The sequence below is a fragment of the Amborella trichopoda genome, chromosome 8, assembly GCF_054954075.1.
Source record: "Amborella trichopoda isolate Santa Cruz 75 chromosome 8, AtrichopodaSantaCruz75HAP2 v2.0, whole genome shotgun sequence".
Taxonomy (NCBI): domain Eukaryota; kingdom Viridiplantae; phylum Streptophyta; class Magnoliopsida; order Amborellales; family Amborellaceae; genus Amborella; species Amborella trichopoda.
In genome coordinates this window covers 38,627,951-38,749,820 of record NC_142343.1, presented here as the reverse complement: position 1 = coordinate 38,749,820, position 121,870 = coordinate 38,627,951, and the positions used below count along the sequence as shown (strand labels likewise).

Sequence of the window (121,870 nt, the reverse complement as noted above, 5' to 3'; positions counted from 1 at the left end):
TTTTTTGTTTTTTTTTTTTTTTTTTGTAACCCATGATAGAATTTTTTGTAATCCATGATCGAATGTTTTGTAATCCATGATCGAAATGTTTGTTTTTTTTTTATAATCCATGATCGAAATGTTTGTTTTTTTTTTTGTAATCCATGATCGAATTTTTTGTAACCCATGATAGAGTTTTTTGTAATCCATGCTTGAATTTTTGGTAATCCATGATCGAATTGTTTTTTTCTTTTTTTGTAATCCACGATCGAATTTTTTGTTTTTTTCTGTTTGTTTTTTTTTGTAATCCATGATCGAATTTTATGTAATCCATGATCGAATTTTATGTAATCCATGATCGAATTTTTTGTAATCCATGATAGAATTTTTTGTAATCCATGATCGAATTTTTTGTAATCCATGATCGAAATGTTTGTTTTTGTTTCTTGTAATCCATGATCGAATTTTTTGGTTTTTTTTTGTTTTGTAACCCATGATAGAATTTTTTGTAATCCATGATTGAATTTTTTGTAATCCATGATCGAATTGTTTTTTTCTTTTTTTGTAATCCACGATGGAATTTTTTGTTTTTTATATATATATTTTTTTGTAATCCATGATCGAATTTTTTGTAATCCATGATCGAATTTTTTGTAATCCATGATTGAATTTTTTGAAAATTTGTGATTTTTTTTTTTAATCCATGATCGAATTTTTTTTGTAATCCATGATAGAATTTTTTGAAAATTTGTGATTTTTTTTTTTTAATCCATGATCGAAGTTTTTTTGTAATCCATGATAGAATTTTTTGAAAATTTGTGATTTTTTTTTTTAATCCATGATCGATTTTTTTGAAAATTTGTTAAATTTTTTTTTTAATCCATATTATTCAAAGACAAAATGAGAGAGATGATGATTCTGAGGCCACCCTATCCCAGCCATATTATTCACATATCGAGTCCCAACAGGAACAGTGTAGGGATGAGCACGACAGTGCAGGTGAGCATGAAGGATGGACAAGCTTCGGGGATTTTGGATTGGGAACACAACAAAACACTAACACTCAGGGATTTGAGAATAGTCAGACGCCTGCTAATATCGATGATTTGTTTTTAGATCGAATCAATGAATTGTTAAACGAATTCAATCAATGGCACCAACGTGATCAAGAAAAACAATAACGTCGTCTATCATTTTATTTTTAGATCATATGTTACTAATTTTATGCTTTATTGTAGTTCATGTATGTTGATATACTTATTCTATGATAATTCTATGTTTATCCTTTCGTGTGATGTAAATTAAATGCTGAATGGCGGTTCATGCAGGGAAAGAACATATCAATATTCGCATATTCATTCAAAAACATGAAAATTCTTAATGGAGTACCCTCATTTCTTATTGAATTCCTAAAAAACAATATTTATAATGAATTTTAGTAATTTTTTAAGCTTTATTCTGACCGATTCACCCGATTCCCGATCCGAATCGCCGATTCGCCGATCCGAATCGATTTTTTGGGTGCCCAATCCGGGTCACCGAACCGTTTTTTAAACCATTGGAAAATACTATTTCATCATTAAAGTTAAGTCAACGGCTCCCCCTTACAACAAAACCAAGTCAGGCTCGATTATCAACATTAGCCCAACCGTGGCAGCTTAGTGACCCCCAACTCCTTTAAAACTCATTATAACTTTTAAACTTAGTACTTTTAATGGCTAAAAACATTTTGTATTAGAAAAATGACTAATTTTGGCCTTGTTCAAGTAGGGGCATTGTTTTATTATTAGTGAGGGTTTAATAAGGAGTATTATTTATTCTACCCTTCATGACAAAAATATACCCTTAATCAAAAAAAAAGTTTTATATTAAAATCAAAAGTAATGAGTGTCTAGTGAATAGGAAGCGTTGTTGATGGGATCTATTTATTTCTAAATATCCTCGTAATTCCTCCATTGAAAATCCAATTGGTACCACAACTAGAAGATATTTTTTAGATTATCAAATGATACATAGTGCGATAGGGTCGGAACAAGCAAGATCTATAATATACGAGAATACCGATAAATACCTTGGGTAGTCCAATCAATGGCTGCTTTCTTTTTCCATCTAATTTTTTTTATGCTCCTTATGCTATAGTTACAAGAGATGGTGTATTAGCAATCCTTTATTTTGGCAACCTAATCCCTCTTTTGATTTTGGAATGAATTTTCATTATTATTACACTGTTTCTTATACACATTTGTCTCTACTCCAACATCTTATGGAAAATAATGAATAGTTAGGATTCGTTTTTTGAAAAAAAAAAAGAATTTATGATCCACTCACAAGAGAACTCTTTCCCGCACCAGGTACTAATCCCTATTTAATGTCTAATTAGATTGGGTACTCGTTCGAATTAAAAATGGAAGTTCATTGCTTTTTGTTTCCCTGTAACTATTAAGAATATAATTAATTTTTAATTTGAGCCATATAGCTCTATCCATTTCTTCACTCGACCCAACTGTAAATTGATTTGGTTTTGTTCCAAGAATGTAACCAAGATTTTGTACAGATCCGGTATGAACAAATAAGAATGAAGATTTATAGAGTTATTCAGGGATGCGACATGCTCTTTTTTCCACTCATTCCCTTTCAGGATCAGTCGTGGTCTTACAAACCCTACCAATGGTATGGATGAATCCATTGCTTCATCCAAATGTGTAAAAGATCATAGTCGCACTCAAAAGCCGAGTGCTCTACCGTTGAGTTAGCAACCCAGAAAAAAAAAAAAAAATACGGTACTAGACATGATCGAAATGAAACAATGAAGAGATTGGATTGCTCAACTGAGGAAAAAAAAAAGCATTGACCTAACAAGTCAAGTACATAAGAGGCATATGATTATCGATGATGAACATCAAGATAAAGAGATCGAATAAAAATATAAAAATACATGCGGATTCACAGGCAGTTATACATGTCAAAATTTATAGACCAATAATAATAATCCTTCTATTGACTTAGAACCTTGATTTTTTTTTATTTCTTTTTTCCTTTTTTTTCATACTTATTCATTTTATTTATTTCAAATATTTCAAATTTATTTAATTGAATATAATCTATATACATATTGATTGTATATATTTTATTACTTAATAGAATTTTTCTATTTATTTAATTAATAATTGAATATTTTCATTCTTTCAATTTATATACCTTTAAACCCTGAATATTTTCTCTATTTGAATATTTCTCTATTCTAATTCTATTATTCTAATAATTAATATTTTATTCTTTTAAATATTCTAATATTCAACTATTAAACTATTAGATGTTATAAATTGAAACAATATAAATTGAATAGAATATTCAAATAAAATAATTCATTTCTATATTAGATTCTTAATTCTACTTTTATTTTTAGATTTTTTTATTTGAATTCAACATATCAAAATATTCATTTTATTAATATTCCTTAATATGTTGAATATCAATTCCATTAAGAATAAAAGATATTTCTTGTGAAAGTGATAGTGGATAGTGGATAGGGCCAACTAATTGTTTGAGTGAAGTAAATGAGTGAACTATACTTATGGACCGGAGGAAATAGATATGTTTATCTTCGATTGAATTATATAGGTTGAATACAGCATTGTCAATATGAATGTTGGGAAAAATAAAAGAAATAAGACATTGTCTTAAATTGGTATTACATGGAAAAAAAAATGGAATGTGGCTTGAAGAATAAATAATAAATAATAAAAAAAGGTAAGGAAAAATAAGAGTAAGAATAATAAGAATAAATATTAAGATTCATACTACTACATTTATAACCATTTAATTTTGATCATTATATACCTATTTCAATATTTTCTTCATTATATTCTTTTTTTTTCCCTTTCCGTTGAATTTTAATTTATATATTCTTTTATTTTATTACTTATTAATCTATTCTATATCTATAGAATTCTATAGAAAAATAGATTTCTATAGAAAAATACAAATTTATTACAAAATCCAAAACATACAAAACAAATATTTACAAATACTATACAAATATTCATATTCATATTCCATATTCATTAATAAGAAATACGAATTTAAATAAGAATTTACTGAACATTTATAATAAACATGCTTAATATTTTCATTAACAATTAATTGATTAATTATTTATTAATAGAAAATCAAATTAGAATTGAAATAATTAAAATATAAAAAAGATAAATAAAAAATTCTAAAAATTCTAATTTGTATTAATGGAAAAGGCTCGTTGTGCTTAGCTTATACGATATTGGATCATATGAGATCCGTAGTGAATAGGTATGAATAGAGAAAGAGAAAAATAAGGAACGGTTAAAAAACAATTGAACAAAGCTAGATACTAGTGACTCTTTTATGAATTTCACTTGATTAACTCCAAGTTATTTAAATACCTCCACCTTCTTTAAAATATCATGAACAATTAGAGGCCGTTTGGGTACATGAAAATCTATTAAAGGAAAACAATTACAAGTAAATATGAGATTTACTATGTACACTTCAACTCTAAGAAAATCGAAATAAATTACATAAGATTACTCCAAATACGTGAAATGTATTACGCACAGGATGGTCGTGAAACCCATTAAGCGCTTAACGGGTAATCTAACTACGCGCGTCTCTTGCCAAAAACAATTCTCTAACTTTTGCTATTCTCCTGTATGCACATCCATTCTCCCTCTCCTGTGCATATCCATTTCTACTCTCTCTCTAAACTCCACGTATTTGCCTATGCACATCCATTTCTACACTATCACATCCATTTCTATATCCCTATATCCCCAATTTGGGTTGTAGCATACATCTAAAGCTATTTTTTTTTTTAAGGATTTTTTGATAAATTATATTTTATAATGTTTTTTTGATAAATTATAATGATTACTGATCTTTTGAAGAAAATAAAAGATTGTTTTGGGATTAGCGTTTAGATCAAGACAAAACAACGATAAATTATATTTTATTTAAATTATAATGATTACGCTTTTGAAAAAAACAGATTTTTTGGGATTAGAGTTTACATACAGATAAAGAAGTGATAATTTGCTTACAATATATTAGTTGTATTTATTTTTTTCACATTAGCATCCTTCAATATCGCAATCTAATTTTTAAAATATTTTACCATTTCACAATAAAAAAATTTTAAAATACATCACCATTTACTATTTAAACTACAAATTAATGATATTTAAAGGTTGTGAGTAAAATAGTTCACTCAATGTTTATAACCAATATTAATTCACATTATTAAGTTATTATTCTTTGAGGCATGACAAGCATGGTATAGTCATGCTATCAATACATATGCATTTCAATATTAAATAGGAATGTCTATAAAGAGACCATTTAGCTTTTGTGAATGGAGGTCACAATCATTCTCAACTATTAGATGTCAAATTTGATGGTTTGAGGTGAATCATGTAGTGAATTTATTTTTTGAAATTTTGTATTTTATTCAATGACACTAGTACAACCACCCATTTTGAAATTTAAAGAACAAAAAAGATTGTGCGTACAAAAGATAAATGGTCTCTTTGTAGACAATTCCATATTAAATCGCTATATCCAGTAAGAGCACATTTAATGTGCAATGTGGACAGTTTCATATACCATATTAAGAGCAATATATTTCCTAGGTTGCATCTAAATACTACCCCATCAGTAACAATCCATTTGCATGTAATGTATTATGCAGTAATGTATTATGTCAGTAATATATTTCACAAATAATATATTTTCATATATCCAAACGGCCCTTTAGTGTATGTTGAGCTCATTTTTCAAGGAAATATAGAATAGTAAGAATCAATGGTTTAAAAAACGGATCGGTGATCCGGATCGGGCTTCCAAAAAACTGATCCGGATCGGCGAATCGGCGATCCTGATCGGGAATCGGGTGAATCGGTCAGAATAAAGCTTAAAAAATTATTAAAATTCATTATAAATATTGTTTTTTAGGAATTCAATAAAAAATGAGGGTACTCCATTAAAAATTTTCATGTTTTTGAATGAATATGCGAATATTGATATGTTCTTTCCCTGCATGAACCGCCATTCAACATTTAATTTACAGTATTTCGTGCTCATCCCTACACTGTTGCTGTTGGGACTCGATATGTGAATAATATGGCTGGGATAGGGTGGCCTCAGAATCATCATTTCTCTCATTTTCTCTTTGAATAATATGGATTAAAAAAAAAATTAACAAATTTTCAAAAAAATCGATCATGGATTAAAAAAAAAATCACAAATTTTCAAAAAATTCTATCATGGATTACAAAAAAAAATTCGATCATGGATTAAAAAAAAAAATTCACAAATTTTCAAAAAATTCAATCATGGATTACATAAAATTCGATCATAGATTACATAAAATTCGATCATGGATTACATAAAATTCGATCATGGATTACATAAAATTCGATCATGGATTACAAAAAACAAAAAATTCAATCGTGGATTACAAAAAAAGAAAAAAACAGTTCGATCATGGATTACAAAAAATTCAATCATGGATTACAAAAAACTCTATCATGGGTTACAAAAAAAGCAAAAAACAAAAAATTCAATCATGGATTACAAAAAAAAAAACAAACATTTCGATCATGGATTACAAAAAAAAAAACAAACATTTCGATCATGTATTACAAAACGTTCAATCATGGATTACAAAAAATTCTATCATGGGTTACAAAAAAAAAAACAAATCGATCATGGATTACAAGAAAAGAAAACAAACATTTCGATCATGGATTACAAAAAATTCTATTATGGGTTACAAAAAACCAAAAAATTCGATCATGGATTACAAAAAAACAAAAACAATTCGATCATGGATTACAAAAAAATCGATCAAGTATTACAAAAAAATCTATCATGGATTACACAAAAAAAAAAAAAATCCGTACGGACTCGCCGATTCACTGTTCGGACTCGGCGATTCAGTATAGTGAATCGGCGATTCACTGTACAGAATTGTCCGATTCTCTCTAGAACCGGACGATTTCCGATTTTTTAGGCGATCCGGTCCCCTTTTCACGATTTCCGAGTCGAACTGGGCGAGTCCGGTTCGACTCGACGTTTTTTAAAACGCTGGTAAGAATGTTTGAATAAGTTTGATTCTTTATTGGATAGTAAAAACCCATTTTTCGAAGAGCTCTTCCGTCTCTTCAGGATCTAACATCAATTGCAATGATTCATAAATGACCCATTGTGATAGATGAATAACACGCCCTAGAAACGTATAGGAAGTTTTCTCCCCGTACGGCTCGAGAAAAAATGAATGTAATTTATGTATTATATTATGGGATGGCAAATGCATCCATAAAATCATCAATTGGATTATGATTTGAGTCATCTTTTTTCGCCATCCTTTCTAAAAACTCAAAAAAAAAAATATTTTCATTTATATCCTAACTCAAGTTGAGTAATTCTGAAAGATCACTAAGGGAAATCCTTCAACATTTATTTATTTATCGAGACTTTTTTGCTTTGTCTCTTCTAAGATCATTCTAGTTGTTGAGACAATAAGAATTGAAAATGGCATTTTATTGTTCTGAGATCTTATATCTTTGAATCATTAGGTTTAGACATTACTTCGGTGATCTTTAATCATTCGAAAAAGACAGCAACAGGCCTTTTGGTATTTCTTTACATTGAACAATCATACGAATGATTGATTCCCTCGTAATACACTTTTGATCGAAAGAGTTTCGACAATTTCAACAATTTTGCTTTTTTATTTTAAACTTGTTAGAATTTGACTACTTCCTTTCTTTTCGAATATCTATTTATGAAGTTGTTCCAACTTATTGATTGGGACTAACCCTAGATCCTGACCCTTGATCAATGAATCAATATTTGACTTTCTGCTCGAGCTCCATCATGTACTATTTACTTATTAAATTACAACCTAATAAGAACGGGTCATATCCTAGTGGAACAGAACAAAAGATGTTGAGTCAAGAGTATCTTCATTCATATATAAAATGGTGGATTAATCTACAGCCGATCATGTCGTTCAAGTCGCACGTTGTTTTCTACAGCGTCGTTTCAAACGAAGTTTTATCATAACATTCATGATCCTAATTTTAGAACCGGTATGAAATTTTGATTCAATTTCAATATGGAATCATGAATAGTCATTGGTTGAATTGGTTTGTACTGGTACATCGTACATAGTTTTTATTACACCCACCTATTTATCCATAGACATGGATAGGTACCTATCTAGAAGTATCAGCAAGGATTCAATTTACCTTGATTCTATCATATGAAGGAAATCTATTCTATAAAATAAAAAAAATAAATCAAAGACATTTATGATATGAGATAAACAAGTTGCTTAACACTTCTTTTTTACCAGATTCCTTTCAGGACAATCAGTCATGAAGGGTTCGATTCTTTCTAGAACAGCAAACAATTGAATTAGATTCCCAAGACCGGAACAAAAGGAACCATTAAGTAAATAAGCTAAGTTAATCCAGTTATCCTGAAGGAAAGAAAGGTTGCAAGTGGGATGTGATATATTCATTAATCCTACACTTATTCCAATACCGAGGATTTTGTAGATATTTCAGTGATTGGCGAGATGCCAAAATTTATCATCCTAACATACATATAAATCTATGTTTCTATTCCAAATGAATCATCAATAAGAATCGGGGTAGTATGATCCCTCGGGTACACTTTATTCTATATACTATATAGTTATAGTATAGCTATATTCTCACCTTTCAATATTCTTATTCTATCGTGGAATATACTACTATAGAATAAGAATATCTAGTATGTAGAATATACTATTAATATGTAGAATACACTAATGAATATTCTATTAGTGTAAGCAATAAAATAGATATTCAAATTGTATATTACAACAACGATACAATAGAATCTAAGAAATAGAAATTAAGTAATAAATACATCAACAGTTAAACAAAACGATACTAAAATAATATTCAATTAAAGAAACAATATTCTGTAATTATTATTCTTATATTTATACTTTAATTTGATTATTTGATTTGAATTTTGATAAAATATAAATATTAAAATTGAAAAAGATATTTTTGTTTGAAATAATCTAATTCATACATATGTATATATACGTAGCCATAGTCTTATCTCTCTCTCTCTCTCTCTCTCTCTCTCTCTCTATATATATATATATATATATATATATATATATATATATATATATATATATATATTGTATTAGTATATATTAGATGTTTGATGTTTCATATTTATATTACTTAATATAACATATTCTATAACATATTTCAGAATGAATTTACATAGTATAGAATATGAAATATCTTCAACAACAATTTAATAAATTGAAGGGAAGATATAACTTAGAGAAGAATTATTAGAAATCAAAAAGAAAAATCAGAAATTTGTATTAGATCACATTGTATCCAATATGAAATATGAAACTTTTAAATATAAAGAAATAGAATATTGATTTTTATATTAATTAAAGAGAGGATATCAATTATGATAGAATTGGTCTGGGACAGAAGGATTCGAACCTCCAAGTAACGAGACCAAAGCCTGTTGCTTTACCACTTGGCCATGTCCCATTTCTATTTCTATTTAACGGTAATAAACACTAATATCAATATTGGTTCTTTGTCAATTCTAACCCATATATCTATGGAATAGGTTGTTGCTCAGATTCAACACTTGTAGAATAAAAATGAATTCATTGATGCTTATGTATTCATTCAATTACAATTAAGATATTCTATGAAACTGAGATTTTGATTCCTTAGAATTCTAATTTAGAACTAGAATTGAATTCAACAATTGAAGGATCTTTGATTTGATTCGGGTTCAAAGAAGGATTTTTTAGACTACCTTCTTTACCTTTTTTTTTTTTTCCCTTGTATCAAAAAATCAATAAAAATGAAATTATCTCCAAGAAAAAAATGTTTGTTATGCCTAATATCTTCAATTTGATATGTATGTGTCTTCATTCTGCCCTTCATTTGGGTGGTTTTTTCTTCGCGAAACTGCCCGAGGCCTGTATTGTTTTCAATCCAACCGTAGATGTTATGCCGGTCATACATTTGTTCTTTTTTTCTCTTAGCCTTTGTTTGGCAAGCTGCTGCAACTTTCAATGAGATCTTTGATATTGCTTTAGAAACATATATTTCTAATTTACTCGATAAAAGATTTTGACAATTGAGAAGATAAGATAAGTGTTGCATGAACCTTTGATTCAAATATTGAACATTTAGTAGGTTAAGTGAATTCTTCATGAGATTGGAGTAGATTAACAAACTCATAGTTGTGTGTAGGTATGTGAAACCTAACAATTTATAGATACAAGAACATCAAGGACTGTTTAGGAAAACGACACCTTATTCTAGAACGCTCATTTCAAATAATTTTTCAGCTTCTTCTAATACCTTTCACCTCTCTCAGTTTTTTTCAAATGTTATTATCACTTCAATTGGATAATTATATTTTATCCTTCACTTGGCTATTTTTTTTAGTTTTCTTTTGAGATTACAAACTTTTTTTTTCTTCGTATTTCATTTTAATATCTCAATAGACATTGTAAAATTTTATTTAATAATAAATAAAAAATCCAAATAGTGCAAATTCTCTCAACTAAAAAATGCCACATACTCAAAAAATCATGAAGTTGACTTATTTTGAGTAAGTTCATGAAAAACTAGTGTTCCTTTGGTGGCTCGCTAAAGATGTCTATGAAAATGGCAGTTCCCAATATTGGATTGAGCTCAAATTTGGAACTAAAGATTTGTAAGAGAATTCCTATATTCTATTAATCAATATTCAAATTGCTCAACCACAATTACTCAAGCCACATAATATTTTTCTTTACTTCCGATTTACACAATAAATTAAATTTATATATTTAATGAATAAAATATAATTAGGTCAAATGGCATACGACACAAATAAATATATTATCAAACTTTAATAAAAGAAAATCATTTTATTACATTTTCAAAATGGTGTTCAAAATTTGAAAGCGTCCAGAGATCTATAATTGACTAGTATATTGGCTGTAAATCACAATTTGGCAAAAAATATGTCAAAATTAGATAAAAACAAAATAAGATAGAAAATAGAGAGACTTTAGAAGGGAAAGAGATAGATATGGCAAGAGACCTTTGAGACAAAAAGAGAGAGAGAGAGAGAATAGGGAGAGAAGAGACATTTGAGACAGAGAGAGAGAATAGGGAGGGAAAAGAGGAAGGGGCAAGAGATATTTAAGGAGAGAATGCGAGATATTTATGGAGAGAGTGACAAGTGATAGGGAAGAAAGAAATGAGAGAGGAAAGAAATTACGGTTTATATTTAATTTAAAAAAATAGATAGTTAGAGAGAATTAAAGAGGTGGGAAAGAGAAATACATGGCTTTGCAACTCATGCACAACGTGTAGAACTGTTAGCGTAGTTCGGACGAGTAATGTGGGCTTTGGTCAATCTCAAGCTTCAAACCCCACACATAGCGCTCCTTCCGTAAAACCGTTGCCTCTTACTTTCTCTCTCTCTTGTCAGTTTTTCTCTCTCTGAAACGTCCAAATTCTATCATCTCTCTATCTCTTCTTTCTCTCTCCTAAGGGAAAATATTAAAATTTTACAGCAAAACTTCTCTTAATTTACCTTTTCCTACCTCATTGAAGGCAACAATGGTGAGTTCTCATATGACCAATTTCTCTCTTCTTTCCTTTCTATTTCTTCATTTGATTAAATGGATCTAGAGAGAGAAACAAGCCATAGAACACCTCAAAGCATCAAAATATGAACATAAAAACAACATAGATCCATTGAAATCATATTCACCAATGATGGGAGATCTTGATCATGTATGGTTTCTAATTTTGTTTATTCGTAGGCGAATTCGGCGTCGGGAATGGCGGTACATGACAATTGCAAGCTAAGGTTTTTGGAACTGAAGACGAAGAGGAGCCACAGGTTCATAGTATTCAAGATCGATGAGAAGATACAACAAGTGATGGTGGAGAAGCTCGGCCAGCCCAACGATACATACGATGACTTCGCTGCCTCGCTCCCACCGGACGAATGTCGCTACGCAGTCTTCGATTTCGACTTTGTCACAGATGAGAATTGCCAAAAGAGCAAGATCTTCTTCATTGCCTGGTATGCAAATGTTTGAGCTCTCATATTAACAAAATAGAAGTAAAATTTTAGAAAGGAAAAAGTTTATAAAGGTTACAAACTTAAATTGTAGAGTTAATATGCACCTCAATAATCCATTGGAAGAGGACGTTTTGACGTTGGAAAACTTCGAATCTATCATCTCGATGTCGAAATATACGAAAACATATGGAAAAAAAAAGGAAGAAAAAGATTCAAAACTAGTGCATCTTATAACATGTTATCTGGACTGTCAATTTTCAATATTTTTATATGTTTATAAATCTACTTGATTCAAACTATTTTGGAGTTCAAAAGTTTATAATTAGTGGTATGAAAATAATTATTTAATCCAATTTTTTGCACCAAAATTGCAATCTTATGATAAAATTTGAAAGTGTGTCTTACTTTATATCCTCTCTCAAGCATATATTAGAGGTGGATATCTTCCTCCCTCATGCATAATATGGAAGAAATGTTGGCGCTCTCTGGGAAGGATATTTTGTATCATTTTGAAGGATGGTCCACCACCGTCCACTGTTTGTTGAGCTTTCGACAATGGATTCACATATCTTATAATTTTTCTCCTCTTTTCACACTTAATTAGATCCCTCTCTGAATGATCTTTTGGCATTACAAAAAGGAAAAAATTTATATAAAGGTGAGTCCCTAAACAATTAAATTAAATCATACTTTAAAAATTCACTAAAAGAGGTGGTTTCGATGCCTAGAAAACCTCAAATAGAATGAGAAAAAATAGATTTCGATCTTGGAAATAATGCATCTTGTAATGCATTTTCTCGACCGTCAATTTTCAAGTTTATCAAGTGTTCAAAGATCTGCTCGATCCACACTATTTTTGCAGCTTTAAATTTTATAATTAGAGATGAACATAAATTTTTAGGCTATCACAAAGATTTTCAATACTAAAATAACATATTTCAACACTATTTCAAGGTGGCCTTATTTTGATTATTTAGGGCCTTAGCTTTATGCAAACTACACCCTTAAAAAAATATTATCTTCCTTTTTCTCTCTATAAATAATCTTTTGGCATGACAAAACCCCCTCTCAATCGATTAAATAAGACATGCTCTTGTATTAAGTTGAAACAAGGGGATAAGAGTACATGCATAATTGGTCATAATTGGATAACTACATCCTAGATTTTAAGAAAGTGCCACTCAAAAGAGTAAACAAAGAAACTTTCTTAAAAATTGTATGTGGATTTAAAGGAAGACAATATTCTACTTATTTTAGTTGGACGACATAGATTTGATATATCTTTAAGACATTAAAAAGTAGTACATCTTTTAAGATAGTGATAAATCTATATCATATAAATAAAATGAGCAGTACATATTATTGCAACCTTATTTATATAAATATAAGGCTACAATCTCAGCTAAAAACTATAGATGGAAAAAGTTTATATAAGGTGTCCACCTTATATAGTAAAAGTAAGTCATAGCTCACCTTATACAGTAAAAGTAAGTCATAGCTCAAAAAATCTCTCTAGAAAAGTCGTTTCAATACTAGAATCAATTGATCATCGATACCTCACGATATATGACATAGAAAGAAAAGATTTCAAGTCTTTAAAATAGTACATCTGGTAACACATTATCTGGACCATCCATTTTAAAGATTTTTAAGTGTTTATAAATCTACTTCATGTAAAGGTCTAAAATCTTGTCCTTGGGTGGATAAAACCAAAAACCTTCAAAATCCAACCTTTTCTTTGGTAGGTAATTGCAAATGACCTTTAGTCCGGTCATGGTAGCAATGGGCCAGATGGCCCACCACGGCCCTAAAAAACTAGGGCCTCGGCTACAAAATGTGGCCCGATGGCTAGGCCTGGGCTAGGCCAAGACAGGATCGGTTTGGTCCTTATTTTTTCATCTTGTTTATATTGTTTTTCTTTAACTTTTATTCAGCGTGGCTTGGCTCGGTCCTGGGCCAACACTTAAGGGAATAGGGCTAGGCTAGGGCTAGGGCTGAGCTCATTGACAGGTACCTCTTATTTTCTATCACCATGCATCTTGCTCATTGATTGGTGATGCCGCTCACGACTAAACACTTTAAGTCATGGATCATAATGTAATTTACCATCCTTGAGTCTCTTGATCATAGTTCCATAGCCAGACCAAATAAGTGGTTGACCGATCCAACTGTTGACTGGGGCCTTGGCCAATGTGGCCCAAGAAAAATATTTAACCACTTTTTGGCTGGTCGGACAAGCCGGTTTTAACCGGTTCGACTACTTAAACAAAATTGACAATGTTTATTGAATGTATTTTTCTTTCACTTTTTTTTCTAAAATTCTGTATAGACAACTCCACTAGTGGTTGGACAGGTTTGGTTCAGACTAAACCCCTCAACGAGCCAATGGTTGGTCTAATCCTGAGAACAATGCTCTTTATATTTAGTCAAGCTTCAAATACTCGGCTTAGGCTTGAGACCAAGGCCCTATCCGAGCTGAGTAACTCAGGCAAGTCCACTTGAACTCACCCGAGTAGTGTTTGGGCCAAAAAAACTGTTTAAAAATGAGTAAAATAAATTTTAAAAAAGTTAAAAAATATAATAAAAATAGTAAAAAAATAAACTAAACTATAAACAATTTTGAAAGTTCAAATAAGATTATATATATATGTGTGTGTGTATGTGCGTGCATGCGTGCGTGCGTGCGTACGTGCGTGAGTTCGCGCGTACGTGCGTATGTGTGTGTGTGTGTGTGGAAGAGACTACAAAACGCCTATATGCAAAAATGAACAGTATTTTTGCCCAGACTGTCACAAACATAACATGTCCGTGGTGGTCTGTCACCAATACAGAATGCCCATGACAGGGGTAAAACACTGTAGCAATTCGCCTATAGGCGTTTTTAAGACTTTTCATATATATATATATATATATATATATATGGAAAAAGCTGAGAATAGCCCACTAGCTCATATGAACATATGAGCCCAACGGCCCAGATTGAATGTGGGTCAATCTGACGATCACGGATATCTGATAGTGTTTGAAATTATTATTTTTTCTACAAATCCAAATCACTTGATATTTTAGGTGTGTGTTTATAAAGAAAATAGATGAATCTTTGAAAAATATCAAAAAAATATTTTACATAAAATAAATTAACCAAAATACCCCTAAAAAGTTTTGGGGGGTATTTTGGTCTTTTATTTTGTACAATTTTTTTTTATATACTTTTATTAGGTGCGCCTTGATGAGAAGAACACACACCTAAAATTTCAAGTAATTTGGATTTGTAGAAGCTGAAATTAGCCCGCTAGCTCCTATGAGCCCCATGGCCCAGATTGAATGTGGGCCGATCTGACAATCACGGATTTCCTGTAGTGCTTGAATTTTATTTTATTTTTTTATAAATCAAAATCAATTGAAATTTTAGGAGTGTTTTCACTAAATATATTTGAATGTTCTAAAAATATCAAAAAAATATTTTACATGAAATAAATTGATCAAAATACCCCCGAAAAGTTTTCGGGGTATTTTGGTCTTTTTGTTTTTTACGAATAATTTTTTTTGTATTAGGTACGCCTTGATGAGAAGAACACACGTCTAAAATTTCAAGTGATTTAGATTTGTAGAAAAAAAAATAAAAATCAAATACGATGAGATCGTGACCGTTAAATCGGCCTAGATTGGTCAGGGTCATATATTCATATGACCTAGTAGGCTAATCCTAGTTTTTTCATATATATATATATATATATATATATATATATATATATATATATATATATATATATATATATATATGAGTAATGATCCAATGCAACGGTTGTATCATAGTATAATACAATGACAGTTTTAGAAAACCATATTTGTGGTATTTGTATGACCTCAAATTTTTCACACACACTCTCTTCATCTCAAAATGAGTCCCCTCCAAAAACAAATTTAGACCATTCATTTTGTGAATTTCAAGATCTTAGCCTTTATAAACTGAAAATCATTTTTTCCTTTTTTAACATTGTTAATCTAATGATAATAAAGCCATCCAAAAAAATTGGAAATGAAAAAAATCCTTCTAAGGCCTAGATCTAAGCATCTTACCAAAATGTTGTGGTTTCAATGTTAACTGGGCTAAAAAATACTTTTTAGGTTGTGGTTTCAATTTCTTCTCTTTTTGTGATTGTTCATTAGAATGAAAAGAGTGTATATTTCAAATTTTGGATCAAACGAATGAAAATAAGATGGTTTTTTAAGGTTGTTGCATCATTTACTATACAACGGTGGCATGAAATCACTGCCATATATATATATATATATATATATATATGGGAAAAGTCTATATAGAGCCTGAGGCTCTAAACAATCAAATTTGAGCCTACCTCAAAAAGTTCACTAGAAGAGGTTGTTTTGATGCCCAAATATCTTCAAATTGATCATCTTGACACCAAGATGCATGGACATGAGAAAAAAGTAGATTTCAAGTTTTGGAAATAGCGTATTTTGTAACGCATTTTGAGACCGTCAATTTTCAAGATTTTCAAGTTTTCATAGATCTGTCGATCTACACTATTTTTTAATCTTTGAACTTTATAAATAAATATGAAAATATATTTTAGGGCTATCACAAAGATTTCCAAATAATGAAACCACATTTCTCGACATTATTTGAAGGTAGGCTCTAATTTGATTGTTTAGAGCCTAGGCTCTATACAAACCGCACTATATATATATATATATATATAACACAATAGTTTTCATGCCGAATTATACATTCTATTGTTTCAAAGAAATTTTATTATATAATAAATAAGATTATAAAATTAATTAAATTTAATTAACCACATATAAACCTCATAAATGAAAATGATGGTCGAACTACAACTTAACTTATTGATTATTTTTGGAGAACATCTTCTTTTTCAGCGAAGTTTGACTCATTTACAAAACCTCATTTATTGTTGAACATGAGACCGCCAACTCCTTTTGGATATCCACCAAAGATTAGTGGTAAGTTTTTCAATAATAATAAGTAAAATACTACCTTGAATGGTGCAATGTGTCATTTTTGTGGTGGCACTATGTTGTGCTACCCACCGAACTTGTATAAAATTTATTTTAAAAAGTTAAAATGAATGTAATAGTTATTTAAACCTGATATATTGTTTTATTATGGAATTGAAATGGTTATGTGTGTTGCATGGCCTAAGAGTTGAAAAAATTAAGTCCTTTATAGTGGTTTTGCTAAACTAAATTGTAGTTTTGACTTTTATTAATTTTATAGCAGTGCAATGTGTCATTTATATAGTGGTACTATGCTGTGCTATCAGCTTAATTTGTGCGAATTTTATTTTTAAAAATAAATAAAATATTAATTTTATTCAAAATTAACTCGACCGACACTCAACTCGACAAAAGAGCGGAGTCCGATTAACTCGTCTTGAGACTGAGGCGACCCCATTCTTTTGCATGTATCTCTCTCTCTCTCTCTCTATTGAATAGTATAGTTTGAGTAAGGTTGTTTGTATGAGAATGATGGAATGTGCAGGTCTCCAGATACTTCAAGGGTGAGGAGCAAGATGTTATATGCGAGCTCCAAGGATAGATTTAAGAGAGAGCTCGATGGCATTCAACTCGAATTGCAAGCCACCGATCCTAGTGAGCTGAGCATGGATATTATCAAAGGCCGTGCACTTTAGTGGACCACCATTTCCTTCTCTCATACGCGTTCTTGGCCCTTGGATCTTTTACAACATTGAGATTTCACGATTTTGAGCATTGGATGAACACCTAACAATGCCCTTCCTTGTTTCTTCCTTTTGTTGTTGTATTTTGTGTCATTAATTCCTTTTGACAATCTCATCCGCATTTTTGTACAATGAAAAATGGTTCTCCTCAAGGATCACATTGGAATTGGATTGTAAACTCAAGAAATGAGCAAAACATACCCACTAAAGAAGAAGTTTTTTATTTCAAAATAATTAATGAAATGCATAATTTCATGCTAATAGAATCTTAATTAATGATATGGACAATTTCATGCTGATAGAATCTTTCTTTTTCTTTATATGACATCAAGGAAATTTTAGTTTAAAAGTTTGTCCTATTCAATTGAGTTCAAAGAACTCCTTTTTATTTTTCTTTTTTCTTTTATTTTTTTTTTCAAGCTTAAGTTATACACTTGGGTTTTTTTTTTTTCAAGCATGAAGAGACAATGTTATATACAATGTGCTCTTTTTAGCAAGTTGCAGGTTTCCATTTCCTAGTTGGCCCTTCAGTAGAGGGGAATACATGCTCTTATCCATTTTTGAAATGGTTAGTGATTTTTGAAGGTGTCAATGAGAATGAAATCCACAACATACAATTGAGATATGGGAATGCTACTACCACGACCCCATCCCTTTTTCCAAAATTCTGAAAACATTTAGTCAATTAGGTAGGGTTGAAGAACTTCGGTTAAATTATTTTTCTTGTAACCAGATTTGTCCCTTGAAATGTTCTATTTAATTATGAGTTCTTGCATTCATTCCTTAGTCTACTTTTCAACAAATTTTCTTTGTGATTGATCATCTACGTTGTTGATTTCATCGACATATTGACAGTTTTGCTTAAACATTTATATCTATAAAGACTAAACTTTTCACACGATTGTTTTGAGATCACACTTCATTTGAGAATCGTCATTTCTTCTTGCATATTGCTTTGCTTTGTCATTCAAAACGAGGCAGAACCTCCCAACCATTTTCCATCCCCTAAAAAAAACACTGCAGAGAGAGAGAAACATTGTCTGATTTAGGAGGTTCTTTAACAATGAAAATGTATGTAACAAAACTATTTATTTTTGGTATAATGAAGTCACAATCATGATTGACTATTAAATGTAAAATTAGATGGCTAAAAGTGTATCATTGACTAAGCACAAAGTCAAAAAAAAAAAAATTTAAAGTGTATGGCACACTTTATGCCGTAAAATTTCACATCTGATGCCCAAGAATGAATGTGACCGCTTTGTACCAAAAATTAGTGGTCTTATAATATGCAATCCCTTAACTAATTAGTGGCGCATGACAAAGAGGTATATAGTGTTTTTCTTTTCCTCGCATTTTACTTTGAGGATCACATATCTCGACATTGACTATAAAATAGTTTGTTAGGATTTTTTATGGAAAAAGTTTATACAAGGTGTTAACATTATTATATTGTACAAGTATGGTGCACCCAAAAAATCAACTGAGAAGGTTTTTTCCATACCCTCAAATCGATCATCTCGACCTCGAGCTTCATAGATATGAAAAAAAAAAAAAAAGAAGATGATCTTTAGCCCTAAAAATAATTCATTTTCTAACACATTATATGGTCCATCCATTTTCAAGTGTTCATAGATCTGCTTGATCGCCACTATTTCTGGAACTTTAAATATCATAATTGGGGGTAGCAATAAATTTTCATATCATCGAAAACTTTGCAGGGCCGAAATTGTATTTCGGCATAGTTTTGAGATGCACCTTCCTTCAATAGTATAAGGTTGACACCTTATCCAAACCTCACCTTTTTTTGATATACCAACAATTGTATAAGATGTCAACCTTATACTATTGAAGTAAGGTACCTCAAACCTATGCTGAAGATGCAGTTTTGGTGCCAAAAAGCCTTGCGATGATATGAAAATCAATTGTTACTCCCAATTATGAAATTTAAAGTTCTAGAAATGATGACGTCAAGCGGATCTATAAACACTTGAAATCTATAAAATAGACAATCGAGGCAATGTGTAAGAAGATGAACTCGTTTTAGGACTAGAATTCCCATTTTTTTCATGTTTATGAGTCTCAAGATCGAGATGATCGATTTTGAAGCTTTCCAACATAGGAACAACCTTCTCTAGTGGGTTTTTTATCAAAGATCGCCACCTTATATAAACTTTTTCCACTGTTTTCATGATCCAATATTTTCTAACGGATGGTACATGGTTTACTTACCTTCACCACATAAAGAAAGAAAGGCAATTGCTGGAAACACTATAAGATATTTGACCTAAATTTTGAACTTTTTTGGTTGCAAATGGGTTGGGTCGACCCCACCTGACCTCCTAGGGTCTAGACATGAATTGGGTACACACATTTTTCGGTCGAGTCTAGGTTGGTCAAGCTAGACCTAAGTTTAAATCCGGTCGGGTCTGAGTTTTGTTGGTCATTGACCCATCATGAGGTTCATTGTACTAGATCGACCGGACCCAATTTGGAGCCCTACTTGCCCATTCCCATATGTTTGAGAAAGGCGTGCTGGCAATACCACGTTTATTTGTAATGCCAATCAAATTGCAACTCCCTTAGAAAAGTTGGAATAAATCTATAGGGTGAGGCTTGTAAAAGGTTGATGCCTTAAACAATCAAAAGTAAAACACTCTAAAATGACGAGAAAATATAGGGTTTATATACTAGAAAATCCTTATGATGGTCTTCAAATATATTTTCATATCTAATTATGAAGCTTCCAAAATAATGTAGATTGGTTAGATCTATGAATACTTTAAACTATAGGAAATGAACAGTTCAGATAAAACTTACAAGATGCACTATTTTCAAGACTTGAAATCTTTCACATTTATGCATATCGTGGTGGAAACGATCAACTAGACGGTTTTTTTGGCATTAGAATAACCTTTTCTAGTGAATATTTTAGGTATAACTTATTTCTATAGTATAAGGTGGACACCTTATGTAAACTTTTTCTTTAATAAAATGTTCTTTGACTTATTACAATTCACAAAACTCTATCTACTTATAATTAGAGAGCATATAGTATATACTATGCTCCCTCGGGACCATATTATACATCTATTCCCTCGGGCAAATCACCAACTCGGGAAATTTTGTTTGATTTAAATTTTTGGGATCGATCGTAACTTATGATTATTTTCAAATTAAAAATTTTAGATTTTGAATTTATAAAGATCTAGATCATTCCCTCCAAAAATTGGACAGTTCTCGTGCAATCTTAGCACGATATATTTTTAGACACAAAGAGTGAGAGTTGAATTTTTTTTTTTTTTTCTTTTAAGGCGTTTGTCGTATTCTAGATATCACACCCCCAAAATTTGAGATAAAAAAGATATCAGTAGATTAAGTTTTCCCGGAGGGATAGATAGTGGTAGAAAATCTTTTGACCATAATTATATTATTTCGTCTTTTTCCTTTGTAATTTCTCTATTGTGTGTATTATTATTATTCCTTATTCTCTAATAATTTATGTCTCTTTCTTCTGGCGTTTGTAGAGTGACAAAGGAAGAGGACTACTCCAATGAGGACAGGTGGAGCCTGCAAAGATGAGCCAAGATGGACCATTAAAAACTTATCCACCCCAAAATGAATCAAATTGTATCAAAACGTATGCTTTAGGTTGTTCATTATGTGTCTTATTTAATTCATATTTTACTAAGTAGTCTTTTCTTTGTTAAATTCATATTAATAATATAAAGAAAATCTATTAAACCACCCTTAATATACGATTTTGTAAGATTTCACTCTTTTCTTTTCTCCTAACGGTAGAAACCTCTCAAAAGATTATGGCATAATGGATCAATAATGGGTTAAAAAATTAGGGAGGTAATTTCCAAATTTACCCTTCCATCACGCAACACCAAATAGGAGGGATTGGTATTTTTTAACATAGTTTTCCGATAAGATAGTGGTGTTCAAAACACTAACATCTCAAAAACACTTAGCACCATTTAGGTATTTGAAAATCTATTACGTGACAATAGATTAGAAGAAAATATGACATTTTCACTGTTGGGTTATACTTAATCGTAAAGAAATAGAAAGAGATTAGACATTTTCTTCAAAAATCAGCAAATGGAGTTGATAAATGAAAAATCTATTACGAGCGTGACGGGTAATTTTGGAAAATCTTTCGGGTACGTTTTTGCCTACCCCATCCCTGATTAAAAAAAATCTTCTAAACCCTCTCTTTTCATAATAACTAGGTGATTCTACGCCCTCTCTCTTCATAATAACTAGGTGATCCCTCCTTTTTTAAGCTCTTCCCTTTATCTCAAGGCATCAGCTGTCATATAAAAACAAAAATAATAAAAATAAAAATCAATAATCAATGATAAATTACACAATACAATCATAATAAAAAAATTTACACAACATAATGTGATCCCTCAAGCTCGTCCCCTCATATGAATGCATCAGTGTCATATAAAAACAAAAATAATAAAAATAAAAATTAGTAATCAATGATAAATTACATAACACAATCATAATAAAAAATTTCACACAACATAATCCTCATAAGAGATTACTATAATCTTAATTGAAATAACATACCTCTTTAGTCTCCTCCAATACATCAAAATTTAATACATCAATTATCAAACCTTCTAGTTTACTAATCAAACTTCTTCCCATTTTTTAACTCGTACCCTACAGATTTTGAATTTAGTATCATAAATTTATTATTTATTTGAAACTATATAGAGAGGCATTTGAAAGACTTCTATAATAAATAAATAAAAATAAATCTTATCATAATAAAATCATGTTATTCCAATCATATTGTTCCAATGACTTATCAGGTTGAAACCAATGTCATGTTAAAAAACATGTGATTGTATATAAGTGCCAAAGGCACTTAAAATAAGTAGGAAATAGTGTCATGACTATAAAATGGTACAAGTTATTATTAGAAAAAAATTTTGGAATGGTGATAATGTTATTATTAGAAATCTTTTTAGATTCAGTATTTTAGTGGAATTTTATGACAAAAAAGAAGGAGATGATAATTCTGCACTTTAGTGGAATTTTGTGAAAAAAATGAAAGAAATGATAGTTTATAAGCACGTGCAGGTGAAATATTGGTAATGCATTTCCTATATTTCTTCCAGAATAGCTAAACAATAACAATGTATTTTTCAAGTTGCATCTAAATACTACTCAAACAGTAACAATCTATTTACAGGTAATATATTACGCCAGTAATATATTTCATAGACAATATATTTTCAGGTATCCAAACGGCCCCTAAGACATAATGGTATTTTGGAAATGGTAATTCTAAATTTTGATGAGATCGATATCTTATATATTTTAGATATCGGCATTCAAAATATCGATGTTTTAGATATCGGTATTCAAAAATATCGATATTTTAGATATTGGTATTAAAAAATATTGATATCTAGATTTCTAGACAATAGTATTTGCCACTTTTGGTTTGGAAAAAGTTTATACAAGGTTGAGGCCCTAAACAATCAAATTAAGGTGTACTTCAAAACTTCATTATAAGAAGTTGTTTCGCTGCTGAAAAATCCTCAAATCCGATCATCTCAACCTTGAGATACATAGACATAAAAAAAAAGGATTTCAAGTCTTAGAAGTAGTGCATCTTGTAATCTATTATCTAGACTGTCAATTTTCAAGTGTTCATTGATCTGCTTGATCTACTCTATTTTTTGAGCATTAATTTTATAACTAGATATGAAAATAAATATCTAGGCCTTCAGAAAGATTTTCGATATTGAAATGATATTTTTCGACATTATTTAAATGTGCTCCTTACTTTGATTATTTTGTCAGCCTTATACAAACCACATCCTTTTGGTTTTGATGGAGAGACAAAATTGAAAATTGCTCATCCGTTAATATATAGGGAAAGGTTTCTATGCGTCCCCTACAGCATAGAAGTTCTATCATTCCCCTACCATCCAACTGTCCAATTTTGATCAAGAGAGTCACTCACCGTTTGATCTTAGCTTCGATGTCTCAAAGTATTTTTTTTTTTTTTAGTTTTTTTTATACAAATTGTATGAATATGAAATTTGGTATGTGCCATCTTCTCATTGGGGCGCACCTATAAAAATATTAAAAATAATTTTTTGATAAAATAATATGACCAAAATACCCTTTGAATCTTTCAAGGATATTTTGGTTATTTTATTTTATTGAAAATATTTTTTTTATATTTTTCGCTATTGCGAGTTTAATATAGGAATGGACGTCCAAAATTTGGTATCAAAATAGTTTATAAAAAAAATTAAAAATAAAATAGTGTAGAGACGTGATATTGTGATTGGAACAATCTTAGCCCTCCGTTCAAAATGAACGGTTGGATAAAGGGAGGATAGAACTTCTATTATGTAAGGGAAGCATAAAGGGCTTGCCCTAATGTATTACCCCTTAGAATTTTACTTGATGTCGGCCTTTATGGGCATTTTAAAAGTCAGGTAAAAAGAAGGGATGAAATGGAAAATGATCAATTTTATGGCCTGCTCTAATAAACATTCTCAATTTAAATTTAAATATATTACCATATAAGAAATAAAACTTTTGGTGGTGGGACACGTTGCATTAAAAAATGAAGCTATACGTTCAACTTATGACAAGGCTGGCAACGGGCCGAGCCAACCATGGCCAAGCCCTATTTCTCTTAAGGTTGACCCAGGCACGGCTTTACCCTGACTGAGCTAAAGAGGTCCTAACCCAAGCCCGGCCCTGACCCTTGATGGCCCAACCCTCAGGCTACAATTTGTGGCCCCCGCTCTAGCGTTTTAGGGCTAGGCCGGGTTTCCCAGCCCATTGCGACCCCTAAGCCTTATGTCGTCGAGGTATTCTTTGCCTGTATTCTATAACCAAACTGAAGACATTAGCTACTTGAAATATCCAAACTTTGCCATAGTTAAAGGCGTGCTCGACAATGTCCATACGAGTGTCCCCCCGTGTCTAAGAGTATCGCTATATAGGGAAACCTGTCGACAAACAAAACATGAGAATTTCGGATTGCCTGGGTAATATAGCTCCATTTATAATTTTAAAAGGTTAGCCCAATAAAATAGAAAAGTTGGATTATATAATATGAGACCATGCAGTTTTGGTACAAGAAAATCACAATCATCTATAGATATTATATGTGAAATTTGATAACTTGGGAGTGTCATACAGTTCAAGTAATTTTATTTTGAATTTTACACTCAACCAGTTGTATATCATCAGCCGTTTGATTTCATTTTTAATGATCAATAGTGATTGTGACCGTCTTGTACTAAAAGTAAACGGTCTTATCATATACTTTGCCATTTGTGGCAACTCAAGCTCATTATGTTCAGGACTATCGCATAAGTGCAGGAAAAATAGATAAGAGACACTCAAATATGAGTATGTGTACTCTACTCCATTAGGAGCACATGCTATACCCCGATTCCCTCCGGTGGATGACCCACTTGGGAGGATTTTTTCTGATACAGAAGTTTTAGGAATCATCTAAGAATCAGTATAAGACTATTTTTAAGAGAGAAAATGTGAATTTTTAATTTTCTAGCACTTAGAATTCACCCTCAAAAAATTAGTCAGTTTTTGTTCAATCTTGAGACATCATTTCTTCACGTGTATAGAGAGTGTGATTTGGAAGAAAAAAAGTTATCGAGGTTAACCAATGGGTTAAAGAGCTTACTCCCCAAAAATTTAGGGTCCTACAATAACCCCTAGATTGGGTTTTTACCCGAAGGAGTTAATAAACAACATGGGTTTTTACCCGAAGGAGTTAATAAACAACATGCTGCCCCTGGAGCATGAAATCTTGTGGCTTCAATTATAAGGGGAGAAAGCATGCTGTTTTCTTTTTAAAAAGGAAACAGTCCCATTTCTTTACCATTAAGTCCTTGTATTAAGGACTCCAAGCCACATCTTTTCCTAGAGAGCTCACTCAAGTTGAAATTTAAAAATTCAATCCCCTCAATGTAAGTTATATAAGTTAAAGTAATAGTTTGTGCACATAAAGTAAGCTCTAAAGTTGTAAATTTAACCACTCTGGAGTAGTTAGATAGGTTGTTGTACAAAGACATCTCAAAATTAGCATTGATTATGTCTACAAATACGAATTTTTTTAATATCAACGAGTGATAATAAGGTAAGCCGGCCCCAAATTTTATTTGAAGGTTTAAAAAAGTTTTTTAAAACTAGTGATTACCGATCCGAAATAATCAATCCAAAGAGGGAATCAATCAGGATCGAACCAATTCTGGATGGTATAGTTCCCAACCCGGTTTCTCCCTAGAACTCCTCCTTTCATATTTTTCTCTCTTTTTTTTTAAAAAAGAAAATCTTACTACTATTTTTTTAAGTCTCCCTAAATCCTCATCCCATAAACATCTACTTTAATTTTTTTTTTACATTATTTATTTTTAATATTTTTAAATGACCAATCCAGACCAATTCGAATCATCGATCCAGCACGATCCGTCACAGATTTGTGGGTTGAGCGATCCACCCATCGTTCGAAGTGTTGACGCTAGTTTAAAATGACATTTTCTTTTCTATTTCAAGGGCTTTTACGTAAATTTGTAAATAGAGAGTCCCATGTCAAACAAAATTTACACCGGTGTTGAGTTTGGTGATAGTCAAAAATCTCTCTATCTTTTGAAAATAATTAGGGTATTATGATAATTAGGTAAAAGAAGAATAGTTTTTCACTGTAGATCTTTTTATAAAGGGATCAAACAAGCCACAATTCATAGGATGAAGCCACAATTCATAGGATGAGATCATCAGTACAGGTCTCCAAAAGAGAGACATCACCTCTTATAAAGAGGAAGGCGATATTGCCGAAGGTTTTGGTTTTGGTTTTGGTTTTAAGTTTGTCGAATTTCCACTTGTTGAGAGACGTTTCCTGGTAGTTCTTAAGGTACTTTTTTTTAGTGTATTGGCATATTCTGCATCTAGCAACTATATAAATTCTCAGTGAGAACCAAGTATCGTACCTAGGATTCTCAATTCCGCATAAACACTAAAAACCTATGAGATTACTTTTCTCAATACCCTTAAAAGTGCCGGAAAGGGAAAGGCCACTCTCGCTCTCTGCATTAAAAGAGAGCGAGAGTGAGCCATACACACAAGGTGAAAGCAAGCTGCTAACCATGAGCGAGGGAATCTAAGACTGGGGAAGATTGAGACAAGGGTGGCAATAGGTCGGGTGACCCAGCCCAACCCACGCAGTTTGGCCAAAAAAATTGGGGCCTAGGCCACCAAATGTGACTCAAGGGACAGGCCAAGGCTAGGCCACAATGGGCCGAGGGTAGGACAAGGCCAGGATTAGACCAAGTCTTGCTCCACCCAGCCATCTTTTTTATTTTCTTATTCTTCTTTTATTTTAAATTTTGTTTCGCCCAGCCCGGCCTTGATAAGGCTAGGGCTGGCTAGACCAGAGCTAGGTCAAGCTTGGGTTGGCCCTATCGGAACTAGGGCCATAATATGGGCCTGACCGAGGCCCGGCCCGTTGCCACCCCTAACTGAAGAGAGAGTGTCCAAGACAAAATTGAAAAATGACAACGATCCGATTAGATCCGGATCTGGATCTGAATACACATATGAGATTTGGGTTGGATCTGGCTTCAAATTGGATCTTGATCCAAATCTGAATAGTATTGATCAGTTCCAGATTACTCTATATATATACTATTTAAAAAATGATATATATAAAATAAAACTTTACTATTTAAAAAAAATTGAGTTGTATCTGGATCTGGATCCGCGAATCCAGATCGAATCCACACCTAAATCCGATTTGAACTTTAATTCAGACCCGATTTTTTGGTCCCAATCTGATTTTCCGATCCAAATTTTGAATTCATATCGGAATCCAAATAGGATCTGAAATCAGTTTCAAATCCGGATCAAATCAATTGTCACGCCTTTACCTGGACACCTTAAGCAAGAGTGACAGAGAAGTTGAGAGTGAAAAAGAATGGAGTACGGAAGGTAAAATGCTTGGGAAGTTGAAATGAATGAATTCCAAGTCCCTACACCACGCGCAATCATCGTCGATAACGACAACACCAAAACGAAGAGATTTTTGGCACCAAACACGTGCGCACGCAATAACAATTCCCGACATTCGGACTTTTTAGAGAGAGAAAATTGTGTTTTATGAACGAAGGAAAAGCAAAGATCAAGAGAGAGAAAGTCGATATCTTTGGAGCGGGTCTTTGGCCGGAAACCTTTGGTGATAAACCCTCCAAGCGTAGTCCCTCATCAGAAAATCAGAGAAGCTCCTCCTCTCTGTTTCCTCCTTTTCCTTTTTAAAGAGCGGCTGCACTGTGCTCTCCAAAGAGGGAGAAACCAACACCGTCGTCACATTCGCTATCTCTTCCTCCGCCTCCGCCGCGGCTTTTGCCACTACAGCTCTGCCCCTCACCACGTTTTCCCACCTCCCGTCGCTCCAAACCTATTATTCCTCAATTAGAGAGAGAACTAATGATATTTGAATATGGTGTGTTAGAGATGGAGTGAGAAGCATTCAGAATAATGGCACGTTTAGCTCGCCTGATATTGTTTGTGAAAAAATATTTTCACATGAATAAATTCTAAATTCTCTAGTGTGGTTAAGTTATTGTATCTTTTCACATAAGTTTTATAAAAATATTCTCTTCCTTGATCACAGAAATTTTTTCATATGAACATATTTTCTGAAAAACAATTTCATACGAACCAAATGTGTCTGATATTTGAATATTAGTGTGGGAGAGAGAGAGAGAACGAGAGTGAGTTGCCTTTGCGATGTCTCCGATTGTAACCAGAATCGAACCCACTTCCGGCTGGACTTTCACCCAACCTTTGGAACCCAGGTCCAGGAAATAGGGTTGGGGATGCAACTGGTGCTGCAACCCCACCACATAAGGGTACACCCTCCCCACAGAAACAGGCCTCTCAACCCCCTTTTGCTCTGAAACCCACATCAATCCACAACAAGGACCTGGCGTTGATGATGAAGAAGAGAGAGAACGAGAAGAACATTCGGATCCGAGAGCCTTCGCAAGCGAGGCGGCGATTTGCAGACCCACTGATTCCATTGCCTGAAAATACTCATGCACCTCCATCCTACAAGCGATCGAAGAATCAAAACAGAAGGACCTGTGGTCATGGTCATCAAATCCAAGAGGCCAACAGAATCCTCCTTCTTCTTCTTCATATTCATCTTCACCTTTTGGTGCTACTTCCTTGCTGTGAAAGAGAGCTTTACCTTCGATCTCAGCTTGTTGGGCGAGAGTGATGTCGATGTTGTGGTGGGTTAGCTGGAAGAAGGGAGTGGTGCTGGGGTCCAAGAGCTCAGCCACTTGGTGGAGGGGAATGGATAGAAGTTGGGGGTGAGAAATGGGAAGAGGTGGTGGTTTAGAAAGAGAGAGGGAAAAGAGGGGGAGAGATCGATTGAGAAACTCGGAGAGAGGATCAGAAGAGGAGGAGGAGGAGGCCAAGTGGTGGTTTGATGGGGTGGGTGGTGGAGCTTGGGTGGCGCCGTACTGGCTGGGGAGAAGCAGTTGAGGCTTAGTGGAAGCCATGGGCGAAGATGTTAGAGAGAGAGGGAGAGAGAGAGAGAGAGGAGGGGTGTAATAAACTATAGGGTAGTGTGCTTATGGTTTTAAATTCAGGACAATTGATGTGGTTTTCTCTACGGACCAAATGGTACAGTTTCGTCCCGCGTCCAAAACAATTTGTGCGGAAGTTTGTTGAGGGGGAAATGGGAAATTCCATGACAAAATCAAACTAGAAATATAGGAACCTAAGAATCTGGGAGTCTGGATTTTGAAATCTTTATTGGTAACACGTGTGATATTGGTTCTGGTCGACCTCAAATAGTTGTGATTGAGCTCTGATTCAAGTTATTAAAGTTTAAACTTGAGAATTTGATAATTAACATGATGTTCATTAGCCCAATTCTTTGACAAATAAATGGGCATAAAAAGATGGATAATTACCTCAATTAGATCTTAGAACCCTTGCTATTTAGCTGATTCATGAATCAACCAATATAGGCAACGAAACAAACAAAAGGATTGACAAAATTTCATAGTAAACCAAAATGATCACCCATGCTGAACCAAACTGATAATCCGGAAGCATAAAAAATGGATAAATAATTGATCAAATAACCAAACAAATATGGTGTAACACTTCCAAAAAAACAAACAAATTTGGTGACCAATTAACCATTAATAAATGATACCAAGGGCCAAATGGATGGGATGTCTCATTAAAATTGATTCATAATATCTTTATACAGGTGTTTGAATTCCTTGAAATCTGCAACCAAAACAAACAAAATTGGACATTGACAATGGAATACCATTTCAACGGGAGCCGGTCATCTAGGGTCCCCTAGGGATAGGGGTGGCAACGGTTCGGGTCTGAGTCAGGTCCAGTTGGACCAAGACCCGACCTTTCAGGTTTTAAATTTGGACCTATACCTAGACTTGAGGTCAGGTTTACCCCATCGGCTTCTGAATCTGCTCGAGTCCCCATGCCTATGAGTTTCTTTTCTTTTCCTTTTTTTGCCTTTTCTTTTTACCATCATATACCCATATTGTTGGCAACGTTTACAATATTGCACAACATTTATGAATACCCACATTCCTTATTGTTTTACGTAATAACTGGAAATTCCTTAAGAAACAAATGTATTGGCAACATTTATAAATACCCATATATACTCATATTTTCGGGTCGGTTCCAGGTCCGGCTGGATCTGGACCAGAATAGTATTTGGGTCCATGTTTTGGACTTGGACTCAACCTTTTGAGTCCAATTTGGATCTACGCCCGGACCTGAGGTCAGGTCTATTGATTGGGTCTGAGATCTAGTCAGGTCCCATTGCCACCCTACCTAGAGAGCGCATTTTATTGTTTTTAGTAAACCAAGGAAACGCGGTCTTGGAAAGGGGATTCCACTTATCTTCCTTAGCGTCAAACAAAGAAAACATGATTACCATATAAAGGCTTTTCAGAAATGGATTTTCCCAGTTACCAAACAATGTCAGGAGGAGGATTTTCTTGACCTCAAAGCTCTCCCATCATCTGTATTCATCTATAAAATAATTCTTCTACAATAAAAAACTGATTTGTAGAGCAAACAAAATGTTTAAAATGAATTAATTTTCTACAGGATTCAAGAGCACAAAATCTTTTTCTCCTCCACCTCCTCCTTTTTTATTTTTATTTATTTTTTATTATTTTTTCTTTCCAAATTGATCACAGGGTGGATAGAGAGCGATTTGGAAAATCTCAGGTCACAGAGAATCCCCTGGTAACTTGATTTGACTGTGGGACCAAACATGCAATCTGGTCATGAAGCAGTAGAGCATAAGTCCCCATTTATTTATGGATTTGGGCTCCACGGTGATCCTGAGTGGCATGCACGGGTACCCGGGATGCGGGGTTTGGTCTCGCACCGGAAGTAGTGAAGTAGGTGTAAAACGCTTTCTATTGGTTTTGAAGGAATATGCCATAGAATTTAAAGGAAAAAGTTTATAAGGGTGAGGCCCTAAACTATCAAAAGGTGCACCTCAAAATTTCAGTGGAAGATATTGTTTTGATGTTGAAAAATTCTAAATTTCATCATCTCGACCTCAAGATGTATGAACATGATAAAAACTAGATTTCAAGTCTTGGAAACAGTGCATCTTGTAATGCATTATACATACAGTCAATTTTTAAGTGTTCATAGATTCGCTTGATTTACATTATTTTTTAATCTTTAAATTTACAATTAGAGATAAGAATAAATTTTCAGGACGTCAAAAAGATTTTTGATATTGAAATAATATATTTTAATCTTATTCAAGATTATGTTTTACTTTGATTGTTTAGGGTCTCAGCCTTATATAGACCACACCCTTTAAATTTTATTAAAACTGAAAAGTAAGGGAATTGCTCCTTGAAGTTGGGGTGGCAAGGTTCCGGAAAGCTGCACAAATATTGCAGGTAAGGGACAACACCAGTGCATAAACAGTGAAACCTTAGTGATTCTTGTCTATTGTTATTTATTATTGAGGACCCATACTCTTTTTCTACTTGAGCCATGCTATACACCTACTCCATTGGACAGATGACATGTTTGAGAGGAATATTTTTTTTAATATGAAATTTTAGGAGACACCTAAGTTATTTAATTTTTTTAAAGAGAAAGTCTGAATTTTAAGTTTTCTAACACAAAGATCTAGCCCTCAAAAAATTGGGGGGTCTTTGTTCACATTACTTTTTTCAACTGCATAAAGAGTGCAATTTGAAAATTAATTTTGTTGAGATTAGCCCATTGGATCAAGAAGTCATATCCCCAACATTTAGGTTCAATTACTCTTAGATTGGGTTTTACCTGAGGGTGTAAATAAACAGTACCCCTATACAAGCATGAAATCTTTTGGCTTTATTAGTAGTATGCTCAGATTTATATAAAAGGAAAAGTTTATATAGGGCCGAGGCTCTAAACAATAAACTTAGAGCCTACCTCAAAAATTTTACTAGACAAGGTTGTTTTGATGCCCAAATATCCTCAAAATGATCATCTCGATATCAAGATGCATGGACATGAGAAAAAACTGGATTTCAAATTTTTAAAATAGTGTATTTTGTAACGTTTTTTTCGGACCGTCAATTTTTAAGATTTTCAAGTTTCCATAAAGTTGTTGATCTACACTATTTTTGAAGCTTTAAACTTTATAAATAAAGATAAAAATAAATTTTTAAGGCTAGCACAAAGATTTCCGATATTAAAACCGCATTTGTCGACACTATTTGAAGGTAGACTCTAATTTAATTGTTTAGAGCCTAGGCTCTATACAAACAGCACCCTTATATAAATGAGGAATGTATACTGATGCATACTATTGGTAAATTTTGAGGAATGATGCATATTATTGGTAAATTTTGAGGGATGCATACTGATGCATATTATCGGTAAATTTTGGTATGACCTTTACACCTCTATTTTGAATAACATGCTCATGGGAGAAAATTTTGTACACTTACTCCCTCAGGCCACCTAGGAGGATCTTTTGAGTCCATTTCAAAAAGGAAAAAGTTTATATAAGTGTCAACCTTATACTGTACGAGTATGGTAAACCTAAAAAACCCCACTATAAAATATTGTTTCTTATTCTGAAAAACCCTCAAATCAGTCATTTCAACCTTAAAATTCGTAGATATGAAAAACCAAGGAGATTTCTAGTTCTCAAAATAGTTCATCTTCTGACACATTATATGGACCGTTCATTTTCAATATTTTTATTTGTTTATAAATCAGCTTGACCGTCACCATTTCTAGAACTTTAGATTTCATAATTGGGTGCAACAATAGATTTTTATATCATCATAAGGCGTTAGTTTTGAGGTACACCTTATTTAAATAGTATAAAGTTAACACCTTACACAAACCTCACCCTTTAAGAAAATCATCACCACCACTATCAAAGTTAGTTTCCAACTATTTGGGTTGGGTGGTCCATTTAAAAAAGGGTACGGTTCGTATAGAACTGACGATCTAAACAATCAAAGTAAAATTCACCTTCAAATAGTATCGAAAAATGTAGTTTTAATATTGGAAATCTTTGTGAGAGCCTTAAAATTTTTCATATTTAATTATAAAATTTAAAGCTTCAAAAATAGTTAGATCAAGCAAATCTTTGAAAATCTTGAAAATTGACGGTCAAAAAATGCATCGCGAGATGCACTATTTCAAAAAGTTGATATCCTTTTTTTTTTCTCACGTCCATGCATCTTGATGTCGAGATGATCAATTCGAGGATATTTGGACATCAAAACAACCTCTTCTAGTGAAATTTTTGAGGTGGGTTTATAACATTTTTCTTTTAAGAAAATAATGTTATTTTTAAACTAAAATTAGATTTTTGAGTTCCTGACACTTCTCACCCTCCAAAATTAAGGGCTCCTTTTTATTTCGGCCATTTCTTTTGTTTTAGTAAATACCATATTTCCTCCATACCAAATATCATGGTCCTTAAGGCCGCGGTGCCCATATGAAATACCAGGGGTAGCCATAATATTAGGGGCCCCAGAAAGATTATATGGGCCCATGGTGTGCTCCGGAAGGTCAAGGACCATACATCATAGAGGCAAGAAAAATAAGAGGAATTTGTTCTCATCCAAAGGCAACACCCCTCATAAACTCGTCCCGAGTGCGAAAATATGGCGTAATGGGTCTTGACCCCTTATTCCATCCCAATTAACATTAGAATATTCATTGAGAAAACTTTACATATGGTACTATCCACATATAGATCATATGTGAACCCTTTTCCTATCCATCTAATTTGAATGTTACAACAAATTTATACAAATCTGATTCTGTAGAAAAATTTAAACATAAAAGAGTGTTTATTTATGACATTTTGCTTAAGACTAACCCAATTATCCATTCAAAAATTAGACAGCTAAAAACAAAATCCACATTTGTATTCTATGTAAGTGGTGCAAAGTTAAAGTTCTACCTTATATTAAGTTTCATTTCATCCTGCGTACCTCCTCAAAATATACCATACCTCCACAAAAATATATCTTAACAAAGGCCCAAATTACCCTAGTTTCTCTCTCTCTCTTCTCGGGATATTTTTGTTTCCCTAGAGCGCATTTCAGTAAATTTCGGATTCCTTAAGATGGTATGCTGAAATAAGGAATCAGCAGTCATCAGAGTCACCCAAAAAAAAATGAGCGTTGCTCTGAATCTTCTTACAACTTTAGATTGGTAGTTCTTCTGACTCTGGCACATTACAACATCATCGAATTCAAATAGGAAATAGGTAAAAAACGTTACTGAGAACAAAGCATAATTGAAATCGATGCATAATTGAAATCAATGACAAACTTTGGATTTTCCTTGGTGTCTCGAAGTCGTGAACCCGGTGGCCATAAATAGATCTACCAATTCAGAGGAAAAGGAAATGGTTCCTCGAATAAGCAAACTAAGTTACCAAACAAGAACAGAAAAAGAAAAGCCACTGCAACTGTTGCCATCACTGCTTAAACACAGAACCGGTCACCCGCTGAACCAAGCTAGCTCAGCCGATTCCAGTCCGGCTTATGGTTCTCCAGGCCTTTTTATTTTAAAACAAGAAAAGTAAGAACAGAAACTGAAAAACCATTGGGAACAAGGGGAGTCTTTGGGGCCTTAGACCCAAACCACCCACCACCAGTTCCGAGGCAGCTCGGGGGGTTCCGAGCCGCTCGAACATTGATTGCCACAAATCTGACCTAAAGAAACAAAAAGTGAAACACCACACATTATTAAAGTTGTCTCAGAGGAACACCACAAACACCACAATGCACTGGTGATCAAAGGAAGTTAACAGCAGCATTAAAATGAATATTGCATATTCTGAAGGCCACAAGGAATAGAATCCAAAATCCGAATAGTTTTATGCAGGAAGAGAAGTAAAATATGTACAAAGAAAACCTCAAATCATCATCATCATCAAGCCTTATCCCAATTATTTGGGTTCAGCTCCTGTTCTGCCATTTAGCTCTATCAAGAGCCGTATCCTTAGTCGAACAATATTTAAAATCACATACAAACTAATTACCTCTCATTACAGGAAAGTAGTCATCAATAAATAGATGGTCACATTTATGAGGAAAAGACGAACAACACAAGAAGCAAAAACAGGCGTCCTTGCTTCTCTATAGACAAATACTCAAGCTTTTGGGAGTGAAGACGTGCAACTACGTAGTACCATAAATATGTTTTATCCATGCTTCACCCTCTTCATCACATATAATGAGAATCAGAACCAATTCAAAAAATGCATAAATTTTCTTTCTCACATGGAACTTTCAGGACCCCCTTAATATAAATTATAATATCAGACATTTATTACAAGAATTGTATTAAAATGTCACTTGTTATATTCTCTTGGTGTAGTTCTCTACTATAAGGGAACTCATAAAAATTAGATCAATGAAATCAGTGCATGCGCATGCATGCACATAAACAAAATCATGCTTAAGCAAAGAATAAACAAAATATTGACATCATTCAAGATTTTGGAAGTTGAATAGCCCCTACTTTCTTGCCAACCTAAGATTTGAATTCAGCTCCATTTTAAATGCGACTTATATCACGGCCAAAAACAAAGGTGGTGGCCCAATTGATTGCCACATAGAATCTATTCCTCCAGCTAATTACGCGTGTCAGATAAGCCGACCTCCAAATGAACCAACTCAAGAATCCAGCAAGAGACAGGCCTTTCCCTTCCTGTAAGACAGTTTACAAGTTAAAAGGCGTCAAGACCATCATCTTCTGAGGTTTTGAGGTAAATTTCACTATTGTTTTAAAGTTTGATAAAATAATATTTCATTAGAACTTTCAGGTAAAATCCACCTTGCTCTGCCTAAGGTCCACAAGGGCCTTGTAACGGCCAACAGTTGCCATACTCCCCAAGTGCTTATAAACAAAAGGACTCCCCAATTCTATCTCTTGTGCACAGTTAGCATGGCTCCCACCAGCTTTACCAATTTGATTTAGAAGACTGGCTAAATATTTCCCTTGTCTCTCTGCGACCTGTTATGAAGAAACAAACTCTACACATTTACATGGAAAACACTCTACATACCATATACTACAGAGTCAACAATCATCAAACTTTGAAGAATGAACACTAGCAAAAGAAAGGGCAAAAAAAAAGGAGAATACTGCAACTAACAAACATCAAATGTTGGTCATAACCTAAATGCAAACCACAAGCCTGTCAAGAAACAAAGCTTAAGACATGATGTTTTGTGAAACAAGTCATACAAATTCAAAATTCTTTTAAAATTGATAGCAATAATACCAAAAAATCGTCTCAAAAGTAAAGAGTTGGCCGGTCATGTTCTCATTCTTTGCAGACTTTATTTTGAAAGATCGGTTTTCAGAACTCAGACCATTCATGTGCTATCTAATAACAAGATGCCAGATACAGATATGAAGATAGACAAGGACAAGTTCAGGGGAAACAATTCAGCATTTCTGAAAGTCCAACACATAGGGACATGTATGAAAATCCTATAACATTAACCAACATAAAACAACTTAAACAATACATAAAATACATGCATCTGCAACAATCATGCATATTTATGCACCAAACCAGATTATATAATAATATATTTTGTTCATGTTACTTTTCATACTTATGGGGTAAAATTCGAAATGAATATATTTGGGAGAATTTAGATGTAGCACCCATAGACGATAAGATGAGAGAAAGTAGACTTAGGTGGATTGGCCATGTGCTACGCATACCAGTACAACACCTGATAGGAGGTGCGAGTTAGTTCAAGTGGTAGGCTTAGAAAGGGCAAGGAGTAGGCCCAAAAGGACATGATTGAATGTAGTGAGAAAAGATATTAGAACTTATGGCCTCACTGAAGATATGACCTTTAATAGAGTAGAATGACAAACTAGGATTCATGTAGCGGACCCCAATTAGTTCGAAAAAGACTTTGATGATGATGATAGTGATGTTACTTTTTATACTTGCGTCATTTCATATTACAAGTACACTAGGAGTGTCCGGTGTACATATCAGTGTCAACGATGCCAATATGTTAAGCATATACAAATATCATTGCGTCCTAGAACTAATGTATAAAGAAAGAGCATGAAAACAGTAAAGAGAAAAAGTCAAAACCCAAATTTAGCAATAATAATTTGTGGTATAGTAAAGTGTGTTTAATGTATTCTGCACTACTATTCTACATAGATGTCCAAGGCTCTCCCCTAAACAAATTTGATACTTTAGTGTTGTGGTGTAGACCTAGTAGCTTGAGCTACTGTTTTAGCAAAGCAGGAGATAGGGAAGATCCGGAAATAGAGAGATTAAAAAAACAGGTGGTAAAAGGAGCATTTGTTGCTCTAGGTTTTTGAATAAAATTCCATAACATAATCATTCATTATGCTTGAGTACATCTCTTGCATAAGAAAACCCTAAACAAGACTTAATCATGGCCATCCATCTAATCTAATCATGACCATTTATCATAAAAGATTTTAAATGAATAAAAAAACATAAAAGACTCTAAAATTACTATTTATGACCCGAAGTGAATACAAAGACTCAAGAAATAAATAGAAGACATAAAAGGGTAGACTCCATGATTAATTTGCCCTTTTGTGGTTCCTCCTATAATTTTTAAGCTTCTCTCTCTCGTCTAGATACTAGAGAGCAGCATTCTGGACTGCATCATGTGGCATCCACATAATATGTGACAGCCTTTTGACCAGTAAGAACCTAATCTAAGCAATTGAATGATTGCTCATATCAGGGACACTTTTGTCTGCACATCTTGTCAGTATAGAAATAAATTTTCGCGTTTTGGATCAACAAATTGGGTGTCCAACCTAGCCCAGCGCATCCTAACATTCATGATTGGAGTTGCATCTACAAAACTTATTTCATCACTTAATTTCACGTAGGATTATTGTTCTTAGGATTCGAGGATTTAAATACCACAGAGTGTTCTCAAACATGGCTTGGCTCAGACTCACCCGAGTCTTGCTTGAGCCATACAAAGGGGCAAAAAAATGAAAAACATTATTAAAACTGTGGAAAAAATAAAATCCAAAAAAAATACAAAATGGAAAACATGGAGCAGGAAAAATCAGTTTTAATCATTTAAATCAGCCAATTTATAAATTTAATGTGGAAAAAATGAAACCTACCCAAAAACTTGAGGCCGGTCCCCGATCTTTGTGTTCGGTGTGAATGCATGCCTCAAATCCTTGTCAAAACTCCCTCACACTTCCCCAATCGAAACTCCCAATCTAGAATTGGGTCTCGAGTTTGGATCTAGGAGATCTGAGCTCTTGAAAAATTTGCATGAATAGTGGTTATGAATTTGAAATCTCTCAAATACAATTCTTTTGTGTTTCAATGTGAAAAACCAGAGTAATGGTTGAATGAATAACCTCAAAATGGGTTTTGGGTCAAATTTCATCAAAAGATCGACAAAAAATTGCAAAGAAATCACAATTTTTCAGAATGGGCAAACTCCCTATCAAAATTTTCAATCTAAAAAATTGTCAGATTTGGTGTGTTTTTTTCCTCAAATCTGATACTTATAATAGATGGAACTGCGTACTATAGGACCATTTACTTTAATACACGGAGGTCATAATCAATCCTAGCCATTGGGTGTGAAACTTGACAGCTTGGAGTGTGCCACAAAGTTTAAGAAATTTTATTTTGGATTTTGAGCCTATTCTGTGGCATACCTTCAACTACCTGATTTCACATCTAACGGCCAACAAGATTTGTGACCTCCTTGTATTAAAAGTAAATGGTTCTATTATATACTTCTTCATAATATATATATATATATATATATATATATATATATATATATATATAAAAAACAATCAAAGTAAAGTGCACCTTCAAATAGTGTCTAGAAATGTATATATATATATATATATATAAAACAATCAAAGTAAAGTGCACCTTCAAATAGCGTCTAGAAATGTGGTTTCAATACTTGAAATCTTTGAAATAGCCTTAAAATATATTTTCATCTTTAATTATAAAATTTAAAGCTTCAAAAATAGAGTAGATCAAGTAGATCTATGAAAACTTGATAATCTTGAAAATTAACGGTCCAAAAATATGTTAAAAGATGCATTATTTCCAAAACTTGAAATCCATTTTTTTCTCATGTCCATACATCTTGTTGTCAAGATGATCAATTTGAGGATATTTGGGCTTCATAACAACCTCTTCTAGTGAAATTTTTGAGATGGGCTCTGATTTGACTATTTAGAGCCGCAGCTATATATAAACTTTTTCCTTTATATATATATATATATATATATATATATATATATATATATATATATATATATATATATATATATATATATCATGGGAAAGTCATGCTAAAGTCTAAATTTCAGCACGAAATGCACATCTTAGGGCCTTCAATCCAAGAAAATGAAGAAAAAAGGTGGGTGGATTTCCACGTCCCCTTTTAAACTGAGAAGTCCAGCAATACTCAGGTGAGTACTGTATTGACTCGCCCAAGTACTGTACACAAATGGGTGAGCCAGTCAGAGTTTCTGTAGTAATCGCCCGAATATGTCTGAGTTTGTACAGTACTGTACCGGGTACATATATGTAGTGCTACCGCGACAGGAGGCCTTCGGCCTTGTGTCCCATGTCAACACGTGTCGACTTGTGGGCGACACATGGTAGTATATTAAATATCCAAAAATTGAATATGAAATCACATGGGAGGCCTCGAGCTTTGCACATCTTGGACTCATTCTGTGATTTCTATCACTACTACATGTGCTTTTTAGATAACATAAATGAAGAAATATATCATATAATAGATAAAATATAGTATTTTATTTATGAAAAATAAATGCACAAATGTCTCTAGCCATATCACCTTTTTATGTCGACATAAAAGACACCTATGACACTTATAGAAACCAAACCTGTGTTGATGTCCATGTAACACTATATATACCTACCCTCTTAAGGTCTCTCGACAGCCTGCTGAGACCAAGTAACTCGCCATAGTCCTAGGTGAATGGAGAGATTTTCTAAACACTGATCCCAAGCAATGTGGTGGCTATCAATAAGTAGGATGATTTCAAATTTGCGAACCCAAACTTTCAAGAATTATTCAGATATAAAAGGCAGTTAGGGATTTTGGCAACCATACTAAGATTCAATTAACATCCAGTAAACTAATTTGGCGGCAATAAAATTGCAGAACATGAAGCAAATGAAAGTGCCACAGTACGTACATTCTAAATGAAAAGGAACATCTCAACTCAGTTCATCTGGCACAAAGAAGACAAATACAAAGTTGATAGAAGTATAGTGATGGTTGTGAAATAAACTTCCACTAAATTTCACCTGAAGTTCAGTTCCAAATGATTTAGACGAATAATAGGTATATCTTAATCTCAAGATCTTGTTAATCACCATATCATGCACTTCATGTCAAAATGCTAATAAATAATATTCTCTTTTTAATGTGTCAGATGTTTAGCTGTCTAACCTGGGCCAAAGCTGGGAGCGCCGGTTTGCCAGTACTTTCAAGAAATCCTGAGCAATCACCAATGGAGAAGACATCCTGTACTGAAGGAACACGTAACCATTCATCCACACCTATTCTGCAAGATGTGAGAAATTTTTGAGGCACATAAGCATGCCAATGTACATGTGCGTTCATACAAGCCACAACTGCACTATTATTTACTTTTCTTCTGTAAGTTCCACTTCAAAAAGAACATTTATAAATCAAGGGAGCGCATCATCAAAATAACTGTATACCTTCCACCAGAGGACTTTGGAAATTGCAAAGAATTTATAAAAGAAGAGGGGCCAACACCAGTGGACCATACTAGCAGTCCATAGGGAACCTCTGTGCCATCACTTAAAATGATCTTTTGAGGATGTACATCTTTTACAACTCCACGAACAAGTCGGACCCCCGACTGAAATAAAATAGCAAATACAAATCAAAAGAGACCCAATCAAACAAGAACAATTGTTCCATGTGGGCTGGACTGCATTTCTACAATATGCGATCCAGAGGTATAAAGCATCCATCTTAAAGATGGATGCAAATAGGTGGTCCATCTAAAAGCAATTTTAATTAACAGTCCAAATCTTTTCTTAATCTAACTATTATTTCTAGGTTTCAAATTTTTTTCTTCTTTTTTCATATTCATGATCTCCATGTTAAATATTATATATTCTCTAAAACTTATGATCAAATTATATTTAAAAATATATTTATTGCTAAGCCTGCATTTCTACATGTGCGGGCATGGCCGCATGCTAACCTCGTCCTTTAAACAACATGATGTTGATGGCTGTGTATAAAACCACACATGCATGTCAATGTATACGTAAAACTGCATATAAACAGGGCATAACAATGAAGAAAGATTATACAAATACATCTGCGCGCATCTGTATATATGTAATAAATGGCCCTTATATTTGCATACTTTTGTACCCACATAATACATATTACAAACATAAATACATATACTGTTTACATGCATACATGAGCCCACTTCAAACAGGATGTTAATGTCGCATGGTCCTAAGATCAAAATAATAACACATCTTGTCACAAGTTCAGATAGATGGATAGTATTGACAATTTTTCTTAAATTGCAAAAAAGCTCACATACTATATTTTATTGCTTTATGGCTACAAATAAAAGAAAAACATCAATATGTCATATTGACAAGTATAACAAATACACTCACAATTTTTCCCTTTAATGGATTAAATTTAGGAAATGTTATCATAATAATTTATAAACAATTTTCCATGCCCTGGGCAACATAAAAAAAAATATATCCAAGAGATATAATCGCATGAATGTAACTAGGTAAATTATAAATGATATGATGAAGATCAAAATGAAAAACAAATCGCATGGAGCAATACAAACTGTAGCTTAACATTTGTCACAAGTACATTATCTTTTAAGATAATGATTTAGTGCAAGGCAGCTCACTTTAATCCCATGAATGGAACTTTGTAAAATTACAAATGATATGGTGAAGATCAAAATGAAAAACAAATCACATGGAGCAATGCAAACTGTAGCTTACCATTTGTCACAAGTACATTATCTTTTAAGATAATGATTTAGTGCAAGGTAGCTCACTTTATGTGTGCAGTAAAACACTTCTCACCTTAGTTAAGTGCCTTGTAGCGTATTGTCTTAGTCGATCGTCAAAGGAGGATAAAATTTCATTTGCCTGCCATTGCAAGGAAATACCCATCCTTATTGTGATATTGCAGGAGGCTCATTTTATATGGGTAACTACACATAGATCACTCAAAGCAATTATGTGATATCTTTCAACATACTGATTGCCGGCAATATAAACAGTTATGGAGTAAACGAAGCATGAAGCATGATTGACTTGATGAAGAATAATCTCGTAAACACATAATATGGATTTGTTATAAGAACACCTCAATTAAAGTCACACGGATGTTCTCTTTAACATGAGAGTATCTCTCATGCACATCCCTGATGATGAAATCACTAAGTTCACCACTGAATTCAACACCAGTAGGCCCACCTCCAACTACAACGAAGTGTAGAAGTCTACTCTTTTCTGCCTCTGATATTCCTGATATCACATGGAAAGAAGTATGCATTAACATACTCAACTAAAATTTTGAGCATAAATGGCATCTGTTAAAAAAATATTATGGAGGTAAATCAACAACACAGACGAATAAGATCCCGGTAAAACGTAGTATAAATCAATGGTTTAATAACTATAATATTCGCAATATTAACAAATAATGATCATGTGGGCATGTGTGTGGGAATTTTCGAAATTCGTAACACTGGACAACTCATGCATCAATCTGCCCTTCACTTACCCATCAAATAATAATATATCAATTGTCATTTTTAATGGCTATATCCAGGCAATATTTGTATTTTATAATTTACTAATTTAAGTAAAGTTGCAACAAAACAAGAACGTGCCATGAAGTTAGCCAATCATGATCTTTCAAGAAAGGAACTTCTTCAGTTCTTATCTACTAGGTAGAAATAGTATTTGTTTTGCCACAAGTTCAATGGATAAGCTTTGGGCAAATGTGTCTTGTATTTGATGATCGTAAATATTGGTCCAATGTTTCAATCTCAGGAAGCCAATAGTTGTGCATTTTGTCCAGCTCCCATACTTCCGCCTCACTGCTAGTAGGTAACTCCTATTTCAGATGGCTTTTAACTTTATGAACAGTCATAGCAAAAAATAAAATATACATGAATAAAATACAAAAAAAGACAGGGAAATGAAAAGAATAAATTTTAAAAAGGTGAAAGGTCAAAAGGAAAGAATGGGAAGATAGTGAGTGAGTGAGTGAGTGAGTGAGTGAGTGAGAGAGAGAGAGAGAGAGGATGAAGTCTTGATCTTGTGCATTGATGTACAGTAGGCGGAGGTCCACAAATCTTTTTCTAGTATAGATTTTGTGCCATATTGTGCTGATGATAGTTTATTCGAGCAATGTCCAAGGACAGATTCGATAATTTTGCATGTTAGGGCCAAATTTGATATACTGTGCAAAGAGAAGTGTTTTTTTTTGCCCATCAAGTTCATAATTGATATATTTGGATGAGACAGAACTTTGTGACGGTTTATGAGTAAGGGCAAAAGAATCCATGGTAATGATGTACCACTAGGATATCCAAGCAGCAAACTGAGCCAGGGATTTGCCTGAAGCAAACTCATTCCCCAAATGAGAAATGATAATTCCAATGCATAGAAAACAAAGTTGAAACTCTAGAGGCAAGGTTGCATCAGAATAACTGCATCTAAAACAGACGAAGCCACTCAATCATTATGTTCATTTTGAATACATTCAAATTTTTGGTTTACTAATAATGTAATTAAAAATTAGGAAACAAAATATGAAGTTTAATGCATAAGGAACAATACCTTGCAATATCTTTCATATTAGAAAATTATTCACATATCACACACTATAGACATACATCATAAACCCAAGGTCCACTCAATCCCCTTCAATATGAGTCATTTAAAAATGTAGTACAGGTATAATAAGAATAATTTAAAGGACCCCATGCTTAGCTCTCAGTTGCAGGGTTATTTCATAGTAAAGCAGATCAAGCAACTCAGTTTGAGAAAAAATTGAACGTTATTGAAGCTCAGTATCTGTTCCAAACATATTGAAAATAGATTTTAGTTTCGAGTAATTTCAGCAATTGACATTATCTTTGGTAGTTTACTGAGCTCTAGGAAGCTATCATCACAATCGACTTCCCTAAGTCATAGTATGTTCTTGCATTTATAAAATACGAGAGGCTAGCATATTTTCCACATCAAAAAGCAAGGAATAATTGAGAAAAGGTTTTAATTGCTTTAAACCATACAGAGCATGAATTACCATGAATTACCTTCAATATATTAAAGTAAGTTGAACATACCAGGCGCATCAGAAAGCATCAGATTTAGGAGAAGCTTCCTGCGGATCTCTTGAGCATGAGAAACTTCACGGAGAAATATAGAATGCTCTTTCACACCTTTTATACCAAATGTGGAGGCCTCGGCACCTGATGCGATAACTAGCTTATCATATGGAACGGTAAAGCTCCAAGGCTCAATGATTTGTGACTTACTTCCATCAGTAACACTCTCGCAGTGCACCTTAGATAGCATAATAACATTTTAGTTTGGGAAAACACAAATCAAACGTATGTAAAATTTGTATGGAGCATCCTGAACAAAATAGTGATCATTTACTAAGAAATCATTCAATGAAGTGAACATATCATACTTCAAAATCAAATCCGCCTCTTAAAGATGGTGTTAAAACAATATGTTGAACAAGACAGAACAAGAAATTCATAACTGAAACAACGCAATTTGAACCAATGGAGACAAGAAAATAAAGGATGACTATGAGATGGAGAAAGGAAGAGAGCATCCTTTAATTATATAAACTTGGCGAGTCAACTGGGCCCAAGTCGACTCAAGCCGAGTCAAAATTCACCCAATCAAACTGGGCTCTCTTTCTCTCTCTCTCTCTGGGCCTCTCTCTCTCTCTCTCTCTCTCTGGGCTCTCTCTCTCTCTCTCTGGGCTCTCTCTCTCTCTCTCTCTCTCTCTCTCTCTCTCTCTCTCTCTCTCTCTCTCTCTCTCTCTCTCAGTGGAGTTTATCAGACCAAAAAGAACAACAACATCTACCACAGCTTCTAACGGACTGAAACAATCAATTCACAACTGGAATCACGAGAGAGAAACAGTTAACTCACAACATGGTTATCAGTGTCAATGCCTTTACAGGTAGCCAAGAAGAAGTAAGAATTCGGAGCATTCGAAATAGCAGGCTGGATCCTCCCAATTGGCTCTGCAACTGACCTAAACTCCAGCGTGCCAACACAAGTCGAAGCCAAAAGAGGCGTAAAAACCATATGATTCCTCGGGGATATACAAACGACATCATAAAGATCAGTATCCAACCCCTTCATGAATCGACAACCGGCCCAACCAGAGCCCAAAACCACAACCCTAGCCTTCCCATCTGGACTTGTGGGTCTCAAACCTGATGGACCCAATCGATTTTGGGTCGGAACAGAGCAGAAGAAGCGGCTTTTGAGAAGTGAAGGGAGAAACTCGGAAGGAAAACCAGGAGCTCGAGATCCATTAATGGTAGGAAGAGAATATTTGTACACTGAAAATGAAGACCAACTATGGAGAAGGGAAGACACGGCTTTTGTTGAAAAGCCAGGAGCTTGAAGTCCATCAGTGGCGCGAAAACTTGATTTAGTGATGTATCGTTTTCCAATTCTATTGAACCAGGCCATTTTTCAAAGTTGGTCCAATGGCTTCTGACGGCTTCTGAATTTCATGCGTTTTTATTCTGAATAAAATCAATAAATAAGATAAATCTGATGAATCTGATGAGTTTTATGCCGAATAAAATCAATAAATAAGATAATTATGATGTGTTTTATGCCGAATAAAATCAATAAATAGGATAGATCTGATGAGCTTTACGCTGAGTAAAAATCAATAAATAAGATTAACAATAAAAAAGTATTTCGATACGTAGATTGCCTTAGATCAGGAGCTGCCGGTGCTGTGCATTCGACACGTGGTATATGGAGGGCCAGGCCGACAACGTCAGGAACGTTTTATCCGAAAAAATGGGAGAAAAATCTGGGTTTATATTAGGGAAATCATGATAAATATATTTTAATTAAAAACCCAATTTTCATAAACATAATCCACACCGTTTTTTTTTATTTTGGCAAACCTTAAGCCATACTATATGTTACTTTAACTACCGTATAAAATATAAAATATCTAATATATTTAAATGGTATCTATCCATAGCTGATGATATTTATCTTTTATTGTTATAAATATATCAGATAAATACCAATTCTCATAGAGATATGAATACCAATAACCTTATCAATAAATATATAGAGAGAGAGATAGATGTCCATATGTAATGTATATCCATAGTGTAGTTAAACGTATTGATATGTGATGTATATCCATACAATAGTTAAAATGTTGTATAATATAGCTCAGGTTTTACGGTATTTAAAGTACCGTAATATTAATTCAAAATATTACAGTACTTTAAATATCGTGAAAGTTATTTTGGTGACTAAAAATTGAACAAAAATGGTGTAGATGAAATTTATGAAAGTTAGGGTTTTTTTTTTGAAATAGACGAAAATTAATGTATATGTGTGATAATTTTCCTAATATCCTAAGGGTCTTAAACTGCTTGGAAATAATTTTGTTTAGGTTCGAAATATGGTAAAGGTATGTCCATAATTAGCAAGTCTACTTTTAAAATACAAATTTTTCAAAAAAAAAAAAATTTTGAAATTCATTAAAAACTTCAAGTAGGATCTTCAAAAAAGTACATTTTTTTAATGAAATCAATATAAGTCCTTATTTGATTTTATTTATAAAATAAATTAAAATAAACTGATTCTCTATAACTTTATTTCTTTATTAACTTAACACTATTGAATTTTGGTTTAAGATAAACACATTAACCGTGGAAGTACACCAATAATCTTGAATTAAGAAAAAATTTCATAAAGAATTTACCAATAAGTTTCCTTAAACAAAAAGGTAAGAAAAATATCAAAACAAATGTATATCTCATATAATAGGTGTAGTTAGAACAAGAGTGACCTAATTAAAAACATTTTTTTCGTTCTTTAAACCCAAAGCATCCTTATCAAGAGCAAGTGAGAGATTAAATGATACTAAAGATTTAGGTAGCTAGGAATTCAGTGTGAGATTTGAATTTGCCTAAGCATTTAGAAGTTTTCTTTATGCATATAAAAGTTCGATTAATCTCGTATTTTTAACTTTTAATTATTAGTGCATACAACATAGCATTTTAGATGTTGTTGTTGGATTTATTGAAACTTTAAAAAATAAATTGTCAAGGCCATAAAATTATTGTTCAATAACTTTAATTTATCTATACAGTAACTGCACATCATAATCCTATAGTGTGTCATCTTTACATATTTGATATTTTTATTTTGTTTATTTTTAACCAAATCTGAAACATTTACGATTATATAACTTACCTTAATTTTTCACGATCCATATTTTTTACCCGAAATTTTCTTTCGCCTTTTTGAAATAAAACCGATTTATTACCAATGTTTTAGTTCACCGATATATGATTTATCCGAGAGTTGCTAACTGTGGGTATGTCTAGTTTTGTTAAGAGGGCCGTCACGTGCCAATATTTCAGAAGATGAGTTTTCAACAATTAACATAAATTTCCTTTTAACATTTACCATAAATTTTGGGCTACCAATGGACTGATCGGCCTTGGGCTCTGCTTCGCCAAAGTCTCCATAAGATAGGCACCGACCCATCGCATCCTTGACCGGACCAGAGAAGCCCTAGCTCAGGCTTGTGCGGGTTGGGTTGAACCAAGACGACATTTGCCTGGCCCTTATGTAGCCCAAGCCCTAATTTTTTGGGGTCCGGCCATTCAGGTCGGCCCACCCGGCCCATTGCCACCAACAAATTTAGGTATAGCATTTTGTAAAAATGTACCCATATTACTACATATGCTCTAAAGAGTATATCCAGGAAATTGATATTAAAAATACACCATGTTGTGGTGAAATAGATTTGTTTTTCCCTTTCTTTTAAAAATAAGATTAAACATCAAGAACAAATAAGGCCTGTTTAGTCCAAAAGTGTTTGAAGTTCCAAGGCACCTTCTCCACATACCTGCACCAATTGATTTGAGTCCTTCTTATAACAATTAATTCATTCATCTCTAACAACCTATAGACACCACATTTCAAGGCTCAGAGCTCTGCAATCCCTACATGACATGGTCATAAAGACACTGCATCAAAAAATAGGACTTGATCTTGTTGATCCCTCAATAATCCTCCGCGCCCAACTAGTTGATCTTCACCTCTAAACTACCATCAAAATTGAGTTTTACCCATCCTTCTACGAGTCTTGCATCTTTTTTCTGGTTTGCTTCTTGGAGTTCAGCAGCTCAAAAAGATTTGCAAACAATATCCTCTTTAGAAATTCCCCAAAATTCCTTCGAAGCTCTTGCCGGCATTTCAATGGAAAATAAGATAAAGAGTCTTTTACCTGGTCTAAAGACTTCAAAACGCCTTAGAACGTCGGTTGGTTCCTCTCTTTCCATTACTGGTGCACAATTGCGACAGTGGAACTCGCATTTGAATCTTGAACTTCCACACTTTACTTGCAACCACAAGTACCGATCCAATGCATACAATGTCTTCATTGAGCAGCAACCATCTTGTGAAAATCTCTATCCGAAAATAATCATTGAACCAAAAAAAAAAATGGAAAAGATAACTTAAATCATTGGAAAATCATCAAGATGTCGGACCCACCATGCTTTTTAATTTTTATTATTGTGTGGAAAAAAAAAAAAAAAATTTCAAAAGTGGTTTTTAGAGTTGGGAACTGTGAACAGCTAGACTCATTTCAATAATTTGGTTCCAGTTTAGTGGACCGAGCCAAATGACTGTATTACCAAGGATACCCCTAGTTGTTTAAGTGGACCGAGCTTTTAATCTTGAATAACTAGGGGTATCCTTGTTATTTGGCAATTATGTGCTATAAACAGTGTATTATCATTATTTAGTTTGTGCTATTTAAGTGAACGAAATTATTGATCCGTCTTTGGTTGTTTAGGATTACAAAATGGGCATTTTGGAAATTTTTGGAGAATTTTTTTTCGGTACACTAGTGAAATGAAACTTACAAATAAATATACGTGATAATAGGACGATTTAATATCCTTAATTATTTTGTTAAGTGGTTTGTAGGTTTCAGTGATATTAATGGTTAATCGATCTGAAAGTTTTCCAACACCATCCTTGTACTTTTTGCGAGTTTTGCGGTGAGGCTTTACTTGATTTGATATGGCTGCAGCACTATCAAAACATTTTCCTTAGGTAGGGAAAGGCAAATGTTAGAATCTTGTGGATAAATGGGGAATACTCAACCACTCTCGCTCTCTCCATTGCTGCTTTTTTTTGTGTATTGGTCGGACTCAAATATTCAATGTTCAAATTTGTTAATAGTTAATTCTAAATTTTTAAGTGAAATAATAGTTTGGACATCTAATTCACTCAAAAAAATTAAGTGGGACGGTTCGGACATCGAACTCAATCATTAGTCCTTATTTCGAGTGAAAGACTGTTTTTGACATTAGTTATCTGAACCGGTCTAGTTACAAAAATAGAAAAATTGGTTCCAACCTCAAATATCCAACCCTCCTCTTTCCTTCCAAACTAAATATGGGATTTGAGTGTGGAATGTAAACTACACGAGACTCTTTTTTAATAAATTTTGAATGGGATTTATACATAAATTTTACTATCACGAACGTTTATGCATGACATAACCCACTTATAAAAATATATATGATTGATGATGCCCATACACCCGATTTAAATAGACAACTGGAATGGTTTCAGTTATAACATTACAAGTTAGCCTTTGAGCACCTGATATTGATTGGATGACCTAGTGTGTGCATCACATTTGTTTATTTTGTAAATCATTTTGATATGAAATTCTGAGTGTGTTTACATATGGGTATATGAAATTAAAAAAAGAAAATTTATTTTGTTAAAAATAAACAAAATACCTCTATAATTTATTGGGGTGTTTTGGTATTTCTATCATAAATATCTTTTTCATTTACTGGGACACATAAAGAATGGGCACATTTCAAATTTCATGTTAACATGGTTTATACAAAATTTTAAATAAAATAGCATTAAGCATGATATTATAATGGAGCTCTCTCAAACGGTCATGTAAATCACACAAGTACGAATAGCTATGTATATTTCATATATGGGTGAAACCACTTCTTGACAAAAATTGAGAGTCTCTTAGATCATTACCATCCAATATATGGATGAATGATAGACAAAGATCGACAGACATACAGGGCCAGGCTATAACTTCTATAGATCCCACTCGGTCTCGATCACCATTTATCCATCAGTCAAAAAGTAACCCATCCAACAAACCACGATTTATTTGGTGGAAAAAGTTTACATAACGTTTCAACCTTAAATTGTAGACCTAAAAAATCCAAAAAATAAAACAAAAATAAATAAGCTGTTTTGATGTTGGAATCCTCTAATTGATTATCTTAACATCGATGCATGGATGCAAAAAAAAGAAAAGAAAATCAAATCCCAAAAACAGTGTACTTTGCAATATATTAGCTGAACAGTCTATTTTCAATATTTCATGTGTTTATAGGTCTAAATGATTTTAACTATTTTTGAAGTTTAAAATTTTATAATTAGAGATAAAAAAATATATTATGAGGCCATGTTAATAATTTTCAACATCAAAATTACATCTTATAATCAATTTTGTAGGTACACCTTATTTTAATTGTTTAATATTTCAACTTTGTGCAAACCCTCACTATTTTTTGATGGTTTTCTTTCTCACCAAAATAATTCATTTTACTTGGCCAAAGAAAACCATAATTCTCATGATTATAGTAAGGGACTATATACTGTGAGACCATTTATTTTTTGATATAAAAAAGTCACAATTTTTATTAGCCATTCGATGTAAAATCTAACATACTCAAATATATCACAGCTTTCGAAAAAAATATTTTCAATTTTATGCTTAATCAGGGACCTTTAACGAATTTACAACCGATTTCACATCCAACAACTCACAATAATTGTGACTATAAAAAAGTAAATCATCTCATCGTATACATTTCCTTACGGTAATATTTAACTTAGCTAGAAGTAATTATGAATAGGAAATGTTAAAAATCGTAATATTGTTGGTCCTCTCAGACAAGAAAGTGGCGTTCTCTTTGTTTTTATCCTTCAAAACGAGCAGCTTCCTCACCAACTAATTCGAAACAGCGGTCTCTCCGAAACTCATTTCAACAAATGATCCTGCAACTTTTTCTTAATCTTCTCTCCAATTGCCAACCAGGTGACCTAGGGTTTCTCGATTCTTAATCACTTTCAAGATTCCATAATGTTCCCGAAGCGTTTGTTGCAGAAGGCCATGCATCAGGTATTCATCGCAATTTTTTTACTGGATCATTCTTGTTCCTCTCTGATTTTTTTCTTCTTTGAAATTATGGATCCTTGTGATGAATGTGAGCGTCATAGGGTTTAAGAGCTATGGTTTTCTGGCTTTTTCTTGGTTTCCGAATTGTGTTTGAAATGTTTCATCTGTAGCTTTGTTTCTCTGTTACTTAATTGTGCAGTTTGTGTTTTGTGTTGACAAATGAGAGCTTGTGGGATTCGGATACAGAGGAAAACTATATAAATTCGATCGTTTTATTGGACTATGTTGATCAAAATTATTATTTGGTGAAGAAGAAATGGTTTTGAGTATGTTAAAGTGTGATTATACGCATTGGTTTTATGGATGAAAAATGATAACAATTTTCAACGGGAAAGCATATATCATTCAGAGGCCTCCAATGGCAAGTATACCATACACAGCTTGTGTATAGTACGTATAGGTGTACGAAGCTGGCGAATGGTCGTCCGGTTTCCATGATGGACAGTGAAGATGAAGCTTACGCAGATGAATTTCTCTAATCACCAATTATAGTTAGTCTCCACGATCCATTTTGAGAACAAATGGTGCATGCTGCTGCTGCGTGCTATACTGTGTTACATGGTTACCTGTGTCTGACGTATTGACGCATGTATCGACGCAGACACAGATACTGAACTTCTTCTTGTTCACTAAGCACTGAATGTATCATTTTAGAGACTTGATCTTCTTTTTTGTTTTAAGGAGAAACATATGAACTTTGAAAACATGTATGGTTTCAGCCAACTAAGGCACAATTGATTTTTTTGGCTACCTATCATGAAAAGCAATATTAATAAACAAAATTTGACTTTATTGTCTCATAAAAAAATATAGTTGTATCCCTGAGTCATGTTCCTCATGGAAAGAGAAATCAGATGCCTTGCACCCATGTCTGACACTGACACAATGACTTACACTGACACCAGTATCTTTGTCTGATGCCCAGTGACGTGTCTGACACTGACACCTCCATCTGTGCCTGTGCAACAGAGGTTCTGAATGCGATTCTCAGGATGTTCAGTGTACTTTCCCATTTTCAATTGGGGCGTTATTGAGGATGGTCTAAGGCTGGGGTGTTTGGAAAGCTGGGAGTGAATATGCAGAGCAACTGAAACACAAAGCTATATGTGTTGGATTCTAGCTCCCTGACCATGGTACCAGCTTCTTAATTATCTTCTTTTTAGACATGGCTGAAGGCTTATGGCTGCAATGGCAAAGGGCCAAGAAGTACATGGTCTGCCTACAAAAGGTTCTCTTATAGCCATTTGGTCAAGTGGGGACAGTCGCGTATTGCTTGTGGTCAAAGTAAAATACCCTTTCTAGGTCGTTGTTGCTGCACAAAAAGCATCCCATAACTCATAGTTTCTTTTATAGCTCCGTGTAGTAACACCCGTTTGTGAAAACCTCCACTCTAATTCAGTAGATGAAGAGCTTCCACTACTTACACAACTGAAGCCTTAAATAGAGTTCTTATTTGGACTAGGAAGTTACATTTGGAACTCTTGATAAGAACTAGTACCCAAGAGATCATTCGGAAAGCAAATCCCCTACTAAGAAATAATATAAAAATTGGGATGTGGACTGTTTCATGGTTGGAGGAGATCCAGTTGTTCAGTAATTCAGTGGTCCTTTAGAATGCAGGGATTGGCTATAGAAGACAATATCAGTTAATGATTCAGCCAGGGAGCAGAATTATGTTTTTGCAAAGCTTGTCGACACAAGCAGCAATTTGTCATGACCAATTGCTTCATAATACAGGTGGAGAAAGGTCTTGGCAAGCTACCTCGCAATTCAGGTGGCAACAATTGGTGACTGAGAAATCTTTACGAAGTTGAAACCATACGGAAGTTATAATGGGTCTACGATAAATAACCAGATCTGGAGGTTTATAATCCTTGATCTTCTATGCCATCTAGAAGAAGCTCGAAACTTTTCATTCATGAAGAATCGTTTCCTTCTGTGGGGTGAAACTATCACTAACTTTGGTTCGTGCACATGGAAAATTCTATAAAGAGTTGGGTCCAAGATGGAGTTCTTCATCTCAATCAATAGGCACTGCGAATGGGATTGCTTTTTGAGTGGAAGAAATGAGAAATTTAAAACAAGGTTGCATTTGATCATGATGAGTTTCTCAATGTGTAAAGTTAGAGTATATGACTAATGTTTGGAGCCCAACATTTGAGCTAATACTAAATTTAAGATTAGCATGCGTGAGCTTGGCAATTTTCAACTTCTTCACTTGTGCTTGTTAGCAATTCCCCTTTGTTTGCTATCTTCCTCATTTTCATTGGTGCACTATGTTATATTTTCTGGTTGAAATTCTTTTAGGTCCTTTTAAATTTCTTTCGGCTACATTTTATCTGTGCAATTGGCTTTTAATAGTATTTGATTGTTACTTGTGGGTACATTGTATGTACACACACATAAAATTACATAGAACTAATATTACTCACATGAAGCTAATTTGTACCATATTTATGTCACACAGCATGTGATAAATCAAGGAGGCTTGAGCTCAACTGACTTGAACATTCAAATGATTCTACACTATGGAATTCCATCTACTGCATCAATTTTGGCTTTTGATCCCATTCAAAGAATTTTGGCTATTGGAACTCTGTGAGTTGAAAGATCTCTTGTTGTTTCCATTACTTTTGAGGAAATCGTTTTATTGTTTGGGAGACCAAACGAAGTTTACTATGGATAATTGAAGTTACGTATAATAGATGCACACACATCAAAGGCTGAAAGACTTAATAACTGAATTTGAAATATATGAATTACTTTCATGTATGAAAATGCTCTCTCTCATACCAGCCAGGTCGTATACTCAGAGGAGTTTGGGTGTAAAGAGATCAATAGGTTCGTATCAGCATCTAGAAGGCTAATTTTGCATTTTCTGTGTCCTTGTACTCTTGATCACCGTAATAGCTGAGACTTGTCATAAGAGAAGTCTTTTCAAAACTTCTTTCAACATTTGTTTAAGATTTCTTGTCTGCTGAAAAAAATTTAGTTTTATACTAAATTTTTCTTACTAGCAATGAAGAAAACATGCTTTAGGAGGGATATTTTGTAGTCTTATTAACCTTATAAGGTGATTTGTACTGTTCCTATGTGCATGGGTTCTCGGCTTTGAAGTTGCCACGAGTCCATAGGTGTTGGTACGTTTTCGTGAAATGAAGTCAAGAGTTTTATTGTGATGGTTTATTTCTTGTGCTCCACAGACAGGGATAATTTTGCTTTGTTAAATTTTTGCACATGTTTTTGAAGTTGTGGACATAGATATGGAGCCAGTATTTTAGCTGTCTTGGCAAGTAGCTAGTCGGCTCCAGATGAGCTTGATGGTGACCACAACCTATGGATATACAGTTGGTGGCTTTTAACCACATTTCCAACTGTGAAAGAAATATGGTTAGGGCCCACATTCACTATGAATCATTAATACTCATCACATATAATTGAGGATTCATCAGCATGCTGAGTTGATTGCGACTAGCATACAAGGCAACCAAGCTCTTATGAGGCCTGCCACCTGCCGCCTGCCGCCTGCCTAAAGACCTATTCCTTTCCAAATCATGTCTTGCTTTCCTTTTTACATGCGGTGATTTCTTTTCTGTTCTCACTTTGCAGGGATGGAAGAATAAAAATTATAGGTGGGGATAATATTGAATGCCTTCTTGTATCACCGATCAAGGCCCCTTATAAACATTTGGAGGTTTGTGATATAAAATTCATCCTTCATTAATTGGATATCCAGTATGAGTTTCTCCTTGTTTGTGCTTGCAGTTATCACTATGGACATGACTATGCTTCATACAATTTAATTGTACCAATAATTTCTAATGAATTAATTGTCGAGTTATCAAGTTCAACATCTATGCCATTTTTATCATGTAGTTGTTATAGTGGTAGTACTTCTATCACTTTAATTTAATCTCACATTGATAAAAAGATGTATCATTTGATTCTTAGTCCATTGAAAGGAATTGTTGTCGGTGAGCTAGCATATCTTCATGCTGAAACTTTTCTTGGTGTTCCACTGTTTTATGCCTCCCAATTTATATAGGCTTTCATTGTATGTCTTTGTGGGCTTTTTTATGTCCTATGGATGATTCAAAATCAGTTTCTTGTTGTTGTGTTATCTTGTTGTGCATGTTTTTCAAAGTTTGATCTTCTTCATTTCTTTCTTTTTCTTTTCTATATTATGTTGTTTGTCTTTTGGTTTAACCTTTTAATATTTTGTTATCACAGTGCCTGTCTTTATTTCCAACTTCATGTGCCCTGCAATCTATTATCTAGGTCATGCATACTTGTAAATATATTGGCATAGGTCCCACTAATTGTACACCATTCATCTGGATACTTTCTGCTATAATTGTTCTTCATTTATTTCTTTTGCATTTTAATATTATGTTGTTTGTCATTTGGTTTTACCTTTTAATATTTTGTTATCATAGTGAGTATCTTTATTTCCAATTTCATGTGCCCTGCAATTTATTATTTGTACAAGTTCATGCATACTTGTAAATTATGCATTGAAAAATATGTTTGTTCCTCAAACCTTGAAGGGCAGTTCTAACCTGTTCAATGGATGGTAATTTATGGCTGAAATACCTCTATTCACAAGGGTATATTGCATCATTTTTGGAGCGTGCATGGGTATGACATCATGATGCAATAATAATTCCACAATGTCACTTTAATTGTTGAATGTCACGAACTAGCAAATTATGTTGCATTGCTGCCCCCAAACTGCTGCATAAATATCTGTCATGCACAAGTTACTTAGGCTTTATAGTTACTGATTATTGCTTAAAATCTCTGTAAACATGCTTGCAAGATTGACTTCACTTCATTATCAATAAAAATAAAAGATGGTCTTCTTCTAAAGTACGCTGTCGAATTGATGCTTTCTTTTGAATTTTTCTCGAACATTTGACGAATATCATTTTATATGTGTCACTCTCACTGAAAAAGTGATTTAGAAATCGATATGGATTGCTTAATGAATTTGATGATGCATGTCTAAAGTGACCTCAAGGCCAATAATTTTACTAGGGCATGAAACTTGATGATATTAGAGGCTGTAAAGGCACCTCTTTATTTTGCCTTTGTGCTTGATCTGGCAATAAATGCCTGTTCTTTTTCCTTTCTCAAGCTTCCTTTTCCAAAAGTTCAGAAAACTAGGGTGGACTTTCGTCTAATGGTGATTCAGCCAAGTCAGCATCGATAAAATTTCACCCACGATCATCACTCGGGCATAGGGCATTCCTTTTCTAGTAGTTCACTTAGATCCTTTGGGATTCATTGCGTTGTGATTCCCAGCTGTTGAAGCATGCATGATCACCAAGTTCACAATGTGTGTGTAGTTGTCTATTGAGTGTGATGGCAAGGCAAATGTGCCTACTTACAAGTCTCTGTTACACTCCAAAGCCCTCTAGAAGCTCACAAGAATCTAACTTGAGGTTCCTTTGAGTTTAAGTTAATTTCCATACATGAAGGTAGTTTTTTACTTCCATGGGGTCAGTTATATTTTTGTTCAATCATATTAATGGTTCTCTATGGTTTCATTTGAATTAGTCTGTTTTTGATGTGTCATGTTTCTTTCAAATTTTTTTTATCATGGCAGGTAAGGGTGTATAAATCTTCAATAATCATTTATTTCTTTGAAATTCAAGTGTTCCTCATAGAAATGTTGGTTTTCTTTAGACACCTATGCTCTTGTTTAATGTATAATGGCATTATGATGGTGAATTTATATATTCTCATAGTGTTCCATCAGTATAATACAAATAAATGTCATGACAGCTTTGTTTGAGAGTGGTACTGTTTTGAGTTCAAGTGAAAAGGGAGTTTGGGTAAGCTTGGAATGCCATAGAAATGAAACAAGCAAATAGTCCTCTTGGTGGAGCAGTATTAGAAATTACTTACAATATTTGACTGCTTGTTTGACTGAACAACTTGGAAGGAATACAAATATGGCTGTGTAAGTAGCTGCCCTTAAGCATGGACCAAATCTTGCAGCTGTGGAGGATATCGGAATAGTTGTATACAATTAATGAACTTGACAGACTGGGTTAATTGTACTGTAACCGATAATTCCAACATAAATTAATGAGACACTACCAAACAATATTTTGTAAGCACCGAAATTGGAATCAGGTTAGTCTTCTGTTGGTATCAACGAAGCTTTTGTGCATAAATTGATACCACGCAAATTATGTCATCTGCATACCAAATTTAGTATGTTTATTTTATTGAATAACAAAGGCAAAGGTATCAGTTTTAGAAAATTGAATGAAGCCATGTTTTTTGTTCCCTAGAAGTCATGTATTGGAGATTCTAGGTCTGGGATGATATGGGAGTTAGGTAATGGATTCAGAGATGCTTGGATTTGTTTGTATCCTTATGTTTGACTTTGTGTCATAAAAGTTGGCTATTTTTTGTTGTCAAAGTTGCCCATTTCTATGAAGATGCTATTTTTGTGAATTTGAATCTGATCATGTTCCAAGTTTGTAAAGTCATATTTTGCAGTTTTAAGGTATTGCAGGAAATTAAAAAGATGATAGATACTTAATGGATTGTTGCATCGTGAAGCAGTAGTGCATCTTATGTCATTGATGGTGTAATTTGAGCTTGCCTTCTTTTTTCTTTCTCTTGGTGTTCTTTTATAAACTTTGTGTGACTTTCAGGATTTAATTATAGTTCAATTTGCTTTCTTGTACTTTGTTCGTTACTTTTTAATATCTGTTCTTAACCTTTTTCCTTCGGTTTTTTCTCTCTCAGTTCTTGCATAATCAAGGCTATGTTGTGAGTGTCTCAAATGAAAATGACATCCGGGTAATGCTTGTGCATTGCAGTTCTCTTGATTAATTTTAACAATAAGTTATTGGCATATTTCATTTCTTTCACTCATGTAGTTTACTAGCACAAGGTCTCATATTTCCTTTTCTGTTATGTACTATTCTTCTCATCATGAACTGATGTGGAGTGGTACTCATTGTTTAATATGAGTAAATCATGCCAAGAAATATTTGTTTGTGTTTATAATTTGATTGCTCCCTATTGACATATTGTTAAAAGTTTCTGCACCTAGTGGAATATTAACTGGTCATTTTGTTGGATAAGCTATGGAAACTTATAGAGTTATGCTATAATTGTCATAAAATGGATTTCCTCTTCTTATGGGGATTTCCTTTAAAGTCATACGGACTGAAGTTTTTTCGAGTGTTTGCTGGGTTGTCAAGAAACTTTATGTACTCATTTGGGATAACTGGGTACCCAGACAAGTTCATTGATCAAAAGATATGTCCCTCTTATTTGGCTTGTGTCTAGATATCTACAACCTTAGTGAGCCACATTACGTGTCCCTTTATTTTGTGCTCCTTCCATGCGAACTATGGTCTGTCACTTCCTTACCAATGTTCTCTTGCTTTCCATATCTCTATTGTTCTTTTTGGAAACTTCTGTGGTCTTTTAGGTTCTTACTTACACTGTACTTGCACCATACTTACAATGAATGCAGTCCCATAGTGGTGTTGCCTAGATTAACACCTTTCAGGACTTCACTGGGTCGTATAGTCATATTTATCCGTGGCATCGTCCCATGAACACATGGCTATTGATAGTGGTGTAGATCAGACCATGCTTTTTTTATCAAGTTTTTGATGTGGGCCTTGTGAGGGTAGACGACCTATGTAAATAAATATGAGCCTGCCTATTTGTTAAGTGATTTGAGGTGTTTGCACTGAGTTTGCATGGAAATTGCAACTGCCTCTACATTTATGTTATGGACATAGTTCTATCAACATGATATATTGATGACCTAAATGCCAATTTCATCATCTGTACATGCGTGCAAAAGGACCCATAAGAAGAAGAACTCACTTCAAATGATATCTGACAATATTTATTATAATCCATTTTCTGTTTAATAATCTTTTTGTCACGATTCTTCAGTTCTTAGAAATTCCTTTGGTGTTACGTTTATCTATGTTTGTCTTCTATTTGGCTTCTCGTGGAGGACGTCAGTAATGAGACTTGCTGCTTTGCATGAATTACGGAATAGTATTTGTGTAGTGAACCAATGTCCTCATTTTGAATCTTACTGCTTAGGTTGGGATCTGGTTCTTCCATTGTTTATCCTATTGAATGTTGGACAAATACATATACAATATTATTATGTCTGTAGTCTTACTTCTTTTTTTTGTTTTTCTGAATCTGTTAATTTTTAGCCTTACTGTTTGTTTGGATACTTTCTCGACATTTTCTCCAATATGGTGCCCATTAGCCATTGTTATTCCTTTTCTGTTCAATGTCTGAAATGCATCTAGGTCACATTGGCTATTGCTTTTCTTTTAATTATCTATACATAGATTTTCTTTTCCGTAGCTGCTGTTATTCTTCTTGCCAATTATAACAAAGTCTTTACCTGAATTGAGGTTTCCATGTTTTTGTAGGTCTGGGATCTTGAACACAGGCATGTGGCATGTTATTTACAATGGGAATCCAATATAACTGCATTTTCTGTAATTCAAGGCACTGCTTTCATGTACGCCATTGATGACTTCCCCATCATCTCCCTTGTTTGCCTGTTGCTAGATTGAACGGATGAGGCTGATAATTGTTTTTCTTCTGGTTAGAAATCTAATATAGTGTCACAAATGATTACAGGTATGTTGGGGATGAATATGGGGTAATGTCTGTGTTGAGATTTGATGTGGAAGAAGCAAAGCTCTTGCTGTTACCATACCGGATTCCAGCAACTGTTGCGTTAGGTGAGTCGGCTTTTTTCTATCCTTTTGATGCTCTTTTGGAAGTCTCCATTTCTAATTATAATTTTGCATCGAATTTCGTGTGGAGTTCATAGCCCCAAAGAATAAATATCTTTCGTAGTACTCATTTGAGTATTTTGTCTTCAATTAAAAATGAGGATGTTGTTACTTCTTATAACCTGCGGTGGACCTTTTTTGAATTTTTGGTTGTTATTACTACATAATACTTTCTTTTTATATATTGAAATTTTGTAGAAGTGAGAGGAACGAAGAACAAGGAAAAGTTGGACTAAAAAGATTCAGGGATTGAAACACCAAGGATCATTACACTTGCACAAATTGAAGCTTAAGAAACTCGATTTGAACTTACTGATGTGCAGAAACAAGTTGAGTTTGTCAAAATTGGAATATTGTCACAAAATCAATTGAAAGTCAAAGTGATACATTAGTGGAGGATATGCAGAAAATTCTCACTCAACATTATTCTCACTAACATTGTATGTAACCCTATATGGGCTTAATTTACAACTGTATGATGAGGAAAAAAATGTGTGATTGAACGAATAAGAAGTCATGCACATCATGATACAGAAGTAAGCTATATTCCATACAAACTTGATCAAAAGTCGATGGCTTGGCATGTCTGACATTATTCAACTGTAAGACTCTGTTGCTACTTTGAGAACTTTGAGCAGTCACTAAGTTCCTTGATGCACACACTGATTTGGATATCTATGTCATGTCTATAGATACTACTAATGAGTTGGCATGAAATTTTTAGAAAAGCATATTTCCCTGTGTGTCGGTCTAATTTACAGCACAAAATGCATATATGCAATTTTAAGGAATGCTTGTAAACTTTATGGTTACTGTAGCCTATTGGTTGTAGTGAAGGAAATGAAGAGCAGATATTGCAATCTTATTATCTCCTTAGTTACAGAAACCTCGAAATTGCTGCAGTTGTGATAGAAGTTGGAACCTGCTTACAGTTAGAAATTCAATCCTAGAAATTCATTGTTTTCTATAATATTTCTCTGTATCTTGTATATGGCTATATTGGTGTTTAATATAGGTATTTCTTGAGATTTTTTTAGTTTTGACTTGATTTCACAACTAACTTCCTTGGCTTATACATTTTCTTGGAAGAAAATTCAAAGGTGACAACTTGTATAACTTGTTGTTTCCGAATTTATCATCTTTTATGTATCATGAACAAGTGCAAATCTATATTTTCTGTCAGTTCGTTATTTACTCGAGAATAAATCATCCTTTCTTTCCCCAGATGCTGCAAAAATATCTGTAACTTTGCACCCCTCTGTTGTTGGTGTCTTTCCACAACCATGTATTGCAAATCGTAGGTAAGTAGTTCATGACTATATAGTTCATAACTCTTTCCTTTCCTATTGAATCTGTGTATGTCTTAATGAATATTCTTTTTTACACATTATGTTTTGATTATTTTTTCCTGGTCTTTTAATGAATTTAATTTGCTTCTGCCTCATGATCATGTCTCTATTTTTCGAAAGGTTTCTGCCTTCTTTTTGTGCATACCTCTGATGCAGGCATCATCGTTCTATTTAAGATGAAAATTTATGCTTGTTCAGCAGGGTACTTATAGCTTATGACAATGGCTTGATCATTCTCTGGGATGTTAGTGAAGATCGCATTGTTCTGGTCAGAGGTTACACTGATCTTCAAGCGAAGAATGAGGGTGGTGCTAAAAATCAAAGTAGCACTGAAACTGAAACCTGTGGTCAGAGTTCTGATCTTGATCACGAGGAGAAGGAGATATGCTCCCTCTGTTGGGCATCGGCAGATGGGTCTGTGCTTGCTGTGGGTTACACTGATGGAGATGTTCTCTTTTGGAATATTTCATCAGGTTCAAGCACAAAGGAAGAAAAAGTGGCTGTGTCATCTAGTAATGTTGTCAAGCTTCAGTTATCTTCTGGAAAGAGAAGGATTCCTGTCATTGTTTTACACTGGAGTGCCACTAAGAAATCCAAGAATGGCTGTGGTGGCCAACTTTATATTTACGGTGGTGATGAAATAGGATCTGAGGAAGTCCTGACGGTAAAGTCTTCCCTGTTTGTTTCTACAAGATATTATTTAGGCTTTCATCTTGTTAAAGTACATTACATTTATGAGGGTGACCTTTTGCTATTTAATATTTAATTCAAGTTTTGTCAATTTAATTTGGGATATGGCTTCATGATATTGTAAATACTTGGATTATTTAACTTTCTATTGTATAGGGAAAACTTCCTTTTATTTAGTTTGATTTGCCGAACATTTGTTTCTTTTTTCTGCTTGTTGAAGTATATTGTTGAGATTAGCACATCTCGTTAGCACTTGTTGAATTATACATATTAGGTCAAGCACGCTAAACTAGTGTGCGAACAACTAGTGGAGAGACGAGTGAGTTCTCAGTGACAATAGGTTTACATCAGGGATCGGCATTGATCCTATACCTCTTTGTCGTAATAATGGACGACTTAACTAGGCACTTACAAGATGAGGTACCATGATGTATGTTATTCACAGACAACATTGTTTTGATTTATGAGACCTGAAGCAGCGTCAACACAAAGTTGAACTTTGGAGAGATGCTCTAGAATCTAAAGGTTTTAAAATTAGTTGGACAAAGACAGAGTATATAGAATGCAAGTTTAGTAAAAATAGGAATAAAGATGAGGAACTAGTTAAGATTGATGGCCAAGAAACCAAAAAGAGCATACTTTTAATATCTTGGGATGATAATCCAAAAAAATTGAGAGATTGCTGAAGATGTCGCACATAGAATTAGAGCTGGGTGGGCAAAGTGGAGATGTGCAACCAGAGTTTTATGTGATCCCCACATACCAATGAAGTTGAAAGAGAAGTTCTATAGGACACTATGAGACCAGCTTTGCTTTATGGGGCGTAATGTTGGGCGGTCAAGAAACAAGTATAGCTGAGATGAGGATGTTGAGATAGATGAGTGGCAAGATAAGAAGGGATATAATTCAAAATGAATACATTCAGAACTTAGGTGTGACTCTAATGGGCAATAAGATGAGAGAAAGTAGACTTACATGGGCTGGTCATATGCAGCATAAACCCCTAACGATACTTGTTAGGAAGTGGGAGTTGGTTCAAGTGGAAGGCTCAAAAAGGGCAAGGGGTAAGTTCAAGGGGAGTAGTTAGAAAAGATATGGGAACTTATGGCCTCACTGAGGGTATAGCCCTTGATAGAGCAGAATGACGGACCCAGATTCGTGTAGCTGACCCCAAATTATTGAGAAAAGGATTTGATGATGATAATGATGATGAGGTAAGGAATGCAAAACTAACTACTGTAATAAAAAATTGGATGCAAAACCTTTTATTTTTTGGCATTTTCATTGTTGTGAGGCTGACCACTACTTTCACGAACCATTTTATGTGTATTCCTCCTAATATTTTCTCTTTGTTAGATACTGTTTTTTATGACTTCTCCACATGTTTCCTTTATGACCTTTTTGGTAGTTCAGTCAACATAAACTTGTCCCTCTCAGATTGTTAAGCTTGTTTTGTTCTTTAGTCTTGACCGATGCTTAACTTGCTGCTAGCATTGCTTAATTATTTTTTTCATATTTAGCAGGACAGTAAAACCTATACTGATTGATCATCCAAGTTGTTTTTAATATCCACAGGTTTTGAGTCTCGAGTGGTCTTCAAGGTTGGAGAGTTTAAGATGTGTCTCTCGTCTGGATCTTACACTTCATGGATCTTTTGCTGACATGATTTTGCTGCCTGGTGGTGGGTCCACTTTGATGGATCCAGCTGCTTCTCTATTTGTGTTAACAAACCCAGGACAGTTGCATGCATATGACGGTACCAGCTTGTGTACATTATCTTCACCACAGGAGGAGAAACCTCAAATCCAGCCAGAGCCCTTTCCAGAGCTCATTCCTTTGCTTGATCCTTGCATAACTGTGGGAAAGCTTATTACACTTCCCAAGGGTGGAAACTATTCAAAAATACTATCTGAGGTATATTTCCATTTCTATTCTACCTTTGATGACTTGAAATTAGATGGTTCTTTTTCTTAGTTTGCAAGGCCAAATTCACTTTCCTTTTACCGAATTTAACTTTTGATGTATATGTTGTAGGTTGCTTCAGCAGGGAAAGGTCAACCACTACCTGTTCTACCAGCTGGTACAAATTGGCCTTTGACTGGTGGAGTTCCCAGTACAGCTCTTGGTGAAGGTTTAGGGATTGAACGGATGTATGTAGCTGGATATCAAGATGGATCTGTACGGATATGGGATGCAACAAATCCTGTGTTTTCTATTCTTTTTGTTCTAGAAGGCGAGGTTTGAGCTTCGTATCTTATGTTTTATACTTCTGTTTGAGTACAACAAATATAATTGTGAGAATCTTAGCAAGTTGGAAACCACTCCTTCGGGGCAGATGTTTCTGAAAGTTTTCTTTGAATATGTTAATTGAATGCAACATCGATCATATGATATGCAGATAAATGGAATCAAAGTGCCTGGTGACCGTGCTCCAGTTTCTGCTTTGGAATTTTGTTGTGTCTCAGGGAGTCTTGCTGTTGGCAATGAATGTGGACTGGTTGGTACTGCTAGTGATGGCTGAATGCTGATATGTTATTAATTCTATGTGTCTAACTTGTGATTGCTGATTCTCACACTTTTGCAGGTCCGAGTATATACACTAGTAGGAGGCTCTGGTGAAATGGGCTGTCAGTTTGTGAGTGAAACAGTGAGTGAAGGTATATTTATCCACTGTATGGTTCTATTTCTTTTTATATATAATACATTTTTGACTTGACTTACTTGAAGGACCTCAAATCTATGAATACAACCATGAGAGTGGATGGGGGTGGTAAACCCATCCATCTTGACTAGCCATTGGTAAGGCTAAATGAAGGACGATTAATAGCTTATCTTGGAATATGGATTACTTAGATAACAAACACAGCAACTCATGTTCTTTCATGTGCATATCATTCCCAGAAACAATCCACCGGAAAACTTTCGTACTTCGTATGAATAAAGGAATCTTACATAACTTGTGAAGCATAGTTTGTTTATTGGTTGCCAACCGAGATGATCATGGTCTCATTGTAGCCAAATTGAGCTGATGCACTCATGTTATGTTCAATTTTTTTTTTCTGAGTATTTTCTGATGTTGTATTTGATCTCTTAACAACATATGGTCTGATGTGATTTTTTACTTGCCTCATTTCTCTTAGTGACAATCCAATCCCGAGCATTTTCTATAATTGTGCCGTTGCTCATGTTTGTGATATCCTAGTTTATTCTTTTTCAGTCTTGAGTCACCTAAACTCTTTCCGTGGTTTTTCTCTATGGTCTAAGTGTCCCCAGTCAACCAATCCATGGATGGTGATGGAGAAGAGAATGGGATCCACAAGAACATGACATGACCCAAGCAGTTGGTCCCGCTCTCTGTTTCCATGGTCATCCATGTATTGATTGGACGATGAGTTGGTGATTTTCACCTTGACCATAGAGTTTATATGCTCATATGGGTCATAGTGTACTTTTCTTTTGTTGACAAATAATCTAATGGGCAAGTTACTTTTCCTGATCACTTCAAATGAGTGTTGCAATCTAATTACTCTCTCTTCGCATCTGCTCCAAGACAACTGGGTAATACTGAATCTGATTTGGCTTGCAGCTCATAGTTTACACTATGAAGGATTTCATTGTGCAGCAATGTTTTCAGTACTTAAATCCTCTATTAGTGCTCTTACATATTCAACCAGCGGAGGTCATATTGCTGTTGGATGTGGAAATGGCCAGGCAAGTATGACATTAACATATGCTCCAATTTTAGGATTTCATATTAGGGGTTGGACCATTAGTTGAATACATTAGATAGTAATTGGTTATAAATGATCAATTTTCGTCATTTGCAGGTTTCCATGCTTGACATTAGATCATTCTTAGTTTTGTTTCTGACAGACTCCATACCTGGCTCAAGCACCTCGGTTATTTCAGTGATTTTAAAATCATTTAAACCTTTAGATAGTCCAGTAAATAGTCCAAAAGTCGTGGAATCCAAAAGTCCTAAGCAGGATTCAACTGCAGGCTCTGAATTCTTGTTTGTCCTAACAAGGAATGCCCGCATAGTTATCTTCAATGGCCTTAGTGGTAGTATGATAAGCTCCCGACCAGTGCATCCGAAAAGTGAATCAATTGCTGTCGCTATGCATATCATTGGCAAGTAATTTTCTTGTTTGCAAGTTCAATGATTGTATCGAACCTGGCAACATAACCATGTTTTTTCCTGTTTCTGATTGATTCCTGCTGGCTTAAAAACTCTCTTAGATGGTGGTAATTCTATCTCTGGCTTGAAAAAAGATAAGCACTCAAAGCAATTGTTTATGGAGGACACCAGTCAAATGGATTCTAAAGGAAGTGATTCTCCTTCTGGAAGCAAGTCAGGAGATGAACTGCTGCACTTGGAAGAAACCACATCATATTCAGAACAGAGACTTATGAATCCTCTTCTCTTACTATGTTGTGAAGATGCATTGCGGCTGTACGGTTTGTCATCGGTGATACAGGTGATCTTTTCTTGAATGCTCTTTGGGATTGTCTTAAGATGCACAAATGATTTGCTCTAGTGGCTTGAGTTTCTTTCCCTGCAAATAAAGTGCTTCCTTTTTCTGTTAGGGGGAAAACAATTCCATTTACAAAGCAAGTTTAGGACAACCTTGCTGTTGGTCAGCAACTTTCAGAAGCAAAGAGGAAAATGCATACGGACTGATCTTACTTTACCAGAATGGACTCCTGGAGATAAGGTATATTAATTACTACTGCATCTTTCTTTCAATATATCTCACTTACCGCAGAAAATCCGATTTTGACTGAATTTGTTTCTCCATTAAATATTTGTTTTCATCTGAATAGTTAAGAATTCATATGTTACTACAGCCTTTAACGTCTTTTCTGTATCTCTGAATTGATATTGATCCTGGTCTTATGTTCTACAGATCTTTACCAAATTTTGCAGTGATAGAGGAGAGTTCTTTGATGTCCATATTAAGATGGAACTTCAAGACAAATTTTGCTAAGACAATGTCTTCTACAGAAAATGGACATGTTACCTTGGTAAACATCTACGTTGATTCTTGACCGTCTTCCAAAGCAGTTATCCACAATCTGGTTTAATTTTTGACAACCATGCTTGAAAGAACGTTGAGACTACTAGTTTGAATTGGAAACCGTATAAATATCAGGTTTTAACATTTATTGCTTATATAAAAACAGAAAGTCTTCTGTGTAGTCTTTGAGTGCATGTTGCTGGTACTCTTATAATACGAGAGCTTGATTTGGATCACTCATCGCACTAACCTACTTTTTTTCTTTTTTGAATGTTAACTGTTAGTGGTAGGTTAGTAATTTTTGAAACCATTAGTAGTTTTTAAAAGGGTTTAGCATTGGTAGGAATGGAAACTGAGACTGATAGCTGAGCCACAGGTGGTGTTACCACCTTGACCTCAACCCCACTGACCTTTTAGTAGGTGGAGCTCTCTTTCTTTTTATATATCTAGTGAGTTTGTTTTGAAGCAACTGACTATTTATTGGTTCATTTAGAACTTAAAAAGTTTTTTAATGCAAAATAGTTTTGGTTTTCGCTCTTCTGTTTGCCAAGTACTTTTGCATTCATTAAATATTGTGATTTGGGTTTAATAAAAATAAAAATATTTTGGTTTAGGTGCAACTGGATGGATAATCTAAGATGCCCAATAGTGCTACCCATGAACAAAGACATGGTAGTAACTAGTAAAACTTGGAAGCCAACTCACAAAGAGCTTAAGTGCACTTATGCTTTGTAATAACTCGTGCAGTAGCTAAAGTTCAGTTACCTTGCTAAAACTTAGCTAAGTACATTGTTTCCTTTGTTGAACCTCCCAACTTCGCAGATTTAGGGACTTCGACAAGTCTTTGTTGCACAATGGGTTTTGTTGAAAGTGGAGATTATCTCATGATCTTAGGTGTCTTTTAAGGCGCATAAGAAGGCTTTGGCAACTTTTCCTTCTTGCCGAAGCTAACTCTGGAAATTGCATAGACACAGATCAAACTTGTTCTTGCAGAATTTTATGAGGTGAACTTTAAAACCCTGAATCCCCAAGAGAAAGGATTTTGCAGACTGCTCATTGTGCCATCAGGGATTATTAATGGATAGTATTAGTGGGAATTGGTATGTGATGGCTCATTTTACCTTAAAGTTTTGACCTTAATTTGACTGGTGATGGCTGGAATACTGATAATTACTGTTACAAACATTCATCTTTGGCAATGAGATGCCTGTTGTAAAACAATGAGATGATCTTTAGGGGAAAAATCATCACTGCTCCAATAGTACATGCGAATGCTGTTTTAAAATGCAGGATGTGGACCCATTGCTGTCGGGGTCCGATGTGGTGATGCAGCTTGATGTGGGTGCATCGCCTTTGATGTGGTCACTAGATTTAGAAAATTTTAAATATTCATAAAAAAATTATAATGCATAGAAAAACACAGATTTGATTTATGCAATAATATGTATTTTAATTTTTTCATTATATCTAATATGTTAGAGATATAGTGACTTATGGTCTAACTGAGGGTATGGCTCTTGATAGAGAAGAATGACGGAACATGATTCGTATAGCTAACCCCAAATAGTTGGGATAAGGCTCGGATGATGATGATTAGCTGTCTAAGACGCTTGAGTCCCCTAATAGCTGGTTAAGAGTAATAGAGTTTGTTGTTTTAACTTTTAGCCTCTAATCTTGAATAGTTTGAATGTCTAATACATCTAACATGTAAAATAAAGAGATCTATTCCGTGTCATAAAATATATCCAAAATTTCAAACTTCACATAGACATCCAAAATTCCAAATTCTAAAGTTTAAACTCCAAAGGGACCACAACCAAAATTTTATGATGACATAAAAAACAACAAAAAGATAATAATCAACTCTTAAGTCTCAACTCTCAATCTGACAAGTCATATGATGATCCTTCATGTACATGCATGTGCATCTCCCACGTCTGAAGCCGATGCTATAGAGGCATCATCATCACTATCATTGGGCCCCTCATGTATATCTTCAAAATGTTACCCAAGACAATCTAAACGGATAACCAAAATAATCTTTTACTCTTTTTCAAAAACGATTAAAGAAAAAATCCAAGTATAATTTTCTTTCTTTTTTGGTTTGATCCTCTAAGAACCGGGGGGCGGGGAATGGATTATGTATTTGGCTACACTCGTGGGCCAACTTTCTACCCATGAGTGTGAGCTGCATATGCGGGTCCATAGCCCATTATGCCCTGTGCCAGCATGTGTAGGTGATGCCCTGCATATGCGGGCTCATCACGAGCTAGTGAATATGCAGCCTAATGTAATGCACCTCAAACCGCATAGTGCATAATGCAGGATGCGGCCGCATTTAAAAACAATGCATGTGCATATGGCATGAACATGGCTGCTATTATTGACATAAACCTATGAAGATATTAATCTTGGAAAATACAAAGTGTTGGTCCCATGTGATATGATGTTCGAGGAAGCACTTCCGAGGGAGAAATGGTATTGGCTGAGGGTGAGGTAAATGGCTTCTCTTTGACAATCCCAAAAACTGCAGGGGTGTCAAGGTCATAATGCAGTAGACATATATACAGAAAGAAATTAAACAACTGAAAATTTTATTGGAAATTTAGCCGAACCCAAATAGTTAGAATAAGGCTCGGATGATGACAATGAAAATGTGATTAAAAATAATTTTGGAAGCTTATAAGCCAAGTTTTGTAGCTCTCATGTTTAACTAGGACTCTCAAAACAGAGAATATTCAACTCTGAATGGAAAAACCTAATACAACACTTATTTCTAATAAAAGACCTTACTTAATAGAACATAAACAACTGAAAATTTGATTGAAAATTTAGCCTAACTTAGAATAAGGCTCGAATGATGATGATGAAAATTTGATTCAATATAATTTTGGAAGCTTACAAGCCAAGTTTTGTAGCTATTTGGTTTAACTAGGACTCTCAAAACAAAGAATATTCAACTCTGAATGAAAAACCCTAATACAACACTTATTTCTAATAAAAGACCTTACTTATGAGCACCTAAGAAATCTCATCTCAAATTGAACTAGAAGTCCTAATTACAAAAAAAGTTTGTATGGAATTTTTACCCCTGATAACATACATACTTGCACAAGGACTCTAATTACTATTTCAAACAACCCCTAAAATCCTAAAAAAACTAAAAAAGACTCTAAATCCCTAAAGTTTTTGAAAAAGCATAAAAATAAGCCCTAAAACTCCAAAAAATATATCACTAAATATTTGAGAACATTCAATAATAAGAGGCATCTTGTAGTGCATCAGACTTCCTTGGTTGAAGAAAACTCGTCAACGAGTTTTGGAGTGTTCTTAGATGAATTCTTTGCTAAGCCTGCGATCATCTTCTTTGCTGGCTCTAAGAATATGGTGGTATAGAGAAGTCCTCAAGAAAAGGATCTTGATATTTTATATTGAAAAATTGATACTAAGGCTTCTTCAACCTGAACATTGTGCCTTGAATCATGGACCTATGGTTTACTGGCCCAATCAAAATAAAGTGATTGTGCATTGGTACTGTAGATTGTAGCTTTGTGAATAGCTAAATAAGAACGTAAATTCCTGTTGAGAATACAAGGAAAGGGTCACTATATGTCGATGGAGTAATTGTGATATACATGCTCGATTGAGCTACATAAACTTGTTAGCTTTGCCTCAATTTTGCTGCAAGAACGGCTGAAATTGCCCCTATTTAGTTCTAGAACAAACAAAACTTGCAACTTCTTCATCAAACCCTAGATTTTCACCCATCAAGTCCATCAAGGTTTTCGAGATTCACCTCATCATCACCCTGTTCTTCATCCTTTTCAACAACTAATCTCTTCTCCAACTGCAAGTATTCACCCAAACTCAAACTTTTTTGCAAAACTCAAAATTCTTACCTGAGCACGTGTCAAAGATTGGCAGCGAGTCCCATTTTACAACGTACGGATTTTGTAAACAATTTGATGAGAATAAAGTTTCTCCATGGTCCATGGTATCTCTATTCTAGATCACAAACCAAACTTCCCTCATGCACTACGAGATTAACCCTCAGGTTGTGAGGTGAACAAAAATCTGTTAAATCTGACCTATTACTATGATTGGTTTCAGATATGCCAACATCATGAATGAATGAACATCGATCAAAACAGGTTGGGAACAACTTGTGCACCAAATTGTCGAATTTCCTTCGATTCAGCCATATTTGACATACCTTGTACACCAGTTCCTTGAGCCTCCTTTTCTAATCATTAAATTCCTTCCATGTAACTTTGATACCTCCACCACGAACTTGACCTTCTATAGCAGCAAACTTGTAGCAGATCCTCAGGCGCTTTCGGAATTGGCCTACTCTGATACCAACTAATGTAGTGGAGAATTTATAGAAAGAAAATAAAGATTCGAAAAATTTGATTGAAAATAATGGTTGAAGCTTACAAACCAAGCTGCTTACCCATCTGGTTTAACCATGAGTCTTAAAACAAATAATATTCATTTCTGAAAGAAAAAGCCTAATGCAACACCTATTTCTAATGGAATACCTTACTTAGGACCCTACGAAATTCTAATTCTAATTAAATTAGAAGTCATAATTACAACAAAATTTGTTATGATGTTTTACCTCTGATAAAATAATTAATTCCATAAGGAATCTAACTATGGTTTCAAAGAGTCCCTAAAATCCTAAAAAAATCTAAAAAACCCTAAAATCCCAAAAAACTGAATAGCCTAAAAGTAAACCTAGAGATCCTAAGAATATCTCCGAAGATTTTAGTTGAAAAATAAAAAAAATAAGAGACATCCTGTCTTGCATCGGGTTAATACTGCGGTCCTTCTGCTGGGCAATATGTTGTGACTGCAACTCTAGTTAAAAGGTTTAGAGTCCATGTATATGCTAAAATTCAGATGTAACTAGGTCTTTCACACTTTTAGTTACAAACTTAAGGACTGCAGGGTAGATGAACATTCTTTCAAAAGTATTAACAGAATTTTATGGAAAACCTTGTCCAAAATAACTGCAAAGGTTGAACTTCTACCCATTTTTTGAAGTAATATGGAAATCCCTTCAAATGGTTTATGAATTTTAGGCATATCCTCAAGGAGAGGCTCGAACTTTCACGACTTATGCATCAAATAAGGATTTTTATGTGAGTGGAATATTCACTTGAGGCTGGTCAAATTCAACGTATATAATAATATGATAAACAATAGAATCAATGCTTTAAAATACGGTTAAATGGTTATGCTCATGAATAGGGAAGGATCGACGGGAAACAAAATAATAAAATTCTGATGTTAGAAGGGAAGGGTCTAAGATTTAGAGTCTTAATGTTTTGCTCTGACCATCTCGAGTGTTCTTGAGATAGATATATATATGATGTGGATCTTGTTTCGTATTTGCAGCTTTCATAAAAATTACCAGCATTGCTCCATGGAAAGGACCTAAAACATGTATTTGAAATAATTACAAAGACTCTGGATCTGATAAGCTTCAAGCACATAATTATATGATATACTACCATCTACAAGGTTTCAACTACAACTAATCTCTCATTTGTTTGTAATTCATAGGGATTGTTGTATTCAAACTTGAAGATTGTGTGAGACTGTGATACATGATGATATTTTTGGTGTAGTAAGGCAGGGACATCATTTGGGATTAATTAATGGTATCCTATTATGATCAATGCATAGTGGAAGTGAAACTACAGTACAGTAAGGGTCTTCTTCTCTTCCATTTTGTATTGATAATCTAAATGTCATTGCTTGAGAATTTATCTTTGACTCTATACGCGTTATTGGCCACTTGATCCATATGATAGCCCAAGGGACCATATAATTAGCTTCTTGGAGTAAGCAATTTGGATGTTGAGCATTGTTTCAATAAAGATTCAATCAAATGACACTGATTTCATCTTTATTATTGTGAGAAGGAACTTCGGGAAAACTTGGATTACAATTCACCATTGGCATTGGGGTGGAATCTTGATATTTAAAGGAGGAAGTTGCTACGAAGTCAAGTCTTCAATCCATAAATAAATAATTTTTGGTAGGCAGAGGATGAGCTAGAAAGATTTGAATCACCTATCGAAAAAGTATAAAGGGACCAAAGTAGTTAGGAAACAGCCCTTGGAGGTTTGGCAGGAGTCTATCAATACTCCTAAAACATAGACAAATTGAGCTAACACTCCTCCCTTAGCCGAGGCTCTGAAAAATTGTTCTTACAGTTATTTAGGTCAATATGTTCCAGTTTTATGTGAATTACAATTTGACAAATGAAATTATTTCACTTTAAAAAACACATCAACTTGTATGATCAACATGCGTATCCATATGAAAATTATCTGATGAAATAAATGAAAACCATAGCTGGACACGAACCTTGGAAGGAAAATTCAGCTGTATTAAGTCCCAAATAGTGCTCACTGGCATCTGGAAATTGGTAGCAATTTACATTTTCAGCTTTTAATGGTAGATCAGGTCTTGGAATAGAATTGATGGCTCAGAGTCGAATCTTATTTGAGGTCCTCATCTGAACATGCAGTCCTTATGAATGCTAAATGAGAGGCTTATCTAGTTACAATCTTGCAATCTTTGTAGACAATTGTCAATCTTGTAAATATGTTTTCAGGCGTATATAGCTGTATGCTTTGCAATTGTTGTTACGGCCCAACTTTTTTATGGTTGGAAAATGACACGGAATGAAAATTCTGAAATATCCATATTTTTAAGAAGACGAGTAGTGTGGGGAAGGGGAAAAAAACTGAAGCAAACTCTCTTTAGGCATAATGCATCCAACTAAAGTGTACACAAACTCATAAGTGTATCAGATCACAATTTGCCCCATGGCCTAGTGGTATAGTGGTATCCTACCTCATTCTGGAACCCAAGTTTGTTCTCAGCCTTCTAAAACTCAAAACTTGGTGGCTGACTTGGTCACTGTTAAAACTGAGTTAAACTTATCGAGTCTAACAGCTACTCCGAAAACAAGTTTTTTCAGATTTTTTATATGAAGAATATAAAAACATTGAGATGTCTATAGAAGTCAAATCTAGCTTTTCACTAACTAATACCAAAATGTTGCCACTTAGGAAGAAGCAATATATTAATCAAAGTAACATGAAGATAGTACATAGAAAAACTTAAGTGAGTTTGGATGGACTGCTTATCTATTATTTTAATATACTAGTTATGGAACAATTCTGCAACACCTTTGGTTTTCTCTTTTTCTCGGTCTTGATTATTTGAAAAAACATTGCTAAAAGCCACTAAAGTGACTACAAAAGAACCTGTTTTGCCTTAGTTTTTATTTAATGTTAACAAGACTACACTTAATAAGTCCATCCAAATTTTCCCTTGTCAGGTACAGATTTTGTAGGTACACCCGCATGTGCTTTAGATGTTACATCTTTTTTTTCATGTGTTGCAGTGTAGTAGAAGCTTAATGCCATGTTTGTCTTATGTTCCGCATGTGCTTTAGATGTTACATCTTTTTTTTCATGTGTTGCAGTGTAGTAGATGCTCAATGCCATGTTTGTCTTATGTTTTTCTAAATATTTAAATCTTGATAATCTTTCAGATAAATGGGAGTGAGTTGGCTATCGTTTCTATTTTGGCGAGTGAAAATGCTTTCAGGTACCGTTCTTAGACATTGTCACGGATAAAAATTTGACATCCAACCACATATTATAGGAGTGCTTGACAAATTTTATGCATTTTTCTAGGATTCCTGATTCATTGCCCAGTCTACATGATGAAGTTCTTGCTGCTGCTGCTGATGCTGCCATTAATTCTTCTGTGCAACAGATTAAAAAACAGGTTTGCCCTTCTCACTGGTCATAGAAATTATTGTAATTCATTTATTTTTTATTTTCTTTTTGTTCTTTGCCTGAATGACTAGTTTGCTGATTGGTCCAGGTTCCTTCTCAAGGGATTTTGGGTGGCATTATCAAGGGCATTAAAGCAGGGAAAGTGGGGAATGCAATGGGGAATTCAACTCTAGATCTAATTAGTATATTTTCTAGAAATCCATTTGCAGATCAATCTACAAAAGTTACGGATGATGTAGATGTTGAAATTCTGAGTATTGGTAATTTTGTAATTTCCCAGTGATGGTTCTTTTATCATTTGTTTTGTCTATAGCCGCACAAACATCCGCGTGCTGCTTGGAAAAAAAAATGTGTGCCTACATTATAGAGTCCAAGGGTGTGTATTTGTTCTTCTATGCATGTGTCTGTGATCTTGTGACTATCTGCTGCTCACCGAATTTGATTTTTGTTTAGATGACATTGAAATTGATGATGCCCTACCCATGGAAACAACCATGGATGCACATACTACAAGGAAAGTGAATAAGAGAGGTATATGAACTACATTAAACATTCTATTTGTGTACTGGCTGACTGAATCTATGAATTGAATTGATCTAACGCTTATGTCATTATCAAAGATGAGGAAGCTGAAAGGGAACAATTATTCCATGGAGCAAAGGAACCGATGAAGCCTAGACTGAGGCGACCTGAGGAAATTATGGCCCACTACAGGAAAGCAGGGGTGAGTTTTTATGAACTGAAACATTTATGTGGCCTATACTACTAATATGTCTCCTACTCAGTAACTCCTAGTCAATTTATTCTAGGATGCCTCTGAGGCTGCAGGACGTGCTAGAGAAAAGCTTTTACAGCGCCAAGAAAAACTTCAGGTCAGCAAAGACACTTGGTTTGTAGTTCTAATGTTTTCTGAAATGGTATTAAAGTAACCAGAGAGCTCCATCAGAAACTCTAAAAGGACATTGGCATCTTTCTGTAATGGAGGCATCTTTCTGTAATGGACTTGAGGCCATTTATTTTTCACAATGTTGTTTCCGTGACTTGTGAAATCTTATTCATTCATGAGATTCATGACATAATTTGTAGTTCGTTGCTTCTTCAAAAAAAATTGCAGTTTATTGCTCTCTGCTTTGTTTCCTTATGTCAACATCTCTTGGCAGCAGGGTTTGAAAACTCGACGAGTCGAACCTGACTCACCCGGTTTGACTCGGGAATCAGCAGACTCCGTGCCGGTTCCACTACAATACCGGGAATCGCCCGTGTCTAGATAGAACCGGGCGATTCCCAATAGTGAATCGCCGAGTCACTGTTGAGACTTGTCCAAGAACACGGGCTGCAAAGTGTTCTTCACGATTTTCATGGTTTTTTGTCATTTTCTTATCATTTTTCGTCTTTTTCAGTTTTATAATCGAATCTTGCAGGCTTTATTTTAAATTTTTCAGCCATTTCAGTCAATAAAAGGTAGTAAAAATCACCGATTTTGATAAAAAAAATTTGGATCTGTGAAGAACCCTAAAAAAGTTTTAGGGTTCCACCATTTCTTTGATTTCAAGCAAAAGAGGGCATCATTTTTTGTAAAATCTGAGGGTTATTGATCGTAAGAGTGTTGTTCAGAAGTTTTTGTTCATAATTTGTGAGTATTTTGGACGAATACATATCAAATTTGAATTTGCAGCCACGGGTGCACGAAAAACAGGTAAGAACTATATTTTTTTTTTTTCTTCCATTCTATCAAATTCACTCAATATTTTGCAAATAATATATTAAATTTATAGGATTTTGATTCGTTATAGTGTTGTTTATCATCACATGTATTCAATTTGAGTTTGATTTTTGAGAAAAAACAACTGATGTCTATGAAGAAAAAATGGACTGCGTTTTTTTTTTTTTTTTTTTTCCGCCATTCTATCAATTTCACTCAATATCAAATAATGTGTTAAATTTATGGGGTTTTGATTCGTTATAGTGTTTTTTATCATCACATGTATTCAATTTGATTTTATTTATTCAATTTGAGCTTGATTTTTGAGAAAAAAAGATTGATGTCTGTGAAGGAAAAATGGACTGCGGTTTTTTTTTTTCCCGCCATTTTATCAATTTTACTCAATATTTTGTAAATAGTGTGTTAAATTTATAGGGCTTTGATTCGTTATAGTGTTGTTTATCATCACATGTATTCAATTTGATCTGATTCATTTAATTTGAGCTTGATTTTTGAGATTGAAAGACTGATGTCTATGAAGAACTGCGTTTTTTTTTTTTTTCCTCAATTCAATCGATTTTATTTAATATTTTGATAATAATGTGTTAATATTATAGGACTTTGATTCCTTATAGTGTTGTTTATCAAAACATGTATTCAATTTGATGTAATTTATTCGATTTGAGGCGGATTTTTGAGTTGGAATGACTGATGTTAGGTGGGTATGTGAAGAACTGCGTTTTTTTTTTTTTTAATTCATGATCAATTTTTTTGAAAAATCATGATTTTTCAAAAAATTATGACCAGTTTTTTATTATCATGAGGAATTAAACAATATTTTTAATTTTTATTGTTAAATTTTTAGTTAAAAAAATTGCATGTTAATAGATTATTTATGCAAAAAAATACATGTTATTATATTTTTAATGCAAAACTGTATTTTTTAATTTGTTGTTAATGCAATAAAATACATTAACAAATACATGCTGTTAAACTGTATTATATTTTTAATGCAGTTTTGCATTAAAAATGTATTTTTAATTTTTTAAATTTTTAATGCAAAAAATACATGTTGTTAAACTGTATTATCATGAGGAATTAAAGTGAATATCATTGTAAAAAAATCGTGGCATGTATGATAATTATATTATCTTGCATTTTTTTTTTTATTATTAAATTTTTAATGTAAAAAATGTATGTTCTTGATAATTGAGTCGTATCCATGTTTGGAGCTTGTATTTTTTATTATATTATCTTGCATATTTGTAATTGAGATGTACGACTATTTGTGATCATTTCAATTGAGTTGGGATTGTACCCTTTATATCATTGTAAATTTTATTTGTGGCATTGTGAATGACTATATCATTGTAAATGTTTTTTGTGTCAAATATACGTGTAGTGGCATTATGGATGACTATGTTGTTGTAATTTTTTTCTTGATTCTAAGTGTGACTTATACAGACTTTTTTCTATCTATAATGTTGCATAAATATTTTTTTTTTCTCAGTAGGAATTAATTCATGTTTATCGAAATGAAGATTTGTGACAAGTCCATATGTATTGCCATTGTGAAATACTATACCATTGTAAATATATTTTTTATTGATACTATATCAATGTAAATTTTTTGTTCTATATGTAGTGGCTGATATAGGCTATTTTTATCTATAATGTTGCATAAATAAATTATTTTTCCCAATAGGAACTAAAATATTTTTGTCAATAGGAATATTTTGCATCAACAACAAATATAATTTCATGAACTACCCCTGCATATTATCACTACACATGGTGATTATTTTCATGTTGAACTGTCAGGTTAATTTTTAACCTTTTACATATTAAAACAGTTGAACCATAACAAGATCTGTAGAAGACCTTGCATGGCAACATGGGGTCAGACTTGATCCCAACAAAAAAGACAAAATTATTTGTAATTACTGCCAAAGAGTGATAAGTAGTAAGGTACATAGGTTCAAGCAACACTTGGCAGGGGTTAATAGAGATGTTTCTACGTGCAATAGTGTCTCTAATAATGTAAGAATGCAGATGGTGGCATTTCTCAAGGCTAACAAAGGTAAAAAAATTACAAAGCAGATGATGGATGAGGAGATAGCTAGTTTATATACGCCATCAAGCGGGAATGATCCAGAAAAGCAATATAATAATGACTTGGAGATGGCCACAATAATGAGTTTACAGGAAACTTACTAGATGGAGCGCGGGTTTAGAATGCCTGGTGGTTATGACATGGGCATGCATGATGGGCCTAGCTCAGACATGCATGGGGGGCCCAGCTCGAGCATGTATGGCGGGCTCAACTCAAATATGTATGGAGGGGTTGGTGGTAATATATATCAAGACGAATCAGACGTTGAAGAAATTGTTTGTAGCTTATTTAGGAGTGCCAGTATTGCAGGTCATGGTCGTATAGACCCATTTCTCTCAAAGCCTAAGTCAAAATAGATGACCCTCCAAAGCATGGTGAAAGGTACGAGAAACATGTTGGGCAGATATGTTGGTAATGGTTCTACGATAAAGGGATCCCCTTTGATGCAGCCAATAGCCCATATTTTCCACCTATGGTCAACGCAATCCAGAGAGTCGGGCCCTGGGTCAAACCCCCGACCGCATATGAGCTCAATGGGCCAATATTGGATGAAAAGGTGGAGGAAGTTAGAAATTGGATTGAAGAATATAAACAGAGTTGGCCAAGAACATGCATTACTCTCATGAGTGATGGTTGCTTGAATAAAGTTAGCAAAAAAGAGTTCTTAAACTTCTTGGCCTATTCCCCAAAAGGTACAGTTTTTTTGTCTAGCAAAGACGTATCCGGGACGAAGAAGGATGCAAACTTCTACATACAACTATATGATCAGATAGTAGAAGAGGTGGGAGATAAGCATGTAGTCCAGTTTATTACGGACAATACGCGTGCATGTGTTTCTGCATGCAGCAAGTTGATGGATAAGAGGAAGCATCTAGTATGGACCCCGTGTGTTGCATACAGCATCGATCTTATGTTAGAGGAGATCGGTGAGATCAAAATTGTGAAGGAGACTCTACAAGAAGCAAGGTTGGTGTCAAGATTTATATATAACAATTCTAAAAATTTTTTTTTGTTCAGAGAGCAGTCTAAAAAAAACGAGATAATCAGGCCTGCCATAACCCGCTTTGCGACAGATTACTTGGCTGTGGACTCCATTCGGGAATCCGAAGGTGCAATAAAGAGATTGTTTACCAATGAAGAGTGGTTAAATGACCGCCTCTCAAAGTCCAGTACCGGGCTAAAAGTGGACGGCACAGTCTCAAATAGGAGGTTCTGGTCTTGATGTTCCAGTATCGTAGAGGCCACTGCCCCTTTAGTCACTGTGTTAAGAATGGTGGATGCTAACAAGAAAGCTACCATAGGCATCCTTTATGAAGGTATCAAGAGGGCCAAATCAGCTATTAGGGAGAAGTGTAGTTTTGCTAGTAAAGTGATCGAGAATATAGAAAGAAGTTGGAACACCAAATTTGGACGTCCAATTCATTATGCAGGTAAATATATATTTATATCATTAGAATGTTTCATTCTAAATTATTTTTTTATGAAATTTTAAATGACATTTCTCTATCTATATATTTTTTAGGTTATTACTTCAACCCAAAATTTTTCTATTTGACATCTGAACTTCCCCACAAGATTATGGAAGGGGTCAGATACATTATTGTCAGGTTGGAGATAAGTCATCAAAACCAGGTAGCAGCAATACAAGAGGTATTCTTTAATATTTGGGTAAGAACTTGATTGAGTTGTTATATTTGTGAGGAATAATGCACTAAAACGAAATATTTTGTTTTAGCTTGCTATGTATAGGGATGCTATAGGATCCTTCGGAACTAGACTTGCCAGGAATTTTCGAACTAAGATGGATTATCCCCTAACTAATATTTTGTTCATTAATATATTTAATCTTATGAATTGTTCTTGCCCTTACAATGCTTTTTGTATTTTAATCCAGCTGAATGGTGGGAGATATATGGTAGTGATGAACCTCACCTAAAGAGGATAGCAATCAAGGTGCTCTCGCAGACATGTTCTGCTACTGGCTGTGAGCGAAACTGGAGTACGTTCCAATGGTTGCACACTACTAGGAGGAATCGACTCGCTTTGGAGAAGCTTCATAAACTAGTCTACATTCATTACAACTTAAACCTCCGAGAGCGACAAATAAGAAGGAAGCTTGAAGACTATAGGTCGATAGACTTGGATACAATATTTGTCACAGACACAGCAGAACAATGGGTAGTAGAAGAAGATGAGCCAGTGTTGTACAAGAGAGCGTTCTTTGAGGCAATCGGTGAGGAAGATCTTGAAGAAGGTAATGAGCAGCATGAAAGAGGAAGCAGCCTGCCAACATATCCACAATTCGTCGGAGATGTCGGTGATATTGCACCTAATGAGGGAGAGGAGAAGGGGGTCTAAGGGAAAATGAGAGAGATGATGATTCTGAGGCCACCCAATCCCTGTCAAATTATTCACATATCGAGTCCCAACAACAAGAGGGTAGGGATGAGCATGATAGTGTAGGTGAGCATGAAGGATGGACAAGCTTCGGGGATTTTAGATTAGGGCCACAATAAAACACTAACACTCAAGTTTTTGGGTATAGTCAGGTGCCCACTAATTTGGATGATTCGTTTTTAGAACGAGTCAATGAATTGTCACGCGCATTCAATCAATGGCACCAGCGTGACCGAGATAAAGAACGACGTCGTCTGTCATTTTATTTTTAGATCGTATGTTACGAATTGTATGCTTTATTGTACTCCATGTATGATGATATACTTAATCCATGATAATTTTATGTTTATCCTTTTGTGTGATGTAAATTAAATGGTAAATAGTAGTTCATGCAGGGAAAGAACATATCAATATTCCCATATTCATGCAAAGAAATAAAAATTCTTAATGAAGTACCCTCATTTCTTATTGAATTCCTAAAAAACAACATTTATAATGAATTTTGATAATTTTTTCGGATTTTTGTAAGGTTTAATCCGACCGATTCAACTGATTCCCGATCCAATTCGCCGATCAGGATGGGTTTTTGAGATGCCCGATCCGGGTCACCGATCCGCTTTTTAAACCACTGCTTGGCAGTATCAGTTTGTGCAAGTTTAGCAAAGTTTTGTATCAAAACATTTCTAGTTGCATGTTTTATTCTATCATGATTGTGTTAAATTTCTTTGTTGCTCATTTGCAGAACTTCAAGAATTGTTTAAAGAAAGAAAATCCTGAAATACAAAAAGGAACAATTAGGAAACATTCTTTTGAATACATTAGCAAGTAAGAAACCTAACAGATGGCAAAGTTTAATCTTTGGGGAAATATCAAAGCAGTATCTGAAATACCTGCACAAGCCATGAAGGTGTTGCAGAAACTCAAAATATTAGGTAGGTAGGTGGACCAGCCCTTTCTTGCTTGATGACTGTTTCACCTGTTGGCTGTCAGGATAGGATTTAAAATACCAGGCAAGGTTTGGTGCATTTGTATGAATTTTTGGGGCTAAAATAGTTGTCTAACATAAATTATAGGATTAAAGGAACTTATTAAAAAAAAAATTGTAGGGGTAAAATATACATCTAAAATAATTTTGGCATATATAGCAGAATATATGATAAGATCGTCACTTGTAGTGAACTTCAGAGTATTTACCACACTATCAGGGAGTAATGAATGTGTGTGTGTGTGTGTGTGTATGTATGGAAAAAGTTTGTATTAGGTGTCAACCTTATGATGTACAGGTAAGGTGCACGTCAAAATCCAACTAGAAAAGGTTGTTTCCATGCTAGAAAAACCCCCAAATGATCATCTAGACCTAGATATGCATGGATGTGAAAGAAAAAATGGATTTCAAGTCCTAAAAATAGTTCATCTTGCAACACAATATCTTGACCGTCTATTTTCAAGATTTTTCAATGTTTATAGATCAGCTTGATCTGCAACATTTTTGGAACTTGAAGTTTAGGGTAAAAGGAAAAAACCTCCACATGGTCTTTATTGATCTAGAGAAAGCTTACGATATCGTACCTTGAGATTTAATGTTAGAAAAGAAAGGAGTCTCCAGATATTACATCGACTTGTTGAGAGATATGTACGAGGGAGCGTTAATTAGTGTGTGAACAACTAGTGGAGAGACAAGTGAGTTTTCAATAACAATAGGTCCACATCAAAGATCAGTGTTGAACCGACACTTCTTTATCTTAGTTATGGACGACTTAACTAGGTACTTGCAAGATGAGGTACCATGGTGTATACTCTTCGTAGACGACATAGTTTTGTTGGATGAGACCCGAAACGACACCAACACAAAAAATTAAAACTTTGGATAGATCCTCTAGAATCTAAAGGTTTTAAAATTAGCCGGATTAAGACAGAGTGTATGCAATGCAAGTTTAGTAATAATAGGAGTTGAGATAAGAAAGTAGTTAAGATTGACAGCCAAGAAATACCAAAAAGAGTGTACTTTCCATATCTTGGAGTGATGATCTATGAAAATGGAGAGATTGAGGAAGATGTTGCACGTAGAATTAAAGCTAGGTGGGTGAAGTAAAGATGTGCAACCAGAGTTTTATACGATCCCCGCATATCAATGAAGCTGAAGGGCGAGTTCTATAGGACAGCTGTGAGACTGGCTTTGCTTTATGAGGCAGAACGTTGGGCGGTCAAGAAGCAATATACCCATAATATGAGTGTAGTTGAGATGAGGATGTTGAGATCGATGAGTAGCAAGGCAAGAAGGGATAGAATTCGAAATGAGCGCATTCGAAAGAGCTTAGGCGTAGCGCCATTAGGCGAAAAGATGAGAGAAAGTAGACTTGGGTGGGCTGGCCATGTGCAGTGCAGACCCAGTACAGCACCTGTTAGGAAGTGCGAGTTAGTTCAAGTGGAAGTCTAAAAAAAGGCAAGGGGTTTGCTAAAAGGATATGGTTGGAAGTAATGAGAAAAGATATGAGGACTTGTGGCCTCACTGAGGGTATGGCCTTGATAGAGCATAATAGTGGACCATGATTCCTATAGTTGACCCCAAATAGTTGAGAACATAGTTCTAAAACTCAGCCAAGGCCCATAGGCGAAGCGGGTGAGCTAGTTGTACACCATGTTTTTAAAATTTAGTATAATATTACTGCAAATTTATATCAAATATGTTAAGATGGCTTATTGGTTAGCTCTAAGGACTAAAGTTTACCTCAGTCATGGGCACACTTTTTTTTTATTTTAAAAACATCATTTCAACGTTCAAGTTTGCTCAAACAAAAAAAAGCTAACCATGAGAGTTGATCCTGAAACCTCTTATAAAGAGGTCCTTTTACATACCCAACATGCCTCTCACTTTGCTGATAAAGGATGTACTTATAATATAGATAACCATTATTTTTCTTCATTTTCTTTTAAAAAAAAAATGAGCTGGACTCGGGCGAGTTACTCGAACTCGTCCGAGTAAATCGCCTCGGTCAGGTCCCGAGTACCTTTGCCGAGTCGATTATTTTAACATTGGTTGGGAAAATGCTCTGAGGGTAATGACAGTGATGATGATGATGATGATGAAATTAATTATTAAAATTGGAAATTGATTTTTAGGTCATCGTAAAGTTCTCTGCAACTTCATCTTTAAGCAGAGTTTAAAAGTGTGCCTTACTTTGATTATTTAAAGTGCTCATCTTATATAAACCTCACCCTATATATATGAACTTGCATGATTTATGTGGAAGTTGTCTGTACCACTGATGTTTTCTCTTAATCTTTTCTTCTATCCCCAACCTATATTATTGTTATGTGGCTTTTGAGAATCCTTGTTACCTTTTTGAGTTTGGATAAGAATTTTCTGGTCTATGGTGGCAGAGAATTAGCAAACGTACAGAAGATCTCCAAAATGATGCAGAGAGTTTTGCCTCTATGGCGAATGAGCTCGTCAAGGCAATGGAAGAGAAAAAATGGTGGAAAATATGATATTCCAACTTATCTTTTCAAATTCCAAGTAGACTCTGCAGCTGTTGTATATATGATTGTTACTCAGAGGTTACTATTAGTTCTGAATTCAAACATGAGACAAAAGAAAGGTTCTGGTTCTGAATTTGAACATAATGTATGCACTAAATTAGAAAGTTGTCTGTAATTCTGTATATAGCATTTATAAGCTGTATTTTTCACTAATGGTGCCACTTATTCTTTGAAATATGATTACTTCTTGGAAATTCCCAAGAAAATTTGGTGCCTTTGTGTTCTCTCATACTCCGCCATAGCCCCCAAGAAATTTGGCTTCTATGGTAAATGTTCCCAAAAGACCGTTTCTATTGCATTTAAAGATATGTACTGGGATTCAGCCTGTCCATTTTGAACGTACTGGGATTCAGACTATTTCTATTGCATTTAAAGATACGTACTGGGAGTCAGCTCGGGCTTGCCAACCTGAACTTCCCCGAGTTGGGTGTCCAACGCGGGATCTTAAAAGAAATTAAAAAAATTACATATTTTACATTGTCTTTTTTTTTGATAATTTTTAAAACACCCACACAACAAATTGATTTTTTTTAAAAATCTTAGTACTTTTTTTACCTCATTTAGATATGTTTTGCTTAATTTCATTGTAATCATATTTTTCTTAGTTTTTGGATTTTTATATTTTTTTAATTTTTTTTTACAGTTTTTGGCCCGACCAAAATTCAAACAACTAGGGCCGAGTTACTCAAACTTGGGCTGAGTACTCAGCTCGGGCCTGGGCTGAGTACTCGGCCCTAGTTGATCATTCAAACGCCGCATATTATTGACTGAAAATCTGATATATTCACTAGATGGTGCGCAAGAAAAAACAGTGGCATCTCTCTCTCTCTCTCTCTCTCTCTCTCCTTGTAGATTACAATAACTAATAAACCAGTTTTTCATGAGTAATACAGATTACTAGAAACAGCTTATTTTAGAGTGAAAATTGCAAGAAAAATTTGGAGACACATCTCCCTTGGCTTTGTATAATTAAATTATTACGAAAAATCCTTTTATTTGGCTTGTGAAAATAACAGATTTTAAAACATGCAAAGTAAGGCACACCTTCAAATAGTGTTGAAAGATGTTTCAATACTTAAAGTCTTGAGAAGTTATTTTCTTCTTATTTGGGTGTGGTTTGTATAAGGCTGAGCAATCAAAGTAAAGCATACCTTCAAATAGTGTTGAAAGATGTTTCAATACCGAAAGTCTTGAGAAATTATTTTCTTTTAATTATAAAAATTTAAAGCTTAAAACATAGTGTAGATTAAGCAGATCTTGAAAATCTTGAAAATTGATATTTCGAAAATGCATCACAAAGTGTATTATTTTCAATGCTTGAAATCCATTTTTTCATGCGTCTATGCATCTTGAGGTCAAGATGATCAATTTGAGGATTTTAAGCATCGAAACAACCCCTTCTAGTGATATTTTTTGGGTGCCTCTTAGTTTGATTGTTTAGGACCTTGCCCTTTCTTAAGTATTACTTACCTCTGTTTATAACTACTTTTATTACTTACCTGTTTATTACTTACCTGCTTTTTCTTGAAAGTTATTTTCTCCCTTCTGCATTTGCTATTTAAGAAGCATTTTATATTGGAATATGGTTTGATAGGGCCTCACCTCACATTGGAACTCGAACCTTTATAGGAACCATTTCAGTAGTACGCTGCGCGTTCTTTTAGACAAACCATTTCAATATTACGCTCTAATATATTGAACCGTCTGACCGACCGATCTAGTGAACATCTTATCTGTTTCGGAAATGGCCGTTCAAAGAACATAGTTGTATGAGTTCTCTCTCTTCTCTTGGCTAGCTGCTTCTATCTATAGAAATAAAAATTGCAATTCAAGTGTTGAAAAACCTTTAAATCGATAATATCAGCTTGAACTTTATGGTAGTGAAAAAAAATTAGGATTTCAAGTTTTAAAAATAATGTATATTACAATAATCATCTAGACTAGACATTTCACCCTTAAAATAAGTGCTCACATATCCACAAGATCTGTGCTATTTTTTCAGTTTCAAATTTTATTGTTTGTGTTGGAAATTGATTTTAAAGCTATCATGAAGATTTTCGATGCCCAAAGTGCTTTATGAATGAGGATTTGAGCTGAAGCTTTATTTTGTTTTCATAAAACCTAGGCCCTATAGAAACTTTATCTTTTCTTAGAAAAAGTATACAAATGAGACCATTGTTTTTTTGGTAAATGGAGGTCACAAAGTAGTCTTGACCATTTGATGCGAGTTTGGGCAGTTCCATGAATTAGGCTCTTAGTTAAAAAGGAATTTTTCGAATTTTGTGATACAAAATAGTTGTGGCCTCCTTGTACCCAAAAAAAAAAAACATGATATACAGCCCCTTATTCTTACATCTCAAACATTATTAGACATCCCAATTTATGGAGGGAGGTGGATTCAAACCCTTAAGAAGTTTACTCCAAAACACCAAGTGGAGCAGGCTTGCCCTTTCTTCCTGTGGACAAGATTTGAATCCCAGCCTACACACACACAGAGAAGAGAGAGAACGAAGTGTGTTTTCTTCCACTTCGTTGCTTTTTAATAAATATTGTAGGTTTGGAGATATTTGTCTCCTAAAAAGAGAATCAGTAATGGGAGATGACAGAAATCATCCACATGAAATGTTTGTTTAATTTATCGACATATTCATCATAGGAAAAGGTTAATTTATCGACATATTCATCATAGGAAAAGGTTTATATGGAACCGAGACTCTAAACAATCAAGTTTGAGCCCAACTCAAAATTTCAATAGAAGAAATTGTTTTTCAAACTCAAATGTCCTAAAATTGATCATCTCGACATCAAGAAGCATGGACATGAGAAAAGAATGGATTTGAAGTTTTGGAAATAGTGCATATTGTATCACATTTTTGGACAGTCAATTTTCAAGATTTTCAAGTTTTCTTAGATCTGTTCGATTTATACTATTTTTGAAGCTTTAAATTTTATAATTAAAGATGAAAATATATTTTAAGGCTATTACAGAGATTTCCAGCATTGAAACCACATTTCTTGCTACTATTTGAAGGTAGGTTCTAATTTGATTGTTTAGAACCACGGCACTATACAAATCGCACCCTTCATCTAATTATTTACACGTTATGAGACAATGTCTAATCTTATCCATATTTTCTTATTTTTATCTCCTAAAAAATTAAGTAATGGGTTCTAGGAGAGAGAGAGAGAGGACATTTTGGTTCAAATTACCATAACTTTTTGACTTGGGCGTATTTGCTAGAAAGTTGTGTTTTGAGGTAAAAGTGATGTAAAAAAAAAAAGTTTATTGAGAGAAGTTGTCTAGAAAGTCTAGAGTTGGGAGGGAAGGGTATTTGCAATTTTTCTTATTTAATATTTTACTAATTTCTTTTGATTTAATTTCAAAAATCCTATCAAAATAGACGTAATGATGAGTTTAAATAGTTGAAAATGGGTAAGAGGTTAAATAGTTGATAATTTAAGTGTATTTTGATAAATTTTTCTTTATTTAAGTAAACGTTTTAAAGGGCCTATTAGGGAGCTACTCGCCTTAACTAGTATGTTAAAGAAGTTAGTTCCTATTGTATTTAAGGGGGCCTTCACTTAAAAGAGAAAAACAAGACGAAGACAAAAGAAACTGCCCTCCTGTTTTAGGGGAGAAGCAGGTATGATTCTCCCTCCTCTAGTAAGGGAGACTGAACGAGGAAGAGGATCATGGCGGATAAAGGAACCTGTTTGGAAATGCTGTAAGGCTAGTCCACATGTCTTCAAGTAGAGACCTAGAGCCATTCTTCTTCAGTCTCATATTATTATTTTTTATGTTTTAAATAATATTTTAATTAAAAATTTCTCATAATTTTTCCAAATCTTCTTTGAAAAAAACTAAAACTCTTAAGAGATTATATACCATTTACTTTTGGTACTAGGTGAAGACTCAATCGTACGACATCAAATCCGATCCAACTTAGGAAGTGTCATAAGAATTTTAAGATTAAGTGATGCTACCACCTCGACCTCAACCTCATTCCCATTATAATATTGTTCTCTACACTATAATGGAATATGCACAAAAAAAAACGGATAATTCACGTTTCTTTTCCTCCCATGGGAAGATGTAAAATGGCAAGTGAGTTTCAAACACAGAGCAACCCAATATTAATTTATAAAGAAAAGCATATATAAAAATTATTTACTTTTGGCACAAAGATGACACAAATACTTTTATCTATCAGATATTAAATGGGGTGATTGTAAGAATGTCATTTACTAGATTCAAAGTTCAAAAAATATTTTTGAATTTCGTGATATACCTCAAATCATCCAATTTGACATCTCATGACTAAAAATGATATAAAATTCAAAAATAAATGATCTCATAGTATACAATCTTAATTATAAATGGAACTCAAATGTTAGGATAATTGTTGTTTTCATACGAAGCATCCAATTTTCCTTTGAAGTATCGTTTCGAGTCTCACATATACAAGCCTATGCATCCACGTTTACAACTTGACGACATATTCGTGTTATCTTTTTTAATATTAGTTGAAAGGTACTCAAATCACTACTCTTCCAACTCAATTATTAGGATGATCCTCCTCGTCATGTCGGTACTTCTACATTTGGCTTTGGCTTGGTGTTTCATGTCAACACCTATTAAAATTAAGACTAACATATTTTTTATGGGGTAAGCTTTCTATATTTCCCCTATAACATAAAACTTATATACTTCATCTTATCCAACCGTCCATTCTGAATAGAGGGTTAAAATTGCCCCAATCATAATGTCATGTCTCTACACTATTTTATTTTTAATTTTTTTCTATAAATTATTTTGATACCAAATTTTATATGTCCAATCTTCTATCAAACACGCACTAGCAAAAAATATAAAAAACTATTTTCAATAAAATAAAATGACCAAAATACCCCTAAAATTTTCAAAGGGTATTTTGGTCATTATATTTCATCGAAAAATTATTTTTAATATTTTATAGGTGCCTCCCAATGAGAAGATGGCACGTACTAAATTTCACATTCATACAATTTGTATAAAAAAAACTAAAATTAAAATACTTTGAGATGTCGGATCTAAGATCAAACAGTGAGTAGCTCTCTTGATCAAAATTGGACAGCTAGATGGTAAGGGAAGCATGATCTTCTATGTTGTTGAGGAAGTATAGAAACATTTCCTATTTTTATTTCAAACGACATAAAAAAATCCCTAAATATTTCACTGCAGCCCCTCATTTCTTATCATCCTATTGACTTTTGACCATAAGAATTAACCCCAACAAGTCTTTTTATACCATTTCAACTCAAAAGCTTTTTTAAACCTCTTTTTCCCTTTCGATCCATTAAAAACGTTTTTTTGTTGAAATGGTATAAAAATACTTTTTGAAGTTAATTTTTACGATCAAAAGTCAATAAAAGAGAGATAACAAATGAGAGGGTATGAGGAAATCTTTAAAAGTTTCATTATGCCGCTTGAAAGAAAAATAGAAGGAAAGTCTACTATGAAATTATATGAAAAATTAGGGTTATACAAAATTTTCCCTTTTTTATATATGTCAACTTGTTTATGTACTTTAATATTACTTGAATATGAACATCTCTGCTTGTGAGATGGCTGTCGGAGTACTAAGAAATGGGCACAAGTCGCAAGGTCTAAGGTTCTGAATGTTGAGACTCTACGCTTGGCAGAGTGACGATATCCTAAACCAATAGGTGTGGGATGGTGATGATGATCTGAGCCCGACTATAGGAAATCCCTCGAGTTTCTCTAGGTTTACTTTGAATCCAGGAGCTAGCTCTAGACATTTGAGGAATAGCCAGAGGATATCCATACTCAGTGGCACCACAGAAGATCAGGGTTTCGGCAAATTGTAGGTGCGAAATCTATGGCCCTTTGCTTGGGAGTTTGAAGTGCAAATAGAAAAGGAGATGAGAGGTCTCCTTGGTGAAAGCCGCTAGAGGATGAGAAGAAACCCTTGGTGGCTCCATTAATTAAGCAGGAAGCCCAGATGCAGCCTTTAATCCACTGCCTCCATTTGGACCGAAAGACAATGACCTCATTCGATACCGCTCAGTTCACATGGTTGTGGACCTTCCCGAAATGAAGCTTAAACACCACCCATGTGGTTTTGGCTGTCTTCAATGTATGCACTCATGCTCATCCCAAATTGTTCCCTTCTTTAATCCACAAAAACCCTAGAGAATTTCTGGATCAAAACATATTTTTAAAAAAACTCAAAATCATTTTTGAACTCCAAACCCCCATCCGCTTCTTCTCGATTTTCTCCCTCATTCTTCAAAATTTGTCTTAAAATCTTCTTGTTGGAGGCCTCCATGGATCTATAACAATTATTTCATCATTTCATTTAACATTTGCATGAAACTCCATCATGGCCGATCCCAAGCCCAGATAGAGGAGGTTTGTGTTAAGTAGGGCAGCTAATATAAAATTTTTCCACATCTTCTCATAAATCTTGAACCAATTGGCGAAACAAGGTTTGTGTAACCAATCCCAAATAATTGAGATAAAGCTCAGATGATAATAATAATGATACACCATTTGTATGTTTGTCCCAAAATCAGTCTCTGAGTCCCCTACAAGATCTGTACTACTATTTTTTCCATGGAAACCTTTTTGTATTTAAAAGCTCTAGCAAATAACACATAACCCCAGCACCAGATGTCATCCATGGACCTGACGAATGCGGACTCTTGGTGGTGGTAAGACAGGCCCCATCCATCCATGGTTGGAATATACTTTCTTTTCCCCTTTTTTTTGGCTGTCTGCAGTTGAAATCTAGAGGATCATGTGTTTCTGCTACAGTAAGTTCATGAACACATCACACACGAGGCTAGTTACAACTGTTAATAAAAGGAAAACTAAAGATAGGAATACTGTTAAATAAACCGTGACTAGTTACAAAAACTTCCAGAGCAAAATATGACTAATTGGAATATTGTAACACATAGCAAGTCATACAAACACGCATTTACAGCCGATGTGATCTAAGATATGCTTCCCTAGAACCACAGTCCTTCAAGGCCATCTGCAACTCTCGTATTGGCCAATTTCTTGCTGATAATGTCCCTCATCTCGAACTCACTAGGGAATCTGCCCTCCTTCAATTTTGAGAACACCTACAATTGTAACATCAAATCTAAGGATCACAAACCAAACCATTAAAACTCCACCAACAATCAAATATAGTGTTAGTTCAAACCTTGTGAAAAGTTGTGAGATGCAACATAATTACAGAGGTTTTCAACAAGATCAAAAAGGATCCTGAGTATATCTATGATCATAATAAAAATTTGTGACCGTAAAGAGCAACAACTTTGGAATGAGAAGGTTAGAAACCCAAACCTCAAAATCAACGAGATTAAAACATGAATTTGCTCCAAGAAAACATGGACATGAAAAAGTGTTTGCTCAAACACCTTACAACTAATGGTATATCAACCCATTATCACAATTTTTATAAAACTTGAAGTAAAAAAGGCACATGAGCCAGATTAAATATGACTTCAAATTGTTCAACGATGCCAGATGAATCCAGTATCAATACTCTTGAACAACAATTACATGTAAAACTGCAGATGGTTCCAAACAGAGGTTCACATAGAGCAATATGAGAAAGAGTAATGATCCTATGTCCCACACCCATGTGTGTAGGACCCCAAAGGATCAACATTAAATGTGATAAAGATCTCTAGAAAAGTTATCACATGGGTGTGGGACTTGACTTTTTTAGAGATTTGTGCCAAATTTAATGGTGATCCTTTGGGGTCCTATACACATGGGTATGGGAGGGTCTCATAGGATCATTACTATATGAGAAATTAAGGGGAAACTGATGTACAGAAAAATAGGTTTAGATGAATTATCATGAAAATTAATGTAAAATGGATTTTTTTTCTTATGGTAGCATTTTTCCTGGCCGACTCCAATTAGTTCGGAAAAGGCTTTGATGATAATGATGGTAGTAGCATGTTTCCCCAGATGTGACAATCATCTCTTCCACATATAACATTGTTATATTCAGATAAGCTGAACCATCACTTATTTCACTTTATAAACAATGTAAGCAGTCCGCCAGTCCCCAACCACCTCAGTAGCAAATCAAGTCTGATCAATAACTATGGACGGATAAATGGTCTAGCCCATGGGTTTCTTAATCAAATGTATTCAAAATCGACTGTTTCATGTTCAGATCAACTAGTCTAATTCATATATTATCCCACACGTCCCCATAAATTCGGTGGCCCACCAATCTCAACCAAAAACATGGATGGCAATACTAGGCCTGAAATATTTGATATTTTGAAATATCAAAATACGGGTGTGCAAATGGTGTTTACTAAATTAAGTGTCTTAAAATAAATGGTAAAAAATAAATACTTGTCTCAATTTAATTCAACAGAATTAGCTAGCACAAGTTCAGCCATCATAGAGAAAGGAGAAAAGTTGAGCCCAAATCTAAGCAATCAAATACAACACATTGATTATCGTTTTTATAAAAGATGGGCCTGATCTGACAAAACAAAATTCCGTGGATTAAATACATGATTAGAAATTAAACTTCTGGGAAAGGACAAATACATCCCTGCTACCCATGAGCTAATAAGCAGCCCATTGCATTCCTATCTGTTCTCTCACAAGTTTAAGTAAGTGATTTTCCCGCACTGTTAGGGCTCCTGTAGCAGTTTTTCTTTCAGAAGTATTTCCCATAGTCATGCCTTCATTAACCCCCCTCTCCCTACTTCAGAACAAAAGCAAATTCCTAGACTGAAATTCCTTCTCCTCCTTAGCCTCACTTTCTCAGGCTTCTACTCACTACTATTTCACCACTTGCCATTTTTGAGGCTTATTACATCAAATACTTCCTCATTCAACCACACTACATTCAACACCGAACTTCTATTAAAGAACAATATCCAAGAATGACCAAATAGATTTATAAGGCTTACATTATTAAAAATGGATAAAAAGCAATAACAGTTAAGAAAGAGGAATATGGGAAACCAATCAAACAACAGATCTTATTGCATATTATTGAGACAGGATATAATGGGCTTCAAGACTCAAGAAACCATAATTTGCCAGATGTAACAAGATTTCAAGCTTGGCAGATTTACAGAGCTCCACCAAAATGCAGCAAATCTATTCACTAGAAATTTTATCTGAGAAACCTTCGTAACTATACTTCTCACTCTTACACATCTTTTTGGCATCAAAAGATGTTTCTCCTAATGAAAGGAGTCAACGGAGACACTTAGTTTTTTGAAACTGAAAATCACAGAGTTTAGACTGGCTATACGGTATTTTACATAAACGTGTAGAAGTAAGAATGGTATGTGCTCAAGGCATTTTACCTTGTATACAAATGCCAAGGGTTAGTTAAGTCATTAGCTTGATGCGTGCTGCATGCAATAAACGGCCTATATTTCCTCGGATTTTCACCTATTGGTGTACTGGACAAAATGCACAATCTAAGCAAATGACAATATGCCATGTTCAGTGCGGACAACATCTAAGACCAAAGATTCTAAGCTAACTGGGAATTTATACTTTGACGCGTGTATGATCAATGTATGTGGAAGGTGAAGATAACAGACAATAAAGTGGGTGTGACACTCATATTTTCACTATTAAAACCAATGGCCGGCAACAATTAGCACAAGTTCACAACAAACTACAAAACAATGCTCCAAACCAGGCACTAGTGAAACATAAACGCACATAAATGAACAACATGAATTTCTTTTTTTCCTTTTTTAATAGAAATGAAAAATAGCCCATTTGGTAATGAGCATCAGAAAAAGAGTTGGCTGCCTCATCAGTTTATTGGAGGTAAAATACTCATGTACATTTATTCAATTGCAGCAATATAGGATCCCACAGGACACAGACCACCTAGATCCAAACTCAAAACCCAAATCTAGTTTGGGAGTTTTGATTGAGGTTTTCTAAGAAATTATAACAAAGATTGGAGGCATTGGTTCCCATTGGGATTCAACATCAAAATTTTGAGTAAAGCTTCATTTTTTTCAATTTAAATTCATATATTTTATTTATTTTTTACTAAATCATTTTTAATTTGCTAAAAATTAAACCAATTATAATTTTCCATTGAATCAATTATTACTTCAATGGAAAATTTTACACACATATCGGGAGGGGAAAGAGGTCACTGACTGCCTATCTAAGAGGGTAGTCACTCTTTCTGAAGCTACAGTTCGGGAAGCTCAGACGCCGGATTTAATTATTCTTTTACTTCCTTTTCATATTGCCAATTTTCCCTATGATAGGGTTGTAAGATTATTTGTAATTTTTTATCTTTATTTCAATAAAATTTTAAGGTAGGCCCCCTCAGATTTACACAAAAGCAGAATCAATTATAATTCGCTCCTAATTAATTATGAATATTTTTTATTTTAAGGTTTTTAAGGGTATGTTTGATGACCCCTAAATATTTGGATACACAAGATATTATGAGATTCAATCTTTTTGTAAATCAATATGCTAAAAAATGTGTTTGATAGCACCAAACCATGACACAAAAGTTTCAAATATATCATGATCCTCAAAAAAAAAAAACGTGATTTTAGACCATGCAGAGAAACGCTAACTTAATGCAGAAAAACACTAACTTGCAGGTCAGTGTTTCTCCGTCTTGCAATCTTGCAGGATTTGGTTTGACTTCTCTTGCTCTCAAAGCGTCCTCTCTCTCCCTCTCCCACATAGAGGCTACATCAGCTCTCTGTTTCACTCTCTGAACTCTCAAAAACCTATTCCAGTCTCCCGACAACATGCGCTCTCTCTCTCAGTATAGTTCCAAAAGTCCCCTAGTCTGGGAGGTCAAGCAATCACAAACTCAAGCTCAAGGACCCTAAGTCGACTAACAGGCCAGAGAGAGAGAGAGAGGGGGGGAGGGGAGAGAGAGAGGAACCAGATGACTAGCAGCAGGAAGAAATGAAACCACTTTCAGAAGAGTGAAAAGTCGGAGTTGATAAATCTGCTCAAGAGCTCTGTGATCTACTGTTTTCATCATATTCTACTTTAGATCATCTCCACTTTCCATGAAATGATTCACCTCTTTTTCCCCCTAAAACCTGACAAAATCTGAGCCTTCCCCAAATCGCCATTAACGAGGGATAAGCTACTTGTTCTAAGGTAACCGATAGGTTGGAATCACTGGTTCCTGTGAAGGATAAGGGCACCTAGAATCAGGGACCTTTGAATATAAAGAAAGGTGATACTTCCCTTATTCCTCCATTTTATTTCAGATTTTCAGCCGCTTTGAATCAAAGAATGGGTAGCCTCAAAAAATCACAGCTTTGGATCAAACTTAGGCTAAAAAATCACAGGCTTTGGATCTCTCTTTAACATGCATCAGGAAGAAAAGTTGAAATATTCATGCTTCCTTGAAATTATTAATGAACTGAGAATTTTAAATTTGTTAATTGTGAAAATCGACGGATGTGTAGAACACCTCATCTCCTGTGCGTGAGCTACTAGGCTCCTTTCCAAAATGATGGACGTGTAGAATGCCTTATCTACTGTGCATTGAGCTTCTATACTCCTTTCTTGTCCTTGGGCTCCAATATACCTGTGATATATTCTCCCCATATGCTCATTTTTGTTGAATGTATATAGGTGTCCAAAAAAGTGTGTCTTTGCTCTTCTAGACCTATGAGTGATCCCTCTCTCTCTCACACACACACACAAAAAAAAGGGTTTATACTTTCCTAAATTATTGACATTGTCGTTGACTTTTGACATGTAATGTCTATCTGTAATGGTGAAAAAGAGTAAAATGATACAAATCAAATATTTATCTGATAAGATAAATATATTCTGATTTTGTTAGCCTAACGATCATGTATTTCAAATCTATAAACATTTTGAAATACAGGTAGACAGTCAAACAGATATAGAAAAACACTTATGAGAATGGCATATAATCCAAATACATAGAAAGCCAGTGATGCCTTCATTCTGAATTTGAAAACTAAATTCCTATTTTGTCAAATATACCATAATATGTCTCTATATTTTCTCATTTTTTGAGAAAACAATATTTAGGCATTTTTATTTTATTTTTCTCTCATTTTCCTCATATTTTATATATCATTTAGGGGGAGCAACTCAAGCAATAGGTTCATAACCACAGCCATTGATATGTCGAGATTGTCTTTATTCCCCACTGGGATGCCTATGGTATATAGATTACAGTTTCAACTCAGATTAGAGTGATCCTTGGTGTAAGTATTGGATGATATAAGTCAGCATGGCTTTGCTGCAGTACTCGCACCCCGGGCTAGCTGAGTGGCTTGAGTGAGTCCTAGTCGACTTGCTTGAGTCTGTACCGTGCTACCTAAAGAGGTATCAATCACACCAATTAAATCAATGCCCAATGTAGGAACCCTGACATCAAGTCGTGTATCAGTGTTATAAAACTGGCTGATTCAACACAGACTCGGGCAAGTCACTCGAACCTAGAGGGTGTCAGATCCAGGCAGCATTTCAAAAAGCGCTAGGCGGCACCTAGGTGGTTGGGGGGGTCTAGGCCGCCCAGCGCCTAGGCAGGCGCCCAAAACCTAGGCGGCCTAGTAAGAAAAAAAAAAAATTGGGTTTTCTCTCTCTAAAATAGCCTCTAATGGGTTTTAGGTTCATTTGAAACCTAAAACCCATAATTTACACCTTTAGTATTAAAAAAAATGACCCAAAAATAGCCTCAATGAGCGGCATTTCTGCCTTTGAGAGGGGAGCAAGCGCTGGGCGGGCGCCTAGGTGGGTTCCCAGGCGCCTAGGCAGGCACCCAAGGATACCCACCTAATTTGGCCGCCTAGGCCTGAGCGATGCGCCCAGACCTTCTAGACCGCCTAGGCGGCTGCCTAGGTGCTGGGCAGTCCGCTTTTTGAAACACTGGATCCAGGTGAAAAAAAATGGGTACCAACCAATTCTCAGCGGTTACCAAGGTTTCTTTCTTAAACTTTTGGAGACTCAACCAATTCCGGTTCGGACTCAGCCAAGTCTGACTCACTAACTCAGACCTGGGCCCCCGCTCGGTTCCAGGCCACAGCCCGAGTTTAAAACACTGATGGGCGAGCATGCCAACACCTTGGAATACTATTAATAAGGAGATAGTTCAAATACATGCATACCAGCATATGCATTTATTTCCTGAAGAGTATCAGCTTATGTACAGCAAAGTGTGCATCTGCAAACGCACAACACACACTAATGCACGATTGCACTAAAAGGGACTATCAATCCTTTTCTGCTGGGACTTTGATCAGCATACTTATTCATACCAGCTTCGTTTTCAGGCAATTGAAGATTGTAACATATTTCACCCAAAGTATAATTGCAGCATCACCTCTAAAAGGTAAGTTAGAAGCAAATCTTCTTCCATAAGACTGATTGCTTACACAACAAGTCACACGCAAAACCAAATGTTTTCAAGGTTACATATTTTGCAGTAATAAACTTTTATCCTGCAATACTTATAGAAAGAAAAAGGAAAATATGCATATACATTACAGAGTGCAACCACAAGGAAAAGATCGTTATTGCTGAAATAATATAATATTTGTGATTCAGAGCAATAATATGGCACACTTAGATCAAAACACTGCTATATTTAATGCTAATTAACAAAATATCATAATCATTACTATAAATAAAAAGGATGACATAAGTAACTATGAGAAGTATTCAAACAAAATTTCACAATGGAAATATAAACAATCTATTTCGCAATAAAGAAGTTCTTACCAGATCGTCATTGCAGTACAACTCAAAAGCTCCAGAACTTTGAAGAAAAGATTGCAACACATTGCCAAGAAGCCAAGTGGTTGCAATTGTGCCAAATCTATTTTGGCGCAAGGAGAAGAACCATGGGGGTGGTGTCATATATCCTAGTCTCGGGAAAATGTGTTCTCCTGCCATTACAATTGCAATAACCCCAACTTGGGCAACCGGCACCACTTTGCTTAGGAGGCGTTTTGGAAGGGGTGGGGGGTAGTTTGCAAGCACAACATCAATGCCAGGGAAAGAAGTTTCCAACATCTTCTTTATTGTTAATGCATTTCCCCTGATAAGCAAGAAGGTAACAATCAAGAAGACACGCCAACATATCATGAAAAACATAAACGCATGCATCTCTCTCTCTCTCACACATATTCACTCACTCACTCACACACACACATACACAAAAACATGGATAGCACAAATCGCAAATCAATGTTTCTTAAACTAATACTTCCTTACAAGTATAAAATAAAATAATCAATAATGATGAACCGTTTGTTAAGACTTCCATTTCTCTCAAAGGCATCATATTGGCCAATAACAAAGTGCACAATGAAAAAGAAATTTAGAAGTAATATCGGTACAATAATACAAGGGAAATATAGATTCCATATTTTTATTTTCGTTTTGAAAGGTAAATATGGATGCAAATTAGTGGTCTAAAACACATCAATAAATGGAGAAATGGCAAAATGAACTCAAGAATTTTTTTATTTTTCCCCTTTTGTAACTTCTTGGAATATCAGTTTGAGAGAGAGGTACAAACACATACAACTTGGTCTCCCCTGCCCCCCCCCGGGTGTCTGTCTTCTCCTCCTCTGTTCTCTCTCACATCTTCTTCTACTCCTCTGTTTCCCTCTCTTGTCTGTGTTTTCTAGCACCAAAAACAAGCATCACTCATCCCCAACCTGTTCGCCATGGCAGATCAACCAAGGAAAGGGAGTTAATTAAGCCTTGATCTAGAGGAACAAATGGCGGTTTTATGGAAGAGGGCCATTAAAGCTTGGTGGTAGAGCTGTTAACCAGATTTTCAACATGTGGTGAGATCAAGCAACAGAATTTGTTAGGATTTTGAGATTATTGGGGTAATTGGGTATTTGGCGAAGGCAAGTGATATTTGGATCATGAAAGTGCTCTCAAAATTCAAAACTGCTGTCTCAGAGGTCATGTTTTCAAATAATTCTGAGGTGGAACATGAAAACCTGGTGGAAATGGTGTTTTGGTATTGTTCACTAGAAGGAGTTGGGTTAATTCTCTCTCTCGAGTTTTGATGTTGGGAATTCTGAATTGCGTGACAACTTATCAGTTTTGAATTAGTTGGGCCCTTCTCAAATTTTGGATGTTGGAGATTCTGAGTCTCTCTTTGTTTTGGATTCGATGGGGACCCCCCCCCCCCTCCCTCTCTCGTCATGATTCTCATTTGATACAAGCAAGGCCCATAATCCAGATTTTCAATAAAGCTTTGTGGCCCATTTGTTCATAAAGCTGCAATTGATATGGTAATTAGCTGTGCTAGAATGGATATAATCAAGAAATTATTTGAAAAGATGGAGCTTAAGGATATGGTTTTATGGAACATGATGATTTCCACTTAAGCATCAAGAGGAAATTTCAAGAAAGTTTCTGAGATGAATTTTATAAAGGGTTTCTCCCAGAATGAACAACATGTTCCTCAATGATAAATAGGTTATGTAAAGACGGTGACCTGAAATTGTAGAAATTGCAGCAAGTAATAAACTTATTAAGGATACATCTAGGCCGCTAATGGAGGTGATTCAGTTGGTCAGGGAAATGTTATGGTTGCAAGCCAAACATGTGACCTTAAACATAATTACTAACGGTTGTGCAAAAGGGGTAAGGTTATTGATGCCCATGGCCTCATGAATGATGCTATAATGAGGGGTTTTCTTCCAGATGTTTTTACCCACAGATTGATTGTTACATGAGCATTTAAAATTGGATAAAACTTTGGATATTATACAGAAAATTAGGACACATAGTGTAGCTCCCAACGTAATGACCTACAATTTGGTGTTGAATAGGCTTTGCCAGGTTGGTAAAATCAATAAGTTAATGGTGGTCAAAGGGTATACGCCTAATTTTATCACCTATAACATACTGATGGAGAGTATTTGCAAGGGGCATAGAGGTCAAAGAAACTTCTTAACTCCTTGAAAAGAAGGGAAATGCAGGGTTAACCCCAGACGTTGTTGGTTTTAGCACTTTGTCATGAACTCTGAAAGAAAAGGTTCAAAAAAGCCTGTCAGCTTTTGGGAAAGATGGAGCAGGTTAAAGCCCCTCCCACTGTTGCTAACTTTTAACATCTTGATTGATGCATTTTGTGAGAAGCTCAAGGTTAAGATGCGGGAAATATCTTTCAAGAGATGGATGAAAAAGGCTTCCAACCTGATTCTTTAAGATATTGTGTCAATTGGGCATATACACTCTTCTAGTAAATATTGATAAGGGTTTTTTCTTTTTCCATATCTGAGTTGATTTGGACAGGTAATTGACTAACTCAGCATAAACATAAAAGCCATGATGCTGTTAATGTTATCCACATCATGGTGAGGAAGGGAACAGTTTGAAATATTGTCAATACAAATTTTTGAAGTTGATAAGCAGGAGATGGCAGCACCCAAATGAAAATGTGACGAAACAAAAAGAACGCCTTAAGAATGCCTTAAGCCCATAAGTGAAAAACTTAAATGACTATTTTCCGGAAGCTAACGCAGATGCAATGCCAATTGGGTTCCTCGTTAGCTTTATCTTTTTCCTTTTATCCACAAACAGGTTTTCAAGGATACGATGCTCTTTTAAGATAATTTTCAAAGACACTTAACAAAGAAGAACACAAGCATTTTACTCATGAGAAAATAAGACGACAAGAACGCTAATCCTAGCAATCATTAAGTAACAATAGCTGTAAAATGATCCGTTTTTCTTAAAAGAAAATATTCCATAACAGTGTTTATCCAAGGCAGTCCACCATCTGTGTTTATCCAAGGACTGTGGCTAATCAGTTGTTGTTTTGTTTTATAACTCCATTTTTTTTGGGTGGGAGCAGTTACTCAACTCCATCACCCATAGAAGAAGGTAAGGCCTGAATACCTGAACACTATATGCATACAAAGTATAGCTTCAGTCCCTTTTTTCATACAGCATGGAGCAACCACCGAGGGTGGTGGAGCCATCTACCTAAGTTGTTAAAATAACAGTTACTCTTTTTTCTTAAGTCGTTTTCTCTAATTCACTGAATTAATGCATAATGCTAATATGCCAATTGCTTCCTCAATAAAAGGACTCCTAGATAAAAAGCTTCCTGATGTTGAGATATATAGAATAGATTGGCATGGTTTACATGCTGATCAACAGACGTTAGACTCTTTCAAATCAACAATCTCCCAAATTACAAAAACTAAGCAAACCAGAATTCTAGACTGAACTACTGAGGATCAGGTACCAATAATCATATCAACAACCATGACCCATTTGATGTCACGGAAGAACGGTATCCATACCGCCTCACCATGTAAAAAACAGCAAATATGAAATGGAAGTAAAAGAACCAATAGCCATTTAAGAACTAGTATCAACCTAAATGCTTAATTCAGTAATACAATGAGAAAAAACAGAATAATTACCGATCCCAAAAAAAAGGAAAGCACTTTCTACAAAACCAACGAAAAGAAAAAGATAAAGGATTGGTGTTCATTGTGATACCTGTAAGAGCATGAGGTGCAAAATTCAATTCTCACTGTTGTTCCAAGCCCAACTCCACCAGGAATAGGCTGAACATTCTATACAGAATAAAGAGAGAGATTAGGGCACATGGAATCATCTATCTTAGTTAGACTATCTGCAATCGAATGAAACAGAAAACACCACAAAGGCGAAGAAAGAAAAAACATAGAAATCTTAGTATTTTGAGAGAGAGAACTACCTCCGCATCAAGTGAGAAATGAAGAGAATTGAGAGAGAGATTAGTGACTGATCGAAAGAAGAGAGAGATTGGGTGCCTGAGAGAGAGAGAGAGAGAGAGAGAGAGAAATAACCTGCGCTGAAAAGTCTGGAGTGGTGTCCTTGAGGATTGGAGGGATTTGATGGTGGTGGCGATGAGAGTGTTGATGGGGCTTTGGAGGAGGAGAGGAAGTGAAGAGATTCACAACATCGGAGCAGAACAAGAACAGAGGCAACCCCACCAATAGCAGCTGAAGCCGATCCATCTCCTCTCACTACCTACAAATTGCAGCTTCCTCTTTCTCTCTCTACAAATTGCAGATTAAAATCAGGTTTAAGCTCGATCACTCCCTTTAGCAGCTCGATGCTCGCTCTTCTTGATACCTACCCCTCTCTCTTTCTCTCTCCCAATTTCAAGGGAAATTCACCGCCTCAGATGGTCTTTTTTTATGCTCTTTTGCCAAGGTGCACTCCCTTTAACATTGTGCGTCTCCTGCAGGAGCACACTGTATAATTCCTCGCCGAGCTGAGAGATGACTTTTGAGACACCCTTCATAATCATTTGAAGATTATTTCAAAAGAAAAAAATAAGTTGGACGTTGAGTTCTTAAAAACTTGGATCTAAACATCCAATAATTGTCGACAACAATTGGACTTTGAGCTCTTACAAGCTTGGATCTAAACATCCAAGGACTTGACTAGGTGTTCAATTATGAGGTTAATTTTTTTGAAAGGTTTTTATTCAAAAGATATTTTTTGAGGCATGTATATTTATTTCTTTTTCTTTCTTTCTTTTTCTTTTTTTTTTTCCTTTTTTTTTTTTTTTCGTCGATCGCTTGGCCACTTAGTTTAATAGGTTATATCTACGAATTTGGGATCCTAAAAATACTTGTAAATTGAGTTTGATCCAAGGGGGTGAATGGAGAATATGCTCTTGCACTAGCATGAAATGGTTTTTACTTTAGCCGTTTAACACCATCTATTACAATTTTGAGAAAGGCACAAGGTAGGATAAAAGTCAATGAGGGGCAATTTGTAAATGAGAAAGTACATAAAAATATTTGCTTTTGGTACAAGGTAGTCACAAAAAAATCCCAATCATTAGATGTAAAATTTGGTAGCTACATTTATTTCATTGATCAAGCTCAAAGTTCAAAATAAATTATCTCGAACTTTGTAACACATCCAAGCTATCAGATCGCACATCGAATAGTTGTAAGTAATTTTAACTTCATTGTATCAAAGGTAAATGGTCTCATTGTATACAATCTATTTATAATTTATCCTTGATCAAAGAAAAAAACCACTTATACATAGGGATTACATACTTAGAGGCCATTTATCTTTATTATAAAGATGTCACAATTGGATGGCTTGGGGTGCATCTCAAAATTCAAGAAATTCTTTTAAAATTTTGAATCAGACAATGATACTCTTTCAACCATTCGATTTGAAATCTAACAGGCAAGAACGATTGTAACCTCTTTGTATCGTAGTTAAATGGCCTCTTTATATATTTTTCCTCATTTATAAAGCTTCATATTTATAATACCAATACCTTAATAGAAATTTAAGTCATGAGACATTCTTTTATAGAAACAAAAGTATCTTTCCTATTTACACCACCCCACTAACAACTTCCAAAAAAAACCTAAATCCTAAACTATTTTGAAAAAGCGTGTAGGGGCATGTCTTCCCCACAACTAGATTACCCCCACCCCCTAAAAAACAGTATTTCATAGGGTCATTTATTTGGTAATATTGGTCTTCAAAATTACCAATATATCAAAACAAAGAACTTAAAATGCCAAGTTGGTGTTTGAAAGCCTCGATATCATCTGAAAACCTCACAACCATGAGATATTGATATTCCTAAATAACAATATTTGACATGGTAAGATATTCAGAAACTAAAACTCACATGGTAATTTGCATAGCGAGATATTATCTTTGAAAATAGGAATCTCTTTCATGCTTATTGACTAACTGAGATATTACTTTTTTGAGTTAGTATGAGTAGTGAAAGGTACAAGATATAAAGAAAGAGAAAAAGGAAAAGAAAAGAAAAGAAAGAACAACCCCTAAAAAAAAAGAAAGAACCGCAGGGGGAAAGGATTTAAGGGTAGAGGATTTAAAGAAACCACGGCTTAGGAAGTAACCAAATAGTCAGCGCCCAAATCGTACCCTTGAGCAAGAGAAAGAGACTTGAAAATCCCTCAAATGAATCAAAATTTCATCCATGAGGCTACTAAGGTGCCAAAAAGTGGAATCAAGAAACAAACACCAGCTGATGACATTAGCCGAGTCTCTTTCAATTTGCACACTTGGGTAGGAAAGAGCTAGATTTAGAACTCCCATCTTCAATGCCAATAATTCCGTCTCATTTATCTCACAAGGGTGGATTCTGCCTAAGACAATCCAAATCGTTGCTCCACTGTGATCACAGAGAATTCCCCCACACCCACCCACCTGTCCCTTCACGGTCTTGTCAAAATTAAGTTTGACCCAACTGTCGTGGGAGGGGGCCGCTTCCACACAAAGCGCAAGGAAGGTCATCTGAGCATGAAAGTCAATAGATTTCTTAAGTGAGCAAAGAAGAATTCCTTAGGTATAGCTTTAAGGGGGGAGAGAGCTATAGGCCCAAGTCATAATGGATCCGTTAGATCGTCAAGAGGAAAGTGGGAAGGTCATGGCTGTAACTTTCAAAGGTTCTGAGATTATGTTCCCTCCATAGGTTCCAAAGCATGACTGCAACAAAGATCCGCCATAGGCTGGAGCGATGGGCAGGGGGGGACCCAAACCTGCTGTAGTAGAGATTGAATATTGTATTGCCTGGGGGAACTCCAAATAGCAATAAGTTACAGCCAATCCCACAGTGTGTTGACGAAGGGGCAATGGATGAAGAGGTGATCAATAGTATCCTCTTCATTTTTGCACAGAAGGCATATGTTAGTTAGGGTCATCCCCCTTGTCTATCACCTGTGAGAAGTCTCCCCTAGCTCAGAAGCCATAGGAAGGTCTTAACTTTGAAATTGCTCTGGCACAACCACGTCCACTGAGGCTGATGTTCCAAACATGTCGACCACCTGAAAAGGATTCCATGTTGGCATGAAATTCCTGCTTTTGAGTAGAGCTGTTGTAAAATTCAGGGTACAGTAGTTTCATACAAGTCAGATATTACTACTTGAAAAATACCATTAATTTTATGTGGTGTTTGGAATGAGATACTAATATTAGAATAAATGGATATCTCATGTTGGTGATTTTCCTTTGAAGCCTAAGTGACAATTACACAAAGTTTAATGTAATAAATTACACTACTTTGATGGTAAAGAACATGAAGTTTATTTGGTTGGGGGAGAGAGAGATATCTAAATAATGATGCAATTTTAATTCTTTTTTCTAATTGAGAGAGAGAGAGTATGCGCGAGAGAGAGGGAGGCAGAGAGTTGTCGAAATGACATCGTAATTTTATTTATTGATAAATGGTTAAAAACATATTTTTTTCAAGGTTTCCGGAATATAATTTACCAAACAAGTTAATAAACATACGAAATTAACTGGGCAATTCCATATTACTAACCCTGAATAAACAGGATTATTATGGTCATTTGACCCCTGGTGCTTTAAAAACATAAGAAGAAGACAAAAAAAAAAGAATAGTTTGAAATATGAAATGTATTAAAAAGAAAATGTCCATTCATAATTTGTTGTTCCAATCGGTTAAAACTAGTTCACTAGGATTGGTTGGGGCAAGATACCACCACATTGTATGTTAGGCAAAAATTAAAGATACTAGGTTCCATCAAACTCATAGACTGACACATTTTTGTGTCACGCCAACTAACCATTGACCAAAATACACATTATCACACAAAGGAAAATAGTTTGGTGAGTCCAAGCCCGCACTTGTTAATATGCAGGCTCGGATATCTACACCGTCTACCAAAACTGGGTCCCGCAAATAATAATCTTCCAAAAAAATAATAGAATCAATAATTTAAATATTTTATCCAAAAAATATCATTTTTAGTTTTAAAAATTTATTTATTTTTACGGATTAATAATCTCCATGTTAAAGATTATATATTCTCTAAAAACTAAGATCAAATTCTATTTCAAAAATAAATTATTAAGACTGCGTCTATGGACTCGTAGAAACTGTGTCCTCATAGGGGATGGTCTCTCCATATCTTACAAAGACATGAATACTTGTGTCCGTACATAGATAACAATGTCATAATCCTTAATAAAAAATTTCTTTTACATACAACACATTTGTACACCATTTAAATAGGAGAAAAGTTTATATAAGGTTGCAACCTTAAAATGTAGAATCACATATGCACCTCAAAATCTATCGGAAATGTTGTTTTAACTTTGAAAAACCCTTTAATCGGTCATCTCGATATCGAGATGTATGAATATGAAAAAAAAAAACTTTTTGAGTCCCATAATAATGCATTTTGTAACACATTATCTAGACTGTCTATTTTCAAGATTTTCATATATTTATAGATCTACTTGATTTTAACCATTTTTAGAATTTAAAATTTTATAATTAGATTAAAAATAGATTTTAAGATAATCCTAAGAATTTTTTACAACAAAATTACATGTTATGATAAAATTTTGAGGTGTGCCTTAATTGGATTGTTTAAGGTTGCAACCTTATAGAAACCGCACCCTTTCAATAAATGTAAAGGCAGGATTTACAAGTAATTATATACTTTTGTAATGAGGCTTTAAGAAGAAAAATAAAGAATTGATTTGTTAAAAAAAAAAAAACAATAAAAAGTAGAAGAAGAAAGAGGAAAATTAAAAAGTGTCTAGGTTTTTAAAACATCATATACATGTGTTGTCATTATCATCATCTGCAAAGTTTTTTCCCAACTAATTGGAGTTAGCTATATGAATCATGGTTTGTCATTTTACTATTTAAGGGTCATATACCCTTAGTGAAGTCCTAAGTCTCCATATCTTTTTCTACAACTTCGAATCATGTCCTTTGGGCCTACCGCTATCCCTTTTTTAGCCTTCCAGTTGAACTAACCTACGCCTCATAATCAGTGTTCTGCTGGATTTGCGTCACACATGGCCAGCCCACCTCAGTCTACTTTCTTTCATCTTATCGTCTATTGGTATCACACCTAAATTCTCTGAATATTCATTTCAGATTCTATCCCTTCTTATCTAGTCACTCGTCCATCTCAACACTCTCAAATGTTAGATGCGATATCATGTCCTTAATTTATTGACTTTTACAAAAGAACTATGGACACATGGCCGTCCTACAAAAAAGCCCCTAAGATATAATTTAGATTTAGAAATTGCCTTATAATTACAATGTTATTGCTTTGTTTGGTTTTTTAAGTGTAAGCATCTCATTTTCTGTGACATGCTTTGAGAATGCTAAGGCCTCACCCTATAAGCTTCTAATAATGCCCACACGCCCTTTTGTTTTTTAACAACTCGTAATCTACCTGTATCTTTGAGCATGGAAGAATTTCTGATCGAGCTCTTTCTTCGTTTGATACTATAATATTTTTTAAAATAAGAAAAATAAAAATAGAATGCATCAAGCTATATTTGGTTCAAATGGTCAGAAGAACTTTGAAAAAATCTATTTGGTTCAAATGGTCAGAAGAACTTTGAAAAAATCTATTGATTGTGATCGCCTTCAAATCCTTACAAGGTGTTAGTGGTGTGGTGTTAGTGGGAAAAAGGGGGCAGAGCCTGTCTTCCCCACTGAATTATCAAAAAATAAAAATCCTTGCAAGTGCTAGGTGAACTCCCAGGACATAAACAAAACGATTCATACCAACATCTAATACAAATCAAGAATAACCAAGCCATTAGATTATCAAAGCATCCCCTTCTGATTCTTATAGGTGAATCCTTATTTTGAGCCAATTCCCCTTAGCTTGCGTCTCCAATTCTCATAGGTCAAACATTGCACTATAATAGATGGGTAGATTCAGGTGAGATCCAATGTAAATCCAACTTTATATTCATCAATAGAAAACTCTAAAGGGAAGACTACATCACTGAATAGACAACTGAGTCCTTGAATTGTTAATAGACCACCCTGAAGATGAAAGATTGCCCTATGTTGATTGCTTGGTTGCTTCTCCCAACTCCTCACTAAACATCCCTTAACCAAAAAATCCCCAACCCGGATCTTAAAACCCTAAGTGTAATAATGATTTGAGAGAGAGGGAAGGTTAGAGACAAGGAGGGCAAAGTTTTTAAAATTTTGGATCTTGAAGACCTGAAATTTAAAAAGTCTAAAATTTTCAAAAATTTGGATTTTCAAAATCTAAAATTTCTTTTGTTTCCACAGCACAACAGCAGTGGGTCTGTAGTGCCCTGGGAGCTAGACGAACTTCCAGATTTTCATAATCCAAAATTTTCATAGGATTTTTGGATCCTTAATATCTAACATAGGGGTATTTTGGGCCAAATAAAAGAAAACGTAAAAATGGGTAAGAATATAAATTTTAATTTTTAAGAGAGATTTTCTAATAACATCTTAGAGGGATATAGGGATAAATTTCTCTTGGTTTTGTAATGGATACAGTTTCTATAAAGCCCACTCTTTATGAAAACAAAGTAAAGCTTTACCTTGAGTCCACGTCTGCAAAGCAATTTGGGCATCACAAACCCCCTATGATGGCTCCAAATCAATTACCAACGCCAGCTATAAAATTTGAAGCTAAAATGTTTTTACAGATCTTATGGATCTGTGAACATTAATTTTTAGGGCGAAACAATTAGTCTCAATAATATGTTACATTATACATTATTTTTAGAGCTTGAAATCCTGATTATTTTACAATCATAATGGTCAAGGCTAAGATGATTGATTTGAAAGTTTTCTAACATCAAAACTACAGTTTTTGGTGAGTTTTAAGATGAGGCTTTATTTACTTTGATAGGAGTACAGCCCCATCCCATTAAGGTATTCTCCTTTTGCAATCCCACAATGAGGTAGTAGATGACCCTATGATATTTATTTAATTTTTTTTTTTTTTTTTGAGCGGTAAGTAGATTTCATTGAGATAATGAGGAGGTAAAAGGGTAAAGAAAAAAGACAAGTTGTAAAAGAGCTCCCTTCAAAAGAGACTGAAAAAAAAAGAAGAATAAACGAAATAGGCAAAATAGGACAAAAGGGAGCAAGTGTACAAAAAGCTGATGATGATGTTGCCTCTTTGGCTAATCGATCACATCCTATTGCGGCCCCTTTTTATAGTGCTTGAATATTTCCTCCCTACTATATAAAGCTTGTGCAATCTCATCCATGATAAAAGTCCAAGCCCAAAGTATATAATTTGAGTCCAAGCCCAAAGTATATAATTTGGGTCAAGGTCACAGGGTCACCAATATTGATGACCCTATGACTGATATTACGGCCATGTTCTACGTGCTCACTCTCCTATCATCATTTGCCCTATTGATATGTCCGCGATGAGGCCTATGATCATGCCTTTTACTATCGCCATGAAAATGTTACTATTATTTATTGGAAAAAGTTTATATAGAGTTGAGGCTCTAAACAATCGAATAAGAGCCACCTCAAAATTTTCACTAGAAGAGGTTGTTTTGATGCTCAAATATCTATAAATTGATCATCTCGACATCAAGATGTATGGACATGAGAAAAAAATGGATTTCAAGTTTTGGAAATGGTGCATCTTGTAACGCATTTTTGGACCGTCAATTTTCAAGATTTTTAAGCTTTCATAGATATGCTCAATCTACACTATTTTTTAAAATTTAAATTTTATAATTAAAGATGAAAATATATTTTGAAGTTATGACTAAGATTTCCAGTATTGAAACCACATTTCTTGATACTATTTGAAGGTACGATTTACTTTAATTGTTTAGAGCCTAGCTCTATACAAACCACACCCTTATTTATCTATTCTTATAATTGAATGTTAACATTTCCCATTGGGTGTGGTTTGTATAGCCGAGGCTCTAAATAATCAAAGTAAAGCCCACCTTCCATGACAAATATATTTTTAATACTGGAAATGTGATTTTAATACTGGAAATCTTTGTGATAGCCTTAAAATATATTTTCATCTTTAATTATAAAAATTAAAGCTTCAAAAATAGTGTAGATCGAGCAAATCTAGGAAAACTTAAAAATCTTGAAAATTGATGGCCAAAAAATGCGTTACAAGATGCACTATTTCCAAAACTTGAAAACAATTTTTTTTTCCAAGTCCATGCATCTTGATGTCGAGATGATCATTTTGCAGATATTTGAGCATCAAATCAACCTCTTCTAGTTGTAATTTGATTGTTTTGAGCCTCCGCTCTATATAAATTTTAGGGAAAATTGCTAAAACCCCCCAAGATGGACTTTGTACCCACTTTACACCCCACCCTACTTTTGCGAACAATTTCCCCCAGAAAATGATGTTTTCTAGCAAATACCCCCTACACCCTTTCTTCACATGACAAATTATTTTTGTTAGAGAGGGCGGTCCGGCAGTTTGAACAACCAATCCGATGATTTGTTTTTGCTGGAATGGGTGGTCCGACATTTGGAAATTACGCTACAGCATTTTGAAGTTGCGGTTCGACATTTTGAAGGAGCAGTCAAGTGTTTTGATACGGCAGTCCGGAATTTTATAAGGGCAGTCTGGCGTTTTGAAGTACGCCAAACTGATCAGTCCGGCGTTGTACAAATGCGGTCCGGCGTTTCCTTTTATTGGGATCCGAAAATGATTTGTCATGTGAAGGGAGGGTATTTTTATCAATACAAGATGTAACTTTTTGAATTGGGGGTAATAGTTATAAAAGATGGTTTTTCAGAAAAATAAGTGAAAAAAATGTAGGGTGGGAGTAGAGTATCTAAAAAATATATTTTTGAAGGATTTTAGTAATTTTCCCTAAATTTTATCCTTTCCCATCACCGCTTCATTTTAGTTTACAGTTAGGGCCATGTTTAAGGAGCTGTGTAGACAATATATAACTACTCTAAGCATGATAGGGTGATTTCACAACTACACAAATAGCAAAAAAAATAAATCACCATAACAATTAGGAAATGCTTCAATAGAATTAGGAAATGCTTCAATAGAATTATTAATTTTGATTTGATTTTTAGTTATCGGATTGTTTACCATAACAATTTATATTATTTACAAATACGTTACAATCACTTCTAAGTTTTAACCATTAGATATCAAGTTAGATTGTAACAATCCTAAAATTTCAAAAAAAAAAAAAAAAAAGGAGAAAATATGCTTTTAAATAGGTGATGTTCTGTTTGAATATGATGGTCCTTGAGGACCATCACTATTTCAAAAGATTTGCTTTTGCCTTTACTTTTTTTTTTTTTGCCTGCTTTTGCCTCCTGCTGCTTGCAGCTGGCAACGTCCTTTAGCGGACGTGGTTTTCGTACGATAAAAGTCTGCTTTTAACGCGACACCTCAGGTATGGGGTAGAGCGTAATAAAACAATATAATAATACGTTATAAGAATTTAAATAGGGGATGTGAGCACTCCCACCCTAAAACAAAATTTTGAGATCTCTCTCTCTAGTCGAAACACAGTGAACTTCTCTCTCGAACCGAATTTTTTTATCAAAAGCTCCCTCTCAAATAATTGTGGGTAAGTGACATCGTCTTTCTGAAAAATAGTCTATTTTTAATAAATAGTGATATTTCCGTCTAGGATCTTTATTTTATCAGTTTTGTGTGTAAGTGACCTCATTGTCTCGAAAAATAATCCATTCTTTTTAAAAATAAAATGAAATAATTATTTCTGCTTATTATCATGAATTTTAGACGCGATAAATTTTATGCGCACGTGACCTCATTGTCTCGAAAAATAATCCATTCTTTTTAAAAATAAAATGAAATAATTATTTCTGCTTATTATCATGAATTTTAGGCGCGATAAATTTTATGCGCACGTGACCTCATTATCTTGAAAAATAATCTTTTTAATAAAAATTGTGATATTTTATCTATGTTAGAAATTTTGAATGCTGTAAATTAGAAAAATAAATTTATTTATTTTTCTTGTCTATTGTTAGAAATAAATGTGATATTTCTGCTTTTAGTAAAATCATGATATTTCTTTCTACTGTTTTGAATATTTAGACATTGTAAAATTCATGTGCAAATGACTGCCTTATTATTTAAAAATTGACAGTTTTGCAATTGATTATAGTATTGTTGTGAAATGTTTATTTGTGAATTGATATTCCATAAATTGTGATAATTCCGTATTCTTGAATTTTTATAAGAGTTTTTTTTTCTATACATATTAAATTGGCAATTATGCTAGAATGCCTTTACAAACTGCTACCTTTCTAAATTTGAGCCCAAAATATTTGATTGGTTATTTTTGAAATATTATAGAGAGTGACTGTTATTAATGGTTTAAGTGAAATTCATATTAATGGTTTCAGTGATATGTTGAGTACATGATATTGCTGCTTTCGACTGTTTAAAGAAATTTAAAAATAATTTAAGTATGCAAGTGGACTCATACGGTTCGCCGGTGACGTATAAGTGGACCTATCTGGGACGCCGGTAGGGATTAAGTGGACTCATCCGGTACACCGCTGAGGTATAAGTGGACCTGTAGGGATTAAGTGGACCTATCTGGGACGCCGATAGGGATTAAGTGGACCCATCAGGACGCTGATGGGGTATATAGGTGACCTACTTGGGACGCCAGTAGGGTATTTTGTGAAATCCTTTGAATTATGAACGGCCGTTAAAAGTGTTATAAGCATTTCAATTACTCGGATTATACTTAATTATGCATTTATTGAAAGTGAAACTGTTGATGCATTTCTGTTAATAGATCTCATTTTGAAAAATATTGATATCTTTCAATCATGATTATTTTTAGGATTATGATGATCACTTACTGAGTAGCCAAACTCATCAAACTATGGTAAACATTTTTTTCAGGATAACTACGGATTCATTTTGAGTGCTAGTCAAGATCAACCTTAGAAGATACTGTTGTTGTGCTAGCTTTCTTTATTTACTATGTAAGACCTCGCCACTGTAAATTTGTCCTATCAATAGATGTATATATGTTTTGTCCGTCACATCTCAGGAATAATAGTATTGTAAATTCTTGGGGTGTGACAATTATGGTATCAGAGCAATAGGTTTAAGATCCTTAGGAAATTTAAAAGAATGTACTTAAAATCACATTTATTGTGTGTACAGACTGGGATAAAGTCAAGATCCAGAATGGCTGAAGCCAATATGGAAGGAATTCACAAAGCCTTGGAAAATATGGTTGCTCTAATGCAACATCAGATGGAAAATAACAATCCACCCAGGCAGTCAGTTACAGGAAATGGTGAGAGTAATATCGAACAATTTAAGAAATTAAACCCACCTTCTTTTAAGGGTGTTGTAAACCCACTGGAAGCCGAGGGATGGATTATACAATTGGAAAAAATATTCGAGGTTATGGAATGTCCTGATGATAGGAAGGTGGCCTTGGCAGTTTTTATGTTAGAAGGTGAGGCACAACACTGGTGGCGAATGGCAAAAGGAGTATTGGTCAAAGAAAATAAAACCTTGACTTGGGAAGTATTTCTAGAGGCATTTAATGAAAAGTATTTCCCAGATTTTATTCGAGACCAAAAAGAAATGGAATTTCTAGAATTAATCCAAGGAAATAGGACAGTAGCACAGTACGAGGCCAAGTTTACTGAATTGGCTAGGTTTGCACCACATATGATTAACAATGAGGCAAGAAAGGTGAAGAAATTTGAAAGGGGTCTCAGGCCAGCTATTAGAAGCAGAATATCAGTCTTGAAATTAAGAACTTATGCTGAAATAGTGGATCGTGCCCAAATTGTCGAAAAAGATTTTGAAGATTACCAAAAGACGAAAAATCAGAACAGTCATGTTAGACCTACATCATCTAATCGACAACAGTTTGAAAGGCCAAACAAGGAGCCAAGGCCCTCGCCATTTCAAAGCCCAATAGAAACATGTAGAAAATATGGGAAAAATCATGGATCAAGCCCTTTTTATTGGAATACCGGAGCCTGTTTTAAATGTGGAAAATTGGGACACCAGATTAAACAATGTCCTAGCTTACAGACACAACAGCTTCCAAAGCAGGGAGAGATAGCTCCGAAGCCTCAGATGAAGGGAAGAGTATTTACGATTACCAAGCAAGACGCTCAGGCCTCAAAATCAGTGATCCAAGGTATTCTTATTATCTTCCAAAAAGTAGCTCATGTTTTGATTGATCCTTGATCTACTCATTCATTTGTGTCACGACACTTCGCATGCCACTTAAAGGTAGAACCAAAACAATTAGAATACATTCTAGAGGTAGCCACACCGCTGGGAGATTCAATTAACACCAATATAATGTACAAATCATGTGTAATAAAGATAGAAGAAAATGAACTGTTGGTTGATTTAATACTCCTGGAAATTCAAGATTTTGATGTAATCTTAGGCATGGATTGGCTCTCTGCATACCATGCAAGTATTGATTGTTATAAGAAAATTGTTACCTTTAGTATTCCGAATCAACCAGTATTTTACTTCAATGGTGTCAAAGAAGACTCCCCATCATATTTAATCTCTTGTAATCGAGCTAATCGCCTCCTTCGAAAAGGGTGTCAAGGCTTTCTTGCCTATATCAAAGAAGATAGGAAGGAAGAAATAAATTTGGATACCACTCCGGTTATCCGAGAATTTCCCGACGTTTTTCCTGAAAAATTGCCAGGATTACCGCCTGACAGGGAAATTGAATTCTCCATTGAATTATTGCCAGGGGTAGCACCAATTTCTAAGGCACCTTAAAGAATGGCTCCTGCAGAACTTAAAGAACTGAAACAACAATTGGAAGAATTATTAGATAAAGGTTTTATCAAGCCCAGTGTGTCACTTTGGGGTGTTCCAGTACTGTTTGTCAAAAAGAGAGATGGGACTATGAGATTGTGTATTGATTATAGACAGTTGAACCAAGTGACAGTGAAAAATAAGTATCCATTACCTAGGATTGATGATTTATTTGATCAATTACAAGGATCACAAGTGTTTTAAAAAATTGATCTTAGATCTGGATACCATCAGCTTAAGATTAAAAGTGAAGATGTACTCAAGACAGCTTTCAGAACAAGGTATGGCCATTATGAATTTTTAGTCATGCCTTTTGGATTAACCAATGCACCAGTTGCATTTATGGATTTGATGAATCGGATCTTTAAGCCCTTTTTGGATAAATTTATTGTGGTATTCATCGATGATATTTTAATTTATTCCAAGAATCAGAAGGAACATGAGCAGCATGTAAGAATGGTATTGCAAATATTAAGAGAGAAGAAATTGTATGCCAAACTTAGTAAATGTGAATTTTGGCTTGAACAAGTGACATTTTTAGGACATGTCATATCTAATGAAGGTCTATCAGTTGATCCTTCAAAGGTTGAAGCCGTTGTTAATTGGAAACAACCAAGTAATGTGACTGAAGTTCGAAGCTTTTTGGGATTGGCAGGATATTACATAAAATTTGTAGAAGGATTTTCTCGAATCGCAATCCCATTGACTCGATTGACACAGAAAAATGTCAAATTTGAGTGGACAAGTGAATGTGAGGAGAGTTTTCAAGAACTAAAAGTTCGATTAACTTCAGCACCTATTTTAACTATTCCTGAGGGGAGTGGGGGATTTGTGATTTATAGTGATGCTTCACATAAAGGTTTGGGCTGTGTATTAATGCAATATGGGAAAGTAGTGGCATATGCATCCAGACAGTTGAAAGAATATGAGAAAAAATATCCAATTCATGATTTGGAGCTAGCTGCAATAGTATTCGCTTTGAAAATATGGAGGCATTATCTATATGGTGAGCAATTCGTAATATACACGGATCATAAGAGTTTGAAATACCTTTTCTCTCAGAAGGATTTAAATATGCGGCAGATAAGATGGATGGATTTCTTAAAAGATTATGATTGTACAATCCATTATCATTCAGGAAAAGCTAACGTTGTGGTCGACGCTCTAAGTAGAAAATCTACGGGAGTCTTAGCTCATCTAATGATCCAAGAAATGCGATTGTTAGAGGAAATAGTGGATTGGCATCCAACTCCGTCCATTAATGGTGTGGTAAGTATGATTGCCAATATTAAGGCGGAACCCCAATTAATCCAACAGATTCGATTGGCACAAAAGAAAGACCCTCAGCTTATAACAATTATAGAAGAGGTGAAGCAAGGAAAGAGAGATGAATTCTCTATATGTAGTGAGGATTTGCTAAGATTCAAAGGTCGGGTTTGTGTCCCGAATGATGAGAGTGTAAAGAAAGCTATCTTAGAAGAAGCACATCATTCTCGTTACACGATACATCCCGGAAGTATTAAAATGTATCAGGACCTAAAGAAAACCTTTTGGTGGAATAATATGAAAAAAGAGGTAGCACTATTTGTGTCTACATGCCTAACATGCCAGCAAGTAAAAGCTGAACAGCAAAGGCCCGCTGGGTTGTTGCAGCCTTTACCGGTGCCAGAATGGAAATGGGAGCACATCTCTATGGATTTTGTCTCTGGCTTGCCTAGAACAAATTCAGGACATGATAGCATTTGGGTCATTGTGGACCGGTTAACCAAAGCTGCCCACTTTCTACCGATTCGCACGACGTACACTTTGGATCGACTGGCTCAGCTGTACATTAAGGAAATAGTGCGGTTGCATGAAGTTCCTGTCAGTATTGTATCAGACAGGGATACTCGGTTTACTTCTAAATTTTGGGCTAGACTACAGTCAGCCATGGGGACGAGACTCGCCTTTAGTACTGCCTTTCACCCCCAAACTGATGGACAATCGGAGAGGACCATCCAAACCTTGGAAGATATGTTGAGGGCCTGTGTTATTGACCTTACAGGAAGCTGGGATGACCATTTACCCCTGATTGAGTTTGCTTATAATAATAGCTTCCAAGCCAGTATTCAAATGGCACCATATGAAGCCCTGTATGGAAGAAAATGCAGGTCACCCATATGTTGGGATGAGGTTGGTGAAAGACAGCTTTTGGGGCCAGAAATTGTCCAGATAACCACAGATAAAATAACATTAATTCGTGAAAGGCTCAGGACAGCTCAGTGTCGGTAAAAGAGTTATACCGATAAACGAAGGAGAGATCTTGAATTTGAGGAAGGTGATCGAGTTTTCCTAAAAATCTCACCAATAAAGGGCATTATGAGATTCGGCAAGAAAGGAAAGTTGAGCCCACGTTACATCAGACCATTTGAAATCCTGGAAAGAATCGGAGGTGTCGCTTATAGACTTGCCTTACCACCCGAATTGGCAAATGTCCATAATGTCTTTCATGTATCTTCACTACGAAAATATCAGTCCGATCCGTCCTATATCTTAAAATATGAACCTTTACCGATCAGGAAGGACCTCATTGAGCAGCCAAGTTTGATACTGGATAGAAGGGTGCAAGTGTTGCGTAACAAGGAGATTCCTTTAGTCCGTGTATTATGGCAGTACCATTCAAGAGAAGAGTCGACTTGGGAACGAGAAGACGAAATCAGAGAAAAATACCCCTATCTTTTTCAGTAATCAGGTACACAAATTTAGAGGACTAAATTTCTTTAAGGAGGGAAGAATGTAACAATCCTAAAATTTCAAAAAAAAAAAAAAAAAAAAAAAAAAAAGGAGAAAATATGCTTTTAAATAGGTGATGTTCTGTTTGAATATGATGGTCCTTGAGGACCATCACTATTTTCAAAAGATTTGCTTTTGCCTTTACTTTTTTTTTTTTTTGCCTGCTTTTGCCTCCTGATGCTTGCAGCTGGCAACGTCCTTTAGCGGACGTGGTTTTCGTACGATAAAAGTATGCTTTTAACGCGACACCTCAGGTATGGGGTAGAGCGTAATAAAACAATATAATAATACGTTATAAGAATTTAAATAGGGGATGTGAGCACTCCCACCCTAAAACAAAATTTTGAGATCTCTCTCTCTGGTTGAAACACAGTGAACTTCTCTCTCGAACCGAATTTTTTTATCAAAAGCTCCCTCTCAAATAATTGTGGGTAAGTGACATCGTCTTTCTGAAAAATAGTCTATTTTTAATAAATAGTGATATTTCCGTCTAGGATCTTTATTTTATCAGTTTTGTGTGTAAGTGACCTCATTGTCTCGAAAAATAATCCATTCTTTTTAAAAATAAAATGAAATAATTATTTCTGCTTATTATCATGAATTTTAGGTGCGATAAATTTTATGCGCACGTGACCTCATTGTCTCAAAAAATAATCCATTCTTTTTAAAAATAAAATGAAATAATTATTTCTGCTTATTATCATGAATTTTAGGCGCGATAAATTTTATGCGCACGTGACCTCATTATCTTGAAAAATAATCTTTTTAATAAGAATTGTGATATTTTATCTATGTTAGAAATTTTGAATGCTGTAAATTAGAAAAATAAATTTATTTATTTTTCTTGTCTATTGTTAGAAATAAATGTTATATTTCTGCTTTTAGTAAAATCGTGATATTTCTTTCTACTGTTTTGAATATTTAGACATTGTAAAATTCATGTGCAAATGACTGCCTTATTATTTAAAAATTGACATTTTTGCAATTGATTATAGTATTGTTGTGAAATGTTTATTTGTGAATTGATATTCCATAAATTGTGATAATTCCGTATTCTTGAATTTTTATAAGAGTTTTTTTTTCTATACATATTAAATTGGCAATTATGCTAGAATGCCTTTACAAACTGCTACCTTTCTAAATTTGAGCCCAAAATATTTGATTGGTTATTTTTGAAATATTATAGAGAGTGACTGTTATTAATGGTTTAAGTGAAATTCATATTAATGGTTTCAGTGATATGTTGAGTACATGATATTGCTGCTTTCGAATGTTTAAAGAAATTTAAAAATAATTTAAGTATGCAAGTGGACTCATCCGGTTCGCCGGTGAGGTATAAGTGGACCTATCTGGGACGCCGGTAGGGATTAAGTGGACTCATCCGGTACGCCGCTGAGGTATAAGTGGACCTGCAGGGATTAAGTGGACCTATCTGGGACGCCGATATGGATTAAGTGGACCCATCAGGACGCTGATGGGGTATATAGGTGACCTACTTGGGACGCCAGTAGGGTATTTTGTGAAATCCTTTGAATTATGTACTTTCGTTAAAAGTGTTATAAGCATTTCAATTACTCGGATTATACTTAATTATGCATTTATTGAAAGTGAAACTGTTGATGCATTTCTGTTAATAGATCTCATTTTGGAAAATATTGATATCTTTCAATCATGATTATTTTTAGGATTATGATGATCGCTTACTGAGTAGCCAAACTCATCAAACTATGGTAAACATTTTTTTCAGGATAACTACGGATTCATTTTGAGTGCTAGTCAAGATCAACCTTGGAAGATACTGTTGTTGTGCTAGCTTTCTTTGTTTACTATGTAAGACCTCGCCACTGTAAATTTGTCCTATCAATAGATGTATATATGTTTTGTCCGTCACATCTCAGGAATAATAGTATTGTAAATTCTTGGGGTGTGACATAGATGGTTTGAGATGTGTCACAAATATCAAAAAAATTTATTTTTTGAACTTGAATCTAGTCAATGACATACTCACAACCACCAAATTTTAACTCTCAATGGCAAAAATGATTGTAACCTTCTTCTGGTAAAAGTATTTGTATATTTTTCCTTTAGGACCTCTTTGGGCACCTGAATTTTGGAGCATGATTTTTAATATCTTGGATATTACAACAGGATATAAAAAATCTATAGAAATTAAATATTAGAAAATCACTCAACTCTTCCATGATTTCATTTCCATATTAAAACTTGTTACTTTTTCTTTTATTTTTTTAATTTCTTAGGCATGTAGATTCCACTCATCGGCTCCTTGACCAGAAACAGGGCATGTTGGGTAGGTATGAAAATATTGTCATGTAAAAATTGCATGATGCAAGTTTGCAAAAACAAAAAAGTATATCAAATTTTGGAGAGAGAGAAAGTACCTGAAAATTTTTAAATAGAGAAACTATCTTAAAAATTTTAGAGAGAGAAACTATCTCACATTTTAAGTTTTAGATAGAGAAAATATATTAAAATTTTAAAGAAAAAAAGTATATCTAATTTTAGAAAGAGAATGTACCTAAATTTCTTTAAGAGATGAGCTATCTCAAAATTTTTAGAAAGGGAAATTATTTAAAATTTTCATTTTTAGAGAAAGCTATTTTTAGAGAGAGAAAGCATACCAAAATTTTAGAGAGAGAAACTTTATCAAATTTTAGAGATAGAAATTACTTATATTTTTTTAGAGAGAGAAAGTATATGCAATTTAAAATTTTAGATAGAGCATCTTAAAATTTTAGAGAGAGATGCTATATCTAATTTTAGAGAGTACCTTAGAGAGAGAAATTATCTAAAATTTTAGAGAGAGCATCTTAAAATTTTTGACACAGATACTATATCTAATTTTAGAGAAAGTACCTTAGAGAAACTATATCTGATTTTAGAAAAAGCGCTTGAAAATTTATAGAGATAGGAATTAT

The 121,870-nt window shown here is 34.5% G+C and overlaps 5 protein-coding genes across 13 annotated transcripts; 2 read left to right on the top strand and 3 right to left on the bottom strand.

Moving 5' to 3' along the window:
• The first annotated feature begins 11,502 nt into the window (after positions 1-11,502).
• Positions 11,503-18,022, top strand: LOC18433440 (actin-depolymerizing factor 6). Its single transcript, XM_006843530.4, has 3 exons — positions 11,503-11,678; positions 11,882-12,147; positions 17,672-18,022. Exons 1-3 carry the CDS (start codon positions 11,676-11,678, stop codon positions 17,820-17,822), a joined length of 420 nt encoding a protein of 139 aa, XP_006843593.1. The 5' UTR covers positions 11,503-11,675; the 3' UTR covers positions 17,823-18,022.
• A 9,848-nt stretch (positions 18,023-27,870) lies between these two features.
• LOC18433439 (2-oxoglutarate (2OG) and Fe(II)-dependent oxygenase superfamily protein) lies at positions 27,871-29,853 on the bottom strand. Of its 3 annotated transcripts, none has more exons than XM_020666643.2 (2): positions 28,605-29,853; positions 27,871-28,344 (listed from the first exon to the last, which is right to left on the bottom strand). In XM_020666643.2, exons 1-2 carry the CDS (start codon positions 29,453-29,455, stop codon positions 28,311-28,313), a joined length of 885 nt encoding a protein of 294 aa, XP_020522302.2. In that variant the 5' UTR covers positions 29,456-29,853; the 3' UTR covers positions 27,871-28,310. The 3 variants fall into 3 exon arrangements, with proteins under 3 accessions (XP_020522302.2, XP_088729735.1, XP_020522301.2); XM_088873609.1 differs by having other exon boundaries at positions 28,609-29,853; XM_020666642.2 differs by having other exon boundaries at positions 28,670-29,853.
• Positions 29,854-35,712: 5,859 nt separating this feature from the next.
• Positions 35,713-46,496, bottom strand: LOC18433438 (internal alternative NAD(P)H-ubiquinone oxidoreductase A1, mitochondrial). The gene is made up of 8 exons (XM_006843528.4): positions 45,715-46,496; positions 44,889-45,108; positions 42,896-43,056; positions 42,610-42,675; positions 41,224-41,387; positions 40,949-41,063; positions 36,282-36,461; positions 35,713-36,155 (listed from the first exon to the last, which is right to left on the bottom strand). Exons 1-8 carry the CDS (start codon positions 46,264-46,266, stop codon positions 36,003-36,005), a joined length of 1,611 nt encoding a protein of 536 aa, XP_006843591.1. The 5' UTR covers positions 46,267-46,496; the 3' UTR covers positions 35,713-36,002.
• Positions 46,497-51,863: 5,367 nt separating this feature from the next.
• On the top strand, positions 51,864-85,738 carry LOC18433437 (transducin family protein / WD-40 repeat family protein). 5 transcript variants are annotated; one of them, XM_088873608.1, is made up of 25 exons: positions 51,864-52,027; positions 53,054-54,169; positions 54,552-54,682; positions 55,694-55,778; positions 58,850-58,903; positions 60,523-60,614; positions 60,737-60,840; positions 62,120-62,195; positions 62,445-62,907; positions 64,509-64,847; positions 64,968-65,171; positions 65,332-65,430; positions 65,518-65,590; positions 66,520-66,644; positions 66,761-67,064; positions 67,173-67,411; positions 67,521-67,648; positions 67,841-67,958; positions 75,531-75,586; positions 75,676-75,769; positions 75,869-76,040; positions 76,234-76,311; positions 76,401-76,504; positions 76,590-76,652; positions 85,374-85,738. In XM_088873608.1, exons 3-25 carry the CDS (start codon positions 54,600-54,602, stop codon positions 85,479-85,481), a joined length of 3,261 nt encoding a protein of 1,086 aa, XP_088729734.1. In that variant the 5' UTR covers positions 51,864-52,027; positions 53,054-54,169; positions 54,552-54,599; the 3' UTR covers positions 85,482-85,738. The 5 variants fall into 5 exon arrangements, with proteins under 5 accessions (XP_088729734.1, XP_020522427.2, XP_011623149.3 ...); XM_020666768.2 differs by having other exon boundaries at positions 62,442-62,907; XM_011624847.3 differs by lacking the exon at positions 53,054-54,169.
• Positions 85,739-91,965: 6,227 nt separating this feature from the next.
• LOC18433436 (selT-like protein) lies at positions 91,966-103,721 on the bottom strand. Of its 3 annotated transcripts, none has more exons than XM_011624727.3 (5): positions 103,398-103,721; positions 103,066-103,142; positions 99,307-99,625; positions 92,506-92,663; positions 91,966-92,343 (listed from the first exon to the last, which is right to left on the bottom strand). In XM_011624727.3, exons 1-4 carry the CDS (start codon positions 103,566-103,568, stop codon positions 92,547-92,549), a joined length of 684 nt encoding a protein of 227 aa, XP_011623029.1. In that variant the 5' UTR covers positions 103,569-103,721; the 3' UTR covers positions 91,966-92,343; positions 92,506-92,546. The 3 variants fall into 3 exon arrangements, with proteins under 3 accessions (XP_011623029.1, XP_011623028.1, XP_006843589.1); XM_011624726.3 differs by having other exon boundaries at positions 91,966-92,340; XM_006843526.4 differs by having other exon boundaries at positions 91,966-92,663.
• Between the last annotated feature and the right edge of the window lie 18,149 nt (positions 103,722-121,870).

Bases quoted from the DNA above. Each gene is read 5' to 3' on its own strand.
- LOC18433440 (XM_006843530.4), top strand. The intron at 12,148-17,671 runs GTATGCAAATGT...TGGAATGTGCAG, and splicing joins AAGATCTTCTTCATTGCCTG to GTCTCCAGATACTTCAAGGG.
- LOC18433439 (XM_020666642.2), bottom strand. From the start codon at position 29,455: ATGGCTTCCACTAAGCCTCAACTGCTTCTCCCCAGCCAGTACGGCGCC. The intron at 28,345-28,669 runs GCAACTCACTCT...GAGGAATAATAG, and splicing joins CAATCGGAGACATCGCAAAG to GTTTGGAGCGACGGGAGGTG.
- LOC18433438 (XM_006843528.4), bottom strand. From the start codon at position 46,266: ATGGCCTGGTTCAATAGAATTGGAAAACGATACATCACTAAATCAAGT. The intron at 41,388-42,609 runs GTGAGAAGTGTT...ATTTTATTTCAG, and splicing joins CTACAAGGCACTTAACTAAG to TCGGGGGTCCGACTTGTTCG. The intron at 36,462-40,948 runs GTTAGACAGCTA...TCTTCATAACAG, and splicing joins CGCTCCCAGCTTTGGCCCAG to GTCGCAGAGAGACAAGGGAA.
- LOC18433436 (XM_006843526.4), bottom strand. From the start codon at position 103,568: ATGGATCGGCTTCAGCTGCTATTGGTGGGGTTGCCTCTGTTCTTGTTC. The intron at 103,143-103,397 runs GTTATTTCTCTC...TATTCTGTATAG, and splicing joins CTCCAGACTTTTCAGCGCAG to AATGTTCAGCCTATTCCTGG. The intron at 92,664-99,306 runs GTAAGAACTTCT...TTACAATTGTAG, and splicing joins TGTACTGCAATGACGATCTG to GTGTTCTCAAAATTGAAGGA.
- LOC18433437 (XM_020666766.2), top strand. From the start codon at position 51,989: ATGTTCCCGAAGCGTTTGTTGCAGAAGGCCATGCATCAG. The intron at 65,431-65,517 runs GTTGGTACTGCT...ACACTTTTGCAG, and splicing joins TTGGCAATGAATGTGGACTG to GTCCGAGTATATACACTAGT. The intron at 75,770-75,868 runs GTTTGCCCTTCT...TGATTGGTCCAG, and splicing joins TGCAACAGATTAAAAAACAG to GTTCCTTCTCAAGGGATTTT.